The sequence below is a fragment of the Neoarius graeffei genome, chromosome 23 (genome assembly GCF_027579695.1).
Source record: "Neoarius graeffei isolate fNeoGra1 chromosome 23, fNeoGra1.pri, whole genome shotgun sequence".
NCBI lineage: Eukaryota > Metazoa > Chordata > Actinopteri > Siluriformes > Ariidae > Neoarius > Neoarius graeffei.
The window spans coordinates 26,856,476-26,981,789 of NC_083591.1; the positions used below are offsets into that span (position 1 = coordinate 26,856,476).

At 42.5% G+C, this 125,314-nt stretch overlaps 1 protein-coding gene and 1 long non-coding RNA gene across 2 annotated transcripts; both read left to right on the plus strand.

The window, feature by feature from the left end:
* Positions 1 to 38,932: 38,932 nt before the first annotated feature.
* pip4p1a (phosphatidylinositol-4,5-bisphosphate 4-phosphatase 1a) lies at positions 38,933 to 120,640 on the plus strand. The gene is made up of 7 exons (XM_060905996.1): positions 38,933 to 39,141; positions 89,352 to 89,545; positions 90,000 to 90,106; positions 90,833 to 90,938; positions 110,316 to 110,368; positions 116,372 to 116,462; positions 116,564 to 120,640. Exons 1-7 carry the CDS (start codon positions 39,024 to 39,026, stop codon positions 116,705 to 116,707), a joined length of 813 nt encoding a protein of 270 aa, XP_060761979.1. The 5' UTR covers positions 38,933 to 39,023; the 3' UTR covers positions 116,708 to 120,640.
* Positions 105,865 to 106,571, plus strand: LOC132871651 (uncharacterized). The gene is made up of 2 exons (XR_009651319.1): positions 105,865 to 106,085; positions 106,453 to 106,571. It is a non-coding gene; the product is annotated as an uncharacterized LOC132871651 (long non-coding RNA).
* Positions 120,641 to 125,314: the final 4,674 nt, after the last annotated feature.

Genomic DNA, 125,314 nt, shown 5'->3' on the forward strand with positions numbered 1-125,314 from the left:
ACTAGCTTGGAGGACTTTTAGCCCATTCCTCCATACAGAACAGCTTCAACTCTGGGATGTTGGTGGGTTTCCTCACATGAACTGCTCACTTCAGGTCCTTCCACAACATTTAGATTGGATTAAAGTCAGGACTTTGACTTGGCCATTCCAAAACATTAACTTTATTCTTCTTTAACCATTTTTTGGTAGAATGGCTTGTGTGCTTAGGGTCGTTGTCTTGCTGCATGACCCATCGTCTCTTGAGATTCAGTTCATGGACAGATGTTCTGACATTTTCCTTTAGAATTTGCTGGTATAATTCAGAATTCATTGTTCCATCAATGATGGCAAGCCGTCCTGGCCCAGATGCAGCAAAACAGGCCCAAACCATGATATTACCACCATCATGTTTCACAGATGGGATAAGGTTCTTATGCTGGAATGCAGTGTTTTCCTTTCTCCAAACATAACACTTCTCATTTCAACCAAAATGTTCTATTTTGGTCTCATCCGTCCACAAAACATTTTTCCAATAGCCTTCTAGCTTGTCCACGTGATCTTTAGCAAACTGCAGATGAGCAGCAATGTTCTTTTTGGAGAGCAGTGGCTTTCTCCATGCACCCCTGCCATGCACACCATTGTTGTTCAGTGTTCTCCTGATGGTGGACTCATGAACATGAACATTAGCCAATGTGAGAGAGGCCTTCAGTTGCTTAGAAGTTACCCTGGGGTCCTTTGTGACCTCACCGACTATTACACGCCTTGCTCTTGGAGTGATCTTTGTTGGTCGACCACTCCTGGGGAGGGTAACAATGGTCTTGAATTTCCTCCATTTGTACACAATCTGTCTGACTGTGGATTGGTGGAGTCCAAACTCTTTAGAGACGGTTTTGTAACCTTTTCCAGCCTGATGAGCACCAGCAATGCTTTTTCTGAGGTCCTCAGAAATCTCCTTTGTTCATGCCATGATACACTTCCACAAACATGTGTTGTGAAGATCAGACTTTGATAGATCCCTGTTCTTTAAATAAAACAGGGTGCCCACTCATACCTGATTGTCATCCCATTGATTGAAAACACCTGACTCTAATTTCAGCTTCAAATTAACTGCTAATCCTAGAGGTTCACATACTTTTGCCACTCACAGATATGTAATATTGGATCATTTTCCTCAATAAATAAATGACCAAGTATAATATTTTTGTCTCATTTGTTTAACTGGGTTCTCTTTATCTACTTTTAGGACTTGTGTGAAAATCTGATGATGTTTTAGGTCATATTTATGCAGAACTATAGAAAATTCTAAAGGGTTCACAAACTTTCAAGCACCACTGTATCTCAGATCATTATCTCATCTCATTCAAACTATGTCTGAGTAATAATATATGCACCTCACCACGCTACTGTATTAAACGTACTTTCACGTCAACTACTGCACAGAGCTTTATAAATGATCTCCCAGAGTTATCAACTTTGATTGGGTCACTGTCAGCCCCTGCAGAACTTGATCAGGCAACTGAATGCTTAGAGTCAATATTCCGCCATACCTTAGATAATGTAGCTCCTCTAAAAAAGAAAATGGTCAGAGACAAAAAAATTAGCACCCTGGTATAATGATGACACTCGCACATTAAAACAGACCACTCGAAAATTGGAACGTAAATGGTGTCAAACAAAATTGGTAGTGTTCAAATTAGCGTGGAAGGAGAGCTTCCTGAAGTATAGAAAAGCTCTTAGTGCTGCGAGATCAACATATTTCTCCTCCCTAATAGAAGATAACAAAAATAATCCTAGATTCCTATTTAATACTGTAGCAAAATTAACGAGGAATAAGTCCACTATAGACCACGGGCGATTGCTCTAAGACAACGAAGGGGGGCTCAGCCTCCTCTAAAAATGATGAACATTGTGTAGGATGAATTGCGCTAGGCTTATTTTATAGCCGACCTTATAACATTGCTATTTCAGATCCAGAATCATAGAAATATATGTGCTCAACCCAACTACAGTGCGAAATCATTCCGTTATAACTTTCCCCAGTTCGCCTAATGTGTGCGTGAGTTTTTCCCCCTCGACAGCGCGATGCAGCCCAGCCTCAGTGGACTTCAATGGCATTTGGGAGCTATGCGCTTTTCAATCTCAAAATGCAAGACGATTATTGGACAAATACTGCGAAAAAGCCCGCCCACGGAGTCTCACGGACTCCCAGCCTCAGTGGACTTCAGTGGCATTCGGGAGCTATGCGCTTTTCAATCTCAAAATGCAAGATGGTTATTGGACAAATACTGCGAAAATGCCCACCCACGGACTCTGAGCCTCACAGTGAGAGGGACATGACAGTTTCCGTGAGGAGACTGGTGATTGGTGAAAGCGGCCGGATATTTTCTTTGATTGACAGTTCGTTTCAAATATAGACAGGCAGCGGTGAATTTCAGTTCAGTCCCATGCGGATTCACTAGTTCTGTGGTGTATTGTAAGAGATCAGTTTACATTTCGATTTCATTCATTACATACGGTTTCTACCAGCTTTTTTAGTTTGTATATATTTTCATTGTAAATAAAGTGTAAATATAGTGTTGTTAAGTTTGCTATCTTAGTTCCAGAAATTTTGTTTATTTGAGTGACTGAACTTGAACTTGAGGGGGCTAGTCAGCGAGCAAGAAAGCTGCGCATGGATGCCAAGCATTGCTGATTTAATTTTGGCGAAGCCATTTGCCAGTCTTCCTTTCGAGGAAAAAATTAAAATTAAAGAGCAGGGTAGACCAACGCCTCAAATTGACTTGGTGAAAAAGGTAGGGAATAATACTCGTTTCTTTCAGCTCTCCTGGTACGAGAAAGTGAATTGGCTAACAGCAAGTGACCCACATCAACAACAGTAAATAGGCTACTTTAGTAATATGTCATGGATGGACCAAAAATATAGAATCTATTTTAAATGTTTATGCTGAGTATATTATCTCATCTCATTATCTCTAGCCGCTTTATCCTGTTCTACAGGGTCGCAGGCAAGCTGGAGCCTATCCCAGCTGACTACGGGCGAAAGGCGGGGTACACCCTGGACAAGTCGCCAGGTCATCACAGGGCTAACACATAGACACAGACAACCATTCACACTCACATTCACACCTACGGTCAATTTAGAGTCACCAGTTAACCTAATCTGCATGTCTTTGGACTGTGGGGGAAACCGGAGCACCTGGAGGAAACCCACGCGGACACGGGGAGAACATGCAAACTCCACACAGAAAGGCCCTCGCCGGCCACGGGGCTCGAACCCGGACCTTCTTGCTGTGAGGCAACAGCGCTAACCACTACACCACCGTGCCGCCCTGAGTATATTATATTGGAATATATATTTTTCTGGATATGAATTAAACACAGCTACAATTTGGAAAACATTTTTAAACAAAAACACAGCCGAGAACATTTCACACTACAGACCTGGATTAAAAGTGAAGGGTTATCAAAATTGTCAATAAAACATTTCTCAGTCAAAATAAGTAAAATATAGGGAAAGTGTGTTTGAATGAAATGTGTGGCACCCAGCTCTATGTTTGGCTCCCCAAGGTCAGTGCTTGCATGGGCGCAGATAGAGGGTGGGATGGGTGGGATTCGTCCCACCCAGATTTAAATTCACCTCGTTCAGTCCCCCCCACTTATAGGGAGGAAAAAACATCTATGCTGTCTTTCTTTGCATAAGGCAAACCTCATGGAAAATCAAAAGACTAATTACCATTCGGTTTATTGAGGTGCACAGCAGTAGTTGCAACAACTCACATAAAACAAAACAAAGACTGATATTTGGTTGGTTGAGCTGCGCAGACTGCACAGGTTGCGAGCTTGAGCTTGGTTGCTATGGTTACCCACAACAAGTTTGACAGGCATATCGGGGACAGCTCCTAGTTCAGGACCCCAACACGGCATGATGAAGGGTGCCAAACTGAAAAGGCAGAAAACGATTGCATCGTTTTTTCAAAAACCAACGACTGTAAGTAAACTGTGCCTTACTTTATCATATCACCTTGCAATTTTTTGATAGTCTGTTCAAAGTAATGTCGTAGTGAAAGTAAAATCGTACGGAGTAGAGATGCCTTTCTGGTAGCCTCCTTCTTTCGGTGGTAGCCTGTAGATACAGTGCTCAGAAGGCAGTTTTAATGTTTAATTTGGCGTTCCCTGCCATAATTTCAGTGAGCATATTGTTTCATAAGGAAACTTTGCGAAGAGTTGTTGACTGACTGCCGCTCACGTAACACACAGGCATAGTTAGAAAGTCAGGATGCACTGGTTTACACTTTACACACACACACGTAGCCCAGCCTCTCGCTATGTTTAACAGTTGGAACTTAGCGGTTTTAAAACTAGTTTTGCAGTTTTGCAATTTCTGTGCGTGATGATAATGTGTAAACTTTGGATTTCCATAGGCTATGTTAAAATGTTATCATTGTCCTGGCCAGCAGGTAGTTCCTGGTGATGGCAGTGAGGGAGGTGAAATAAGTGATCCACAGGAGGTAGTAGTAGTGCACTAGGCACTAGTATATTCCTCGCACAACACATGTTGGGGGTGGGGTTGGGGTTGGTTTGCTGGCAGCTTTGTCCCCCCCAGTTCAAAAAACGTATCTGCGCCCCTGAGTGCTTGTGCCTATTCCGTAACACTTTGCTGTTATTGCTGAGGTTCCTGACAAAGAGCTGCTTTCAATAATGATCAATTTTTAAACAACATGCCACAATTTTAAAATATAAATTATTAAAATATACACCCCCCCCAACACCACCATCATGTATATTGGACAGTAGGCTAATGGGCCAAAAGAACCTGTTATTTCACAGTTTGTGACCCTGCCAACAATCAGCCAGATCAGAGGCAAGAGTATGGGCAAAATTGATGTGTTTTTTCTTTTAAAATCTGGAAATATCATAACCGACCAGCCTCCCTTGTTTGAAAGACTACCAGCCGCCACTGCTATAGACACATGCACACCTGCAGTATGTAGTAGCAACGACTTCATGAATTTTTTTTAATGACAAAATTGAGAATATCCGACAAAAAATTCAAACTACTAATTTAAGGTCAGACAATGAAAGTGACCTTGTAGTTAACTATATAACTGTATCAGATCATCAGTTAGAATGTTTTACTCCCCTTAAAGAAACTGAATTACCTTCATTCATCTCTGCATCAAAAGCCTCAACTTGCGTACTAGATCCCTTACCTACACGTCTATTCAAACAGATAATACCTGAAGTAATTGAACCGCTTCTAAAAATAATAAATTCTTCTCTTACGATTGGCTATGTACCCAAATCCTTTAAACTAGCAGTTATCAAACCCCTGATTAAAAAACCTAACCTTGATCCCTGTCAGCTGCCCAATTATCGGCCAATATCAAACCTCCCCTTTATCTCCAAGATCCTTGAAAAAGCTGTGGCACAGCAGTTATGCTCATATTTACATAGGAATAACATCCATGAAATGTATCAGTCAGGATTTAGACCTCATCATAGTGCAGAGACAGCACTGGTTAAAGTAGTAAACGACCTACTGTTGGCGTCTGATCAGGGCTGTGTCTCACTACTTGTGTTGCTTGACCTTAGTGCAGCATTTGATACCACTGATCATTCCATTCTTCTGGATAGACTAGAAAATGTTGTGGGAGTTAAGGGAACGGCCCTCTCCTGGCTCAGGTCTTATCTAACTGATCGTTATCAGTATGTTGATATAAATGGTGATATTTCTAGACGTACTGAGGTAAAGTTTGGTGTTCCACAAGGTTCTGTCTTGGGTCCACTGCTTTTTTCTCTATATATGTTACCTCTGGGTGATATTATTCGTAAACATTGTATTAGTTTCCACTGTTATGCTGATGACACACAGTTGTATGTCTCTGCAAAACCTGATGAGAGACACCAGCTTAATAGAATTGAGGAATGTGTTAAGGACATTAGACACTGGATGCTTATTAATTTCCTTCTTCTTAACTCTGACAAGACTGAAGTACTTGTTCTTGGACCACATACAGCTAGAAGTAAGTTTTCTGATTACACAGTGACTCTGGATGGCCTTTCTGTTTCTTCACATGCAGCAGTAAAAGACCTCGGAGTGATTATTGACCCCAGTCTTTCATTCGAAACTCACATTGATAACATCACCCGGATAGCTTTCTTTCATCTCAGAAATATTGCAAAGATAAGAAATTTAATATCATTGCATGACACGGAAAAACTAGTCCATGCTTTCGTTACCTCCAGGTTGGATTACTGTAATGCCTTACTGTCTGGATATTCCAATAAGTGCATAAACAAGCTCCAGTTAGTTCAAAATGCAGCAGCAAGAGTCCTTACTAGAACTAGAAAATATGACCACATCACGCCTGTCTTATCCACACTGCATTGGCTCCCAATCAAATTTCGTATTGATTATAAAATACTACTATTGACCTTTAAAGCACTAAATGGTCTTGCACCACAGTACCTGAGTGAACTTCGGCTCCTCTATGACCCGCCATGCCTACTTAGATCAAAAGGTGCAGGCTATCTGCTGGTACCTCGTATAGTGAAGGCTACATCAGGGGGCAGAGCCTTTTCTTACAAAGCTCCACAGTTATGGAACAGCCTTCCAAGTAATGTTTGGGAATCAGACACAGTCTCAGCATTTAAGTCTAGGCTGAAAACATATCTGTTTAGTCAAGCCTTTTGTTAATGGTGTTTATGAGGTAAAGGTGTAGATCTAGAGCAGCGGTCCCCAACCTTTTTTGCGGCACGGACCGGTTTGATCTCAGACAATATTTTCACGGACCAGCCTTTAAAGTGTGGTGGATAAACTGTGGTATTTTCTAAATATAGTAATAAACGTGAATCCACTGTGTACTCGTATGCAACTTTATTAGCAGCATCCTCGTAACATCGCGTCAGCAACATAACATGAGTAATGTCCTCTCTCTAACATTCTTGGTCGCTGAGATAAGCGTCTTGACATGCGTCAAGAGCAGAGCATGTGAGCGGAGCGGACGAATTTTGAAAAGAGCGCGGAGCGGGATTTTTTTTTCAAGGATGGGAAGGATGGAGCGAGGCAATGGCCCGCTCCAGTTTCGCCCCGTTACCGCTCACATCACGAGTCTGAAGCATGCCCAACGTGGCTCAGAATGAACGACAGCGGTGTTTGTTTGCCACCTGCGCTCCGCCTGCTCATGATGCGTTTAGAGGCGGCTCGGAAAAACGCGTTTCCACGTGTTAAAAATTAATTAAGTGGTTGTAATGGCTGTAAAAAGCACGGGGGACAGAGGGCAGAGATACGGGAAGTGCTCCACGTCCGCTCCGCGCATGCGTGCACATATTTTTTGAGCGAGCGTGGAGTGGAGCGGGATGCAATCTTGGTGGAGCGCTAAGCGGTAACGGGCGAAGCGGCATGGTGCGACATTGAGCGGGGAGCGAGCGGAGCGACCACCTCCGTGAGCGAGGACCGAAATTCTCGCCGCTCCACTCCGCTCACATGCTCTGGTCAAGTGTGAGTTATAGACGGATGTAACGGAGAGAATCCGGTCATTTTTCAAAATCAAACATCGTTCAGACTCAGATAATGAATGAAACGGAAATAGTGCAGGTTATTTATTCTTTCTGTGTGGCCCGGTACCAAATGACCCACGGACCGGTACCGGTCCGCGGCCCGGGGGTTGGGGGCCGCTGATCTAGAGGGTCCTCAGACATAGTGTTTTGGTAAACTGGGATGTATGGATGCTGTCAGTCCCCACTCGCTTGCTCACTCGAGTTTGTTGACAGTGTAGTGGCTGGCTGCTTTATGTCCCGGGGCTCCCTCATGCCTGTGTTACCTTCTGGCTCTCCCCTTTTAGTTATGCTGTCATAGTTAGTTGCCGGAGTCCCTGCTTGTACTCAGTGCAATATGTATACTGTTCCTACTTATTCAGGTGACACTGGGCATACCTAACAACCTGCGTTTTCTCCCCCCCCCCAAATCTGTCCCTCTGAGTTACATGGAGTCAACAGTAAATCTTTTGGTGGAGAGGGTGGAGACCTCGACTGGCTATCGTAGCCTGCAGGGAATCAGCCGTCAGACATTCTGTCGCATGTCCCAGACCCGGTGAAATGTAACTCAATTGTCTTGGCCAGCCCTAAGGGTCCCATCTGCATCTCATCATTGCTGAGGAGTGTGCTCCCATCACCCAATCAAGCATCCAGCCAGAGCAGGTCATGATATTTTTTAACCATATTAACATGCCATTGTTGTGTGTTATGCCTGATGTCAAGAGACTCGTCTCTGCGAGCCTACCACACAGATTTAATACTTGTGTCATTTTTAGGGCATACCTAACAACCTGTGTTTTCTTTCTCTCTCTCTCTCTCTCTCTCTCTCTCCCCCCCCCCCCCATCTGTCCCTCTGAGTTACATGTTGGTCCTGGGATTGAGATGCTGGCCTCTTCTGCCCCTCGGACCTGCTTGACCCATCCTGGTGCCCTGTGTCTGGTCGGAGTTTTATCGCATCGCTCCTGTGGAGAACGGCCCCATGAGGACAGTTGAGGGTTATACCTGGAGGATGCTCTGGACTCTTACAGTAATGCTTTTATGGCTGAGGACTACAGTTGACTTGCTAACTTTAGGACTGCAGTTGTCATGAACAGTTTTGCACTCAAGTTTCCATCAATGAAGAGTTATAACCAACAAAACTGTCTTCATGTTAAAACTGTTAATGTTATAGTCATGCTGTCTGTTGTTGCCCAAATGAGGATGGGTTCCCTTTTGAGTCTGGTTCCTCTCGAGGTTTCTTCCTCATGTCGTCTGAGGGAGTTTTTCCTTGCCACCATCGCCACAGGCTTGCTCATTGGGGATAGATTAGAGACAAAATTAGCTCATGTTTTAAGTTGTTCTAATTCTGTAAAGCTGCTTTGCGACAATGTTTATTGTTAAAAGCGCTATACAAATAAACTTGACTTGACTTGACTTGATGTGCATCTTGAGATCTGTTGTCAGAGGAATCCTGACTTGGGTTCTATTGTTTAAGAATAAAGAAGTCTTAGAGGAAGTGCTGTCAGTGAAATAGTCAAACACAGAAACCAGTAGATTAGTAGTACAGTAGTAGTTATTCGTAGATTACTTACAGTAATCCCACCATCATCATGTGCGTCTTCTGAGCCATTATCAGAGCTGTGGTCAGAGGAATCCTGATCCAGGTTCTGTTGTGTAAGACTAGAGAGCAGTTTTAGACAAAGCATATGTATGGTATACATGGCTGATTACCGTATTTTCCGGGCGATAAGGCGCACCGGATTATATGGCGCACTGTGAATTAACGTGTCTATGCTCACACATAAGGCGCACCAGACTGTAAGGAGCATTAAGCAAAACAACACAGTCCGGTAAATCAAACTTTATTCCACTCAGTTGTAACAAATAATACCGGTACAGAAAAATACACTCACTTATTGATTCATTCCTCTTCCAACCCGCTTGAAACCCACTTCGTAAGCATGCCTCTTAACAGATGCCATTTTGGGGGTCCTTTTACATACACACAAATGTACTGTAATATAATGTTGAAGCACAGTACCTATTACGTATAAAAAGTGGCAGGGGTAAGCGTACTAAATACTGTTCTCTGATTGGTTTATTGTTGCTAGCGTGTACTCCGGGCCCGGGCTGCCTTACATGAATGCATTTCTAGTTTAGACATTACAGTCAGGCAGTCTTATAGACTGCTCAGGGGTCCTGTTATGAGGCCGATCAGGTAGTGACACAGCGTACCATAATGCCCCGCATATCCATTGAGCGGAGCGGCTTCGTTGCTTATCAAAGTTGTACTTACACATTTCGACAAATTTTTGAGCGCATTGTACCACATAAAATCGGTCAATAAGCACAACAAGTAATCATACATAAGGTGCGCTGGATTATAAGGCGCACTGTCAATTTTTGAGAAAATGTAAGGATTTTAAGCGCGCCTTATAGTCCCAAAAATACGGTATTTAGATTCTGTTGTTTTATGTTAGATATAAATTATAATTATTCAACACTATTTAGCAATAAAAGGGGCTCCAAGGGACTCCCTTACAAGAGGAGGAAGGGAAATGTTCATTGTCAAGTGTCTGCAAAGTGGATGGAACGGTTCAAGACAACGCTCCAGTCAACCAGTATATCTCTGTCAAAAGTAAATTATACTTACTGTAATGTCATCACCATCATGTGCATCTTCAGATCTGTTGTCAGAGGAATCCTGATCCAGGTTCTGTTGTGTAAGAATAAAGAAGTCTTAGAGGAAGTGCTTTCAGTGAAATAGTCAAACACAGAAACCAGTAGACTTTGGCTATAAACATTGGGGCTCATTCATGAACAAAACACACTTACATCAGAATACATAGAAGGTCTTCTGCCACCCTTTGCTGGTGGATTTTTACAAGGTAGTTTTATATAATTAACAGTACATTGTACTTACTGTAATCACACCACCATCATGTGCGTCTTCTGAGCCATTATCAGAGTCATGGTCAGGGGAATCCTGATCCAGGTTCTGTTGTGTAAGAATAGAGAGCAGTTTTAGACAAAGCATATGCATGGTGTGTGTATATATATATATATATATATATATATATATATATATATATATATATATATATATATATATATAGTAGACATGGCTACACACATACTGTGTGTGTGTGTAGCCATGTATACCCGCTGTTGTATGTTTGATATGCATTATAATTAGGCTGTACTTCATATATCAATATTTAATAAATCATAGAAAAATATATACTCCAAGGAACTCTCTTAAAAAAGGGAGGGTGAGAAGTGTCCAAAGTCGACCGCCTGCAAAGTGGATGGCAAAGATAAGATTTTTCAAACAAATGCCTCACATGGAGGGCCTTCCGATTATCCCACTCAACATTTGGTCTGGCCCAGGACTACTTATTTGCTCAACTTTCTTAACAGATACTAATCAAGAAGGATTACATTTCAATTAACTGGTTAAAATGTGGCCATTTAGTGCAGAGTACTGTCTAATGTCTACAAAATACATGTCATCTACAAAAGTCATGTTCATGACTCACCATTTCCTGGTTTGACTGATGCATGTTGATGGCCTCAATCAGTTTCCTGTGATAAGAATGAAAAAATGTCCTTATTTTAATGAATATCTATTGTCGGAGGCTGTCCTCATGTATGTCATGTATGTGACACTATAAGTCTATATAAACTTTATGAAGGAAATACAATTTATTTGAAAGCAGTGGTGTGTGGCCTGGGATCCACAGGGGAATATACACCCCCCCCGCACAACTTGACGTTGAAATGAGCGGTTATACTGATTATCGTCTCTCTTTTTTTTTTGTGCTGTGCACCCTTAAACAGATTGCCCCATCACTCATAGCAAAAACCGGCACTGCCTGTTGTTGAAAACAACCAATGCTTGCTTTATCTAACATTTCTAATACAGTAACTTGTTTAAATAGAAGTTTGCGAGTCAGTGTGCTACAGCATGCTAGCTATGTTTAGCTAAGCCGCAAGCTTGTAAAAACCCACACGAACCACAAAACTACAACAGTAAATACAGAACAACTGTTTAATAATGTAACTTAACTAGGCTAGGATGGAGTAAAACACAAACCTCCTTTTCCAGTATCTCTTTGTTCTTGATGGAATCTCATATCCTGAACCAGGGGCAGTGTATTTTCTTCTCCTTCCATCCATGCTTCTCTTCTTCTGGAGCGGAACCCTCGACTGCATTAAAAAAGAGCGCTACAGTGACAGCTCACTCGGTTGCCAGAAGTAAATATCCCGTCCCTTTTCTCAATAGACATTTCGTTTTAAAGTGAGCACGTTGTAAAACAATGATACAGAAGCAACAACGTTGTTTTAAATTAACCAACAGAACCTAAAAAAACAGATTTTATTCGCAACACTACTCAGAATCCTACGGTGTAAAAGCAACGTCTCTGATTGGTGGAGCTAGTTGTTACCATGGACACATTGAACTGCAATGGTTTATGGGACAGCAGAATAGGCGCGAACAAGAAGCCAATGCCACTCAGAGTCTACCCCTCAGCGGTGAGAGGAGAAAATAAAAAAAAAGAAGTTTGCACTTGTTAGCTGGTCAAAGGGGAAAGATGAAGATGCGTTGAGTATAGTCGCCGTACACTGGATTGGAGATTTCGATTCTGAAAACTCTTAAAAGGAGTATCTTGTTGAGTGCCGCAGCATGGGTGGCAAGAGGCCTACTAATAGGTGGTTGGTCGAACCAGCCCACATTGTGCAGTTGGCAGGCAAGTACAGTGCTTATTTTTTTTTTTACTTTGTTAGTCATGTAACATTAATCATGATAGCAATTATCCTGTTGAGGTTTTTGCATTATTGGCCAAGTTACGTTTGCTGTAGGCTATTAGCTCCGGGACAGTGACTAGCTAGCTAAAAATTCAAATTAAGCGTTAGCTAGCGACTGCTAACATTAGCTAGCTAACCATTAGTCACATGAATCCCGCTTAATTTGAATTTTTAATTAGCAGTGAAACACTAATTAAACACTTAATTAAAAAGTCGTAAATTGAAGAATGTCAGCTTAGATTTGGGTTAATAAGAATACTTTACTGTCACAGCCAACATTGTACAGTAAAAATCAGTTTAGCAGCTGTACATGGCAGCAAAATTTAACATGTTAAAATGAACAGACTAAACTTATTATAAAAAAGCAGGGGAAAAACAATACAAAAACTGTGTAAAAAGAGCACAAAAGTGGACAGTAAAATGCAGTATTTGACGTAAGCCACATAGTTTTGTTTCTAGGCATTAAATTCTGTCTTGCTACTATTTTTTACCAACAGAAAAGGAGTCTACACTTAAGACTGCTGAGCAGAAACTCTTGCAAGAGGACCTACCAAAAAGCAAGAAGAGAAAGAGGGTACCCAACAAACTTTTCCTTGACACACAGGAGGAAACTGTAGAACCAGTTGCAAAAAAGGTAATAGGGTTCTTTTCATGACAGCTATTTTGAGAATATATTTTTACATTTCTGTCAGTTTTGTAGTTGGGTTGTGAGCCAGACTAACACAAACAATGGAAAATAGAAAATATCTATTGTAGTTGTTTTGGGACTAGCAGCACGGTGGTGCAATGGTTAGCACTGTCGCCTCACAGAGGGTTCTAAGTTCGAACCTGCCGGCTGGCTAGGGCCTTTCTGTGTGGAGTTTGTCCGGGTACTCCAGCCTCCTCCCACAGGCCAAAGACATGCAGGTTAGGTTAATTGGTGACTCTAAATTGCCCATAGGTGTGAATGGTTGTCTATATGTTAGCCCTGCTGGGTTGTACAAGAAAGTTCCTGGCAACTTTAAAAAAAAAAATGGAACTATAGTACTACAGCTATTAATTTAAACAGATTCTAGCCATGAAACATATTAAACTTAATGATTAATTTTAATCAATTTTTGGTTTTATTTTCCTAACTCTTGTGTGTATTGTTTAATACATAATTGATTTGATCATTTTTACTCAACAGAAAAACTACAGACTCATAGCTGCAAGACAGTCTGAATTAGAGGTTCTTTCCCAAGAAGAACCTAACCTCAGCCCAGTGGAGACTGCTTCAGAGGCACTTGAGGAGGAGATCAGGGCCCTCAGGGAAGAGAATAAAAGACTGCGAGACCTGCAGAGTGTAGGATCTTCTGCAGCTAGTAAAGATCTTGAGACCCAAGTCAAGGCTTTACATAAGGAGAACACCAGGCTGCACAACATGGCAGTTAAAGGCAACTATCTCTTTTAGATTAAAATAGGGATTATTTTAGATTGAATAAATCACCGTCTCCTCATTTTTGGTGTAATTCTTAAAGATATAAGTGTGTCTACATTTTAGGGAAAATTACAGATGTAGTATAGGGTTTCCTGTAGGAAAAAAACTTTAGCCTAGGCCCTAGGGCTAAACACTGGAGCGGGGTTTGCCTCAGTGCCCCACTGAGACAAAATTGGTCTGGCAGATACCCTGTAATGCCTTCAGAACCCCTCACCAACACGTTTTGTTACACTTTGAGACACCAAAAAAATGAGCGGAGGTGTATTTTGCTTACACTGATATTTTCTTTTACATGTTATGTATTTACAACTTGTTTGGAGTCCTGTTGTGGTTAATTCAGTGAGCTTTATTTTCCAGAAATTCCATCACTCTTATGCCGCTTTTCCACTACCAATGCGGCTGAGTTGGGCTGAGCCGTGCCGTGCTGAGTCGGGCTGAGTCGAGCTGAGCGGGGCTGTTGGAGTTGCATTTCGACTACAACCGCGCTGAACCGTGCTGGCTGGAAGTGGGTGGACACATTGGGTGGAGTTAGCGAAAGTGGGTGGACTTCAGATGATGTCGTTAGGCGGCGCAAACAGTGACATCAGTGATCTTTTAAGCGGTAGTCTCACGACCCGGATAGTAAACAATAAACATGGAGGACATGGTGTCGTTAGTGTTGCTGGTCTTGGTGCTGTGGCTTGTTGTCACCGACAATGCCAACAGATACTGGCAAGAGCGTATAGATGAGGCAAGGCGCATAAGGCTTCATAATTCTCGTAATTCGTAATTCTCCTTCTTCCGGGTTTACGGTGTTTACAGATCCCAGCGTGCTCGCGGGGCGTGTGTGGGCATGTGAGGACACTCCTCCTCACCAATCAGTGCACAGGGGAGTGTCTGCTCACGCCCCTAGCCCCACTCAGCTCGGTTTGGCTCGCTTCAGCCCCACTCCAAAACCGTGCGAGTTTTGGGGGCTGAGCAGGGCTGAAGCGAGCTGAGTCGTGCTGTTCTTAGATAGTCGAAACGCGAGCCGTGTCGGGCTGAAGTGAGCTGAAGCGAGCTGAAGTGAGCTGAAAAAGGGTAGTGGAAAAGGGCCATTAGTGACTGAAGACCCTCATTTCGGATAAGGTCACAGAGAGCTCAAGCTATGAAGGTGAAAGCGAATATGAGGCCAGTGTTGCTCTACCATCACCTCAACCCACATCTCCCAAACCAACATCAGTAAGTAGTACATTTTTGTAATGATCAATTAAAAACATAAAACATTCTGTCACTGGTGATTTTCTTTGTTTTTATTCCTGTTTTTCTTTCCTTCTTACAATTAATTAGGTGCAACTAGGGAATGATGACTCCACCAGAGTGTCTGCCCATTGTTGGGAGACTGCAAAAGCACAACCCACAGTGAAAAAGATGGCCCGCACCCTCCTGCTGGGCCTGTTCAGCATTGATATCCTACTGAAGTCCAGCCTGACGAGGAGGGGTCAGTAAGGTCGATCCATCTGCAGAGAGACACCAGCCTCTGGACCCTGAGAAGCTTAAAGCTTTACTCAGTAAGACAGTAAGAATTTATTTTTAATGGATTAATATATTTTGCAAAGTTATTGTAAATGGTAAAGGGTAACAAACACTTGAGGACTGAAATGTACACAACTAATAACGAAACAAATGGACGAATAAAAAGCTTTAACAGCTTTGATATTCTTTTAGATATAAAGCGATTTCTCTCTCTAGTTAGAATACATCAAACATGGGGGCACCGTGGCTTAGTCGACTAAGGCGCCATACCATAAATCCGGGGACCCGGGTTCGATTCCGACCCGAGGTCATTTCCCTCCCTGTCTCTCTCTCCAGCTCATTTCCTGTCTCTACACTGTCCTATCCAATAAAAGGTGAAAAAAGCCCAAAACAAATCTTTAAAAAAGAATACATCAAACATTTTATCAGTGTTAAAATGGATCCCCTGTAGTAGCTTTAAAATCCCAGCACCAATTTTCCTCCCATAGGCAGACGCTTGGCTACGACAAGTACAGTTGCTCTCACTGACCAAAATACTTCCTGGAACACTTAAAGTAGATACAGCAGTGTAACCTCCTCGCTCTATAAGCCCCTTGGAGAGCCTTCCTAACTCCTTCCTTGGTTCCTTGAGAAGCCAATTCGGATTTCAGACTGAACTATTTACAGGTAACCCACTGAGGAGCGAGGACTACGCATGCAAGAAAAATATTACCAGTATTGGGATCCACCTCATCTTTCCTTTTGCAACAATCAGAGGCTAACATTGTGGATGTCTTTATTTTATCTTTTACAGATGCAGTTGTTCAGCAACACCCAGGGGCAAAGATTCCAGACATATGAATGGCCATAAACAAAAGGATCTGTGAGTTAAGACACCAGGAAAAGAAAAAGCCCAAGGACAACTGAAGGACTGGCCAAGGCTGGCCAATCAGAGCGGGTCTTGACAAGTTAGCATGTGCGATCCATACCACTGCACTAAAGGATTGTTGTCCTGTTTTTTCCAATGAGGGATTGTCTGTTTTTGTTGCACTGAAGACTGTTTTATTTCATTACAATGAAGGACAATTGTCCTATTGGAGATGTTTTATTTATTTTTTAAAGTATTTTTTTCATTTATAGTTGTGTTGCCATCTATTGGATTACATAAAAATATAATATGTTTTTAAAAAATGATTTTATAGCCTGGAACTAATTATTATATGGCACATCCCTACCAGCGAACAGTTTGCCATTTGCCGAACGCATTATGTACATTGTTATTATGATGATGATGATGATGATTATTATTATGATGCTCAGCTTCAGATGGAACCATGGTGACATGCCTTTCATTCTTTTTGTTCTCAGGTCACTATCCCTTCAGCTGCTGCTTTTGAAATAAACCTCATTCAGTTAGTGTAAACTATATTGATGTATTATTCAACATATTATTTAGCCTTTAAAATATATGACAGACATTGTACATTAGATTATTTCATATTTACCATGTATACAATATATATGATAATTATATATAATTAAATATATTATTTCATATAAATCAATATATTTTTAACATATTTAAGATCTTGTACATATATGTTCCCATATAAATCTGATTATAATATCTTGTACATTGAGGTATATTATCTCATATTTTACATATATATTTACAATGCCTCTTCCGATATATAATATCTTATATAATGTGGAACATTATTTCAATATATAATATATTATATAGTATATTTTCAAAACAATATGTATTTATTCAATATATGAAAATGGCAATAACTGCAGTATTTTCCCATATAATGCAATATATATTTTACATATATATATTATATAATATATATGATGTATTAATATTTAAATTTCACAATATATGAATACACATAAAATATACTGTCAGTTTATATATTAAGAAATATATTTTTGTTGCGTAAGGGGCCAGCACTGGCTCTCCACAAGGCTGTGTGCTGAGCCCACTCCTGTACGCCCTATATACCTACCACCCACCCCACTAATGCCATCATTAAGTTTGTAGGTGATATTACCATGGTGGGACTCATAACTGGAGGAGATGAGTTGCCCTACAGGGACGATGTGCAGCAGCTAGCAGAGTGGTGCGCCAGGAGCAACTTGGTGCTCAACATAAAAAAAAAAAACTCCAAAGGAATGGTTATTGACTTTAGGAGGCACAAAACTGAAACTGCCCCACTCTACATCAATGGGGACAGGGTGGAGATGGTCGCCTACTTCAAATTCCCAGGAACCTACATCTTGGAGGACCTCTCCTGGTCTGCCAACACGACAACGGTGGTAAAAAAAGCCCAGCAGCGACTCCACTCCTTGAGAGTGCTCAAAAGGAACAGACTGGAAGAGAGGCTGCTGGTGTCCTCCTACTGCTCCACCATCGAGCATGTGCTGGCATACTGCATCACTGTGTGGTATGTCAGTTGCTCAGCTGCAGACAGGAGAGCCTTGCAGAGGGTGGTTAAGACTGCTGAGAAGATCATCAGCTGCCCTTTGCCCTCTCTATAAGGCATCGCCAGCTCTTGCTGCCTCTCCAGAAACAGGAATATTGCAAGTGACCACTACCACCCTGGACACCACCTGATTAGCCTGCAGCCCTCTGGCAGGAGATACAGGTGCATCAAAAGCAGGACAAACAGACTATAAAACAGTTTTTTTTCCTGTGGGCCATCAGGACTCTGAACATCAATTAATCCAGTGCAATATACTTCTTGTGCAATACATATCCAGTGCAATATAATGATTGTGCAATATATACTTCCACAGACACTATAATTTGCTGCTATTTTTGGTGTTGTTGCTGCTATTTGAGTATTGGTTGTGCTTGATTGTTTTTAAATGTATGTCTTTTTTATTGGTGATTATCTTTTAAATGTGTTTTTGTATTTTATACAACCCCGATTCCAAAAAAGTTGGGACAAAGTACAAATTGTAAATAAAAATGGAATGCAATGATGTGGAAGTTTCAAAATTCCATATTTTATTCAGAATAGAACATTGATGACATATCAAATGTTTAAACTGAGAAAATTTATAATTTAAAGAGAAAAATTAGGTGATTTTACATTTCATGACAACAACACATCTCAAAAAAGTTGGGACAAGGCCATGTTTACCACTGTGAGACATCCCCTTTTCTCTTTACAACAGTTTGTAAACGTCTGGGGACTGAGGAGACAAGTTGCTCAAGTTTAGGGATAGGAATGTTAACCCGTTCGTGTCTAATGTAGGATTCTAGTTGCTCAACTGTCCTAGGTCTTTTTTGTCGTATCTTCCGTTTTATGATGCGCCAAATGTTTTCTATGGGTGAAAGATTTGGACTGCAGGCTGGCCAGTCCAGTACCCGGACCCTTCTTCTACGCAGCCATGATGCTGTAATTGATGCAGTATGTGGTTTGGCATTGTCATGTTGGAAAATGCAAGGTCTTCCCTGAAAGAGACGTCGTCTGGATGGGAGCATATGTTGCTCTAGAACCTGGATATACCTTTCAGCATTGATGGTGTCTTTCCAGATGTGTAAGCTGCCCATGCCACACGCACTAATGCAACCCCATACCATCAGAGATGCAGGTTTCTGAACTGAGCGCCGATAACAACTTGGGTCATCCTTCTCCTCTTTAGTCCGAATGACACGGCGTCCCTGATTTCCATAAAGAACTTCAAATTTTGATTCGTCTGACCACAGAACAGTTTTCCACTTTGCCACAGTCCATTTTAAATGAGCCTTGGCCCAGAGAAGACGTCTGTGCTTCTGGATCATGTTTAGATACAGCTTCTTCTTTGAACTATAGAGTTTTAGCTGGCAATGGCGGATGGCACGGTGAATTGTGTTCACAGGTAATGTTCTCTGGAAATATTCCTGAGCCCATTTTGTGATTTCCAATACAGAAGCACGCCTGTATGTGATGCAGTGCCGTCTAATGGCCCGAAGATCACGGGCACCCAGTATGGTTTTCCGGCCTTGACCCTTACGCACAGAGATTCTTCCAGATTCTCTGAATCTTTTGATGATATTATGCACTGTAGATGATGATATGTTCAAACTCTTTGCAATTTTACACTGTCAAACTCCTTTCTGATATTGCTCCACTATTTGTCGGCGCAGAATTAGGGGGATTGGTGATCCTCTTCCCATCTTTACTTCTGAGAGCCGCTGCCACTCCAAGATGCTCTTTTTATACCAAGTCATGTTAATGACCTATTGCCAATTGACCTAATGAGTTGCAATTTGGTCCTCCAGCTGTTCCTTTTTTGTACCTTTAACTTTTCCAGCCTCGTATTGCCCCTGTCCCAACTTTTTTGAGATGTGTTGCTGTCATGAAATTTCAAATGAGCCAATATTTGGCATGAAATTTCAAAATGTCTCACTTTTGACATTTGATATGTTGTCTGTGTTCTATTGTGAATACAATAGAACATAGACAACATATAAAATTTCTCAATAAAATTTCTCAGTTTCAACATTTGATATGTTGTCTTTGTACTATTTTCAATGAACTACAGGGCTTCCAAGATTTGCAAATCATCACATTCTGTTTTTACTTACAGTTTACACAGCGTCCCAACTTTTTTGGAATTGGGGTTGTCGGACACAGTTATAGAGGCAAGTTATTTATAATCATGCGATCTGTTATCACCCAAATGAGGATGGGTTCCCTTTTGAGTCTGGTTCCTCTCAAAGTTTCTTCCTCTTGTCATCTGAGGGAGTTTCTTTGCCACCGTCACCACAGGCTTGCTCATCAGGGATAAATTAGGGATAAAATTAGCTCATGTTTAAAGTAGTTTTCTGTAATGCTGCTTTGCGACAATGTCTGTTGTTAAAAGCGTGATACAAATAAACTTGACTCTTTGTCACACATTTTCATTTTTGCTGAGCATTATTTTGGTGTTAAGACAGCTATTTTCATTGATATAGTTGACAATGCAGTATACAAAATATTATATTTATGACATGAATCAGCTAACCAATATGGCGTCGAATTGTGCCAGAAGGAAACAGCTTGTGTCCTATCTCAGTATATTATGGGATATCTATGGTTTCTTACATTATACACATCTGCTGTGGTGGACTTTCATGGTCCAATGGTGTGTCTCAATTTGCATAGTTTTGTACTTACGTTTGATGTTTTGAGTGCATAAATGTATTCAGACAAGTATGGCAAAATGCAGTGCTGGCGATGGTGTATTCAAAACAGTCAAATGTTGAGTGTGCAATGCTGCACACTTCTTAGCCTCATTGGTCGCCATCTTTGCCTGGTGGTGGAAGGGGAGGGACCACAAAAGTATTTTCAGTCAGTTGGAGGAAGGCATAACTTCGCCGTTGGTGATATAATTTCCATGTCGCATGAAATATATATGCACATAAACGTGGAAAATTAAAAACACGGTCATTTTTAAGAGGTGAGAAAAAAAACCAAACAAATATTTTTGGTGGGTTCTGCAACAATCGCAGTCAAATGTTGCAATCATCATTTCTGATAAGTACCCAACTTGTGTTCAATTTGAGACAATAATTCCCTGCCGAAATTCATGCACTACACAAGTAAGTACTGTACATAGTGTGAACAGTATACTACATGGAAGTGTACTAAGGGAAGTACACAAATTGAGACAGCACAAGAGGCTTTTTTGTCAAGCACATTTAACTGGACTTGTGTGATAAATGTCACATCAATCTGACTTGCAGTGTGAGGGGCATGACCTTTCCAAAATTGCATTTTGGGGCCTTAACTGATGAATTGGGGTTATGTTTCTTGGGAAGCACTTGCACATCATTTCCAGTTTTTGGGCCAAGTTTCATGTTTCTAGCTTGTTTCAGCTCACAGCAATTTGAGTCATAGCAGCAGAAAACAAATATAATAATAAACTGGCACAGACACAATCCCCCTTCAGGAGTAGAACCCTACTTAGAGACCACAAAGTAAGAGTTTAATCAGCAGTCCTGATAAACGAAGACTAATGCATTCAAAACAAGTACAATAGACATGGAGAGGTTCACATATCCACATTGAGTACACTGATCTCTACGTAAAATATCTGGATAGTTCATCTGCCAATACCTGCTGTACAGACGAGTGAAGCTATCTGGCCGCCATATTACCATGCACATCGTGTGTATTTCGCTTATGTGTTAAACCATTGTATCCGAACAAATTTGCCCCAAGAAAAGTATTTCCTGACTTTTTTCCCTTTTATTACCTCCTCTTATTTTCTCACCTTTACCCACACTCCTTATTATCTTTATAGCTCTCCCCTTCATTATTATTGTTTTTTCCCTTTCCAGTTCAGTCTCTGATAATTTTTTTGAATGGCTCTTTTACGACTATAATTATTTTTACAAAGATTATTTCAGTTTTTCTCTTATACAGTGTATCTTTCTCTTTTGTACATTTCTTCCTTTCTATTTACAACAGTTGCTGAAACAGAATTATTTTCTCATGTCATTTGCCATTTTCACTTCATTCTCACAGTCATGTCTTAACAGTATTTATTGGTCACATAATTCACCTCAGGGCAGCACGGTGGTGTAGTGGTTAGTACTGTTGCCTCACAGCAAGAATGTTCCGGGTTTGAGCCCAGTGACCGATGGGGGCCTTTCTGTGTGGAGTTCTCCCCATGTCTGCGTGGGTTTCCTCCAGGTGCTCTGGTTTCCTCCACAGTCCAAACACATGCAGTTTAGGTTAAGTGGTGGCTCTAAATTGACTCTGGGTGTGAATGTGAGTGTGAATTGTTGTTTGTCTCTGTGTGTCAGCCCTGCGATGATTTGGCAACTTGTCCAGCATGTACCCCCCTCTCACCCATAGTCAGCTGGGATAGGCTCCAGCTATCTGTGCAGGGTCCAGCTGTGAGCCTGCACAGGATAAGCACTTACAGATGATGGATGGATGGATGATTCACATCACACATGAATCGATCCTGATAGAGTTCAATAACTTATAGAGTATTCCTCAGTGCTCACCTTGATATCTCACATCTCATTTTCTTTAATATACATTAGTTTTTTATACTATTAAATTGTTATATCAATCTTATTTTTGTTTGATAGTTATAAATAGACATTGCTTGATGTTATTTCAGTTTTCTTAAAACTTATGTCAAAATTTTTTTAATGTTTTGGAAATATTAATTTGTAAAGAAATATTTTCTAATAAATGGAGTATTAGAATAATTTATTGTTTTGTTATAATTATGCAGTAAATTTTTCATTAATTTAGGACTTGTTTAATTTTATTCTTATTATTATTCTTATTATTATTATATGATCGATTGATTGTACATAATTTGTAACTATAGCTACGGCTTGGTATCAGTCTATTTCTAAATAACTAATTTGTAATATCTACATGTAACTCTCTGTTCCATCCATTATTTGCATAATTGCATTGCATTATTTGTCTCATTTCATTTTTCATTCTGTGCAATAGAATGTATTTTTTTTTTTTAAATTGCTGATCTGGAATAGCATAGGAGGGTTCCAATGCCTCCAGGCAACAGGAAATGACTTCACATTTGTGGACCCTGACCCACATGCTGTCTCCATCTCTGTGGAAACCAGAATTGTTCTGTCATCTTGTAATGTACACTTTTTCTTCTCTGTTGTGCATGTATTGTCCATGTATTTTCTATTTGGTCAAATAATAATAATAATAATAATAATAACAACCTGGTGGTGTACACCTCTACGTGGTGGGCCTAGATAGGGAGGATTTGATCCCCTGAACTAAACGTACACCAGCCAGTTAGGGCTAACCCCCCCGAAGCTGGTTCTCCTACTGGGTTATGAGTAGCCAAGGAAAAATCACAATTCAAACTCCACAGCCCAGTCAGTCTCCCTGCGGTAATGAAACCTCCAATACTGGAGATGGGACTTGCCCCAGGGGGAGACGACAGCAAACCCATCCAAGAAGATCTTGGACGAAACACCTAAAATCCACACTACTTGAGTGTGTGAAGGCAACTGGCTGGCCTGAAAAGCCACGAATCAATGGAAAGGGTTTGAAGCAGCATTGGGATGCAGCAATGCCAATGCATGCTGACCTGATGGAGCAAAATCTTTGCAACCAGCTCCACTGGCTGAAAATTCTTATGCGGTGTGATGAGCTAAATGTTGGTCCACGTCAGGTCCCTTTGACTGAACCCAGTGTTCGAGAGGCAGCAGACCTGAAATTGCAGGCAGATGTCCGTGTTGTGATTACAACACTTTCAGATGGAATTCCCCATAATGGAGCCACTGGGTTAGATCAATTGATTCTTCTTTTGATTCAGTACATGATTTTTCTGATCTCACAAATGATTCTCTGTTTGTTAGGTTTAATGCAATGTTAAATTAAATTTCCAATTTGCTAATTGAAAAATATATCCCAATCAAACATTCCAATCAATCTTTCCCTCAGCACGAGATTAACAAATGAAATGAAATTATATCCCTTAAATTAGACACGGACAGCACCTTGCATGATATTAATTGCTGTGTGTATGCTGCTGCTCAAACACGTGAGGAGCTTCATACAGTTTCCAAACAAAAACAAAGTAAACAACAAAAACATCCAAAGAAAAATCAGTTTCAGCATAAAACTAATGATACCAGAAGATATATATATCCTGGATTGAGCTTTGCTTGAAATTAAGGACATCAGGGAGGAAAATGTCAAAATGCTAAAAGACTATTTGGAGCCATTTGAAAATGAAATATAAAACAACTAAAGAAACCATATTGGTCCAAGTCTTAGAATCTCTGAAGGCAAAGCTGAAGGTTTGGACAGAAAGGAAGAAAAAATGGGGAAAAAGAAATAAATTCATAAAACAAAACAACCTGTTCAAAACTAATGAGAAGAAATTCTACAGGCAACTCAATTCATCAGCTGATAATGATGACAACAGACCTCCCATGGATTCCAGTGAAAGGTTCTGGAAACAGTTGTGGTCTATACCCGGCAACTGCAACCTGGAGGAATCATGGATTAAAGAATATAGTATTGCTATGCAGCATGGCAAAATCTCTTCGCCATTGCTGAACTTTATCACGGCTGATTGCCTGCAGAAAGTTATAAAAAAGTCCAAACCTACTAACTCTGCACCAGGGGCTGATAGTATAAGAAACCGAGACTGGAAACTGTTCCCCTGCGTCCATCCCCATCTAATGAATTGTTTTAACGTGATTTTGGACACGGGAGGTTCCTCCTTGGTTATGCAAAGGTCACACAATACTCCTTCCCAAGAAGGGTGACTTGAATGACCCTAAGAATTTCCGCCCCATCACATGTCTAAAGAAAGAAAAAAAGAAAGAAAGCACAACTTTATTCATCACGCACTTATGAAATTTCCTCTCTGCATTTAACCCATCTGAAGCAGTGAACACACACGTGAGCAATGAGCACACATACATTCCCAGAGCAGTGGGCAGCCATGCTAACAGCGCCCAGGGAGCAGTTGGGAGTTAGTAGGTGCCTAGCTCAAGGGAACCTCAGCCCAAGGCCGTCCCATATTAACCTAACCTGCATGTCTTTTGGACTGTGGGGGAAACCAGAGCACCCAGAGGAAACCCACGCAGACACGGGGAGAACATGCAAACTCCACACAGAAAGGCCCTTGCCGGCCGCTGGGTTCGAACCCAGAACCTTCTTGCTGTGAGGAGACTGTGCTAACCACTACACCACCGTGCCGCCCAAGCTGAGTTGACCAGCTTAAATAAATACTATTTACAAACTGTTTACAGCGTGTCTGACAAACATAGTGTCATCTTACTGCACTGCAAATGGAATTATTCACAATGAGCAGAAAGGGGCAAGGAAGGGATGCAAGAATCAGTTGTTGGTCCAGAAAATGTTACTGGAAGAGGCAAAACTGTACCACTGGACCCTCTCTATGTACTGGATGGACTACAGGGAAGCTTACGATTCGGTCCCCCATGAATGGATTCTGAAGTCACTACAATGTATTGGCCTTCCCAAGGGATTACTTGTTTTACTCAAGTCTTTAATGAGTTGCTGGTCAACTCAGCTTGAGGTATTCTCACAGGGCAAGGTGATGACTTCTGAATCCATTCCAATACAGCAGGGCATTTTTCAAGGGGATTCATTTAATCCCCTGCTTTACTGCCTGTCTATTAATCACCTGAGTTTTCTCTTGAACAAAGGGGATGGGTACCATTCAGGACCCCCACAGCACAGATCCCCAACACCCCTTACTCATTTTCTTTATATGGATGATCTTGAAATCCTTGCCAGAGGAGAAAGCAACCTGAAAGATCAAATTCTCCTTATCGAATCCTTTTCAAATGATATTGGCATGTCTTTCGAACTAGACAAGTGCAACATATTACATATTAAATGTGGAAAGGTTGTAGATGATGGGTCAGTTGAGTTATCTGGGGGAGGAGTCATTGAACATCTCGTTGAAAGCCAGTCATACGCGCACCTGGGACTAGAAGTGAGAGATAAGCTCCAGAATGCCCATATTAAGGACAAACTAAGGACAGAGTACAAAGTTCACCTCAAGAAAATCTGGAGCTCTGAGCTAAATGCTCGCAACAAAGTCAAAGCCACAAACATTTATGCCATGCCAGTCCTTTCATATTCTTTTGCTATTGTTGACTGGACCCAGCAAGAAATTTGTGGCCTTGACACCCTCACCAGATGAATCATGTCAGATAATAGGGCTCACCACCCACATTCATCCCTAAATTGTTTATACATGCCAATCAATTCGGGAGGACGTGGTTTGATTAATGTGGAAGCCCTTCACAATAAATCATTAATATGCACATTAGCACATATTTATTTGTCTGATGATCCTCTGGGGCGGCACGGTGGTGTAGTGGTTAGCGCTGTTGCCTCACAGCAAGAAGGTCCTGGGTTCGAGCCCCGAGGCTGGCGAGGGCCTTTCTGTGTGGAGTTTGCATGTTCTCCCCGTGTCCGCGTGGGTCCCCTCCGGGTGCTCCGGTTTCCCCCACAGTCCAAAGACATGCAGGTTAGGTTAACTGGTGACTCTAAATTGACCGTGGGTGTGAATGTGAGTGTGAATGGTTGTCTGTGTCTATGTGTCAGCCCTGTGATGACCTGGCGACTTGTCCAGGGTGTACCCCGCCTTTCGCCCGTAGTCAGCTGGGATAGGCTCCAGCTTGCCTGCGACCCTGTAGAAGGATAAAGCGGCTAGAGATAATGAGATGAGATGAGATGAGATGAGATGATGATCCTCTGGTGATGCATGTCAAGACACATGACCAAAGCAGGGCATTCTATAGTTATTTTAAACATGCCAAGGTGGTTGGACAAGAACTCAATGTAAATGTTGATTTTGTTGATGGCAAGGTACTGCTGGATGGTACAGCAATAGGTGTCAACCAAATAAAGTCGCACATAAAATCTGCCCAAAGTCAACACTTTAAGGAGGTGTTTTTTGGGAAGCCACTGCATCGTGTTTATGTGCAGTGTGTTGAACAGACTAGTAATCCTTCTGACTCCTTTGCTTGGATGAAGTCGGCTGGCCTGAAAAGTGAAACTGAAGGTTTTCTTTTTGCTGCTCAGGACCAGTCACTTCTCACCTGAAATTGCCAAACTGTGATTTTAAAGGAAATTGTAAATAGTAAATGTAGATTGTGCAATGAATTTAGTGAGACTTTCTAGTATCTTGTCAGTGGATGTCCTGCTTTGGCTCAAACTTCCTACCTCAAGAGGCACAATGGCATGGCCCGTGTTTTCAGTTACCATCTTTGGCATGCCTGTGGCTTTGACTCTTGCCCCTTTTCCACCAAAGCAGTTCCAGGGCTGGTTCAGGGCCAGTGCTTAGTTTGGAACCGGGTTTTCTGTTTCCAATGACAAAGAACTGGCTCTGGGGCCAGAAAAACCGGTTCCAGGCTAGCACCAACTCTCTGCTGGGCCAGAGGAAAGAACCGCTTACGTCAGCGGGGAGGGGGGGGTGGAGTTGTTAAGACCAACAACAATAACAAGACTGCAAAAGATCACCATTTTTAAGTGACGAGAAGCAGCAGCTGTACAAACGGGAAGTCATCCATTATTATTATTATTGTTGTTGTTGTTGCTGCTGCTGCTTCTGTGTTGTTTTTGCTTCGATATTCGCGCCAAGGTTTATGCAAACGTAGCAACGTAACTGACGTATACAGCGACGTAACTGACGTTGTGGCAGTGGGGGCGTGGTCAAGCGCCGGTCTGTGACAGGAGGGCGGAGTCAGGGAAGGTAAGTGGCAGAATCACTACACCTGACTGCAATTAACCTGTTTGTGTGTGTCTTCCCAGTGACCACGCCCTATTTAGGGAGGGAGAGCAGAGGGCAGAGGAGCTCTTCCCGAACCAGACGTTGAGTGCGTGTGTGTCTGCAAAGTACATACCAAATTGTTATGCTGAAAAGTGTGGCAATAAAACGTTCTGTCAAACCTGATCTCTGTCCTGCCGTCCTCTGTGCTCCACCCACGAACACTGAACCATTACAGTGGTGCTGAAACCCGGGACTTGGAGCACAGCAGCCTAACAGCCCCATGGAGTCCTCCCCGTTCGCTGAACTGGTCCACGCCCTCGCCACGGCCCAGCAAAGCCAGCACCAGGCACTACTCACCCTCCGACAGGAGCAAAAACAGCGGTTAGAGGCCCTGGTGTTGGCCCAACAAGAAGATCGAGAGGCGTTCCGGCACCTCCTCGCGTCGGCGGGGTCCACCAGCGCTCCTACCGTGGGCCCGTCTCCCCTCACCGTCACCAAGATGGGCCCGCAGGACGACCCCGAGGCGTTCATCATGCTCTTCGAGCAAATCGCCGAAGCCTCGGGGTGGCCGATGGAGCAGCGCGCGGCGCGCCTCCTCCCCCTGCTAACGGGAGAGGCACAGCTGGCCACGCTACAGCTCCCCGCCAACCGCCGGCTGGCCTACGCGGACCTCCGCCGGGCCGTCCTCCAGCGCGTGGGGCGCACCCCAGAACAGCAGCGCCAGCGCTTCCGCGCATTGCGCTTGGAGGAAGTCGGCCGGCCGTTCGCGTTTGGCCAGCAGCTCTGGGACGCCTGCTGGCGGTGGCTGAGGGCCGACAACCGCGATGCCGAGGGAATCATCGACCAGGTGGTGCTGGAACAGTTCGTCGCTAGCTTGCCAGCAGGAACTGCGGAGTGGGCCCAGTGCCACCGCCCGGAGTCGCTGGATCAGGCAGTCGAGCTGGCGCAGGACCATTTGGCGGCTGTCCCAGCGGCAGGACAGCAGATGGCATCTTCTCTTCTCTCTCTCACTCCCTCCTCCTGTGTCCCGTCCTCGCCCCATTCCCCCACCGCAGAGGCGGGGGCCGGCACCACCCCAGCCGGCCCGCCGCACCCGCGGTGCCCTCCCGTTTCTCCCTTCTGTGTCTGTCTCTCCCCCCCCTCAGGTGAGTGAGCCCCAGATCACCGGTGCAGAGGGAAAGCCCGGGCCAGTTTGCTGGCGCTGCGGGGAGCCGGGCCACTGTCAACAACAGTGCACGGCGATGGAGGTGGGCACGGTGGTTCGGATCCCCGACGTGCCAGAAGCCGCCCTCGATCGGGTCGGAGCGTATCGCATACCGGTGAGTATCCAAGGGGATACATATCAGGCGTTGGTGGATTCTGGCTGTAATCAGACCTCAATTCACCAAAGCCTGGTGCAAAACGAGGCATTGGGGGGAGCACAGGGGGTGAAGGTGTTGTGTGTGCACGGGGATGTTCACAGCTACCCTTTGGTGTCAGTCCACATTTTCTTCCGAGGGGAAAAATTTATAGTGAAGGCGACGGTTAATCCTCGCCTTACCCACTCTTTGATTTTGGGGACTGATTGGCCGGGATTTCGGGGTTTGTTGACATGCTTAGTAGAGAGTGGGTCCTGCCATTTAGCAGGGGGAGGTCCCGGTGTCGCTTTGGCGGGAGCAGCTGTCACAGAGCCGTCTACGTCATCTCCGCGTCAGAGTGAGGAGCCCCAGGCTCCTCCTCTCTCTATTGGGGAATCCCTCGCGGATTTTCCATTAGAACAATCGCGAGACGAGACTCTGCGACATGCGTTTGACCAAGTGAGAGTAATCGATGGTCAAACGCTCCCGCCGAACGCCACCCTGTCCTTCCCCTATTTCTCTATTATGAGGGATAGATTACACCGAGTGACGCAGGACACTCAGACGAAAGAGCAAATCACGCAGCTTTTAATTCCAAAGAGCCGCCAGGAATTGGTATTCCAGGTGGCTCACTTTAATCCCATGGCTGGACACCTAGGGCAGGACAAGACACTAGCCCGAATAATGGCCCGATTCTACTGGCCGGGGATTCGCGGCGATGTTCGTAGGTGGTGTACGGCATGCCGCGAATGCCAGTTAGTAAATCCAGCGGCCATTCCAAAAGCGCCTTTGCGCCCTCTTCCATTGATCGAGACCCCGTTTGAGAGAATTGGGATGGATCTCGTCGGGCCATTAGATCGGTCAGCACGAGGGTACCGCTTTATATTAGTTCTGATGGACTATGCAACGCGATACCCGGAAGCAGTGCCTCTGCGCAATATCTCAGCACGCAGTATTGCAGAGGCACTCTTCCGCGTCATCTCCCGAGTCGGAATCCCGAAAGAGATTCTGACTGATCAAGGCACTACATTTATGTCACGGACACTGCGCGAACTCTATGGGTTATTGGGGATTAAGCCGATCCGCACCAGTGTGTATCACCCACAAACGGACGGTTTGGTGGAACGGTTCAATTGCACCCTCAAAAATATCATTAAAAAATTCGTAAGTGAGGACGCACGTAATTGGGATAAGTGGCTCGAGCCCTTGTTGTTCTCAGTCCGAGAGGTTCCCCAAGCCTCCACGGGGTTCTCCCCGTTCGAATTATTATATGGGCATAAGCCGCGCAGCATCCTAGACGTGCTGCGGGAAAATTGGGAGGAGGGACCTTCACAAAGCAAGAACAAAATTCAATACGTTATGGACCTGTGCACAAAACTCCACACGCTCACCCACCTAACCCAGGAGAATTTGCGGCAGGCCCAGGAACGGCAAGCCCGCCTGTACAACAAGGGTACGCGCCTTAGGGAGTTCACCCAGGGAGATAAAGTACTCGTACTGTTGCCCACTTCGAGCTCTAAATTGATCGCCAAGTGGCAAGGTCCCTTTGAGGTCACACGGCGAGTCGGGGACGTCGACTACGAGGTGAGGTGAACAGACAGGGGTGGGGTGCTACAAATTTACCAACTCAATCTCCTTAAACTCTGGAAGGAGGAGGTCCCCGTGGCGTTGGTGTCGATGGTTCCGGAGAAGGCGGAGCTGGGGCCGGAGGTTCAAAAAGGGGCATTGACATCACGTACCCCTCCGGTCCCCTGTGGAGACCACCTCTCCCCGACCCAGCTCACGGAGGTCGCCCAGTTGCAGACCGAGTTTTCGGATGTGTTCTCGCCCCTGCCTGGTCGCACTAACCTCATAGAGCACCACATAGAGACGCCCCCGGGGGTAGTAGTGCGTAGCCGCCCTTACAGACTACCCGAACACAAAAAAAAAAGGTGGTTCGGGAAGAACTAGAGACCATGCTCGAAATGGGCATCGTCGAGGAGTCCCACAGTGACTGGAGCAGCCCGGTGGTCTTGGTACCCAAGGCCGACGGGTCGGTCCGGTTCTGTGTGGACTACAGAAAAGTCAACGCGGTGTCTAAATTCGACGCATACCCAATGCCTCGTATTGATGAGTTGCTCGATCGACTCGGCACTGCTCGCTTTTATTCGACACTGGATTTGACGAAGGGATATTGGCAGATCCCCTTGACTCCACTATCCCGAGAAAAAAACGGCCTTTTCCACACCGTTTGGTTTACACCAATTCGTCACCCTTCCGTTTGGGCTGTTTGGGGCGCCCGCGACGTTTCAGTGGCTGATGGACAGAGTCCTCCGCCCTCACGCCACTTATGCGGCCGCTTATCTGGATGATATCATCATCTATAGTAATGACTGGCAGTGGCACCTCGAACATCTGAGGGCCGTCCTTAGGTCGCTAAGGCGAGCGGGGCTCACAGCCAACCCAAAGAAGTGTGCGATTGGGCGGGTGGAAGTACGGTATCTGGGCTTCCACTTGGGCAACAGGCAGGTGCGTCCCCAAATTAATAAAACGGCAGCAATTGCGGCCTGCCCGAGGCCCAAGACCAAAAAGGGGGTGAGACAGTTCCTGGGGCTGGCTGGCTATTACCGTAGGTTTATACCTAATTATTCGGACGTCACCAGCCCGCTGACTGATCTCACTAAAAAGGGGGCACCAGATCCGGTCCAGTGGATGGAGCAATGCCAGCGGGCTTTTTCGGAGGTAAAGGCTGCACTGTGTGGGGGGCCACTTTTACACTCCCCTGACTTTTCTCTCCCCTTTGTGTTGCAGACTGATGTGTCGGACAGAGGGCTGGGGGCGGTTTTATCCCAGGAGGTGGAGGGGGAGGACCGCCCCGTCCTGTACATCAGCAGGAAGCTGTCAGTGCGTGAGGGGTGCTACAGCACGATAGAGAGTGTCTGGCGATCAAGTGGGTGGTCCTCACCCTCCATTACTAACTGCTGGGGCGCCCTTTTACCCTCTGTTCGGACCACGCACCCCTCCAGTGGCTCCACCGCATGAAAGATGCCAACGCGCGGATCACCCATTGGTATCTGGCACGCCAACCCTTCAGTTTTAAGGTGGTCCACAGGCCGGGGGCGCAGATGGTCATGGCGGACTTCCTCTCCCGTCAAGGGGGGGGGAGTCGGCTGCAGGCCGGACGGCCGCCCGGCCTGAGTCGGGCAGTGGGGGTATGTGGCAGCGGGGGCGTGGTCAAGCGCCGGTCTGTGACAGGAGGGCGGAGTCAGGGAAGGTAAGTGGCAGAATCACTACACCTGACTGCAATTAACCTGTTTGTGTGTGTCTTCCCAGTGACCGTGCCCTATTTAGGGAGGGAGAGCAGAGGGCAGAGGAGCTCTTCCCGAACCAGACACTGAGTGCGTGTGTGTCTGCAAAGTGCATACCAAATTGTTATGCTGAAAAGTGTGGCAATAAAACCTTCTGTCAAACCTGATCTCTGTCCTGCCGTCCTCTGTGCTCCACCCACGAACACTGAACCGTTACAGACATATACAGCGACGTAATGATGTGTCTCCTCTTAGCACTGCGAGCTATGGAAAAGCAAACTGGTTCTCAGCTAGCTTGCAAGTTGAACGAGTTGTGAACCAGCACCAGTACTGGCCCCGAACCAGCCCTGGAACTGATTTGGTGGAAAAGGGGTAACTGAGGTCCATCCATGGTATTGAGGTATTTCACCTGACGTCACAGGGTCACGTGACGCCCCGGTGTCCGCCATTTTGGACGGCAAGCTAGCTAATGTCAACAACAGTAGCTGGTATGTTACTGTAGCAATGTTTACGTTCAGTCATTTGGATGACTGTTAAAACCTTTCAGTCTCAAGTTTTTCCTTTACTGGATTTACTAGTTTACTGAGCCAGCCAGCCCCAGAGCGCTAGCTAGCCAGCCAGCCAGCCAGCCCGCCCCGGAGCGCTAGCCAGCCAGCCAGCCAGCCCCGGAGCGCTAGCCAGCCAGCCCGCCCTGGAGCGCTAGCCAGCCAGCCAGCCAGCCCCGGAGCGCTAGCCAGCCAGCCAGCCAGCCCCGGAGTGCTAGCCAGCCAGCCAGCCCCGGAGCACTAGCCAGCCAGCCCCGGAGCGCTAGCCAGCCAGCCAGCCAGCCCCGGAGCGCTAGCCAGCCAGCCAGCCAGCCCCGGAGCGCTAGCCAGCCAGCCAGCCAGCCCCGGAGCGCTAGCCAGCCAGCCAGCCAGCCCCGGAGCGCTAGCCAGCCAGCCAGCCAGACCCGGAGCGCTAGCCAGCCAGCCAGCCAGCCCCGGAGTGCTAGCCAGCCAGCCAGCCAGCCCCGGAGCGCTAGCTAGCCAGCCAGCCAGCCCCGGAGCGCTAGCTAGCCAGCCAGCCAGACCCGGAGCGCTAGCTAGCCAGCCAGCCAGACCCGGAGCGCTAGCTAGCCAGCCAGCCAGACCCGGAGCGCTAGCTAGCCAGCCAGCCAGCCCCGGAGCGCGCTCAGTAAACTAGTAAATACAGTAAAGGAAAAACTTATAACGGGCCATGTCTCAACAGACTAAGAAGTTATTTCAATGACATTTAATAACATTTTGTTTATCCTGAGGACCAAAAGTAAATGAAAATGTGAACAAACCTTAGCTGTCAGTGAACAATCCTGGTGGAAGCAGGTAAATGTCGTTCTCCAAGCCTGCTAACCTCCACTTTTGCAAATACCTCTCCCTCTGCTCGCCCTGTAAATGCCCTACGTCGCTGGATAGTGAAGGTGTTTTCTGCATCTCGCTCCTTTTTCTTTTATGTTTTTCGTTTGTTGCCTTCCTCGCATTCAAACTGATTCGAGCCGTGCCGTCCAAAATGGCAGTGTCACATGACTTGGTCACGTGAGTGAAATACCTCAATAACCCGGAACATGTACAGGGTGTCATGGAAAATGAGTGCTTTAAACTATATTGGAATAGGCCCATATACAGCTTACAACATTTACAAGCCAACAAATCTGATCTTGTCTTATTTGACAAAACCAATGAAATTATTTTCATCATAGAATTCTCTGTCCCTTTTGACACCAATGTGATTGACAAGATTCAGGAGAAGCACTCAAAGTATGCGGACTTCGCATATGCAATGTCGCGCTTGTATCTCAGGTACAAAGTTGTCAGACTCCCTATTGTTCTCGGTGCCCAAGGTTTGGTACCTCCTGATCTCTTGATGCAGATTAGGAGTGTGCCTGGATTTTCCACTGGGAGCACAGCTCTTCTCACTCTGTGGACAATGCAGAAGGCTGCTGTGTTGGGGAGTCTCCATATCCTTAGGAAAGTTCTTGGTGGGTTTGACTAGGTAGTGCTTCCTGGGAGCTGGTCCCATTCGCTGTCTGGGCTGCGTGTAGAGGGGGCAAGGGTCCCTGAGCTCATGATGCACCTTACCAGCCTGATTTGCCAGGATCACCTGACCCCTCTCTGCTGCACTTTTTACTTTAATCTCATCTCATCTCATCTCATTATCTCTAGCCGCTTTATCCTTCTACAGGGTCGCAGGCAAGCTGGAGCCTATCCCAGCTGACTACGGGCGAAAGGCGGGGTACACCCTGGACAAGTCGCCAGGTCATCACAGGGCTGACACATAGACACAGACAACCATTCACACTCACATTCACACCTACGGTCAATTTAGAGTCACCAGTTAACCTAACCTGCATGTTTTTGGACTGTGGGGGAAACCGGAGCACCCGGAGGAAACCCACGCGGACACGGGGAGAACATGCAAACTCCACACAGAAAGGCCCTCGCCGGCCCCGGGGCTCGAACCCAGGACCTTCTTGCTGTGAGGCGACAGCGCTAACCACTACACCACCGTGCCGCCTTACTTTAATCTGTATAATAATAATAATAATAATAATAAATCTGCAGTAATCTTCCTGAATGTATTCATGATGATAAAATGTATTTAATAGATACTGTACATTACGATTAAAACACAAACACCCCCACAAAAATCAACCATTCACACACTGACACACATACGCACACACTCACACGCATGTATACATAACATGTCCAGTTTTCTCAACAATTAGATGAACATGTCGAGTTTTTTGTAACTTCCTCGGCAGAGCTATGACCGTACTGATCCGATGTGCGTGGTAATATGGCGGCCAAATGGCTTCACTCTGACGAGCCAATGAGCCATCCAGATATTTTACGTAGAGATCAGTGGTTTAGTATAAATACGGAGGTGATTATAAGAAACTCGGACTATTTCTCACTAATCACTTCAAGCGGCTCGGCAAAATGGCTGGCAATCGCTTTGTTGCCGTAAGTGAGGAAGAATTACAAATTATAAAAGAGAATACTGTTCCTGAACGCACTAAAGATGCTACGAAGTTTGGTCTAAAACTGTTCAAAGGTAAGGTGGACTTTTGATTTATTTTATGTTTCAAAACAAAGTATTTTATGAGTTGGTATAGATAAGTGACGACCCTGCATGTCTTTACATTTGCATGCTGGTTATGAAGTTTGAGAAATTTATTTTTTTAAATTGGATTTTTAAATTATTTAAATAAATCACCGGTGTATTTATACTAAAACAATTATCCGCGTCATGCTTAGTGACTTCGTCTTGATTATTAATCGCCAATATTCACTTCGTCTTTGGTGAATAAATATTAATTAAAAGCGAGTTTTTTTTTTCGAGGTCCGGGTTCCATCAAATGCTGCGCTCTGATTGGCTGGCGAGTGGGACCCCAGTTACGGACCTCTGGCGACTCGCCCGTTCACAACAACAAACATAGTAGCAATTTTTGTCAACATTTATTTCGCATTTCTCAGGAGAATAGCATTAATTTTACAGCATGGATAGCGATAATGAGTGTTCACAGCGAAAGCGAGTTTTACTACCCTGAGGAAAAAGGAATAAAATAAAACATTTCAGGAGAAAGCTAAAAACCTCTAACTTGCTAACGCCGAGCAAAAACATGGCTGAATCCTGAATGACTCAATTTTGTATAAATAGGGAACTACATAGGCGGCAAAATGTAGTCTTTTTTTCCTGCCATGGAAGTGCACTTGTATACCGAGGAGGAAGCAATTTGCATTACAGCCGTGAATGAGGATTCAAAATGGCGGCTCGGTTTTCCCTTTCGGGTGCTCTCGTTTTCTGTTAGAATTTGGTAAAGAAAAAATATTTACCAGCTTAAGGTTGGTCCGTATGGTGAAATAGCGTACAGACCGACCTTAAAGGAACAGTCCACTGTATTTCCATAATGAAATATGCTCTTATCTGAATTGAGACGAGCTGCTCCGTACCTATCCGAGCTTTGCGCGACCTCCCAGTCAGTCAGACGCAGTGTCACTCCTGTTAGCAATGTAGCTAGGCTCAGTATGGCCAACGGTATTTTTTGGGGCTGTAGTTAGATGCGACCAAACTCTTCCACGTTTTTCCTGTTTACATAGGTTTATATGACCAGTGATATGAAACAAGTTACACGAATTGAAACGTAGTGATTTTCTATGCTTTGGAAAGTCCGCACTATAATGACAGGCGTACTAACACCTTCTGCGCGCTTCGGCAGCGCATTGATATCTGAGCTCCGTATCAATGCGCTGCCGAAGCGCGCAGAAGGTGTTAGTACGCCTGTCATTATAGTGCGGACTTTCCATAGCATAGAAAATCGCTACGTTTCAATTTGTGTAACTGAACTTGTTTCATATCACTGGTCATATAAACCTATGTAAACAGGAAAAACGTGGAAGAGTTTGGTCGCATCTAACTACAGCCCCAAAAAATACCGTTGGCCATACTGAGCCTAGCTACATTGCTAACAGGAGTGACAGCGCGTCTGACTAACTGGGAGGTCGCGCAAAGCTCGGATAGGTACGGAGCAGCTCGTCTCAATTCAGATAAGAGCATATTTCATTATGCAAATACGGTGGACTGTTCCTTTAAGCTGGTAAGTAACGTGTATTTCCCATCTCGGGTACGTGGCTTCAGCCTTAGAATATTCCTGTTTAATTGCCGTTAATGTTAACTTGTGAAGAATTTGGTATCTAGAAGTGGGGTAAAGGGAACTGATAAGTTATATTTTAATAGAATGCTGTTATCACTGCACAAATGTACAACGAAATTTAGTTCATCAGAGGAGAGCAAAGCTGCTGCGTACATGCACTTCAATCCAAGGCCGTCCCATGTTAACCTAACTGTATGTTGTATACTGTATGTCTTTTGGAATGTGGGGGAAACTGAAGCACCCGGAGGAAACCCAGGGAGAACATGCAAACTCTACACAGAAAGACTCCCATCAGCCACTGGGCTCGAACCCAGAACCTTCTTGCTGTGAGGCAACAATGCTAACCACTTTCACCAACGTGCTAAAAACATATATATATTGATAAGTTTATTTCATTCAGTTCTACCCTGTGTCCGAAATCACTCAATACTCAGCCATTTTGTAGTGCTGTCCGAATGTACTAGTGCATCTCAAAAAATTAGAATATTGTGAAAGTTCAATATTTTCCATCAGTTATTTAAGAAAGTGAAAGTTGTATATTAGACTCATTACGCAAACTAAAATGTTTCAAGCATTTTTCTATTTTAATTTTAATCAGTATGGCATACAGTACAAAAACATAAACCCCATCTCAAAATATTAGAATATTTCATTTCGAGTTTGAGTAAAACAGCATGAACACAGTGTATCTCTCGGGCTAGTTCAGTACACACAACCACAATCATGGGGAAGACTGCTGACTTGACTGTTGTCCAGAAGATGATCACTAATGCCCTCCACAAGGAGGGTAAGCCACAAAAGGTCATTGCTGAAAAGGTGCACAAGCAACAGGGATGGCCGCAGTCTTGAGAGGATTGTCAAGAAAAGTTGATTCAAGAACTTGGGAGAGCTTCACAAGGAGTGGACTGAGGCTGGTGTCAGTGTATCAAGACTCATCACGAACAGACATCTCCAAGAAAGGGGATACAACTTTCGCATTCCTAATATCAAGCTACTCCTGAGCCAGAGACAATGTCAGAAGTGTCTTATCTGGGCTAAGGAGAGAAAGAAATGGACTGTTGCTCAGTGGTCCAAAGTCCTCTTTTCAGATGAAAGTACATTTTGCATTTAATTTGGAAATCATGGTTCTAGAGTCTGGAGGAAGAGTGGAGAGGCACAGAATCCAAGGTGTTTGAAGCCCAATATGAAGTTTCCACAGTCTGTGATGATTTGGGGTACCATGTCATCTGCTGGTGTTGGTCCACTGTATTTTATCAAGTCCAAAGTCAACACAGCCATCTACCAGGAGATTTTAGAGCACTTCATGCTTCCATCTGCTGACGAGCTTTTTGGAGATGCTGATTTCCTTTTCCAGCAGGACTTAGCACCTACCCACAGTGCCAAAACTACTACCAAATGGTTTGCTGACCATGATATTACTGTGTTTGATTGGCCAGCCAACTTGCCTGACCTGAACCCCATAGAGAATCTATGGGGTATTGTCAAGAGGAAGATGAGAAACACCCGACCCAAAAATACAGATGCGCTGAAGGCCACTATCAAAGCAACCTAGGCTTCAATAACACCTCAGCAGTGCCACAGACTGATCACCTTTTGCGCTGAAAGAAAGTGTTTTGGGGGGTGAACGGACGGAGAAAGAAACTCATTATAAACGGACATCCAAGTACAATAAAAAAAAAAGAGAATAGAAAATCTAAAATGGATAAACTACAAGAACAAGTTACAGTCCAGAGCGAGGAATTGATCAAAAGCCTCAAATTTGAGCTAATAAACGGCAGCGGCAAAGACGAAAGCATTCAGCCTTGATTTTAAAATAACTGAAAGACGCAGCAGACATCAAGTACTTTTGTGTTTACTCATGTGGGAAATACGCTCAGTATAATATATTGATCACATGCATGTATTTATTTTGAAAACCCACCAGCCGACTGATTTGGCACATTTTAAATTGTGCGACAGTAATGACGTAAATAACGGCGCGACGGAGTAGTGTCTGAAAGCGTTTTTTATTTTATCACTTAGCTCACTAGTCATCTGTTTTAATTCACTATATAGAGAGTAGTGAGTGATTTCGGACAGGGCACTAAAGATGTTCACATCCGGCGTTTCTGAGATTAACTCGCAGCGCGCATGCGCGTACGTTACCACGGTAGCCGGTCTGTAACCATGTGACGAAAGCGCGTCCTGCTGCGCTCCTCGGTGGCTTGGCAGTTCGCGCCCGGTTTCCGTGTCTCGCTGTCGCCATGGCGGACGGCGAGCGCTCACCATTACTCTCAGATCTCGGTGATGGAGCTGTCTGCAGTGGAGTCGGTGGCGTTTCTCCTGGACCGAGTCCATTTCCGCAACCGAACAAACCACAGAGTGAGTACTGATGGCCAACCCAGTGGTAGTCCCGCAAAGCCAATCCCTCTAGCGGTGTTGTCATAGATGGGCCTGGGCTAGGGGTTTGTGTAAAGGAGAGCAGACCTGTAGTCAGATTTTTCTTGTATATTTTATTGTTCGTTTCCGTGTTGTATGGAAGTAATTAGCGTTTGACAATATGAGCAGCTGCGGCGTTTTTTGCACCGCACAGCTGAAGGTGCGTTTGTGAACACACCGGTATTACCGTTCAAATGGCTTCCTTATGACCTGGCGACGATTGTTGATGGTGTGTGGGGTTTTTTTTAAGCTTGTTTGACCCATTCGCAGATTCGTCATTTCCTGTCATAACCCGGGGACGAAGTCAAAACTGCCTCGTATGTTCAAATGTGAAACTTGTCTTTGTAAACACAAATGATCGCATGACACATTAGCCCGGCTGCAGGGCCTGTGTTGTATGAAAACATCCTAGATATTATAAAGTGAGTGGGGACAAAAGTCCTCACGGGACTCCTATCAACCCCCCCCCAAAAAAACAAAACAAAAAACAAACTTGTACCACTGCGCCATCACTTTCGTTTAACGCCGAGGAAACGCAATTTTTTAAACCAAAGAAATGCCCATGGCGACTGGTTTCGGGGCACGCGTGATGGCCCAGTTTTTTTTTCCTCCCCTCTTCCACAAATTAACATCTATAGAGAACGCCTCACGGATTTCCAAGGCACCTGAACCCTAGGGGATATTCCTGCAACCCACAACGTTTCACTGTATGAACAGACATGCATTGTTGTAAGCTACACTGTTATTGCTTATTCTGAATAGTCACTGTGGTTTGCGCTGTGCCAGCTGTTAAGTCAGAGCTTTGCCAGTAAGGTCAAATTCTAGTGGTGTAAGTAGGTTTTCATTTAGCCCATGTTTAGTTGTGCCTCTCCATTACCCAGGCAAACTAGCTTGTTACATAGTTGGTCGGTCAACTTTTGGCATTTCTGAACATTGCTGTTCTGAAGACATCATGTTAAAAAAAAGAAAGCACAACTTTATTCATCACACACTTGTGAAATTTCCTTTCTGCATTTAACCCATCTGAAGCAGTGAACACACATCTGCGAGCAATGAGCACACCCATATCCAGAGCAGTGGGCAGCCATGCTAACAGCGCCCAGGGAGCAGTTGGGAGTTAGGTGCCTCGCTCAAGGGCACCTCAGCCCAACGCCGTTCCATATTTAACCTAACCTGCATGTCTTTGGATTGTGGGGAAACCCACACAGACACGGGGAGAACATGCAAACTCCACACAGAAAGGCCCTTGCCAGCTGCTGGGTTTGAACCCAGAACCTTCTTGCTGTGAGGCGACCGTGCTAACCACTGTGCCGCCCAATGCCGCTACATGGCATTTAGCAGATGCTCTTATCCTGAGTGATGTACAAGTGCAAAAGTCAGGTCCATGAAGTGTTGAACTTCTTGACAAGAAAGTTCTAGTGCCAACTGAACAAGTGACAGCTATACCCCATGTAAGATGCTGTTGAAATACCCATACTCAAACAGCCAAGGAAACAAACCAACCATATAAAGTATAACTAAATAGAGAACTCAAAATGGCTCACTCCAGGCTTGACCATACACAGCCTGGCTTGGTCAAGACTGAAATGCAGTTATAGTGGGCAGGGAAGAAGGGGAGAGGTGCAGCCTGAAGAGGTGAGTCTTGAGTCTGCACTTGAAGGTGGTCAGGGAGTTGCCAGTTCTGACCTCAATGAGGTGGTTATTCCACCAATGGGGAACCAGGACAGATGGCAGGCTGGGCAGGAGTGGAGAGGAGGGGCACAGATTGGAGTGGCATCATGAGGCTACTGGTTTTGTACGGCCACTCAAACAGCTAAACATAAAATATCGTTATGAACTACAACTCAAGACTGTGATTAAAACAGTAATTTGCGCTAGCTGATCTTTGTCAATTGAAGGTCAAGGTGGAGGTCATTTTGCTGAACAAAAAAAAAAAACACCTCATTTTAATGTTTCAGTTATGATTGGGGGGGGGAGCTTGTTTTTCATGGATCATTCCAGTTTGGTGATCCGGATCACCACCAAATGTCATAGCAACGTAATTCAGCCGAGAGGTCATGTGAAGTTTGGTCATGACTGACTGAAAACTGAGGGAGAAATGGCGTCCAAAAAAAACCCATTGAGGATAACGAGACCGTCCCTGACAGTGTAGCTCTCTCCGGCCCGGTCTCATCCAGAAGGAACCTTACGCAATAAATGTTGTAAGCTATATACACCCTAGGAATATCTACCTGTTTACCAGAAAGAATCCAAAACGGAGGAATTGACTGAAGAAGCAATTTTTGTTGAACTGCTCGTTAGGGCTTAATTACTTCTCTTAATTATTAATTGCAGTTATGCAGTTTTGGGTAGGTGCTATATGCACCCCAGGCAGACCTACCTTCCTGCCAAAAAGAATAAAAATTGGTGATTTGAGAGGGAGTGAAGCATTTTTTTTTTTTTTTTTGTGAGAGAAATGTGGCTGACGGATAACACATGATAGCATAAGCTCATTGTCTGTCAGCCGGTTGATGAGTAGAAAGTGAGTTACAGTTTGCGCCGGCACTCCTAGCACAAATTAACAGTGTAGCTTATAACAGTGCATGTCTGTTCATATCATGATGTGCGCTGCAGTGATATCAACATTGATGATGACGAAGTGCTGTAAATAAGGTGGGTGCATGTTTGGGGTTTGTTTTGCTCAGAGTTGCCGGTTCAAATGCCATGAGTGCTTGCAAGGTTTCTTGGTGTGCATGTGGGTTGTGCCCCCCCCCCCCCAAAAAAAAAAAAAAACTTTCCATACTTCAGGCTCTGTAGCTAGGCTAATCTGTTGTCATTTGTGCTTATGAAGACAAGTCTGACGTTTAGTCTATGCAGTTTTGTCTTCTTGGTTATATCAGAAAATAAGCTTAAACATCAGCAGTTGTTGCAAGTTAACATGGACTGGGCCACGTTGGGACTGGGCCACGTTGGGACTGGGCAGACCCCCCCCCCCCCCCCCCCCGAGGCCCCACCCCTGCCCGTTGTCAACTGCGCTCAGCAAATTCACTCCCTCAGGCATGCCTGTCTAACTAGACACAGAAACTTAAATAATGACAGTGGCACAATTAGAAATACTATTGAACAATAACTTTATATCCATCACCTATTTAATCGAGAAAAAGCAATGGCGAAATAGGCAATTGCATGGTGAAAAAATCCAGACATCATGGTTAACAAGTCTGGTTAACTAAAGTTTAGCCTCAAGAAGCCTTTGAATGAGTGAGTCAATGAACAACATGTCAAGAACATAACCTAGGCCTACAACAGTTTCTTTAGTATTCAGAACAAGAGCATTCATTTGGTATTTAACCGTTCGTTTTCATTTTGGAATCCAGGTGACTTAACTTTTGAAAACAAAGAGCGATAACAAAGAGAAAAATATCTTGCTTCTCAGAAATAAATCTCAAAATGCTAGGCTATGTGAAACATTTCATCCTTTCACACACGTAATGTCCCAAACAGCAGTGGCACACAGCTTTGTGCATTCAGTTTGACAGCCATGGGTCAACTTACAAGGGCACTTTCCTACTTTTCTGGAAAGCGAAGTCATTAATTAAATCATTGAACTCAAGCTGGCGTAGCGTGTGAAGACATGGTGGACAGTGATCATATTGACAATGACAGGTGATTTATACGATGGGACAAGGTGGGCTTCCTTACGGGTGGCGAAATGCATCAAAAATGTTATCAATATGATCAAAACTTCTGAAAATATCGTTTCATGTTTTCCGATCTCGCTACCTCCGAGGCCCCCTAGTGGCCGAGGCCCCGGGCAGCTGCCCATGAAGCCCATTAGAATAATGCGTCCTTGAACATGGAAGCCAATTGTGAACCATAACACTGGTTGTTTGGATGATTTTGGTTAATTGACTTTCAATGAGTGTTGGCTAGCATTTATTGAATTCAACAACTTGGTAAAAGTATGCTCATAATAGTAATCTGCTTGTTCCACAGTCATCAGTGTATTACACGGTACCAGCACTAGGTACTGAAAGAAAATCCTCAGCTGCCCAAGGGGTGTTTGGTTGTAAGATCTCACCTGTTTAGTAGTGATACAAGTCTGAGTCCCTGTAGTTAGATATGGTATTTACACTTATCGAGATTCCAGTAAATAGCATGTTTAAAGCAAATGGGACTCCCACCCCCAAATGGTAGGTGACTTTTACAAACAATAGGCCTCATTTAGTCTTTTAGTTGTGTACAAACATTTGTGAAGACCAAATTAAACTTTCTGCTGGATTTACAAAAGTTTCATACACTAATTTTCTTTTTGCTTACTCGCATACAGTTGGCCACATTTGAAATGGAAGGTTGCTGCCTTGTTACCTCGCTACTGTAATATACAGGTGTCTCATAAGGCAGGAATTTGACTGAAGGCAAGGACGTTCATTTTGAATCATCTTTTAGGATAGCATTTACGGTAATGTGATGTCAGCATGCCTTGTAATTTAAAAAAAAAGTTAGCTAGTTGGCTAACGTATGCTTCACACATCAAATAAATTTTTGGTTACACTTATAGGGCTATAAGAAGGTACAATATTTATTTCTCTGTTTCAAAACCTAAGCAAAAAAAAATCCCAAAAAACTTGTATACAAAATCACTGACGTTTGGTCTGCCAGTTTTTTTTTTTTTCTTCTGTTGCTTGAGGCAGCTGCTGCAAAGATTTATGGGTAATGGGCATCATTGAGGGTACATCAGTGTTGCTTATAACTGGAGCCATTTTGAAGGCGTCTTGGACAGAAAGTTTAGTCAGTTTCAAGCAGTCCTTGATGTCTCACTGTCTTGTTGGACATCCTCTTGAGACAGCATTTTCCCTGTTTCAAATACACTCTCAATTATACAACTGTTGGTTCTGGCCCAGTAATATAATTGGTTTCGCATAAGAGTACTGGGATGTCTTGCTGTATCACTTTACTCATCTGTGCATTTGAAAGTTTGTAGTATTAGCGACATCAGTAGGCATGACAAATGATACTTTTCAGGAATATAGCTTGACTTAAACTATGAAAGCTTGTCAGATGATCAAAGGAAACAAATTTTACTGGAAGCTCATATACCAGAAATGTACAAATTGGTGTAACTGTCCAGCTAGTGACTTCTTTGGGATCTATTTCCACTAGCGGAGCAAAAATAAACGGAACATTTGGCTGTATTATATGTCAAATGTCACCTACTTGATATTGGCTTCTTGTTTATAGCACTGTGGTATATCACACTCGTGGTCGTATTGTTGATCATCTGATCAACACTCCCTCTCATATAATATTGCTAAAATGATCACCCATGAATTGGCATGGCACAACTGATGTGCATTTGGTGATGCCTGCAATGTGGAAGTAATAGCATGTATTTCCTCTTTTTGTGAACCTTCTTGTTGTTTAAATGTTGTAAAGTAACAAAGTAGTTACTGCTGCCATTTCGTCAATTTGTCTGTTAAGGAGGTATACAGTATGTGGGAGAAGACATGACCAGCTAACTCTTATCTAGACATTCAGGTTTCCTTAAATTGTTCATTAACGGGGGCGTTGTGGATGGGGTGCTGTGCTGTGGGTCCGGGGACCCGGGTTCGGTTCCGGCCCGGGGTCGTTTCCCGATCCCTCCCCATCTCTCTCTCCCGCTTGTTTCCTGTCTCTGCACTGTCCTATCCAATAAAGGTGCAAAAAGCCCAAAAAAAAATCTTAAAAAAAAAATTAAAAAAAAAAAAAAATTGTTCATTAACTGCAATAACTTGCAGTACTTTAACTTTTGATACTAGAGTACTTTGACAAGTATTTTTGTACTTTAACTCAAGTAGATGTAAACAAATTGTGTTTTTGAACTATTAGTGTAGCTATGTGACTGCCAGCTACTGTTTTTATTTAAACAACTTCTGCTGAGATGCAGACATGCGTGATTTAAGCCTAGCAGCTACGGATTTGAAGCACAATTACGGTGCTACGCTTGGACCTGAAAATGTTTTTCAACCAGTGTTGCCCGTGTATCGATCAAATAAAGTTTCGTTGTTTGGACTGCTCTGCATGTCGTTTACACTGATTCGGATAATTCTGGGAATTTCCATATCTTTGTTAGCTGCGCTGTCATTGACTGAGAAGTGACCTGATTCATGCTCTCGGCCAGTCGCAGCACATGTTAAATGCAGTGCTCAGAAATGCGCAGTATTTTTTCCTGGAAGCAAATGGTCTTTCAGTTGTGTTCCAGAACTGAAACTTTCAACTTCTCTCTCAAACTAGTGTCAGGTTTGAAGTGAAGACAGGTCATGGCTTATGAATGATGGAGTCTCCACCTAAAAAGAGGCTCTGTGAAGAGAAATTTCAAGCTGAATACATGGCCGAGTGAGCAGCTGGGTGACATGCAACCAATTCGTGATGGCCAAGGGTTCACTGTGCCATGGCCAGTCATACAACAGAAGTATACTGGAGAAAGCAAAGTCGCTACATGGAACAAATTATCTAAGTAACTCGAGCATGCTTGGTTTAATTAAATGTATGGCTGGGCATCTTTCAGTATTGACCAAGTTAACAGTTCAGGAAGTAGAGAGTATTAATTGTGTTATTGAAAGACCTGTACATGAATCTTTTGTCTGTTACTATGGCTTTTGTTGTTGATCATGATGAAATCACTGAAACGCTGTATTACCATACAAGCTCAGTTATCTGAACATCTTGGTTAGCTAAACTTCTTCCCCCAGAGAGTTTGGATAATTGAGCTTGTATTGTACAGTAATCCCTGCATTTATTTTCTTCAAAATGGCCTAATTTTCATCTGAGCTTCACTGAAATTTGGTTTGACCCCTGGCCTAATAGGAAGCCTTGCTTCGCTCATCATCTCGCTGTGCTCATAAATGCTGCTCTCTCAAAGAATTCCTTCTTCGAGTTCTTTTCAATTCCTTTTGAAACTATAACATCTGTCTTAGAACTTTTTGACTTGCCCTTGTATATCTTACTTCGCCTCACATCCATGTTTGGCTCTGGTGCATGGTTTATGGTCAAAACACACTTGGTCTCTGGGTGGGATTAAATTTACACAGGGTCACTGGAGTAATTTTCCTATTTTACAGGTGCTCTTCTGTGACTTTGTTGGGATTGTTGAATTTTTTTTTTTTCCTCTTCAGTCTTCCTCTGAGAAAATTACAGGTAGATTTACTTTGTTTTTCCCCAAATCTGATAAATCATCCAGATGGGACTGAAATTTCCATGTAGAGGTTGCCTCAGATTTGGGGGAGGAAAGAGATTTGACTGCAGCTATGTCCTATTTAGATTTGTTGCACATGTGACCCTCCTGTAGATGATAAACACCTCCCTAGTTGCAAAATGAAACCGATGCTTCTTGTGTACTTTGACTTTTGTTTTATTGTATTATCAGGCTGTTGCTGGAACTTGGATTGATCTCAGTGAAATAAGAGCCAGAGTCTCTTTACTCCAGTGTGTCTCTGATCGCAGTGTGATGCCATGTTATGAATGGAATTTGATCATATGACCATGTGATATAAACACATGGAGCCATAGAAAAAAGCCTACTAGAAACTTGCTGCTCCTGTGGTCATTTTATTGCCATCTGGATGTGAGAGACTTATCATGGCGGTTAAAAAAAAAAAGACTATCTAAATTTTATTACTGCTGTTCTCCTGATAAGCCCTATTCAGATTGCATTTGTGCCAGTTATTATAATAACCCTTAACTGCAAACAGTACTATTTTGCCCCAAATCCATAACTATTAGCATTTACTATAGGACATTCAGTGACCATGTTGATGGATGCTTTGATAAATGTATGCTAGTCAGCTCAAATAACCAGAATTTGCTAACTGTGTCTGACATAAACCTTCAAACAGGGTCCTTCAGGATTCTGAAAATAAGGTGGATGAGAAGTGGAAGCTAATTTAAGCAATGTCTATGCCAAATATTCAAGTCAAATTGCAATCAGAAAAAGCTGGGACAGTGTGGAAAATGCAAATAAAAAAAGAAAGCAGTGATTTTCTAAATTTATTTCATTGCAGACCATATGAATCCAAGATGGTTCATGTTTTGTCTGGTCACCTTAATTGCATTTGTTAAAATGCATCTATTCCTGGGGGTTTCCAGGTAACTGCCTCATGAAGCTGTTTTAAAGGAGATATGTAGAACCATGGCCTCACTTTATACATGCCTTGAGACCTCAAGAATGGCATAGGAATAGTTTTAAGTATTAACAATAAATCTAATATAGTAATTTTTATGGTTAAAGTGATTCATACAAGTAACGGTCTGGGTGAATGACCTTGACATCTGTGACGTCATCGCAGGAAGGCTATCGGTCTCATCACCCTTTCCGCTATACTAAAACAGAGCTAACTGCAACTTCGCTCCTCCATTTTGAGCTAATTTATCACCATGCCACATAGATGTGTTGCTGGTGGGTGCAGTAACATGACAGAAGGTGGCTTTACGTTGCATTCATGGCCCAAGAATATTCAAACTGGACACGTTTTGCGGGAAGTTCATGGGCACATTGGGCAGCTACAAAGTGGTCTCTCCTCTGCTTTGTATATTTCACTGAAGACTTGTATGAGACCTCTGATCTGTTGAGCATTTGGCTATAAGCCTGTACTGAAAGAGGGTGTGGTACCAACAATTAAAGGGAAAAAAAAAACCAAGAAAAGGAAAATAAGTTCAGTTGCCCCAGTTCTCCAAGAATGTGAGCCAAGGGTTGTTGCTAAAACCTGGGATGGGCAGTGACCTCCCTGTGGTTGTTGCTAAAACTGGTGATGTCCTGGGTTTTAGTGATTGCCTGAGTCAAGGAGTAATGGAGTACTCCATATGGAGAATGAGTGGACTAGCTGTCTGATTTTCTCTACTGGAGATGCTTGCCTCAGCAGCAATATCTCGCCCTTGTGTGGAAGGAGCGCATGCACGGAGAACTGAACAAACAACTGAAAGATTTTCAAAGCAGTCGGCCTTCAAGAAGTGAGAACACAGACTGGTAAGCTGCGACACTCCTTTGGATACAAAACAGCAAAAACTTGTTTACCTGCATTTAGATTAATGCATGTCACTTGTGTTGTGTGTTTTAAGTTAACGTTTATAAGATTAATTTGCTTCAGAATGTGATTGTCTCGGTTCATCTGATTTATTTAATTAGCCTTTTACGTTTTATCAGTGAAAATGCATGTATGTTGCATAAGTTAACACCATCCGGTTTTAATAAGTCAAGTCACAATGAAGTCAAATCAGTCTTAGTTGAGCAAGTCGGTTACGGTATTTCTTACACCAATTAAAATTTTTTTTTTTAATTTATGACTTTGGTCTATAGCTGTCAAAGGCCTCGGCCTTAAAACTGGTTCCTGCTGTGACGTTGTGCTTAGCGGGGCAGCTCGAATGCCAACTTTGCAGTTGATTTTAACTCTCATTCTCATTTTAAAAAAAATTCCCATTTATGCAGCATACGAGAGTCAAGGATGGAGATGCTATCCACTCAAATGTATTTAAAAATAAAGGTTCTGCGTATCTCTAAGATAATGCCAGTAATGTACAAAGTGTCAAGGTAAATGGTGGCTACTTTTGAAGACTCTGTTTACCACAATTCCATATGTTCTGTTTCATAGTTTTGATGTCTTCAGTATTGTTCTACAATGTAGAAAATGGTCAAAATCCAGGGAAAAATTATGTAGTTGCAGATGTCAAATTTTGACTGGTACTGTAGCCAGGGCTTTGAACCGGTTCAAGGAACGAAAACGAAAACCGGGAACTTTTTCTATTTCACATGGAACAGAAACGAAACCAGAAACTTTATTATTTTTTATGTTCCGGACCAGAAACGCTTATTAAAAATAATGGTAACCGGTTAATACCGGTTTTTATTTCGTTCCTCAAAGTTTCCGTAGCCTACAAATAAAGTCATTCTTCTCCTGCGCAAGTTTCTATGACCCGCTGGGGTTCACTTCCTGTGTGACGTTCGCTGACTGAATGGAGAGAGCGGGAAGGTGGACTACTATCACGTCTCCATGTGATATGTGAATTACTGAGTGTCTGAGCAAAGAAGAGCCTGAACGTTGCAACCTCCCTATTGGCTGTTTGTAAAAATGTATCAATTGTTGCCCTTCCCACGGGAATCATCGGGGGCTCGAGAGACGAGACCTGATGAGTTAGTTCGTTGGTAGCAGAACAAAATGTCTGGACACAAATCAGGCTTTCAGAAAAGGAAAGAAAATAAACGGAGGGTCGAAAATACGAAAAAGGAGGCAGAAAATGCAAAATGAGTTTTAAGGTAGGACAAATGGTTACTTTTTAAGGCAGCCCGCCGTGGCTGCCTGCAGGCTTATTTATTATAGCCCATTTAGTTAAAATAGTTGATATAAAATGTTTATAGTTATGTGATGGTTGTCCTGATTTAGACTTTTTTTGGGGGGGGGGGGGGTTGCGCGATGTTGCACCTGGGTCCAGATTAGGGCAGAACCGGCCCTGGCTACATTTCAGGTGTAGTTTGTTTTATGTATGTATGTACTTGCATAGATGTGTACTTGGTCTTCCAATAAGGCGCCTAACAAAATCTCGCGGCGCGGTGACGTCATGCGGTAGCCCTCTATAGGGCCTGACTAGCCTTTGGTAACACACTAAACGAATTATCTTTCATTTTTGGCACTTTTTCTGTTTGTGTAGATGGGAAGACATACTGAGAATCCAAATCGCCAACATTTGAAATAATTGTTTTGAATTATTTCTTGTCTTATTTAATGAAGGTTGTAATAGAATTAGCCTACATTTGGCTTAAGCTGGATGAGACAGAGACATAATTTTATAGCCATTTATTAAACAGCTGACAGGGAGCGTAATTAACCGTTCCGGGAACGAAATTTTTTTGTTCTAACCGGTTCGGGAATGTCTATTTAATGGTGGAACCCCAAACCGGAAACGTTAAAATTCCGTTTCTGTTCAGAACGAGCCAATAGGAAAAAAATTCTGGTTCAAAGCCCTGACTGTAGCATATATGGATTATTTGCTTAAAATATATTGTTTTAAGACTTGGGCGATATACTACTCGGGTTTCAGAACATTCTTTTGACATGTAAACATGTTCCGAATATCTCAATTTGGGGTTTTATGGCAGTTTGCGAAACACAGCCTCTTGCCAGAAACACTTGCATGTTGTGTGGACCCTATTGATCCACATGTCCTATTAATTGGAACGTAGTCTTATGCTGGATGCCCTTCCTGCCACAACCCTTCCATTTCTGGCCTTGGGAAACAACAACCATTCACAATTTAGGCTACATCCACACGGCAACGAGATGTTATTTAAAAAAATATCGCGTCCAAATGGGCAACGATCAGTAAAATATCAGGTCCGTATGGCAACGCTTGCTGAAAACGATGCAATACACATGCCACACCTCTAGGGGTGCTGTAAGATGGTCCCTTCAGAGACACCAGAACAATAGAAGTAAGGACGCATGCGCGTAAACTATTATGCGCGAGACTTCATATTAGCCACAAAGTCAGGGAAATCTGTTTGTAAAATTACATTATAATGACAAATACAACGAAAAGTATTTTTCCAGTCTCGCCTGTGAAAGGTAATCCCATGTGATCTCGTTTGGACGGTAAACCTGTTGGTACAGTTAAACGCAGCACATGAATGAGGCATCTTTATTCTCTGCTTTGACCTATCCAATATGGCGGCAAGGATGATGTATGATTCTACGCGGAAGGTGGCGTCTTTAATGGTCCAGAATAAATTGAATGCTACACGTTGATGGATTAATTTGTTGTTCTACGCCCTTTTTGAGGAATGTATTGTAGGACTTAAACCAACATCTGAAGAGGTGAGATCGCTCCTTTTTTTTTTTTTTTCCCTATTTTTGCTGGCGGGATTGACTCTGCCTAAGGGCTATTCTTTCTCTCTCTCGCTCTCTCTCTCACTTTGCACCATTACACAATAAATATTCACAGTGAAAATATTTTGTAAGCGTGTTTCATGAACCAAGTTATAGGATTTGTTGACAACTCGCATCGGGTTTGTTACACTTCTACCCGGCGTGAAGCATATGTGGTTGTGACGTCATCGTAAACAAATCCGTTCTACTCATCCAGACGACTTCGCAGCGGCAACGTTGCCAGATCTTTCCACTCTGGAACCCGTTCTCAAAAGATTGCGTTTTGGGGCACCCAAAACGCCGGTGCCGTGTGGACGCCAGGCTGAAACGATAAACAATTGTATCGGATTCACCTGAATCCGTTGCCGTGTGGACAGGGCCTTAGAGTAGCCACTTAACCTAACTGCATGTCTTTGGACTGGGGGGGGGGGGACTGGGCCACCTGGCAGAGACATGGGGAGAACATGCAAGCTCTACACGGAAAGGCCCCCACCAGTCACTGGGCTCAAACCCAGAACCTTCTTGCTGTGAGGTGACGGTGCTAACCACGACACCACTATGCCACCCAACAGGAAACGGGTATAAATGTGTTAATGCTCGAATACGGAGTCTTATCATTGATCTTGAAAGGCTTGTACTGGGAGTCAAGTGGTGTAATCAGTTATACCATCTGACATCTCATCTCATTATCTCTAGCCGCTTTATCCTTCTACAGGGTCGCAGGCAAGCTGGAGCCTATCCCAGCTGACTACGGGCGAAAGGCGGGGTACACCCTGGACAAGTCGCCAGGTCATCACAGGGCTGACACATAGACACAGACAACCATTCACACTCTCATTCACACCTACGGTCAATTTAGAGTCACCAGTTAACCTAACCTGCATGTCTTTGGACTGTGGGGGAAAACCGGAGCACCCGGAGGAAACCCACGCGGACACAGGGAGAACATGCAAACTCCACACAGAAAGGCCCTTGCCGGCCCCGGGGCTCGAACCCAGGACCTTCTTGCTGTGAGGCGACAGCGCTAACCACTACACCACCATGCCGCCCACCATCTGACATGTCAATTTAAAATAAAATATGGTAGGCATTATGTACATCTATTGGAAGTATGTGACCCTGGTGTGAATATTTCAAATAGAATTTTAAAGGAAATACTTAATTTTACAATTATGATCAAGGTTTTCCTGGGGTCATACCATGTGACCTCCTAAACCTAAGCATACTATACCCTAAATGCATAAATTTCTCTTATTTGAATTACTGTTGAAGTGTGAATCCCAAAGTGGCCAAAAAATGCACTTGCATGAAAGTTACCTAAAAGCACTTGTATTGCACAAAGCAATACTAGCATTTAAGTGATTCTGGAAAGCGTTGGATTCTTTGACAAACACTGGTTTTAAACATTCTGTCCCAGTACAAGGTTCTTCCCCAGGACTGCCTTAAAACAGTGGTGGCTCCAATTAAAATCACTGTAAAAGGACGTTTCTTTGTTTGAACAGACTTGATTGACTGCCCCGTACAGGCTTCCCATTGGCTAAGGCACATACTAAGTTTGAAACAGAATGGGCCCATTCATAACTTTCCACCAAATGACACAAAGCTTTTAGCTACAAAATAGGAGTCAGTTTAGTGTTTTAAGTGCTTCCACAATGATATAGCTGTGGTTACATACAATTCTCTAAATATCTGAATACACACATTGGTCCTAGGTTCAACTAATGGTGCCTAGTAACAGACCCGCAAGTAGAATATCATAAATTCAGACTAAGTAATGCAACAAAATCTCAGTGGTTTTAGGAAAATTTTTGTGGGCTCCTGTACTCTTATGGATAACAAATGCATTCTACAGTTTGACCTGCTGACAGAGCCAAACTCTGACATAACCATGGCCACAGAAATCTAAATACATTTTGAAGCTTGGTGAACAAAAGTTATTTTGAGGTATAAAGTAATCTTTCAAACCAAACTTAACCAAAAAAAATAAATTCGGTATGGTGATCACTGCAAGTCCCCTGATGTGCCCCCAAAAGTTAAGTAAAAATAAAACTTGATTTTTGTTTTAAATTTGTGGTGTTAAAAATGGGCCAGATAGCTGCTTGTGCACTAGTACACTGTTTGCCTTAGTAACATGGAGCCATCCAATCATTCTGTAATTTTGCTCTGCAAACATGGAAAATGTGCCTGAACATGGTGATTCAGCTGTATGTTTGAACCACAGTGAGAACTAGGAGGAAGAAACAACTGGTGAAAGTGATTCTAGCAATACTGGGAGTGATGAAATGAAGCAATTTTGGTGCTTGCTCCTTCAAAATATCCTTTATAGGATTTGAGGATGGCCAAAACTAATTTCCCTTTGCAATGTTCAGGCTTATTTTTACATTCAAACACTTGATACTCAGGCACCTTCAGGGTTGTTTGCAACAATTCAGAAGTGATGGGTCCACTAGATCCAAGCCTAGGTAAATCATGTGGTGTGTAAGACATCAATTTCAGACTCTCACATAATTTGCACTTGGTGTGCGATATTTCTTCCTCTGAGAGAGGAAGATGGTAGTGCCCAGGGACATTTTAAAAGAAAATCTGTATCCAGGATAGAGGTATGAATTTGAACAAATTAGTACTCAAAGATGTCTTGTATGGATATTGTCTGTATACTTGTAAAGGAGTTTACTTTTTGGGTTTTGTTTGGCTTTCATTGGCATTTCCTTGCCATTCAGCAGGGGTCTTTCTCTGTGATAATTGCCTGTCACGTAGTTATCTTTTAACAATAACAAAATTGCTCCTTGAATGGTGGTTGGACTACCTTGACACTCCAGGAAGGTGACTTGAATGACGCACCCCCAAATTTATGATGTTTAGATCAATAGTATTCTATTACTTGTATTTGCTCCTAAATAGTTGTAATGTAAGATTATGCCAAGCTAGTTGATGGGGGGAATTTTAAGTTCCCCTTTTTTAAAAAAAAATTGTATTTGGTCCACAATTTTTACATTACACCACGTTGACTCTTTGCAGTCATCCCTCAAATATGCTCTCAAAACTGATTAAAACCAGAAATTGCCAACTAGGTCTTCAGGTCAAGAATGTATGCAAATGTAAGGTTTTCAATTTTTAACCCTTTTTTAAATTGCATCAAATCATATGGCCATGTCATTGACCCTCTTTCAAACTAGGGGGTACTATGTAGCTCATTGCGATTGCAAATCAAAAGTTGTCCTAACACACATGCATGTCTTTCATATATACATACATGTACAGTACTGTGCAAAAGCCTTAGGCACTTTTTTTTTGATAAACTTTGGAATAGACTTATGACTTCAACATTATGGAACCAGCACAAAAACACTAGATTTCCGAACATTGGTTTTCCAGTGCAAAATTAAAGGTCTTAGGCAACGGTTTTAATTTTATGCACATTTGAAACTTTTTTTTTTAAGATTTTTTTGGGCTTTTTCACCTTTATTGGATAGGACAGTGTAGAGACAGGAAATGAGTGGGAGAGAGAGATGGGGAGGGATCGGGAAATGACTTTGGGTTGGAATCGAACCTGGGTCCCCAGATTTATGGTATGGCGCCTTATCCACCTGAGCCATGACGCCCCCCACATTTGAAACTTAAAAAAAAAAAAAACCCTATAACTTTCTTCTGGTCCCAAGAAGTATTGAGTAATAAAATAATCGTGGCGAATTTCTGTTCTGCTATCTTCGTGACCACTCGGTGCTTGACGTCATTTAAGACAAACCGCTTGAGTTGAGTCCACTTCCGTGTATCTTCATTGCCATTTGGCTTGATTGCAGACATGCGTTCAGGAATTTCCCCCCCAAAAAAAACCCATGCCTTATTGTTGTGCAGTGAACTGTAACAACGGGACCAGTTCAGGAAGACGTTTTTACATTTTTCCGAGAGAGGAGAAGAGGCAGAGTGTGGATTGGCTTTTTCCGGAAGAGAAGAGGCGGAGCGAGAGGGTTGGCTTTTTCTGAAAAAGGAGACAAGGTGGAGAGAGTGGATTGTGTGCGTGAAGTCGGAGGTTTTTTTTTTTTTCTGGAAGAGGAGACGAGGCGGAGAGAGTGGATTGTGCGTGTGAAACAAAATCAAGCAGTCAAACGGACCAGCAACGCTCAAGCAAAAAGGAGAAGATTGGAAGTAAACATTTTTACTTTTGCTTGCAGTTGACGACAAGTCAAGAATCCTGAGGGATCCTGTACAATCATTGTGGAAATGAGACAAAGGGATATTTCCTCGCTTAGAGTAGGCTATAAATAGTATAATGCTGCAGATGGCAGGCTAATGTGGCCTACCGGCGCACTGTCCAGTAATCGTTACCTATATCCACTAGGGAGGGCGGTTTAATTATTCTTCAAAAGGGCTTTTATTTAGTATTACGACAAAAGTAGGAATTTATCATAGCTACCAGGATAAATCGTTTGGGCGCGAGTCTTGTTGAGGTCTGGGGTCACAGTGATCAGAGTCAGCCGAGTCGCTGTCCGATTCCGAGGCTGCACGGTCAAACCAGTGAGCCACATTCACAGATTGCTTCGCAACGGCCATAGATTCATACATGCTGTATATGGTTTCACTTCTCGATATTCAATTTGGAGAGTTCCTACTTCAAAATCACTATCACTTTCAGACATTTTACACAACCTCTCACGACCAATATCTGTACACGTGTGCTCAGTTCGCAAGTAAACACAGAACTGCTCCCAGTATGTTTGGCTTAAATGATGTCACGATGACTGTCCCCTGGCGGTGAAAGTGTGCATAAGTGAGATATAAACAAACCTTTGGAAATTGGGCAAAACGGTATATTAAGTTTTATTCAATTTTAGGGTGCAAATTAGACACTAGGAAGATTGAATTTGCTTTTTGGGTCGTTCTTCTCGACAAAGTTGATATTCTATGTTTCACCTCCGACCGTTGCCTATGATCTTTAAATGTTTGTATGCCAGTAAAGAAAGCAACATGTTACATAATGGTGCACTTTTCAAAAATATAATAAAGGCTGCTGGGTTTTGCTGCAAAAATGAGAAGGAAGTGTGACAAGTGCTTGTAGGCACATCATTTAACTCTTGAATATTTTCTATTGTGAATAATCATTTAAAAAGCTTGTTTCTGCTTTCCAAAGAAATGTATCCAAGATCTGTTCAGTACTTTGGGAGTAACGGCAGGTTGAAGTTGGTACGAGAGTACGCTCTCTACCCACAAGGGCCTTTCTATGTGGAGTTTGCATGTTCTCCCTGTGTCTGTGTGGGTTTCCTCCGGGTGCTCTGGTTTCCCCCACAATCCAAAGACATGCAGGTTAGGTTAACATGGGATGGCCTTGGGCTGAGGTGCCCTTGAGTGAGGCACCTAACTCCGAGCTGCTCCCCGGGTGCTTTAGCATGGCTGCCTGTGTGTGCACGTGCTCATTGCTTGTGTGTGCTCACTGCTTCAGATGGGTTATATGCAGAGAGGAAACTTCACAAGTGTGAGATGAATAAAAGTTGTGCTTTCTTTTCTTTGATGTCCGAAAACTGCTGGTGCTTTTTGAGTTACAAGAAAGCGGTCAGGCTGTCTTCTGATCAGTTTCTGATTGGGTTACTCGTGAATATCAACAGAACTTTTTATGGGGATGTAGAAATAGTTGGGGTGGGTGGAGCACAGAAGCACGGCAGGCCAGAACTGAGTTTGCAAAAATCCTTTTTATTTTAGCTTTTAATTATTCTCTCTCTCACTCACTCACACACACACACACACACACACACACACACACACACAGGTGTTCTCGTTCGTGGAGAGCCCCCTTCCTCTCCTCTTATAGGGCGTGGTCACTGGGGAAGACACACAAACAGGTTAATTCCTGTCAGGTGCAGTGATTCTGCCACTTACCTGACTCCGCCCTCCATTCACAGACCGCTGCTTGGCCACGCCCCCGCTGCCATAGGGGATTTTCTTATGGTTTCTGATTAAGTATTCAGCAAATTTGACAGTTTTGATACGATTCACAGGAAACCTTGAAGTGAGTTTTCATAGCTTTACTTGCTTTTTAAATTAAACAGATTTTCATGTAAACTTTTAGACTGTAACTAGTTTTGATGAATATTGAGATCTTGGTGGTCAGAATGATGTTTAAAAAAAAGTCAAACACGAGTGTCAAATTCAATCAATTGGAATTGTTTATTGGATGTGGATCATACCTTTTTTTTTTTTTTTTCCAAAGTTAACCTTGTGAAAGCTGTGAATCATTAAAGAATATAAACACCAGTAGGCCCTACTTTTGAGAAATACCAAGGCCTACAGAGTACAAAGAGGGTATTAGAAATAATCTTACTTTGAGTGTACTGATTTAACACTTTTATCCAATTAATATTAACTTTTTTTTTAATTTTCAAACTTTGTATTCAGTATACGACCATCTATGTGCCTTCTAATGTCCATGTAAATACCTTGGAAAAATGGAAGTTCAGAAAAACATTTGCGCTTGTGTTAATTGGGCCGATTTTGGACCATGTTATCCTAATGCATATTATGTCAGTTTTCTAAAAAATGAACCATTTTCAGTCTTTGATTAGTAATATCTCAATGGATGAACACTTTTTAATTGTCAAAAGTATGTTCTGCATTCAGTTCTGATCTAGGAGAGCAGTTTCAAGCAATTTGGATTGAATTTGAATTTTCACCTGATGCCTACTGTAAGATGCAGTTTTATCAGGAACTGAGCATGAACTGTACCGGAGATTGCGCTTTTAAAAAAAAAAAAATACTTTTTTTTAAGCAAAGGGTTGTCGCAAACATGGACTTCATGTATTTGTTTACTGATGTTTTTTTTTTTTTTTTAGAGCACTTTAATTTCATTATTTTTGAAGGCATCTTTGCTCTACAGCATTTTATTGCATGTGCAGAAGACTTTTGCATAATACCATGTATGTAATATATCAACTTTTTATTATATTTTGTTCTCCTTGCACTGATGTCATAGCAGCCGTTATGGCCCTTGTTTGGGGGGAGGCGCATGAAATTTGTTTACGTACTGTTCAGACTGTAGACAAGTGAAGACGTTCTGCATCTGTTGTCCAAAGAAAACTACAGCTACACCCCTCTGAAGGATCCTGACATAGAACAGTTAAACTACAAGAGCAAGAAAACCACCTTTGTGGAAAAATTTTCCCAACCTCAGCTTTTGGGAACAGAATGTTGCTAAAGCCAGAGCATTTATTCTCCAAGGACTACAACCTGAATTGCTGGCTGGATGGTATTCCCACCCCTCCATGTCTCAATAACCCCAAGGACCTCTAGTTAGATGGCTATTTGCCCTCCATTTATACATTGATGATACTTATTATTAAAACAATAAGTGAAGTGTTACTTGTAAAATAAAACCTCTTGCTTGAAACTTTCAATTACTATTGTCCGATTTAAAGCAAGACAGACTTCTGATTTCATAAAATTGGTGAAATTTAGTTCCCTCTGAAATTTGGTCATTGTGATTTTGTTTTTGAAATATTAAAAAAAAAAAAAGCTATTCTGTGGCTGGAAAGTGATATATTTTGAGGGGACTCCCTAGCAAATAGTGGTGTTTGAAAGTTTGTGAACCCTTTAGAATTTTCTATATTTCTGCATAAATATGACCTAAAACATCAGATTTTCACACAGTCCTAAAAGTAGACGGAGAATCCAGTTAAATGAGACAAATTATACTTGGTCATTTATTGAGGAAAATGAACCAATATTACATATCTGAGAGTGACAAAGGTATGTGAACCTTTGCTTTCAGTATCTGGTGTGACCCCCTTGTGCAACAATAACTGCAACTAAATGTTTCTGGTCATTGATCAGTCCTGCACACCAGCTTGGAGGAATTTTAGCCCATTCCTCCTTACAGAACAGCTTCAACTCTGGGATGTTGGTGGGTTTCCTCACATGAACTGCTTGCTTCAGGTCCTTCCACAACATTTTGATTGGATTAAGTGTGTATCTCTTCCCATGGCTGAAATCACGCTGGTGCAGTGGCACATGGTTTATTTTGAAACTGCTGAAAAGTGTGTTGTGTCCATTTAAAAAATAAAAACAGAAGTGACCTTGATCTCGCCTGCTTGTTTCAGTGTCCACTATATCAAGGAAGCCGTTACGTTCATCTTTTTGATTTGTTTGCTTATGTTTTTGCCAAATGTAGTGATCAGAAGTAAGTTTGTGGAATACAAACACTCCACTATCTTTAATTCCACCAATAGACTTTCCTAAACTCGACTTTAGTATCGCCTCATGAATTTCTTGTATAACCCACCCATTTCAGACATGAGCCTGAGGAAAGAGGAAAAAAATCTCAAGTTTGATTGAAGGAGTGATTGTGTGTGAGATGTTTCTCATCTTTAGCCGCTTTATCTTGTTCTACAGGGTCGCAGGCAAGCTGGAGCCTATCCCAGCTGACTATGGGCGAAAGGCGGGGTACACCCTGGACAAGTCGCCAGGTCATCACAGGGCTGACACAGACAACCATTCACGCCTACGGTCAATCTAGAGTCACCAGTTAACTTAACCTGCATGTCTTTGGACTGTGGGGGAAACCGGAGCACCTGGAGGAAACCCACGTGGACACGGGGAGAACATGCAAACTCCGCACAGAAAGGCCCTCGCCAGCCACGGGGCTCGAACCCGGACCTTCTTGCTGTGAGGCGACAGCGCTACCCACTACACCGTGCCGCCTGAGTTGTTTATTATAAATATTTATCTCGCTCCGATTGCCAATATTTGTTTGGTCCTGTTTCCTTTCCTTTGCAATACAGGGTCTTCTCACTTTCCGTTACTGTAGTCGATCTTCCGTGTTTCATGCACACACGTGCTCCATTGTTCTGTCAGGCTGCAAATTTGTATCCCACAGTGTGTTGCCCACCATGTCATGCATGACGTAATATCTTGGTTTAGGTCACGGCGAGGCAAGAAAAAAATGCCAGCGAATTTAGGGCCACGGGGTTCTAAATTCATTTTTTTTTTGGGGGGGGGGAAGTTATAAAACTTGAAGTCTGATTTCAAATTCAGGAGCTTTTGGTCCATAATAAAAATAAGAAGCATTTTGTCATATGCTCACCTTCAAGCACAGTGACATCCTCTGCAAGTGGGCAGCCACACCAGAGCGCCCAGGGAGCAGTCGGGGGTCAGGTACCTTGCTCAAGGGCCCCTCAGCCCAAGGCTGCCCCACGTCAACCTAAATGCATGTCTTTGGATTGTGGTGTAAACCAGAGTACCTAGAGGAAACCCACACAGACATGGGGAGAACATGCAAACTCCACACAAAAAGGCCCTCACCGGCCGCTGGGTTCGAACCCGGAACCTTCTTGCTGTGAGACGACCATGCTAACCACTACACCACCGTGCCGTATTATAACTTGAAGGAAAACTCCGGAGTGAAATGCTTTTTAGGTCTATTTTCGCATTATTGGGAGTGCATACGTTGGGTTGCTATCACAATCGCATCAATCGGATGTGTTTTGAGAATTATTTTTTTGTGATTTCAACCGGAAAGCGCTAACACGGCAGTGGCTGGGGCATGTCTTTTTGCTGATACAAAATGCTAGTTTTAAAACCATTGCAAAGCTCAAAACAAGACAGTTATGTTGAAGTGAGTTTAGGGTTCCTACAAGCAAAACGAATTGTCCCTGGCTCTGCATATGCACAGATGGTGTGTTAGAGTAAATAAAAATCCAGCGACCTTACCTGAAGTCGGTCTTCCTCAGATGCCATCTTGAGTGGACAGTCCGTAAAAGTCGAGTGCTGAGTGCAGAGCCCATGGTGCATTTCCAGCGGGATGGGCTCTGCACTCGGCACTTGATTTTTACGGACTGTCCACTCAAGATGGCATCTGAGGAAGACCGATTTCAGGTAAGGTCGCTGGATTTTTATTTACTCTTCTAACACATTCCATCTGTGCACATGCAGAGCCAGGGACAACTTGTTTTGCTTGTAGGAACCCTAAACTCACTTCCACAGAACTGTCATGTTTTGAGCTTTGCAATGGTTTTAAAACTAGTGTTTTGTTTCGGCAAAAAGACATGCCCCAGCCACTGCCGTGTTAGCGCTTTCCGGTTGAAATCACAAAAAACTAATTTTCTCAAAACACATCCGATTGATGTGATTGTGATAGCAACCCAACGTATGCACTTCCAATAATGCAAAAATAGACCTAAAAAGCATTTCACGCCGGAGTTTTCCTTTAATAATAATTAGGTCTCAGGGAACATTCTTTTTATGGCCCAAATATTAAAAAAAAAAAATCTGAAAGGCAGTCTAGTTTTAATTTTGCCCGATAGTGGATGGTTCAATAACTGCAAAGGCTAGCAGAACCAGCACATTCCAATTTCACTCTCAGTCCCAGTGTTTTTCTGCTGACTTGATGCGTGTTATAAAAATGAACCAGTTAAATTTTATGTATAGAATATCAAGAACGTTACATGATGGCATGAGGATATGAAGTTTATCATCTCGTGTTGACAGACCTTTACCACTTGAAGATAAACATCTTTGTGCAACTGTGTAATAGCCTCTCATAACTTGTATTTTGCATACACAGAGCTCTGGGAAAAAGAGTCCACTGACATTCAGTTTCTCCAGTTTTACCATTTATAGGTATATTTGAGGAACATGAACACTGTTTTATTCCATAAACTACTGACATTTCCCCCAAATTCCACAAAAATAGTCACGGTGCATTTAATTGCAGAAAATGACAACTAGTCAAAACAAAGATGAAGGGTTTTCAGACCTTGAATAATGCATACAAAATAAGCTCATTCAATTTTAAATACAGTACTGATGTTTGAACTTGAGTTTAGAAATCAATATTTGGTGGAATAACCGACACTTAAACAGAGCTTTTCTGCGTCTTGGCATGCTCTCAACCAGTCTTTCATGTTGCTCTTTGGTGACCTGAGTTTTGTGCCAGCAGTGACAGTCAGCTCAGCTTTGTTTGGCTTGTGACCATCCTGATTGCACTCCAGATGTTTTCAATGGGACTCAGGTCTGGAGATTGGGCTGGCCATGATAGGGTCTTGATCTTATGGTCCTCCATCCACACCTTAATTGACCTGGTTGTGTGGCATGGAGCATTGTCCTGCTGGAAAACCCAATCCTCAGAGTTGGGGAACATTGTCAGAGCAAAAGGAAGCAAGTGTTCTTCCAGGATAACCTTCTACATGGCTTGACTGTGTCCTTCAGACAAATCTGCCCTATTCCAGCCTTGCTGAAGCACCCTCAGATCACCAGTTCTCAACCAATGAATGTGAGGCACTGTGGCTTGTAGGCCTTTCCCAGGTTTCTGTCTGACCATTTAGATGACCCAGGTGATGGGGCGGGGCCTGAAAGCAACTTTATCACATGTACACTTGAACACCATGAGATTCCTCTCTGCATTTTAACCCATCTGAAGCAGTGAACACACATGCATGCCCATGTGAGCAATGAGTACACACACCCACATCAGAGCAGTGGGCAGCTATGCTACAACACCTGGGGTGCAGTTGGGGTTGGGTGTCTTGCTCATGTTAACCTAACCACGTCTTTAAACTGTGGTGGGGGGGACCAGAGCACCCAGAGGAAACCCATGCAAACTCTACACACAAAGGTCCCAGTCAGCCACTGGGCTTGAATCCAGAACCACCTTGCTGTGAGGTGACTCTGCTAACCACTACACCATCGTGTCGCTCCAAAAAAATTGGACTCCTCAGAGATGATGATCTTACTCCAGTCCTCTACAGTCCAATCCTTCTGGTCTTTAGCAAACTTTAGCCTGGCTGTTCTTTGCTTCTCATTCAGTGTGGTGGGTTCCCCCCCCCCCCCCCCCCCCCCACACACACACACACACACACACTTTGCATGACCTCAACCCCCACCTAGAGGAGCCAGTTTTGAATTGTCCTTGCCATGACCTTTATTAATTTTAAGGTCTCTTGATGTCATCCTGCAGTTGAGTGACATTCAAAGGAGTTGACGGTCATCCCATACAGTAGAGTTGTTTTTCATCCTCTACCAGTCTGTACCTTTTGTTACTGATGTCTGTTGCTTGACCTTATTCTTATGAATTGCCATCTTTGAAATTGAGAATGGAAGCAACCTGATGCTCCCTGTATCCCTCTGCTAGTCAAGCCAGAATTGAACCCTTTTTCCTCACTCAGAACTCATTTTAACTCCATTTAGCATGATGAATATTTTTGTATTCCAATTAAACTTGATCAGCAACTAGCATTGTATTTGCCTTCCATACTGGTCCTATTTCAAGAGGATGGTGATAATGGTGGCTTTTTATACTTGTTAAAATTTGGTTCAAGTGATCACCTAATCAGCACTTCACTAACTAAATGCAGACGCTGGAATGCAATGGCTGATATAAAAAAAAAAATGCTGATTAAAGGTACTGACTGCCAAGTCATCTGAAATTTTTTAATTATTGCGCATGGCATTTTCCTTTCTCCCACAAGAACAAGATCATATGGATGAGATTTGATCATTTTTATGTGCGGAGGGTTACTTTCCTCTGTTTTGGGACCGAATATCCTGCCTCTTGAGAAACAGTATGGCCCCCTGGAAATGGCTGAATGCGAGGAGCTTGACCTAATTAACATAATTATGGAACTGGGTCACACCAAGATGGCGACGCACAGAGAACATGACTGCAATTCAAAACCGAGGTTGATGCAGGTATGCAATTTGTGGTTGACATCCATGAAACAAAAGACAAATATAGCTCTTCTGTTACTGCTTGTTTTCTTTCTCTAAGATTCAAATGTGTAACTCCACATTCGCTACTGTGGGGTTGAACCCATGCATTCTAAGGCTAATTACTAGCTAGAATGTTTTGGTTATGGGCAATTCCATGTAAATGTCAACCTCACCATGCAAAAATAAAGCAACATACATCAAAACCACTCCCAGAGATCACCTACGGTAGGCCTGTATTTTACAGATGTGAATAAGTTGAATCAATTTGTCACGAGAATTGTTCCCTTCGCCTTTACTACTTTAGCTAATGACAATCAAGAATTTGGTGATTTTCAATGCACAATTGAGTGAGTACTTTTTTTCAACAACCAAAATATGATGCATATATTTGCCCACAACAATGTTCAGCATCCTTTCAGGACGCAATGGGGTTATTGAAGCAAACTGTAAATGAGGTATATGATTTCGCATTTCATTGTCGCCGTGGAGCCGTGTTGATGCGACACCGATTTACAGGACAGGTGCTGTCACGTCTAACATTTTTTTGAAAGTTCTTCTTATACATCCGTATGAAATGCAACACAGAACACACTTTGCGCAGAACTAATTCATTTTGAGTTGATATATTTTCTGATTTTCTAAACATATGCTATGTCTATTTCGGATGCGTCACATCCATAACGGAATTTCGTCACATCCATAACGCTGACTTTTCCTTCCAAAACTCTACATGAAATACAAAATATTTTAAACAAAGATTTTTTAATATTCACCTTGGACCCCTCTATCAAATGGATATCTCCATTTCGACATTAGGTTTACAATTTCAGTTTGATAAAAATGTACAGTCATCCAAGAAAAGTGATACTTTTTCTGTCACATCCATAACGCATCTTTTATTGGCATTTTCTGGCATGCCCTAGATGTACTATGGGAATTGTTCTTGTTCTATCACTTCTCCAGTATGGTACAGCCTTAAAATATGCAACACCTGTTTAAATATTGGGAGACAATAAAACATGCACTGGGTCATTTGTTGCCATTTTGAGTTTGTCACGTCCATAACGCTGGAATTGCTCTTATCTGTCTAGAAAGTTATAGCTAACTGTGCTCCATCTTGCAGTTACTCAGGAGGCAAGCTTTCCTTTTCTCTTCTCCTGGCTTTTAGCTGGCAGGAGAGTGGAGTTTGCCATATTTGCCCATGCCAACTTTTGGTTAAAAGTAGGTCAAACACACCCCATAGTGGTCACATGATCTTGTTGCCCACTTGCTTCGGCAAGCTCTGGAATTGTAAAATGCAGGATGCAGTATATTTTGCAGAGATGGTGTGTGCAGCAGCACAACTGATCAATTTACATGTGAAACATCTTGAAACTCCAACAGCAATAGAAAGGCAACATTTTTGCCCAGAATTCAAATTTGCTTTCAGAACTGTTAAGGACAAAATTTAAGTAAATTTTTTTTTTTTTTTCCAGAACACAAATGATTTATCTAAAAATAAAACGTGCTAGTATGCCTGATTTTTGGAGGTGCTATAACTGACATAAATGGTGTAATCAGAACTGAGCCATTTGTCACCTTACATAATTTATAACTTGAGGTTGGTCAAACCAAGTTATGTCTGCTTCTGGTTTTGGTGTGGCATCTCCCTGAGATCAATTTCCCTCCATTTGTACCATCCACTTCACAACTTCTCTCACGTTAATTTTATACCAGCCAAATTTCAAGGGAATCCCATGAAATCTGTAGGAGTCTGAAAGATTTTGTAAATATTTAGAAACTTGAAACTGGCTTTGTGGCAGCAAGTGTGGTTGACTTGTTGGCTGTGAACAGTGAGGTTGGGTTGAATTAGCAGGTAACCTTGAGTTATACCACTGTCTAATCACTGGCTGTCTAATGTGTCTTTCAGATGGCCAGTTACCAGAGGGAGAGCTTCAGTGCTTTTTCAGTGTTGTAGTTGAGCTAGTCCAGTCTCAAGTCCCCAGTGTTCAAGTCCAAGTCATAAAAGAGAATTTCAAGTTGAGTCCAAGAACAAGACTCCAGCGGCAACATTTGACTATGGCTGTTGCTGTCTTTGTGAAACTGTCTGCTACTGGGATGGACTAACATTACTGCTTAACTGCCCCTTTTTAGTTAATAGACCTACAGATAAGCTTGTTCATTGCTCAGCAAGCCCCACTATCAACAAGGCAAATAACATCTCATCTCATTATCTCTAGACGCTTTAGCCTTCTACAGGGTCGCAGGCAAGCTGGAGCCTATCCCAGCTGACTACGGGCGAAAGGCGGGGTACACCCTGAACAAGTCGGGCAAATAACATGAGGGTGGTTAACACTAGCTAGTTCATTGGTCAGCAAGCTACTACTCTCAGAGCATGTCACTTCTCTGAATGTTGTCTCTTCCGTAGTTCTTCATATGGCACACATTGTAGTGAATTTAACCCCCCTGCCCCAACTGCACAAAGTTTGTATAAGCAAAGCAGGCAATTCTAGGGGTATTCTCTCCAGGCATTTTAGTGCCATTTAAAGTTAATTTGTGCCTGAAGATGACATTTGAACAAGTGAATATGCATTCTCTTGTACAAAATTAGTATAAATTTAATGTAGAGATATTTTTGCCAAATTATGGCATGTTGAAAAAAGTCCTTAATTTCCGATTTGAGTCCAAATGCAGTTAAAGCCAAAGTCGGAGTCATCAGTACTCAAGTCAATTCACAAGTCCTTAAAATTGGGGCACAAGTCTGACTCAAGTCAGAGTCCTGGAGTTGAGTATTACAAGCCTGCTTTGTATGAGTGTGTGCCTGAGGTGGCAGTCCCTGAAAAGTGATGTTTAAAAATTTAAAATGCACCTGTTCTTGAAACCTGCTTCCTCATTGTCCCAACAGTTATTACATTGGTACCGAAACCCAGGAGTGAGGAACAAATGCCGTCATGGAGTCCAAACCGGTTCAAGAGACACTTGTTGGCAACCTCCAAAGCCAGCATCGAGACCCAGTTATGCTGTTCATGGATTAGTGCTTCCAAGCTCGGCTCAAGACCCAGGCACAGGTGATCAGGATCCTGGTCCAGTCAGGGAGTACTTTGGTTGTTCCTGTGGCCAGCTTCCCTGTTCTGCTCAAGATGGGGCCACAGGATGACTCGGAAGCAATCAAGTTATTTTGTGCATGTCAGAGGCATGCTCTTGGCCAACCTCAGTGGGTAGCCTGCCTATTGCTGCTCCTGTCAGGGGAAGCTTGGTAACTCCCTGTCATCAGCATGTTGGATTAGACATGGAGCAGGCTATACTACAGTGGGTTGGCTGCACACTTAAACATTTTCCAGCGTTTACGTGCATTGACTGCACAAAACCAGCCACCTATTTGCCTTTGCCTAGCATCTCGGATGGTTGCTGACGGTGGCTGCTGACTGAGTGGGATGCTGAGGACATCGTGGATCAAGTGGTACTGGAGCAGTTCCTGTCACAACTGCGGAGTGACACTGCAGCATGGGTCCAGTGTTGTGTACCGTCCCTTTGAGGAGGCGGTCTGGCTGGCAGAGGTTCACACCTGATGTGGTTTTTTTTTTTTTTTTTAAATGTAAGAGCAAGTGCTCCTGCAGTGCCCCCTCTCTCCTCCAACATGGAAACGGGGCCAATTGCCCCAAAAACCAATCCCCAAACTTGTCTTCCCTTGTCTTCTCACCCCATTTTTTCCTTCCATGCCTGTGGCTGCTGCAAACTTCCTCTCCCCAGGTGGACCTATCCATGCTCAACAAATTGGGAGCAAGTCCAGGTAGGTTTGTCAGCACAGCAGGAAGGCTAGGTTTTCCCACCATCTCCACCTCCTTTGTGGAAGTGCTGATTCTTGATGTGACATGGGCTTCCCCCAATCAAGCAGGAACATGGTGTCTGAATATTCGAGGGGGTACACATCAGGCTTGGGTTGTTTTTGGTTATAATCAGATCTCCATCAAAACCTGATTCAATGCAGGATACTAGAAAATGCATGATTGGTGAAGGTGGGGTGTGTGGATGCACTCAAATCTGCTAATGCCCTTCACCATTTCCAGGGTGAAAAACTGAAGGTGGTGGTTAGCTTGAGCCTCACCCATCCTCTTATCTTGGGAATAGATTAGCCAGAGTTTAAAATGCATTAATAAACACTTGGTGGCGATGTCCTGCAATAGCACTTCATGGGGGAATCCGATGACATTGGGTGGGGAGGTGGTCCTCAGTATCGCTGCCAACATGACATGGAGTCAATCCTCTTTCTGGGGAATCTGATGGATTTCCCATGAGAGCAGACATGAGACAAGGCTCTGAAACACCTATGACAGTAATTGGTTGGTCAAAACCTCTGGTCAAATGTTGCACTTTCCTACCTGTATTTAAGTCGGGGCAAAACAGTAAATCATCTTGTAGCCCACTTCTATTGGCCTGGGATTCACAGTGATGTCCACAGGTGGTGTGTTGCTTGTCGTGAATGCCAACTGGTAAATCCTGCAGCTACCTCAAAAGCACCATTGTGCCCATTACCATTTAATCAAGCTTGTCTTCAAAAGAATTGACATGGGTGTCGTGCCATTAGATTGAGCTGCATGTGGATATCGCCTTTGTGTTCATTGTGGATTATGCAACGTTACTCGGAATCAGTGCCCCTCTGTATGTAATGTTGCAGAGGCATCTCATGTTTGTCTTCTCCTGTCTGCAGTTTGCGTACCGGGCAGGTGTTGGTGTGGAAGACACCATCCTCTACCTGCTACACTGAGCCCACTTGCATCTGGATAAGGGAAATGGCACAGTGAGGATCCTCTTCTTGGACTTCTCAAGTGCCTTCAACACCATCCAGCCCCTATTGCTTCAGGACAAACTGAACAGGATGCGAGTGGACCCTTGCCTGGTCACCTGAATCTCCAGCTACCTCACTGACGGGCCACAGTACATCAGGCTGAAGGACATCACGTCTGACACTGTGATTAGCAGCACCGGAGCACCCCATGACATGGTGCTGGCCCCTCTTCTCTTCACCCTGTACACCGCAGACTTCTGCTACAACTCGGAGCTGTGTCACATTCAGAAGTTTGCCGATGACGCAGCCATCGTTGGGTGTATCAGTGACTATAGAGAGGAGGAGTATAGGAGCCTGGTGAGAGACTTTGCTGTGTGGTGCAACAGGAACCATCTGCAGCTCAACACCTCGAAGACCAAGGAGCTGGTCATTGACTTTGGGAGGTCCAGACAAAGGTCACGACCAGTTCTGATCGAGGGAGTCGAGGTGGAGGCTGTAGATTCCTACAGGTACCTTGGGCTGTGGCTGGACAGCAAGCTGGACTGGACTTGCAACACCAAATACAGGAAGGGACAGAGCAGGCTATACTTCCTTAGGAGGCTGCGGTCCTTAACATCTGCAAGAAACTCCTGTGGATGTTCTATCAGTCTGTGGTCGCCAGTGTCCTGTTTTACACTGGTGTGCTTGGGGGGCAGCACATTCAAGGAGGACACATCCAGGCTGGACAAACTGATCAGGCGGGCCGGCTCTGTGGTCAGCATGAAGCTGGACTCTGACGGTGGCAGAGAAGAGGTCTATGGATTAGAGCTGTAACGATACGCCTCTTACGATACGTATCGTACTTTCTCAACACGATACAATTAATGATACGATATTATGCAAAGTGACATGGCACAAAAAGTTGAATGTAAACTTAAATATTTTTATTTAAAACAAGTCTTAATGGTTAACAATAAAAACATCTCAAATTTCTACCTGAAGTATAATACTGCTTATGCTTAACCATAAAACAATCAATCCTACAATTACTGACTAGACAATGTGAGACATAAATGAGTTTCTGTTCTAACAGCTGCATTTACTGACATTCTGAGATAAACCTAACACACCAATATGGTATCTGCTCAATAAAACTTAAATGGTGCAAAAAAATAACATTTATAACTGATATCTCAGTGGTGAAACGAACGAAACAAATATATTTTTTGTGAAAACAGAACACATTTAAATTAAACAACCCTTAAACAACAAAACTGTTGTAGCCAGTGTTGGGCACGTTACTTTCAAAAAGTAATTATAGTTACTACTCATTTTTCCCAAAAAGTTACTGAGCTAGTAATGGAGTTACTTTGTCATAAAAGTAACTAATTACCAGGGAAAGTAATTATTCCGTTACATTGTTACACCCCCCCAAAAAAAAAAAATCAATTAGTGTAATCATAAAAGTGAATGTTAAGTGTGTTTAATGACTGAAATGGACACTTAACAGAACCAATTAGTAACATTATCTACACTATATTAATATTTTTGTGGGACAATGTGAGAAGACATCAAATTTAATATATTTTTGTACTTATTAAAATTGTTACTAATTACTGGCCACTGACGAGGACAAACGCTTTGTTCCTCGACATAATGCGCATTGCACGTAGACATTTTTGGCTTTTATTTCAAGTAATGAAAAGTAATGGCTGTATTTCCAATGTGAAAACGCAGTCTTGGGCTGACTGCTTGCCATTGCTGCGTCTTCTGATTGAAAGTGTGTGCAGTAGGCATAGCCTACCTACGTATGTTGTCCAAATCTACTCTGATTGGCTTACTGTGCCGTTATCTCGCATCTCCCCGCCCCACACTAAAGCAGAGTAAAGAAAGGCTGAACGAGCAGCATGCCAGATGAAAACAGCTTTAATAAAGTAACGCATAGCATTTTATTGTAAGTAACGGGAACGGCGTTATAACGATGTAAAAAGTAATTAGATTACTCGTTACTAAAAAAAAGTAACGCCGTTATTCCCATCACTGGTTATAGCTAACAGCTGAGTGACAGTTTGCAAATCGTTTGCTGTTTGGTGCCTGCATCTTCTTGAAAGCCAAAATACTTCCAAACTTGCGATCTGAATTTTGCTGGGGCCTCTTTAATCTGTATCGCTGACTCAAATTCGTTACTATCAGGAGTATCAGCCATTTTGTAAAAAGCGCCGACTGATTTTCTGTAACAGTCAATCTGATTTGGATTACGGTAAACGATTTAGCCAATAAAAAGAGAGGATGGTAAACTGGTGGGAATATGTCTAAACTTCGAACCGAGCCGAAAAATGTCACTGTCGTATTGTGCTCCGAACTGCAGGTTTAAACCGTGGAGTACCGTTACAGCTCTACTATGGACAAACTATTGAACATCATGAATGATGCCAGTCACCCTCTGCACACCGTCATCAGCAACCAGAGGAGCCTGTTCAGTGACGGAATGCTCCTTCCCAAGTGCAGGACGAACAGACTCAAACTCCTTTGTCCCTCACACTATCAGACTGTACAACTCCTCTTTGGGGGGGGGTAATAGGAGGACAGAGGACGGGAAGGAGCAGTAGCCTAGCCTAACAATAAGCAATACCGGAGAATGTGCAATATAAAGTGCAATATCTTTATTGCCCATATCTTCTTTTGTATATGTAAATATGTAATTTATTTTAATTTATCTAGAAGTTTTCCTCTATTTCTTTTCTGTTTATCTGTAATGATGCTGCTGGAATCTTAATTTCCCTGAGGGAACCCTCCCAAAGGGATCAGTAAAGTTTTATCTTATCTTCCAAGTCAGGGTTCTGAAAGAAATCCTCAATGATCAAGGCACTACTTTCAGGTCTCACTGTGCGAACTGTACAAGTTATTGGGATTAAATTGATTTGTACTAGTGTTTACCATCTGCAAATGGACAAGCTGGTCAAACAATTGATTTGGTGACGTCACATCTGCCTCATTTAGTTATTTAAAAACTTTAGCTGGTGGCCTATCAAAGCTCAGTTAACAAAACATTTGTACGGAGAAGGTGCATTGCTCCCATGAAAAATGCCTTACACTTGCATGGTTTTAGGTGGTTCGAATCGATCAAACTGTGAAACTGAAGTTTCTTCAGGGTTCCCCATGAGCTAAAAGGGTGACTGAAGAGGATTTCACAAATGTCAAGAAAGGTGGCTTTTGAACCCCTCACTGAAATCAAAGGTTGCAGAGTCAAAGCATGCTTGAGTTTGCAGTGATCACTTTTACCCTTTTTCCACCAAATCAGTTCCAGGGCTGGTTCGGGGCCAGGGCTGGTGCTGGTTCACAACTCGTTCAACTTGCGAGCCAGCTGAGAACCAGTTTGCTTTTCCATAGCTTGCGGTGCTAAGGGAAGCCATGTCATTACGTCGCTGTATATGTCAGTTATGTCGCTACGTTTGCATAAACCTTGGCGCGAATATCGAAGCAAAAACAACGCGGAAGAAGCAGCAACAACAATAATGGATGACTTCGCGTTTGTACAGCTGCTGCTTCTCGTCACTTAAAAATGGCGATCTTTCGCGGTCTTATTGTTGTTGGTCTTAACAACTCCGCCCCCCCGCTGACGTAAGCGGTTCTTTCCTCTGGCCCAGCAGAGAGTTGGTGCTAGCCTGGAACTGGTTTTTCTGGCCCCAGAGCCAGTTCTTTGTCAGTGGAAACAGAAAACCCGCTTCCAAACTAAGCACTGGCCCCGAACCAGCCCTGGAACTGATTTGGTGGAAAAGGGGCATTTGTGAAAGGTCTGTATACATCTCTCAGCTATGGTCCTTGGCGTTTTCCAAGTGTGGAGTGTTTTTGTATTTTGGTCATGAAGCCCTAAAGTCCCCAGCTGTTTCCTTGTTTACTCAGTCTATATGCATGAAGGTTGCAACAAAATTCTTACCCAGCCATACAGTTACAATGTGCTGTGATCTCATGTCAATTTTGTTTAACTAGGATTCGGGTCTTTTTTTTAAAGGGGTTTCTTTTCTTTGTGAATGACTTACTTGAGAGGTAAGAGGGAACACAAGTGAGAAACTCTTTGCTTGATTGCACTTCAACTTGCAGCACTTTGTTATAAAGATGCAAAAAAAAAACCATACTTGCATGGGCAAAAACAATACAGGATTCATTCGACAGCGACTTGATACTGAAGTCGTTTTAGCCACATACTACAAAAGTTGTAAGCCTCCATGCTTTCATTTGTTGCAGTGTAGAAGGATGTCTGCAACACCAGATTTTTTATTTATTTATTTATTTATTTATTTATTTATTTTTTTTTTGGGGGGGGGGGTCTCTATTGAAGGGTAGTTTAAGATTGTATGACAAATCCTTCTTTCCCAGACTGTAGGGGTCTATTCCATTGCACGTGGCAATCTCCTGAATAGATCTAAAGTGAGCAGTGGCTTTTAGATTATGGGCATACTCTACTGTTATCGCTAGTTGTTTGCACTAGGCAGCTGTTTAGACCACCAGCTATTTCACTTCTGGTACAACCACTAAGAAGTCGCATGATTGAAACCCAGCAATTAATAGAATGTTGAAAAACATTGTAAGTTCATTCACAGGGATTCTAGAAACTGGGATAAGTGGCTAGATCCTCCTGTTTCTTGTACAAGAGGTCCCTAAAAGCCTCCCCTGGGTTTTCCCCATTTGAACTGCTGTATGGGCGCAAGCCCTGTGGTGTCTTGGACATCATTTGAGAAGTGGGAGGAGGGGCCATCTCAAAGCAGAAATCAAATTCAGTATGTTCTTGACCTGAGGGCAAAACTCCACACACTAAGCCACAGAACCCAGGAGAAGTTGCTGCAGGTCCAAGAACATCAAGCCCACCTGTACAACAGAGGGACACTGAAAAGGGAATTTGCACTGGGTGGGAGATGCTCATTTTACTGATTTACATAGAGCTCAGAATTACTCACCAAGTGGCAAGGGCCCTTTGAGGTCATGTAGTGAATTGAAGTCAATGATGAGGTTTGGTGTATATACAGTTGTGCTCATAAGTTTACATACCCTGGCAGACTCTGATTCTTTGACCATTTTTCAGAGAATATGAATAACACAAACATCTTTTCCACTCATGCTTGGTGGTTGGGTGAAACCATTTGTCAAATGACTGCGTTTTCTCTTTTTAAATCATAATGACAACAAAAACTACCCAAATGGCCCTGATCAAAAGTTCACATACCCTGGTGATTTTGGCCTGATAACATGCACAGAAGTTGACACAAATGGGTTTGAATGGCTACTAAAGGTAACATCCTCACCTGTGATCTGTTTGCTTGTAATCAGTGTGTGTGCATAAAAGCTGAGTGAGTTTCTGGGATCCAGACAGACTCTTGCAACTTTCATCCAGCCACTGACGTTTCTGGATTCTGAGTCATGGGGAAAGCAAAAGAATTGTCAACAGATCTACGGGAAAAGGTAGTTGAACTGTATAAAACAGGAAAGGGATACAAAAAGATATCCACGGAATTGATGATGCCAGTCAGAAGTGTTCAAACTGTGATTAACAAATGGAAAATCAGGGGCTCTGTTAAAACCAAACCATGGTCAGGTAGACCAACAAAAATTTGCACCAAACAGCACAGAGACGAGCCTCAAAACTTCTGGAACAAGGTAATTTAGAGTGATGAGACCAAAATTGAACTTTTTGGCCACAACCATAAACGTTACATTTTAGAGAGGTGTCAACAAGGCCTATGATGAAAGGAACACCATTCCTACTGTAAAGCACGGAGGTGGATCGCTGATGTTTTGGGGATGTGAGCTACAAAAGCACAGGAAACTTGGTCAAAGTTGAAGGAAAGATGAATGCAGCACATTATCAGCAAATACTGGAGGCAAATTTGCACTCATCAGCCTGGAAGCTGTGCATGGGACGTACTTGGACGTTCCAACATGACAACGATCCAAAACACAAGGCCAAGTCGACCTGTCATTGGCTACAGCAGAACAAAGTGAAGGTTCTGGAGTGGCCATCTCAGTCTCCTGACCTCAATATCATTGAGCCACTCTGGGGAGATCTCAAGCGCGCAGTTCATGCAAGACAGCCCAGGAATTTACAGGAACTGGAGGCTTTTTGCCAAGAAGAATGGGCAGCTTTTACCATCTGAGAAAATAAAGGGCCTCATCCACAACTACTACAAAAGACTTCAAGCTGTCATTGATGTTAGAGGGGGCAATACACAGTAAGAACTGGGGTATGTAAACTTTTTGATCAGGGTCATTTGGATGTTTTTTGTTGTCATTATGATTTAAAAATAGAAAACACAGTTGTTTATCAATAAATGGCTTCACCCAAACACTAACCATGAGTGGGGGGGAGTGTTATATTCTCTGAAAAAAGACCAAGAAAGCAAAAATTCTGCAAGGGTATGTAAACTTATGAGCACAACTGTAGATGGGGGCAATGCACTTCAAATTTACCACCTCAGTCTCCTGAAACCATGGCAAGAGGAGGTTCCTGTGGCTCTGGCAATGGCAGTTCCCAAGAGGGCAGAGCTGGGACCAGAGGAAAGTCCAAAAGGTGCAGCCCAGTTTACCCTGTACACCCCTTGTGGAGACTGCTTCTTACCATCAGGGAGCACAGGTTGCAGGACTGATTGTACAATGTTCTCTCCTCCCTGGTCACATCAAATGGAGACTTCCTCTGGGTGGTGGTGTGCAGCAGCCCACATCTGCTTCCCAAACACATGTGGTTCAGGATGAACTTGAGGCATTGCTCAACATGGGAGTAATTGAGTCACACAGTGACTGGAGTATCCCAGTGGTCTTGGTTCCCAAGACCAATGGGACTGCTTGTGTAGACTATAGAAGTCAAAGGGAAGGGAAAAAAACCCTGCCTTTTCCACTCGTTTGGCTTATGCCAGTTTGCCAATTCCTTTTGGGTTGTGTGGGACCCCTGTGATGTGATGTTTCAGCATCTTATGGATGATCCTCAGTCCCCACAGTGCATAGGTCACTACCTATTTAGATAATGCCAGTCATGACTAGAAGTAGTTTTTACAACACCTAAGGGCTGTCCTGAGGTGTGGGACTTGAGGCAGACCTAAAAATGTACAGTTGGGTGGGTGGAAGTATGGTATTTCGGCTTCCACTTGGGTCATGAGCAGGTGTCCCCAAATTAAGACTGCAGCAATTTGTGGCCTGCCTAAGACCAAAAAGGGGGTGAGGCAGTTTCTGGGACTGGCTGGCTATTATAGGTGGGTTGTGCCTAATTTTTCAGAGGTCACCAACCCACTTGATTGACCTCACGAAAAAGGGGGGCACCAGATCACAGGGTGGGGCCATGTGAATGGGCTTTTGCGCAGGTTCAGGTGGTTGTGTGGGAGACTTGTGTTCTCCTGATAGGGGTATTATAAAAGTTTAAGAAGTGTGGTTGGGGTTGGTGGTGTGTGGGTTTTTTTTTTATTATTAAATGTAAGTGAATAAAAAAAATTCCCCTGCTCTTTCCCTTTTTTATGGACGGAGTGCTGGGGGCAGTTTTATCCTAGGTGGTGGAGGGGGAGGAATGCCTGCTGCTGTAAGTCAGACACAAGCTCTCAATGCAAGTGTTTGAAGTACAGCGCCATCAAGTTGGTGGGCCTCACTCTCTAGTACTACTTGCAAGGATTCCCTTTCAGTCTGTTCTGACCATGCTCTGCTCCAGTAGTTCCACTGCATGAAGGATACCAATGCGCTGATCACTTGTTGGGATCTAGTTCTTCAGCCCTTTTAAATTTGAGGTGGCCCACAGATGGTGGCAGGATTACCTCTCCCATACAAAATTTCTTCAAGCCTCTTTGCTGTAAATGCCATGGAGATCCCCCCCCCCCCAAAAAAAAAAAAGAGCTTTGCAACATTTATCCTGTATATTGTTGCAAAGTATGATGGCAGGCTTGTAGTACTTGAGTCTGATTCTTGCCCTAATTTTAAGGACTTGTGACTCAACTTAGATTTGAGCACTGACCCAAACTTGTACATTAACTGCATTAGGACTCATAAATTGGGGGACAAGGACTGGTTTTTGTAATACTGGCATAAGATGCATGTTAACTTTATGCGAGTGTCACACCTGTGCACCTTGGCTTGTGCGTCAGACTCTTGGGCGTGCTCCGGACAATGTGCGTACCAAGCAGGGATTTGTGTGCATGTGCCGTAAATGACTCTGTTGGACTCTGCTTAATAGTGGACTCAATTTCTCTTTTGGACTTGAGTCGGACTTGAGTCAGACTTGAACACTGGGGACTTGAGACTGGACTCGGGCTTGAGGTTTAGTTACTTGACTACAACACTGATTTAGAAATGCGAGCTGAAGCCATTAGTCAAAGTGAACTTGATTTACCGTACAACCCCAATTCCAAAAAAGTTGGGATGCTGTGTAAAGCATGAATAAAAACAATGAGAGAATCTACAAATCATAGAAACTCTTTTTCTTTGAAAATGGTACAAAGACAACATATCAAATGTTGAAACAGATTTTTTGTTTTTTGAAAAAAAAATGCTCATTTTGAATTTGATATCGGCAACAAGTTTCAAAAAACGTTAGGATGGGGCAACAAAAGACTGAAAAAGTTACATAATGGTAAAAATAATTTGGTTAATTGGCAACAGGTCAGCAAGATGATTGGGTATAAAAAGAGCATCCCAGAGAGGCGGAGTCTCTCAGAAGTAAAGATGGGGCGGGGTTCACCGCTCTGTGAAAGACTGCGTGGACAAACGGCGCAACAATTTAAGAATAACGTTCCTCAATGTAAAACCACAAAGAATTTGTGGATCACATCATCTATGGTCCATAATATCATTAAGATTCAAAGAATCTGGAGAAATCTCTGTATGCAAGAGACAAGGCTGAAAACTGACACTGGAGCCTGTGATCTTCAGGCCCTCAGGAGACACTACATTAAAAGCAGACACGTGTCTGAAGTGGAAATCACTGTATGGGCCCAGGAACACTTCAGAAAACAATCATCTGTGAAAACACTTCATTACTGCATCCACAAATGCAAGTTAAAACCAGATATAAACAATATCCAGAAACACCGCCCCTTTCTCTGGGCCCGAGCTCTCTTTTGATGGACTGAGGCGAAGTGGAAAACTGTCCTGAGGTCTGACGAATCAAAAGTAGAAATTCTTTTTAAAAATCATGGACACCACGTCCTCCAGGCTAAAGAGGAGAGGGACCATCCAGCTGATCAGTGTACAGTTCAAAAGCAGCATCTGTGATGGTATTAGGGGCATTAGTGCACATGACATGGGTAGCTTGTATATCTGGGAAGGCATCATTAATGCTGAATGATGTATACATGTTTCAGAGCAATATGTTGCCATCCAGAGTAAATCTTTTTTTCAGGGAAGGCCTTCCTTCTTTCAGCAAGATAACGACAAACCGCTTTCTGCACATATTACAACTGCATGGCTCCGTAGTAAGAGTCCGGGTGCTAAACTGGCCTGCTGCAGTCCAGACCTGTCTCCCAGTTAAATTTGATGCATTATGAAGTGCAAAATACAACAAAGGAGACCCCAAACTGTTGAGCAGCTGAAATTGTACATCAGAAAAGAACGGGACATTTCTCTTTCAGATCTACAGCAATTGGTCTCCTCAGTTCCTAAACGTTTAGTGTTAAAAGTAGAGGTGATGCAACACAGAAGTAAACATGCCCCTGTCCCAACTTTTCTGAAATGTGTTGCTGACATTAAATTCAAAGTGAGTGCATATTTTTCAAAAAACAATAAAATTTCAGTTTCAACACTTGATATGTTGTCTTTGTACTATTTTCCATGAACTATAGGGTTTTCATGATTTGCAAACTATCGCATTGTTTTTACAGTTTACACAGCTTCCCAACATTTTTGGAATTGGGGTTGTATAAAGCTCCCAAGTGGCCCCAATAAAGCTGCATTCTGTGGTAAAGATTTGCCTTTTGAATTGTCAGACTTGATAAGTCAAGTCTTTCTGAGAAGACCAATGCTCTGAGCTTGTGTTAAAGCCATGAAAAGTCTTTTACCACCCTTACTTGTACATACCAAGCATGGAATACAGAATATTTGATACCAGGAATGAAGCTCTTGTTGTTCAGAAGAGGTGTTTTAAACATGAGGGAGCCCCTTCCTGTGTATAAATTAATATCTTGCCAAATTTTTAGAGTTGTGGAGGATGAGGTTATCCTTCACCTTGGCAAACAATTTTTGCCTGTGAATTCTCCTAATGGTCCCTAGGGGATGCATCCTCATGATTCCAGCAGGTCCTTTCTTCCCCCCCAAATAACAGAGGACCTATTTGTGAAATGAGTCTCTTCCAGGACAGGCCCAGTTATGTCTGGAAAATGCTAGGTCTCCCTTTCATAATAAAATTATTACATTTATATAGCACCTTTCTCAATACCCATGGTTGCTTTACAGTTATAAGGAAAGGCAGGAGGGGGAGTCCACCAAATAAAGGTCAGGAGGCTGTGGGTGGTAAGAGAGCAACTGGACTTGCTTGAAGATTCTTGAAGATGTTTCACCTCTCATCCGAAAGGCTTCTTCAGTTCTGTCTGACTAATGGGGAGTATCAGGTATTTATCCTCTTATGGATGAAAAGCAATTCTAAGGTGTCGTTGAGTCATCCTGTTGGTGTGGGTCACTGGGGGCTGGGTGTGAATGGCCTAGAGTCGTTGGGATGGTAGGGCTCGACATTAGCACTTGCCCGATGGCCCGGCGGTGTTTTTTTACGTCGTTCGGGCCACTAAATTTGGCCAAACAGTGGCCTGGGCGGGCCAGTACATTTTCGATACAAATTAACAAATTTAGAATTGTGAAGAAATTGTTTGTAAAATGCACCTTTTCGATACAAGGTCAGTCCTCTTTGTTTTTGTCACGCTCCGCTCCGCAGCAGGAGTGTCATCTTCGTGCATCGTCGGAGATGTTCGGCGCTGTTCGGAAGCATCATTTTGGTCGAGCGCCAGATCGAGGAGAGAAGGGCTGAGTTTACCAAAGTCTCAGATGACCATCGGGACACACTTAGTGATACCATGGCAGCAGGATGTGCACGCATTCAGGGCTCGACATTAATGCTTGTCGGGGATAAGTGATACTTAATGTCGGACAAGTTCATCGTCTCCGTTACTTGTCCGATCGGACAAGTGCCAAAATATGCCGATATTCAGGTTACATATCAAATTTATCAGTTTATTCACATGATTTCTGAAGCATCTCACTCGACATAGTTTTGATGAATCGCCGGATGTTTCTGTTTGGGAAGAGCGATGTGCGCATGCGCAATATTCCACTTGCGAAACCGGCCAATACTGCTTCATATATTTGAGCTGAAAAGTAAACAGTCGTTTATGATTGGTTTTAGTCGTGTCATGCATGTGAATTTGTTGACATTTCTGTTGGCAGGATCATTATTCAACTGTATGTTGAGTGTGTGGTAATTTCCAAATCTTTGAATTGTTGTTGGTGTTCATTATATAGCCGAGCGTGTGCTGGCGGGGAATGTGCGCCTGCATGCGTGTGGATTGACAGGGAGTGAGGTAGGAGTGGGGAAAATTTATCTATGAAATACCAAGCTGTCAAATGGCTGCTAATTAGGTTACCGGCTGTATTAATTAACTCGGGGCTTTTCAAAATGTGGGGCGCGCCTCTCCTAGGGGGCGCCAGAGTTCTTCAGGGGGGGCACAACGTCAGGAAAAATAAACCAGAATAAGTTACTATTGCGGACATTTAGTGAACTTCAGCTAGCCTTTGCCAGAGACGAAATGGATCGATTTTTTTGTTTGTTTGTTTGTTTTTAGTACGTAAAGCTACAGTGACTGAGGAGACAGAGTCTGGGCCAAGCAAAAAAAAGAAGGAAGTATGACCACAATGATTTAAAGTTTGGAATTTCATGGACTGGATCTGAAAATGCTCCACTGCCAGTGTGTGTTGTCTGCCAAGAGGTGCTAGCTAACGATGCTATGAGATGTTTAAAATGTGTAAAACAAGATGTTAAAAAAAAAGCACATGTTTAAAATGTGTTAAAAGTTTTAAAAAAGCAGATGTTTAAAATGTATAAAAGAGGTTTTAAAAAGCACAGATGTTTAAAATGTGTAAAAAAGGTTTTAAAAAAGCACGTTTAAAATGTGTAAAGAGGTTTTAAAAAGCACAGATGTTTAAAATGTGTAAAAAGGTTTTAAAGCTTGTTTTAAGTGTAAAAAAGATTTTTCAAAAAGCAGAGATGTTTAAAATGTGTAAAAGAAAAATGTGTACCTTTTTTTTTTTTTTTATAAATTTAAAATATGAATGGAACATTAAGTATAGCAACAACAAAAATTATAAGGGGGGGGGGTGCTGTTTATTTGCTCTCTGAGGGGGGGCTGACTCTCCCACACTTTGAAAACCCCTGAATTAACTAATTAGTAATGGGAGTTTAGGAATTTGAAACAGGGCTCTATAATTTAGGTATAAATTATGGATTATTTGAAATTTTTTTGACCATTAAATGCCATACAGGAGCCACACCGAATAATTAAACAATCAGTGGAGGATATATATTCAAAATTAATAATTTAAAAATGAAAGTGTATATGTATGTATATATGTGTAATATATAATTTTAATTTTCTGGTTTTCAATTTCTCAAAATAAATTAATGATTGATGGAGCAGAACTCAAGGGTTGATAGATGAAGATGAATAGAAACTTTATATCCATTCAACATCTGAGTCAAGAGGTGTGGAGGTTTTCATAAGATATATTATCTTGTCATTTGATAACTAGATTTCAGTGTATAATAGTCATTTACAGTATTAATCAGTCAATTTTATCAGTTGTCTTTATTTGTAGCATTATGTTTCTCTTGTCCAAACTAGTGATATCTCAAGTCATAAATTTTGATAATGTTACTTTTTGTGATATTTGTTACTGAACTGCAGAGTATTGATCTGTGTGTATATATAATGGTTAGTGTTTCTGGATCTCATAGTATAGTTTTGTTAATTTTATGTTCATAATTTCTATTCTATTGGGATATATTGCTTCTGAACTTCAGCATAATTGGTGAATTATGGTATCAGTCTGTTTTACTACATTTTTGAACTTTTGCCTCAGTATATCAAGTATTGATTACTTTTGATTCATAGATATTATGCATATGTTGTGAATTCGGAAACAAATGCCATAAAGATTGGGTTACAAATAGTTGTGTTTTTTTTTTTTTTTTTTTTTTTTTCCCCTCCTTCTCAAATATTTCTTCGGACAAGTCAACTTCACATTCGGACAAGTAAATTTCCTTTCAATTTGCCTGACAGGACAAGCGGTTTCAAAAGTTAATGTACCGTAGAGCCCTGGCATTTTAGATGAGTGTGTGGAAGAGGAAAGCTATTGCACTAAACTATAAACCTTAAATTGACTTTATTGCTATTTCAGTGCAGTGCACATTTTCAGAAGCAAAAACATTTTATATATTTATTTCAATTTGATCTGACGGTTTGAGTCCATTGCTGGTAATTTGGACTGAGTTACTGTCTCTTGTCAGTATTGTTTTCAGGTACAAAATCAAAATGCAAGTTGTGATAATCTTGAGAAGGCTCTTTTTTTTATTTTAGGGGGCGGTCATTATTTATGGGGGAGGGGGGCTATGAATTTATGGGGGGGGGGTCATGAAAAAGTGACACTACTTGATGGGGTGGGCCATGAAAATGTGACCCTACTTTGTATGGAGATGAGATTATTGCCTCCTACAATGATGTGGCTTGGGGATATTCTGCAAAAATTTTCAGCCTCGCTGCACTCGGCAACATGTACCCCTAAAATCTACTTTTCTAGCCAAAAATCAATGATCATAGTGTATTATGAACTGTATGAAATGTGGTGGCCTGAATGCGGGTACCGCGCGCATTCGGGCCACCACGTTTTCCATTTGGGCCAGTAACTTTTCAATTCCACTGGCCCAATGGGCCACCAGTGGTAAATGCTTAATGTCTAGGCCTGGATGATCAATGGATTGTTGGTTCGTTCTGTCCTCCTGTGAGTCACTGACTACGTTTACATGCACATCCAAATCGAGCTGCTGTTGGTAATCGAGCTGAAGGTCCCAGCAGGGTGCCAGAGAAATCCAATCGTACATGCACACAACTGAAATCGGGCTATTGTGTGAGGTGCATTGTGCACCCGAGCCACAGGTGGCGCAACACGCCCCATCGTGTTGGTACACTTCCGGTTGTCGTCATGAAGAGCTATTCAAGAGTGTAAACAAAGTTATCAGTTCCGTGTTCTCCATTGCGCGTTTTTCTCCCGTCCATGAATTTTAATATATTCAACTCCTTAAGCTGAATGAGCATGAACTCTTTCTCCTCATTGCTCCAGAAGTGCACGTTTCTGCTTGCCTGTAGCAGTGGGGGCGTGGTCAAGCGCCGGTCTGTGACAGGAGGGCGGAGCCAGGGAAGGTGAGTGGCAGAATAACTACACCTGACAGTAATTAACCTGTTTGTGTGTCTTCCCAGTAACCGCGCCCTATTTAAGGAGGTAGAGGGGAGAGCTCATCCCGGGACTAGAACACAGCGCGTGCGTGTGTATGTTTTTCTCTCAAGAATAAAAGTAGGCTGTTAAACTGAAAAGTCTGACAATAAAAAGCCTATTAGTACCAGAAGCTTTGTCCTGCCGTCCTCTGTGCTCCACCCACACTTCAGAGAGCTCTACATTGCCATTTTCTCTTCTTCGTTTGTTCCTCCTGACCTCTTCTGTTGCTCGCTACTACTGTTGTCATGCCGACCGAGGCTGTTGTGTTTCCCGCTTGTGGTCTCGTCACTCGTCACTTCCGGAAGTAGCTCGACAACTAGCTCGATAGGGTATACATGCACAAAGTAGCTCGGCAGAAATCGCATAAACTAGGTCGTGTAGCTCGATTCCGAGAAATCAAGTTCGGTTCAATTTCAGCCGAATTAAGGTGTATACATGGCATTTTGAACTTCGATTTCAGTCGAGCAACGGCAGAAATTCGATTCTCTCTATGTGCATGTAAACGTAGTGACTGAAAACAGCTGGGTTTTGGTGTGCATTCAGTTGTCTGGGAAGTGTGCCAAGGACTGCATTGTAGGTGGCTGATAAATGATGTCTTGGACCACCACCTCTCTTCAGTGATGGCCGTTCCAGGTTGACAAAAATGGCTTCTTTAACTCCTCGCTCATACCAACGATCCTCTCTGGCTAAAATGCGTACGTTGCAATCCTGAAATGAGTGTCCTTTGTTAAGATGAAGATAGACAGCAGAGTACTGGCCTGAGGAACTGGCTCTCCTGTGTTGAGCCATGCGTCTGTGAAGTGGTTGTTTTTGTTTCCCCAAGATATGAGGCTGTGCATTCCTCACTGCACTGAATTGCATACACTACGTTGTCCTGTTTGTCTGGTTATTCTGTCCTTAGGGTGGACCAGTTTCTGATTCAGGGTGTTTCTGGGTCTGGAATGTGTTTGTAGATGATCCTCCTGAGTTTCTCTGGTCTGCCTATCAACACAGGAGAGCCAGTTCCTCAGGCCAGGACTCTGCTGTCTATCTTCATCTTAACAACAAAGGACACTCATTTCAGGATTGCAACGCATGCATTAGGGTTGTGCCGATGGACGATATCATCGTCCATCGTCATTTATGACCCACCATCGTGATGTCACGCCCCTTTTTTTGTCAGAAACATGCACTGACCACCTTTAGGCCTGTTGACCTAAAAATTTAGCAGGATTGCACGGTAAATGATCAAATCACGAATATAACTAATATGCATTAGAGTTTAAGTAGTCAGACATGACAATTAAAATACTGTGTGGCTACAAATAGGACTAATTAGCCTATTATATTATTCTATTATTAATAGGCTATTATTTATATCTAGGCTATAGCTTGCCTTCGTTTTTTTTCTACATGTCTGTATTAATGTTAAATATTTGAGCAAATAGAATAAGCCTGGTTGTAGTGCGTTGGGAAACATGCTCATTGTCAACTGTATGACGTTCAACTTCAGCGAAAGCATGAACTTTGCAGTGCAAAGGCTATAAAATGAATAGGCACGAAGGTGTTTCTGTAAACACGTTTATTAAAAGTTGAACAAATCAAGGTCAAGATAACGGAAGGTATACTGCACGAAATGCTGCCACAACGACAGAACTTTTAAATGGCTATGCCATTTTTACTGCAAAAGCTTTAAAAGAAATCGTCATGCAGTTCACTATATCACAGCAGAACAATAAAGAACCAGAGAACATGGGTATAAGAGCAAGCAAAATAATAAAACAGAAAACATGGCTTCCCGAAACGCGCAAAACATGTAATAACTTAAAAGGTTAAGATGGCCGTGTATTCCAACATGCTTAAATTTCAATGTTTCTGGCCAAAAAAACTAACATGTTAACCTTCTCTGGCTTTAATAAGCTGCGGATTGGGGTGACTACACTACCCGCGGTGCTGAAAACTCTTTCTGATGGCGTGCTGGTAGCGCATATGCACAGATTTTCTTGAGATGTTTGCCCTGCACTGATTATTTTTCCACCATATCAGTGGATCCACTTTCCTGCAGGTAGATGGCCATTTCTGCTTCAGCTCTTTGCTCGTCAGTGAGCGTGGATTCTCTGGCTCCCCTCTTCCCTAAAAGGCTCTCCAAAGACGCCGCCTTTTTTTTGGGCACTGCCGCGGCGCTTTCTCCCGTTTCCTCTTCTCCACCTTGTGCCGGGCCGGGTGTTGCACTTGAATGAATTTCTGCCACGACCTCTTCAATCAGCTCACATTTTGTACAGCGAAGTGCTTGGGGGCTCATGTGGTTGCCTCTGTACCTGGGGTCAAGCAGTGTGGCTTTACGCAGCATCCTCTGAATGGTGTCATCATATCTGCATTCCATCTGCTCCAGGACAACACGCTTCAGGTCAGCTGTCAATTCGGAATCATCATCACATTTCTCCAGCACACTTTCTAAATGGCCCAGCATGGGTACCAGGGAGGACACCGTTACGTAGTTTTCCCCAGAAAGAATATCTTTGAAATCCGCCACTGGCTTCAGCGCCTTGTTCACCGATTCTAGAACACTCATGTCCTGCCATGTCAGCTGGGGCAGTGGGCGGTGGCTTTTGTCTTCAGCAAGCACACGTTTGATGGCTTGTGCTTGCTCCAGTATTCTTTCCACCATTTGCTGTTTTGAGCCCCATCGCGTGGCACAATCCTGTCAGTAAAGACACAGGCCTAGTTATCCACTTTAAGTTAGCCTAATGTCAATAAGCTGCACATTAAATGATAAAATAATCTAGCCTATATTTGGCCCTGAATATGCTAATTATTTTAAGCTATATAATAATTTAAATACTATTTAGTTGTTAGAACTGTTTAAAATATTACCGTGATCAATGAATGCTCAGGGAGGTTCATTTCCACCTGCGCTTTCCGAAGCTCATTTTGCCGTAGCCAGCTGTGGGAAAAGGCAGCGTTGACAGCTCGGCAAACTCCAAAAGCGCGGTCTGTGCTCGCCTTCTGTTGCGCCAGGGAGTTGTTAATGGCCAGGTTCAGGTTGTGGCCAAAGCAACTCAGCCATTGCCATTTCAACTGCCGGATGGCAGTGACGATATGGTTATGCAGGTGATCCTTTTCTCCTGTATGTTCCACTCCATGATCGTGCTGCGCAGAGCATCCTCCAAATTGTCTGCCGAATGCGTCTCTGGCATGAAGCTGGTCTGTAGACATTTGGACTGCATTCTCCACTCTTGGTTGACATAATGTGCGGTCACTGACATGTATGGCATCATGTTGCAGCTGGACCACATGTCAGTTGTCAAGGCCAAATATTCCACCTGACCCAGCTCGGTTGCAATGCCACTTATCTCATTGAAAAGATTGGGTACAGCCGTATTGGAAAAATATTTGCAACCTGGCAACTCGTACTGCCTGTCAAACGTGTGTAGCATGGCCTTGAAAGTGGGCTTCTCCACCGTGTTGAACGATACCATTTCTTTGGCCAGGTAGCGAGTCACAACACCTGTCAGCTCCCTCCACCTGTCACTGTCAGTTTTATATTTAGTGCTTTTCGCAAACATCCCAGATATGGTCGGTTGCGGTTTTTTGCAAGGCCCTGTACGCACAGACACGTTGAGGGTTGCATATTGTTCAGGATGGTGAACACACAGGTGATTGCACAAATTTGTTGTCTGTCCATCTTTGACACAGACCACAGATGCGCAAATCTTGCAGACACATTTGTTTATGTCCTTTGGTTGCCCACGCTCATCTGGTTCAAAACCAAAGAAATTCCAAATGGGCGAAGTCGTGCCGCCCTTTGCAACCAACTCCTGTGTCATAGTAGGCTGCCAGCTGTTCAAATGAAATGAAATGAGCCTTTCTAATGAAATTGGAAGCTTTTAATCGTTAACATTAAAATTTCAAACGGAATGGAACGACAGCTTTTTATCACGCGCAGCGCGCCAAAGCCCAGGAAGAGTATGGATTAGTAAAATAAAATATATAGTTTTTAAAATGTATTACCATTAAATTATCGTTATTAGATTATTTTTATGTAGGCCTAATTATTTATTTAGTGTTACAATTAAGTAAATAAATATATAGTATGGGATAGTGACATTCTCAGCGCACGGGCCATTCAAATGCAATGGAAGGTTTTTTGTTTTTTTTTCCTTACACGTTAAAGCCCGGGAAGTCCGTAGTATCAATACCAAGTAGCTTGCAGTATATACTACTGTTTTTATAATTATTGTTTTTATATAGTATTAAATTTGGTCATGAATTCCGCAAATCACTCAACCCCATCCTCTGACGATATCATCCATCGCATCGTTTCACTGTAAACATAGTCATCTGCGAATTAAGGAGACATCGCCCAACCCTAGTATGCATTTTAGCCAGAGAGGATCGTTGGTATGAGCGAGGAGTTAAAGAAGCCATTTCTTCACAAACAACTGAATGCACGCCAAAACCCAGCTGTTTTCAGTGACGCACAGGAGGATGGAGAGAACCAACAATCTATTGATCATCCCAACAAGACTAGGCCGTTCACACCCAGCCCCCAGTGACTCACACCAACAGGATGACTCAACGACACCTTAAGATTGCTTTTCATCCATGAGAGGATAAATACCTGATACTCCCTATTAGGCCCTGTCCACACGGCAACGGATTCAGGTGAATCTGATAAAATTGTTTATCGTTTCGTCCGGGCGTCCACATGGCACCGGCGTTTTGGGTGCCCCAAAACGAAATTTTTTGAGAACGGCTTCCAGAGTGAAAAAATGTGGCAATGGCGCTGTTGCGAAGTCATCTGGATGAGTAGAACGGATTTGTTCACAATGACGTCACAACCACATGACTGTCAGTGCTTCACACCGGGTAGAAGTGTAACGAACTCGATGCGAGTAGTCAACAAATCCTATAACTTGGTTCATGAAACGCGCTTACAAAATATTTTCACTGTGGATATTTGTGTAATGGTGCAAAGTGAGAGAGAGGGAGAATAGCCCTTAGGGCAGAGTCTTTAGACCAAACACTGCGGAAGTACTGAGTATAACCAAACCGCGCACCGCCCGTGCGCTTTCCAAAAACACAAACAATCCCGCCAGCAAAACAATAGGAAAAAAAAAAGGAGCGATCTCACCTCTTCAGATGTTGGTTTAAGTCCAACAATACATTCCTCAAAAAGGGCGTAGAAGAACAAAGTAATCCATCAACGTGTAGCATTCAATTTATTCCGGACCATTAAAGAATTCTGGAGGATCTCAGTGTTGGCGTACCAGCTTCCATCTACCCCCATTCATTCCTCTTTCCGCGTCTTTTGTTTTACGCTACTGAACCAGTTTGCTTTTCCATAGCTCGCGGTGCTAAGGGAAGACGCGTCAGTTACATCGCTGTATGCGTCAGTTACGTCGCTACGTTTGCATAAACCTTGGCGTGAATATCGAAGCAAAAACAACACGGAAGAAGCAGTAGCAGCAATAATAATAATGGATGACTTCGCATTTGTACAGCTGCTGCTTCTCGTCGCTTAAAAATGGCTATCTTTTGCGGTCTTATTGTTGTTGGTCTTAACAACTCCGCCCCCCCCGCTGACGTAAGCGGTTCTTTCCTCTGGCCCAGCAGAGAGTTGGTGCTAGCCTGGAACCGGTTTTTCTGGCCCCAGAGCCAGTTCCTTGTCAGTGGAAACAGAAAACCCGGTTCCAAACTAAGCACTGGCCCCGAACCAGCCTTGGAACTGCTTTTGGTGGAAAAGGGGCAAATGAGTGCGTGCATGTGCTTGTATCTGTGCGCATTTGCAGAGCTTCGTATTTGTCTGGTTCTACTGAGTGACACAGAAGGGTGATGTTGGGCATGTTTGTGCTTGGGACCAGTGTCTTTTACACATGTTTGGGGGGGATTCAAGCCACCACTCACTGGCCATGCCATCAGCATTGTAATTCAACACCGCATAAAGATTTGTGAAATTGTCGTAGTGCTTTTTGTTAAACTAAAATGGTCTGCTTAGAAGCATCAAAACAAAAAAAACTTGTACATGCTCACTTGTCCAGGGTGTACCCCGCCTTTCGCCCGTAGTCAGCTGGGATAGGCTCCAGCTTGCCTGCGACCCTGTAGGAGGATAAAGCGGCTAGAGATAATGAGATGAGAGATGAGATGCTCACTTTTTTTGCAATAAAGAGGAAGCTACTTTTTCAAAGCAAGTATGGACTTATTTTGATTTAACTTTTTTCATTTAAGGAATTTACAAATTGACAAAGGTATCACATTATAGCTAAGATGTTTACTCTTTTTCTACTGTGGTTAACATCTTCTGTAACAAATTTTGCTCATGTTTCAAGTCTTTATATCAAAGAGACCAAAACAGTCAAATATCTGTTCCTCAGGTTTCCCACCTTTTCCAAGCCCATCTCAGCCTTCTGTGCTTTTGGGTGAAGATCCTCCACCCTACTCCCCCCTGACATCGCCTGAGAGTGGCAGTGCCCCTGTGATCAGCTGCCGTGTGTGTCAGTCTCTTATCAGTGTTGAGGGCAAGATCCACCAGCACGTTGTCAAGTGTGGCGTGTGTAATGAGGCAACAGTAAGTAAAGGAAAGCATATAAAAACTCGTACCAATGCAGTACCAAAGGTCCCAGTTGTATGATCTCTAGGGGACCTGCTGAAGATTAGCTCCTATTGGGACTGATGTCTGGTTAGGCTAACAGAGAATTTTTAAAAAAATATTTTTTTAATTCCCGATGGTTTACTCCCATCACATCAGTATGCAATATTATATGCGTACATGCTTGCGCACACACTGGGGGGGATATGTAATTTTAAAATAAGTCTGGTTCATTGGTGCGGTTTGTACTATCCGAAGCATCAGTGTGTTTACGTTCTATTCCATGAAGCACAATTGGGGTGAAACAAGTAACAGTAGATCCTCAAAAATGAAGCCCCCCCCCCCCCCCCCCCCCCCATGGTCTATCCCATACTTCATGACTTTTTTTTTTCTCTTTTTCTTCTTTGTGCCTCTCTTTCTGCCTCTTTCTCAGCCCATAAAGAATGCTCCAGCTGGGAAGAAGTATGTGCGCTGTCCCTGTAACTGTCTGCTCATCTGCAAGGTCACATCTCAGCGCATCGCCTGTCCGCGTCCTTACTGGTGAGATAGGGACAAAATAACCTTTCATGCAAGTTGCAGTATTCCTAAGAATGTTAAGATATCTTCCTTTCATTCTTTGTCTAACCAATCATGTAATTGTTCTGCATTTACTTCTTTTTATAAGCAGTGTGTGGTTTAAGAAAATGGGGATGGATATTTTAATTTCTACATCAGAATTTTAATAACCCTGCTATTCATATTGAACATAGCCTACAGTTCTTAAACTGTAGGCTACAACTACAAAATTTTTACATGTTCTTTAAGTGCTCTGAGCTCATGGATGGTATGCCCCCCCCCAAAAAAAAAAAAAAGTTTTCAAGAAGAACTTGGAAGTGTGCATGATGGGGAAAATTTTTAGTTGCATCAGAGATTGTGTGAAAATCCGAGGAGATCAGCACTTTCTGAAACACTCATTCAAGCCAGCCCACTGTGCCAACAACCATGTCATGGTCAAGTTACTGATCCCTACTTTCTCCATTCTGATATTTGATGTGAACCTTAAATGAAGCTCTCGACCGGTTTGTGCGTGCATAGTTGAATGCATTTGTGCTGCTGTTATCTGATTGGACGGTCACATGAAGGAGCAGAAGTATAGATGTTATCAATAAAATGGATAGTGACCGAATATGAGAATTATTTAATGTGAAACAAATCCCCCCCCCCCCCCCCCCCCCCCCCCCCCCCGGCCAATGTTTAATACATATTTCCTCTGTCTTTGTGTTGCAGTAAGAGGATCATTAATTTGGGGCCAGTACACCCTGGGCCAGCAAGTCCAGACCCTCAGCCTACTGGGGCCCGAGTGTCCTGTGGCCACTGTAGCAACACCTTTTTGGTACCATCCTCATTAACAACCTCACTTGTTTCACATAACTGTGGCAGCACCATTAGGCCACACCAATTTAATTAGTTGGTTCTCTGATTTTTTTTTCAGGAAAAATATGAAGCGAGCGGGCGAAATAAAAAAATGTTCTGATAAAATTAGCGGTGGAAATGGACCAAACAATACAGGCAAACCAGTAAACAGAGGCTAAATAAACGATTGAATTAGTCAATTGAACATCTACAATGCACAAAGAGATTTGACCAGGAGTAGGCTACTTTACAAGTCTTTAACGAAAGTGAAAGGGGCGATTTGATTGGTTTTCGATGTCATGTGATCTCATGTCACGTGACCTTTTCTGTTGGCGGGAGTTTGATTTCGATTTTTTTTTTTGCATTTTCTTCAATTGGCGATTCCGAGAACCAACTAATCGAATTGGTGTGGCCTTATATCAACCACTATAATCAGGAACAGTAGGTTATCTATTGTAGCAACATTCATTCTTCAGTAAGTTTTTGATCAAGGTCCTGGTGGATCCTGGTGCAAATGCACACTATATGGAATGAAAGTCCTTAATTTTTTTTTATTATATATAAAAATATTTTTAAAAAATCAGGGCTTCCCCAAAAGCATCAGCGCGTAGTGGCCCTGCCTATGCTTAGTTTGACACATGCTTAGTGACGTGCCACTACCCATTAAACTGCAGCCATGACACTTTGCAATTTAGGCCCAGGGATTAATGCAGAAATCATACATTTTTATGCACAAAAATGTACGTTTGGAATTTTAATGTGTCCTGGGACACGGGGCTCCTACTTGAATTTTTCCCGATTGCCTTGGCAAAGCCTTTAGATTAACAACCAAAGTGAACAGAACAAAAAGGTCAGAGCATCATGGTTGCTTTTACGTGACCTCACAACTGCAGGTATCTGGACGTGATATTTTGTTAGACCTAATGCTTGGTGAGGCTAGCAGCATGTTTGTTCTGATAATGTAGACGAGGCTAAGCGCCATAAAATATGCTCGATCTAGTATCTGGCTTGTTTACTGTTCTGGTCTGTTTATTACTATTAGGTCCACATGTGAGCTTACCTTTTGTCCTAAAATATTTTTCTTTTGTTGGGAATTTCTCCTAACATTCCGGCACAAAACCTGCCTCGAAATATTGTTTGGCATCTGTACTTTTTGTCTGCCTTTAGCATCTCCGGTGTATTTGGAAGTCCATCCGTTATCTGTAACTGCTTATCCTGTGCAGGGTCGTGGGCAAGCTGGAGCCTATCCTAGCTGACTATGGGCAAGAGGAAGGGTACACCCTGGACAAGTCGCCAGGTCATTGCAGGGCTGACACGTGGAGAGACACAACCATTCACACCTACGGTCAACTTGGTCACCAATTAGCCTAACCTGCATGTCTTTGGGCTGTGTGGGGGGGGAACTAGAGCACCTGGTAGTATGGTGGTGTAGTAGTTAGCACTGTTTCCTCATAGCAAGAAGGTTCTGGGTTCGTGGCTGGTGGGGGCCTTTCTGTGTGGAGTTTGCATGTTCTCCCAGTCTCTGGGTGCTCTGGTTTTCCCCCACAGTTCAAAGACGTGCATTTAGGTTAACATGTGGCGGCCTTGGACTGAAGTGCCCTTGAGCAAGGTACCCAACCCCTGACTGCTCCCTGAGCGCTGTAGTGTGGCTGCTCACTGCTGTGTGTTCACTGCTTCAGATGGGTTAAATGCAGAGGATGAATCTCACTGTGCTTGAAGTGTGCATGTGACAAAGGCGGCTTCTTTCTTTATTAAGGAGAATAGGGTTGGGCGGTATTACGGTAAGAAGGTATCCCGAGGTATCCAAAAGTACCAACGGTATCGGTCTCATTACCGTCATTTTAAAAAAATATATAATATCTAAATAAATATGGAGTACATGAGGTCATAATATAAAATAATAAATTGAAGATCATCCCGAATAACTGTGTGATCGTATTTTCACTAATTCTATCAATTTCCTAAAGAAGTTTTCATCGCGTGCAGGGTTGTTTGTCGTTACCATGGCAACCCTGCGTGACATTTTGGAGTCTGACAGAAAGCTTCGCAAGAGCCTGAGACCGGGGGTGTCATGGCTCAGATGGCTAAGGCACCGTACCATAAATCCGGGGACCCGGGTTCGATTCCGACCCGAGGTTATTTCCCGATCCCGTCTCTCTCTCCCCCGCTCATTTCCTGTCTCTCTATAGTGTCCTATCTAAAAAAAAAAAAAAAAAAAGACTGAGACCGCGGTTGAAAGATGGCAAGTCAAGATAACGAGTTAGTGGCAAAAAAAAAATACAACATCGGCAGTGTGGCAGCATTTTGGTTTCAAACCAAACGAAAAGGAAGAGCCAGCAATAATGTAAATGACCGCGCAAAATCGAAAAAAATCTAATATGTCCCCTAAGGCACACCATAGCCTGGGGTACTCCACTTCCACGAGATCTCTCCAATGAGTTGTGTTTTGAGTAGGTTACATGAGTAACAACAAGGTAAAATATGACATTTGGGATGTGGGTAATAAACGTTTGAAATGTCCTCTACTGAAGAAGCGGAAGAAAACATCGTAGCGTAAACCGTTAGGTTTCTGGTGGGAATTAGCAATGCGCTTGCTATCTTTGTTGGGTGTGTTAAACCGTATGGATTTAAGTGGAATAATTGTAAGGAGTTATGTGATCAAGACAACGTTTTAAGCAAGGTAAGGCCATTTGATTATTAATTTCCCCGCCATGGCATGACATGGGCCCATATGATTTTGCCTTGTGCAGCTATCACGCATTTGAATTAGGTTCGCCTCATTTACGCTGAAGAATATGGTTTATCGCGCAGTCTAAACGGACTTGGGTATTGGTTGATTTTTTTTCTTTTTTTTATTTCCCATGCTTGAAAGGGTATGATCCTGCTCATCGTGTACTTTTTTTTGATGGAGCAGGTGAAATAGTGCTGCAAATGGCGTTTCAACGCAGACGTGTAAACGACAGTTGAATGCTATTTTCAAGATGAAGGAAGAGTTGCGTGATGCTTTGAAATATCTCTTAATCCATTCATCAATGCACAAAATTCACTTTGCTGCTTAATCCATACCACAATGCACACAATTCGCTATGCTGCTTTTAAATAGTACATTTGAGGCATAGGCGCACGTTACACAGTAGGCCGAAACAAAATATTTTTTTCTCGGTAATACCGTATACCCCGGGAAAACACAGAGACGGTTTAAAGGTATCAAAATTTGGATACCGCCCAACCCTAAAGGAGAAAATGCAAACTCTGCACAAATGCCCCCGTCGGCCGCTGGGCTCAAACCCAGAACCTTCTTGCTGTGAGGCGACAGTGCCTAACCACTACACCACCTGTATTTAGAAGTCCCAAATACTAAATGGTTCAGGATGTCATTGTATCCCAAATCTGGTAGGTGGCTTGCTGAACACTTCCAGTGGAATAAATACTGTACATTTGTTGGCAAATTTAAGAACAAGCCTTTATCTTATTTAGTTTTAATTTTTGTTGAATGCAAACTCAAGCACAGCAAAATTCCTCCTCTGCATTGAACCCATCTGAAGTAGTGAAAGTGCATGTGTACACAGAGAAAGGGTGCAGTGTGCAGAATAAATGTGTTTGTAGGTAAATTATATGGCTCTGTGATGCCTGCATGTTTCAGCTTTTAAGTGTAACGTGATCATCTGGTATAAAATTAATTTTTAATCATTGCAGTCAGGACAATTTCTCTGCAGTCATCTCAAGTTTCATGAACTGTTGTGGCTGTTTTTGTTTGCCTGACAGTATGGCAGATGCTGCATGAAAAATAAAAATCTGTGATGTTCATGAAAGACCTTTCTGTTCTATTCCAGGTTAACCACTCACAAAGGATGATTTAAAAAAAAAAAAAACTCAGTGGATTTCTCTCTCATATTCATACATGTCAGTCCACCAGATTTTCATACTGGATGCTAAGATTATGGATTGAGATACCTGCTGCATAACACTACAAAGCCTCCATATGCAGGACATACAAACCAAAGTGAAATTGGACCAAGGGAAGTTACTGTAAATCTGACATGAAATAATGTGTGTGCAATCCAAAATGTTCCATTTTCCAGGTAGAAAGTCTCCAAAATGTCTCAAGACTGTCACACAGAGACTCGTGCATAGACTTGAGCACACAGTGAAATTCCTCCTCTGCATTTAACCCATCTGAAGCAGTGAACACATTGTGTTCACACAAGTAAGCAATGAGTGCATACACACCCAGAGCAGTGGGTGGCTATGCTACAGTGCCCGGGGTAGCAGTTGGCGGTTGGGTGCCTTGCTCAAGGGCACGTCAGGCCATGGCTGCCCCATGTTAACCTAACTGCATGTCTTTTGAACTGTGGGGGAAACTGGAGCATCCGGAGGAAACTCATGCAGACACAGGGAGAACATGCAAACTTCACACACAAAGGCCTCCATTGGCCACTGGGCTCAAACCCAGAACCTTATTGCTATGAGGCAACAGTGCTAACCACTACACCACTGGTCTAACATGCATTTTTGGACCAGAATTACACTACTCTGGATTTGCAAAACAGCTATAAATAACTTAATCTGATGCCTCATTGATTGAATTTGGCATGGTGCCAACCATGTTTGGTACTGTGCCAATTATGTCAGTCAGAGATACTGTTTCAAACATGTGATCAACTTGAACCTGTACAAAATGTTGCCAACAAAGCTACAACTGTTGATGCAAGATAGTCATAATGTATTTATTCTTTCAAACCTCTGAACATGCAGTGTTGAAAACATGGCGATCAGGAAGTACGCATACAACAAATAGACGCTGTCAAGTGTTTACTCATTTCCGGTTCAGGACGGTAACTACATGGTAGTCATTTAAAACTAGTCCCTGTCCCAAGTCCTCTAGAACCAGCCTTAATCCAACACAGTCGTGGATGATAAGTGGCAAAATGTATCCTATAGGGGTGCTGTTGAGGTGATTATTCATTGATGGTTCCTGGATCAGTGAGCAAAAACTGAAATATTATGCTGTTCAATGCGGTTTCTACATATTCTGTAAATGGAGCATCTGGTACAAAAATCCTATGGTGCAACTGTGGGGCACTTTTTTTTTCTTTTTTGTGGATAATATAAATATGTACGCGTGTGTAAAATATACACGTGCATACGTGGTTTTATATAATGTGTACAATATACGTGTACAGTACATGCATGTATATGCATACTCACTATATACATATTTTGTGTGTGTAATCTACACCTGTGATGTAGGCTAAGCAGAGGGGCCTAGTTTATACTTGGCACATGACTTTGCGTGCATGTATAAGAAGCAGTGGCAATGCGAGCATTGTTTGCATACTCGTGTACCTCTCTATTTTGTTCTTCTGGAGGATTATATGTGACAGTCAGTTGATGGCAGATCCAAAATATCCCTGTCTGCCAGGTTTCCGTGTGGAACTGTACAACGTTTAGAGATTTAATGCACAGCTATGTTCAACTCCCTAATGAACTTGGTTGTGCCCTCCTGTAGCAACAGCAGTGGTAAACAACTCCCTAGCCTTGGTACCTGGAACAGGCATATTTAATGTTGGATATTTATTCATAGTTGTTCAGCATGCAAGGATGTTTAACAAAAATTCTCCTTTATTGACTTTCACAAATGAAACCTTTTCCTTTGGGTTGTAAGGGCTTTGAGCTTGATGTGCTTCATGACTTTGTCGGCAGGTTAATGTGTGTGCCTGGCTGATCGAATCCGAAACATGGCAAGGATTGGTGGTTGCGTCTGGAATTCATTACCATCTCCACAGTTTTTTGGGTGTTCAGCAGCAGGTGATTGTGGCTGCACTAGGATCAGTTTCTTAACTTCCTCCCTGTAGGCAGACTAATCACCATTTATGAGTAGGGCCTAACCAATATATCAAGAGGCGGTTGAGCTCAGCCGATAATGGTGCTTAATGTCCTTATTGGTATCGGCCAAAGTTAAGCAGATTAAGAGCAGATAAAACTCCTTTTATCGTTACCTTACACATTGTGATGAACAGTTTTGGTCACTTGACCTGATGGGGTTCAGAGTTGGCAGTGGGAGGGGTATTCACTTTGCTCAGTCTTTTCAGTCTTAGGAACGTATCAACTACAAAAACTTAAACCTGCTCCATTAATTTGGACAATTAACTGGCCATCAGAAAAGTCCTGTTTTGGGATAAAGAGCTGGTAGTGGGAGAGGTATTCAATGAGGAGTAAAAAAAATTCCACTCCATTCATGAACAGGGTGAATACCCCTCCCACTGCCAACTCTTCATCCCATCAGGTCAAGTGATCAAAATGGTTCGTCACAATGGGTAAGGTAATTTTTTTTTTTTGTGTGTTTGTCTGGTAATTAATTTTTTTAAAGTCGTGATATACATACTACATGGATATTATTGTAGCTGAACTTATGCTGAATACAAAAGTCGTATGACTGAAAATGGTGCTTCAATTTGTTGAAATTGACGACAAAATGGGAGCATGCCAAAATCATTAGTGTGCCAGAAAAGGAAGGGCAAACAAGTGCCGGTGCACATTTGTGTTCCTCAAGAAGCATGCAAAGATTACACAGGAAATTTGAGTAAAATTTGCTCAAATTGAAACTTTTACTCTATACCAGGTAACACTTGGTCCCTCTCTAAAAAGAGCAAAAGTTACTCTTTTGATAAACATTTTTCCAGAGTCAGTTCAGTGTTTTACTCTTTGTAATGGTATTTGACTGTTCAGTGTGTCTTGAAATTAACTCTTGTACTATTTTACTTAGTTTAGAGCCCCAACCAACTCTGTTACTTTTCCACAATTACTCTAATTTTGCTCCAACTCCAAATTTTACTCTCCACTCAAAATGGAGCAAAATTAACTATTTTTGAAAGATCTCTTAACGCTGGAAAAATTGCTCGGTCCCCCCATGTATGCACTACAGTCCATATGTCAACCAGTATGATCATAAGAAATAAAAATATTTACACTTGTTCATCTTCAGCTGGTGGATTTGAAGTTTAAAAAAAAAAAAGGGCACCGCTCATCAGTGTTGTGGTTCTCAAGATTGAGTTGAATCGCTGTCCTGAATCATCCCAAGCACTTCCTGAGCATAAAATTGCTGTTCCATATCTCAGCAAGTTTCACCTCCAAACAAGGAGCCTCACCTATGGCTGAATATTTTATTTATTTATTTTTTTAATCCTTTTTATGGTGGGCGTTCCCACTGTGAAGGAGAAACCAATTGAAACCAAGAGTGAAAGTGATTTCACATGGTAACGGCATGATCATCTTGTGTTTAAGTCAGCACCCAGTGTGCCAACTTGGGTGTGACCCTGAGTAAGGTGATGAGTTTTGTTTCATTTAATTTAGGTAATTTTTTGGCAGTGGGATGCATTGGAAAGTATAAAGTTTTTAACTTGCTTGTATGATTAAAAACTCAAGATATTTATCTAAATGCATGACCTACTTGTTCTAAACCTGCCAAGCTTTGCCAGCGAAGCACTCAACCCCAGGAGGTTAAATATTCCAGGTCTGGAGAGCAGTGGGAGTTGGCAGTCTTGGTGTTTGTGCACCAGTTTGTGTAAACACGGTCCTCCTCCTGCTCTTTCTGGAGACTAGCACCCTATTGGCTTGGTGTGTAATGTGGCCTGCTAGCTTGATGGCCTCCTGGAATCTTTGGCTTCCACCATGTCTCTGTAATGGTCGTAATACAGCAGTTCATGTTTTTCTGTGTGGACATGGAGCGCTCCAGTTCCTTGATTTTGTTGGGAAGTGATCTTGTGTTCGAGACAGACTTGACAGCAAGGATTTGTGCAGTGCTCTCACAGACATAGCACGCATGCTGGCTCACCAGCCTCATTTCCATTTCCTTCATGCCCTCTCAACCTACTAATATTTAATTCTGCATCATATAATTGTCTTGGGAGAGAACACAGCAGGTCATAACTGAAACATTGGCCAATAATGTGCTGAATTAATTTCAAAAGCTCAGTGTGCTACATGGTCATGAGCTGATGTATTTGTATCTTTGCATCACAATGCAGGGAAAGGAATCATGTGTAAGCAGGGTTGTGGCAGTGGGGGAATGCCCCCGCATCAGCTGTGAGTGAGTCGTGTGAAAATTGGAGATAAAAATAAAGCACACCTTGTTGTCAAGCCTATCTCCCAGTTCCTCGTTCTCGGAGCTGCACGAATGCTACACTGTTGCTAAAACCCAGAATTGAGGAGAAAGTGGTGCCTTAGAGTCCACATCAGTCACTGATAATCCTCCAGACCCTTGTCAGCCTCCACCAAGTGCCACAACAGGCCCTTGTTGCACTATGCCCAGAGCAGGAGCAGCACTTCTTGGCTCTGCTCCAAGCCCAGGCAGAGGACCAGCAGGTGATCCAGAGCCTGGTTCAGCTAGCCTGTATTCCAGCAGTTGCTTCTGTGGATGCTGCAGCCACATCACCTGTAAAACTGCTTAAGATGGATTCGCAAGACAATGCTGAGGCTTTTGTGGAGCGGTTTCAGCATGTCGCTGAAGCATGCGCATGGCCAACCTCAATGTGCAATCTGCCTATTGCTGCTCCTGTCAGGGAAGCCCAGCTCAAAAGCTCCCAGTCGCCAACTTGCTGGAGTATCCAGACCTGAAGTGGGCTATTCTGCAGCAGGTCAGCTGCACCCCAGAACGACACTACCAGAGTGCTTCTGTGCACTGGCATGTAATAAGATCGACTGTACACTAACTTTGCTCAGCAGCTTTGAGATGCCTGCCGACAGTGGCTGTTGAGCTACCAGCAGTGGAGCTGTTGAGTGTGCAACTTGAGAGCATAATTGACTGACTGTGGTACTGGAGCAGTTTGTCATTTGACTAACGGGGGCAATGTCAGCCTGGGTTCAGGGCCACCACATGACTGTGGAGGAGGCGGTCCAGCTGGCAGAGGACCATGTGGCAATGCTTGCTTCCAGAAGCTCGCTCTCTCCTGTGTCTGTTTGGCTATCCCTGTCCTGCAGAAACTGGGGCCAGTCCCTCCCTGTTTTCCCTCCCCTGTGCCAGTGCTGCCACTAACTCACTCCATCTCTCCACAGGTGGAACAATCTGTGCTCACAAAGCCTGGGAAGGTCTGCAGATGAGGTGGGAAAGCAGGGCATTTCCAGGATTAGTGTTCCTCCCTTCCTGATATGACTCAGGCTTCCCCACAGTTGAGCAGGAGCATACCAAGGGGGTACGCATCAGGCCTTGGTGGACTCGGGCTGTAATCAAACCACAGTTAATCAAAACCTGATTCAGTGCAGGGCACTAGGGAATGCACATTTGGTGTATACATGGATGTTTGTAAGTATCTGCTGGTGCTCGTCACTATCCAATTTGGGGGCAGAAAGTGCTGTGGTGGTTAGTTCTAGCCTCACCCATGTATTGATTTTGGGAACCAATTGGCCAAGGATTCAAGATTGAGGAAAGCACTTATTTGTGGATGGGTATTGCTATTGCAAAACTTTGAGGGGAGGATTCTATTGCAGTGTTATCTGGGGAGACTGTCCCAGGGCTGTCTGTGTCAGCTCCATGTCAGGGAGACGCAAAGGGTGGGGAGGGTGCCACTCCTTTACTCTGCAGGGATTTCCCTCCAGGATTTCCCATGGGGAGCAGTCATGAGGTGAAACTCGGGCATGGTTTTTTTCCAAAGTGAGAGTAATCAATAATTAAAACTTCCATCCTAACATTGCACGCTTCTACCAATATTTATTACTAAAGATAGGTTATATTGAGTGATGCAGGATATTCACACTGAAAAGGAAATAACCCAGTTGCTGTTCCCTAGGAGTTGTCGAACTCTTTATTCCATACAACTTATCTCATGGTGGGGCATTTTGGTCAGGATAGCACTAAACCGTCTCATGGCCTGCTTGTATTGGCCAAGCATTTTCAGCAATGTTTGTAGTTGGTGTCTGGCATGTCATGAGTATCAGCTTGTGAATTTAACAGCCACCCCAAAAGCATCATTTTGCTCTTTACTGTTGCTCAAGAGCCCCTTTAATAAAATTATGGATCTCATCGGGCCATTAGATTGATGTGCACGAGGGTATTGCTTTTGTATTAGGCTTGGTGGATAATGCAACACGTTATCTGAAAGCATTGCCTAGATGCAGCATTTCTGAATGCAGTGTTGCAGAAGCACTCTTCAGCATTATTGCCGGAGTCAGGATTCCAAAAGACATCCTGACTATGGTACAATGTTTACTTTGCAAACTGTACAAATTACTGGGGGATTAAGTTGATTTTGTGCCAGTGTTTACCATCTGCAAACATAGGCTTGTTGAATGATTTTTAATCAAAGGCTGAAATCCATGATCAGTAAGTTTGCTCATGGGGATGCTAGAAATTGGGACAAATGGCTTGAGCCCTTTTTATTTCTAGTGCATGAGGTCCCACAAGCCTCCAGTGTTGTCCCTCTTCAAATTGTGTGGTCAGTTTGTGGTATCCTGGATATCCTTGGGGAAAATTGCAAGGATGGACCTAATGGTAAAAATGAATTCATTACATTCTTGACCTGAGAGCAGAATTCCACACATTGAGTCTCCTAACCCAGGAGAGTCTGCTCCAGGCATAAGACTGTCAATCCCAGTTGTATAACTGGGTGCACGCCCATGAGAACTCACTGGGAGATGGTGCTTTTGTTCCCCATACTAAGCTCTAAATGACATGGTGAGTTGAAGTCAGTCGAACAGATAAATGCAGTGCACTTCAGGTTTACCAACTTGGTCTCCTGAAACTGGAGAGATGAGGTTCCTGTGGCTTTGGTGGTTCCCAAGATGGAGGAGCTGGGACTGGAGGCAAGTCTAAAAAGTGCAGCCCAATTCACCCCTATGGAGACCATCTCTTGCTGTCCCAGAGCACAGGTTGGAGGGATCATTGTTTTTTTGCCTCTACTTGGTCACGCTAATCTCACCGAGCACCATATTGAGACTCCAGAGGTGTGGGTACACAGCCACTGGTGTTGGCTCCCTGAACACACAAAATGTGGTTGAGGATGAAACCAAGGCTATGCTTGACACATGATGCATTGGAGCACAGTGATTTGGAGCAACCTGGTGGTTTTTGATTGACAACCAGCAGGTCAGTCTGGTTTGGTGTCGTAGACTTTAGAAGTCAATGCAGTGTCTAAATTTGATGCCTATCCGATGCCTTGCATTGATTTAATTGCTTGATTGCTTAGTCACGGCTTACTTTTATTCAGCACTGGACTTAAAGAAGGGGAAATTGGCAAATATCCAGTCTCCAAGACTGCTTTCCCTGCATGGGTAAGACCTTAGAAAATGTGGGTTAACCACCTGCTTCTTCTGCATGGACAGGTCACCATGTCTGTAATGTTCATCCCTCTGTGGCCAAAAATTCCAAAAAAGAATGGTGTTGGTAGTGAAGGAACTGAAGTGGTACAATGTGGACATTGTCGCTCTGAGTGAAATGTGCCTCCTTGCAGGAGGACAATGCATTGAATCTGGAGTAGGGCACACATTTTGGAAAGGAAACCCTTCAAAAGGAATTCTATCTATGGTGTTGGGTTTGCAATTGGGTCTGTTCTAGTCTCAAATATGAACCTCATTCCAACTGGAATGACAAGTGCCTGATGACACTTTGCATACCAATGCAGGGTTGAAACCATGCCATTTAGAGCTTAGTATGGGTAGCAAAACAAGCACCATCTCCCAGTGCCAATGTACCAAAGTCAAGGGCATCTTGTACAGAACCTTTTGCCAAACCTTCCCCCCCCCAATCCCCAAGGATGAGCAGGTCTTTTCTCTTTGGGGATTTCAATGTTTGAGTGGGGCAGGACCATTTTATATGGAAGTGGGTCATTGGGGAAAAACTGGGTAGGCAACATGAATTCCTTGGGACTCCTGGGCCTGTGTACTGACATGAACCTTGTCATCAACACACTTCAGGATGAAAACCAAATCCGACATCCTGGATGCATCCCTGTTCTTGGTACTGGCACTTGTTGAATTACGTCATCATGAAGCAACAGGCTATTGCAGACGTACACATCATAAAAGCCATGTGTGGAGCCAACATCTACTGGACAGGGCACAGGCTTGTACTGTCCAGTAAATCTTTGCTTGACACCTCAGCCCTGACTGTCACAGAAGAACACTCTGGAAATGCTTCAACATGGACAATCTTAAGATCCTGCCCACTTTCAAGATTTTGTAGCTGCTCTGAGGAAGGAATTGTCTAGCACTTCAGTTCTACCCTGCTACTGCCACTATTGAGCACTGGTGATCTTTCAGAGACCCAGTTGTGAAAGTAGCCACAGAAGTGCTTGTATTCACATTGAGGAAGAACCAGGACTGGTTTGACAACATTCCTGAGATTTCAAGGATGATTTGAAAAGCGGCAAGCAAAAGTTATGGTGGAAAGCGAGCCTTCCTCAATCTTCAAAGCTTCAGTGCAAAAGATCCAGCAGATCAAGAATGAATGGTGGATTGTCTCAACAGCTGAAAGCCAAGCCTTCTTAGACAGATGCAACATTCACAACTTTTACGCAGAAGTGAAAACAGCCTATTGACCCCAAAGAAACTTGGCTACAACAGGTCATGCAGATGACAGATGTGCTCTTGAAGGACGATCAAGCTGTCCTTACCAGGTGGGCAGAACACTGAGACTCTGCTCAAGTGCCCATCCACTGTGGGTCCCCACATCCTCAATAGTATACCTCGGCAGCACACGCGCCTTGAGCTAGACCTGCTGCTGACTGTTCTGGAAGTCTCCGCAGCCATTGAAAGCTTGAACTGCAAAGCAGCAGGTCCAAATGGCCTTTCAGTGGAGATCAAGGTTAATGAACACCTTACCCCTCACTGCCACATGCTTCTCCAGGTTTGGGAGAAAATTGACGTTCCTTTTGGACTTCAGAAACACGCTTGTTACCAATTTCAAGAAGGGGGGCAAGCATGCATGCAGCAATGATGGGCATCTCCTTGTGCTGTGTTGCAACACAAATCCTATCTAGGATCCTCTTAAACTAGCTCTCTTCAGTTGCTGAACTGCTTCCAGAATCAGTCTGGCATGTGTCCCAACCAAGGAACAATTGGTGTGTGGTTTTTGTTTTGTTTTGGGTTTTTTTTGGTGCCACATCAACTCCAAGAAAAGACTCATGAGCAATGGGTTCCCATTTTGTATTTTGGACTTGGAAAGTGTTTCTCCATCTGCAGGGAAACTATGGAAGATCCTTGCAAAGTACAGCATTTCCTTCAGATTCATTGCCATAATCTGCATGCTTTGTGACAACACCTCAAAAGTCCTTTTTGGAGGTACAAGATCTCCCCTGTTTCTGATCAAGACCAGCATGAAGCAAGGTAATATGTTGGTGCCATCTACCTTGCAGCACTGAGCAATGACCCTGAGGACATGAGCCTGAAAGTCTTTCTACTAGGTTGGACAGCAACATGTTCAATCTTGCCAGATTGAGGGCCTAGACAGACTTTCCAGATTGGGCTTGGCATTTTGGTATGCAGATGATGCTACAATGAACCTCCACAACGACCTTCAACAAAGCCCTGGTAGGTGGTCCTCTGCATACCATCTTTTTGGACTAGGTGTTAATGTATCAAAAACAAAGAGCCTCAATCAGTATGTCCCAGGTGAACCTCCCATACTTGGGAGCATCCTTTCTTTTTCTGGTACTCTAGATGACCAGATCAACAGAATTCTACTCGTGTTGCATTTGGGGAAATTCCTCTGAAAAATCAAGAACTGTGATCTCTCTAAGGGAATGATCAAGGTGTACAGGGCTGTGATCACTCTCCTGTACATATGGGAGACTTGGGTCATTTACTGCTGCCACATCAAGACCTTGGAACAGTTTCATCAGTACTGTCTGCAGTATGTTTTGGGGCTCTCCTGGGAGGAAAAGATGAACATGGTGGTCTTGGAGATGGCTAATATGTACTCCATCAAGACCCTCATGTACCAGCGACTTGGATGGACTGGACATCTGGTCTGAATGGGTGGTGAGGGCCTGCCAAAGATTCTCTCCTATGGTGAACTTCCCATTGGATTGTGGATTACCTTTTGAAACTGTACAAATATCTGATTAGTAGCAACATGTCAGTGGCAGGAATTCACCCTCAGCACCTGGGATCCCTGGCCAGAGATTGACAGTAGTGGAGATAGATCTCAACTGGAGTGGCGAGGACATTTGAGGCCTCAATACAGAAGTATGCAGAGAAGACTACAACAAAAGTTAGCCTCTGCCCAGGAAGAACAATCCATCCCATGCTCATGCTGTACAAGACTCTTGTTCTAGACTGGGTTTTCAGTCATGTTCAAGCTCCTCAAGGACGAGCTTATCGAGCTCAACAAGGAAGGAGAGGACTCCCTGCTCAAGTGGACCAATGACTGATTGGCAGAGACTCTTGACTCCCGTTATCCCACGAAAAAACTACCTTTTTGACTTTTAGGTTATACCAATTATCACCTTTCCATTTGGGTTATTTGGAACCCCAGCTACATTTCAGTGACTCATGAACAGCATCCTCTGCCCATGCAGTGTATATGCTGTTACCTATTTAGAGGACCTTTACAATAACGATTAGCAGCAGCATTTGCAACATCTGAAGACTGTCCTGAGATCCTTGAGGTGCCATGGGACTTGCATAAAACCCAAGAAAGTGTGCAATTGGGCAGGTGGAAGTGCAGTATCTGGTCTTCCACTTGGGTCATGGGCAGGTGTGTCCCCAAATTGATGAGACTGCAGTGATTTGCAGCCTACCTGAGACCAAAAAGGGGGATGCGGTAGTTCTTGAGGCTGGCTGAATATCACTGAAGGTTTGTACCTTTTTTTTTTTTTTTTTTTTTTTAATTTAAAAAAAAAAATTACCAGCCCCCCCCCCCCCCCCCAAAAAAAGTCCCCAACCTACTGATTGACTTTACTAAAAAGGGGGTGTCGGATCCGGTCCAGTGGATTGGAGCCATGCAAACGGGCTTTTGCCCAAGTTAAAGCAGCTTCATGTCAGGACCTGCTTTTCCATTTACCTGATTTTGCTCTCCCTTTTGTCTTGCAGACTGTCAGCTAGAGGGCTGGGGGCTATTTTGTCCCAGGTAGTGGAGGGGGAGGAGTTCCCTGTACACTGCTGTACATCAGCTGCAAGCTATTGGTGCAGGAGAGTAAGTACAGCATGATCGAAGGAGCATCTCCAAATGAGTAGTCCTCACTCTAATGCTACCTGCTGCAATGCCCCTTCACTCCATTTCAACCATGCCCTGCTCCAGTGGCTCTAGTACATGAAAGATGCCAACTCATGAATCACTCGTTGGTATCTGGCTCTTCAGCCTGTTAAGTTTGAAATGGTCTACAGGCCCGGTGCAGAGATGTTGGATTATGTCTAGTCAGCTGCAGGCCAGATGGCTCCCCAGCCTGAGTTGGGCAGTGGGGATGTGAGTGGCAAGAAGTCCGTTAGAACTGGCCGTTAATGCGACGAGTTGTACCTGTTTGATTACTGGCAATTTACTTGTTTGTCTTGTGTTCTTTCAGAGAGAAGCCAGAAATCAGAGAGAAAGCTGAGCTACCCAGCAGGGGGTTGAGAAAATTGGAGAGAAAAATAAAGTTGCTGAAATGTGATCTCTAAAATAAAGTGCACTTTGAGTTGTCAAGACTGTCTCCCAGTTCCTCATTCCCTTAGCTGAAAGAATGCTACAGTGGTATGCAGAGATGTGCTAATCCTCCCATGAGCTAACTACATGTTGTGCATACCTGCCAGTGCTGTGTGTTTACTCAGCACTGGTTGGTGGAGAGGTGTGTCTGGTTGCATATGCAGAAACAATTTCAGAAGTTCTGGAATTTCTTTCATAGGTTTAATCAAATTCAGATTAATATTGTGTAATTCAGTGTAATACTGTTTAAAACACTGGAAATGTAAAAACAAATTACAAAGCAATAAAATTTTCCCTTCTTGCATCCAGTACTTTGTCTGTAGAGATGCTTCTGCTCTTGCATTGCTTTCTAAAACAGTCTGTTTAAAAACCCCCTAAAGCTGCTCATGGCAGAAACTGATGAGAAATGCTTTGTAAAAATCCCTTTTATTAATGCTGGTAGTTTTTCGGACTGGTTTCTTTTAATAAAAATCTCTTATGAAGGCTCTTGCACTAGAGTATGAACAAGCAGGTGTTGTCACCCCCTGCAGTTCATATTTGCTTCACACATGGCAATATAATTGCATTGTACAATGGATTAATTTATGGTAAACTACAATCATAATATAAAGTACTATGCAAAGGTATTAGGCCTCTTTTTTTAAAATTTTGAGTATAAACTTTTTTAACATGTAGATTTTTATTGGGTTCTACATTTGAGTCAGTACCAAAGCATGTTAAATTTACAAGCATTAGTTCTATAGCGCAAAATTAAATGTTAGAGGAAAATCTTTGTATACCAGGTAAAGGACCACTTTTCAGCCATAAAACATAATGAAGGCTGCTGGGTTTGCATGCAAAAAATAAGCAAGTGCATCAATGTCTCCAGAAGATCTGTGGCCTGTTTTGCTAGGTGTTGAGTAAAACTTGCCAGCTAATTTCTTAATAAAAGTGCACAAATTTTATCCTAGACTGCTTGGCTTTTAAAGGGACTATTTGACTTCAAGATTTCAAGAAGCTTATTGTGATATGCATGGTAAAAAAAAGTAAAAATTAGGGTTTTTTTTGTTTTTTAAATGTAGAAAATACTTTTGCACAGTACTTTTATATAAAATGTGAGGCTTTAAACAGCTGTAGTTCATTTATAATGGCCAGTTTTATTCTGCAGGATTACACACAGGGCCCTATCTTGTACTTTGAGCAAAGTGGCCCTCAGTGCAATGCAAGTGTCTTCTAGTTTGAGACTGATGCAATTTGTCATTTTCCTGTCCCATGCCCATATTGAAATAGCAAATGCACTTGAGCCTATCTGAGTGCCCATGGGTGTGTTTGTTTTAAAATTGGGTGTAGTCATGTGCATTGTTGGGGCATTGCTATCTTAACCCATTGACGCCGGATGCTGCGTCACGCAACATTGCCCCTAGCGCCGGTTGTTGCATAACGCAACATTGCCCCAAGTGCCGGTTGCTGCATAACGCAGCATTGTTGATTTGTCATTATTTTCAAGACTCATCTATGTGTTAACAAATGTGTTAGTGTTAATGCTGAATGAGCATGATCCAGTAAAAGCAGAGAATTTTATCTTTTAAATGCAACTTATTTCATGTCTTTATGTGCTTCAGAGGCTGAGATATTGAATTTTTCATAGGCGTTTTCAATTAATTATTTTTATTTCAGAAAACCCTCAGGCAGATGGGGACCTTTTCTAAAAACTGGCTTAGGCATTTGCAGACGTTTTTTTGCAGGCGTTTCAGGCGTCAATGGGTTAAGCCAGTGGAAAGCAATTACACAATTGAACAAAACCTGGTCTTGGGTCAACGGTGCAGTATTTCACTTATTTTAAGGGCACATCAAACTACATTGGAACCCTGCAGTAATGAATTCCTTGGGGGATGTCCAAATAGTTCATTATACAGAAAAAGTTGTATACAGTTGTCACACCATTCACTTGCTCTTGTGTAAAACAAGACCAACGGTGTTTAATTTATATTTATGCTTAATTCACTTACACTTTAACAAAGTAAGGGAAATTGGTCACTTTTCTATGCATCATGTAAAGAAGGCTGATGTACAGATGTAATTGCAGAAAGGGTTTATTTACAAACAGGCAGGTAAACTGATCCAAAACCTAATGCGAAAGCAGTGAGGAAACTGGGAAGGGTCATGCAAGGCACAAACAAAAGTCAAGGCAAGAGCGAAAAGCAGAGTCCAAATAGACAAAATGGTGAAAACCAGGAGGACAGAGATACAAGGTACAGGGTTGTATACTTGGCAAAGTCTGTGTTTTTGGAGTCCTTATAAGTGTGCTCTGCGATTGTGCTGTGATCAGCTTCAGGTGCACATCACGAGGACTAATTGAGCTTGAGTGCGGCATGCATGCAAGTAGCAGTTTGAGACCAACTGCCACGTACGCACATGACAATGTCATGCGAATATTATAAACTTTCAGTTAGTAAAATTTGTGATGTCCTATCAGTTTTATTGCCGAAGAAATTTGTAATCCTGGACTGCTTTAATTTTTAGCATTCCTTATCATGAATTTCTCCTTCCCAGTCACCATCACAGTTCATTGAGTTAAAGGATCATGAACAATGGTGATTCTTTATTGAAATGATAGAGGTTACCAGTGTATCTTTGTCAATGTCCACCCACTGACTCAATGTTTTTACTAAATCTTTGCCGTTCAGTTAATTTTGATGTATGTCAGGAGTCATTTAGTCCTTTTATCGATCCTTTGATCAATGTTCTCGATAATTGTTAGTGATTGACAAGTAAACGAGGCTAGGTAAGCCTTTGTTTTATGGCATTAACGCGTTAACTTGATTGCTTAGTTTGTCTCTGGGGGCAAGAGGAGTTTGTTATAGCGGGGTCGCAGTGTAGTAATATGTGCTTGTATAGGCAAGTACACAATACATGTACATGCTGCTTGTTACACACAGGACGTACACAAACGCATACAAAAGATTAAAAATGAAAATATTACCCTGTGAATATATTTTGTACATCAGTATATTTTAAGTCAATCATAATGGTTAGTCATAATACTCGTGCTAAAATAGCACCCACTGTGTTTCTTCTAAAGGATTCCCAATAAACACACAGTAGTTGATGTAAACAGCAATTCCTTTAAACCAAAAATTAGGGCTCCCAATTGGTGCAACAGAAAAGCATTTGCCAGGAGATTGCTAGCTTGAATCCCAGTGATGACAGACATTTGTGTCCAGGACCCCAAGAGAGCTCTCAGGGAGGGAGGGATGGTATATTCTTTCTCCCCTGTCGATTATGGTCATGCTAGCTAAATCATGGGCATCTGTGAACTCGTGCAAGTGGGCAGATATCACTTTCCTCTGTGTGTGTTCCATCACCCTGCATATTGTATAAGCAGTGGTTTGAAAAGATGTGGTCAGCTGGCATTATGTCTCTTGGAGGAAGCATGTGATGACCTTTGCCCCCCCGGTTGGTAGCTGTTGTGTGATAGGGGAAGATCTGTGGGTGGGAATTGGCTAGAAAAGTGGGGGGAAATTTAAAATAAAAATTAAAGCTCGTTTTATTTAAAACGGGTATTTTTTGCTGTGTAATTCGGTAAATTATGGTGTGGTTCATGTGCTCTTAATCATGAGCAACAGTGATGGATTCATCATCAAATGTTAACATCGCGGTCATTCCCTTTTAATTTTTATTAAATTTTTTTTTGTATTGTACTACAGCTGTATATTCCTTTCCTATCATTCTGTTTATTAAGTCATTGTTGTCTTAACTTTGCAGTGGACAGAGTTTACTGACAGGACACTGGCCCGCTGTCCCCACTGCAGAAAAGTGTGAGTGTCCAGTTATTCAATTCAGATTTTATTTATATAGTGCTTCTAACAGTGAATATTGCTACAGAGCAGCTTTACAGATATCCAGATGTAGATTTAAATTGCTCCAAAATGAGCAAACCAAAGGTGGTGCTGGCAAGGGAAAAACTGAGATGACATGAAGGAACCTTGAGAGGAACTAGACTTGAAAGGGAACCCAGCCTCTTCTGAGTGACACTGGATAGTGAGAATATAAATTGTTACTCTTCTACAACTGCATACTATAGATTCAAGTAGTGCTAAATGTATTGAAAGGATTTTCCAGATGAGTATCATACCAATTTTATTTCATTGGCATTTTAGCTTTATAGTATCCAAGTGAAGTTATCCACTGTATAATGTTTAAGACTTCAGCGTAGACTGTTTTTAGGAAGTTCAGTCATTAGACTATCCAATGAAACCATCCATAACCATCTTTAGGGTATCCAGGTGGTACTAACATCCATAGCATAGTTTAAACTATCCATGTGGGGCCATCCTCAGCAGCAGTGAGTGTTTTTCGGGTGAAGGAGGCTCTAAGCAGAAGTGGAGCATCAGGATGAGCCAAGCAGGTCCAGAGACGAGGTATTTTATCATGCAGGAGGAGTAAAATGTGGTTCATGTGATGTCACCGAAGGTCTCACAACTGACTGTATCAGATTTGCTTAATACAACCCCGATTCCAAAAAAGTTGGGACAAAGTACAAATTGTAAATAAAAACGGAATGCAATAATTTACAAATCTCAAAAACTGATATTGTATTCACAATAGAACATAGACAACATATCAAATGTCAAAAGTGAGATTTTGAAATTTCACGCCAAATAGTGGCTCATTTGAAATTTCATGACAGCAACACATCTCAAAGTTGGGACAGAGGCAGTAAGAGGCTGGAAAAGTTAAAGATACGAAAAAGGAACAGCTTGAGGACCAAATTGCAACTCATTAGGTCAATTGGCAATAGGTCATTAACATGACTGGGTATAAAAAGAGCATCTTGGAGTGGCAGCGGCTCTCAGAAGTAAAGATGGGAAGAGGATCACCAATCCCCCTAATTCTGCGCCGACAAATAGTGGAGCAATATCAGAAAGGAGTTCGACAGTGTAAAATTGCAAAGAGTTTGAACATATCATCTACAGTGCATAATATCATCAAAAGATTCAGAGAATCTGGAAGAATCTCTGTGCGTAAGGCCAGAAAACCATACTGGGTGCCCGTGATCTTCGGGCCCTTAGACGGCACTGCATCACATACAGGCATGCTTCTGTATTGGAAATCACAAAATGGGCTCAGGAATATTTCCCGAGAACATTATCTGTGAACACAATTCACCATGCCATCCGCCGTTGCCAGCTAAAACTCTATAGTTCAAAGAAGCTGTATCTAAACATGATCCAGAAGCGCAGACGTCTTCTCTGGGCCAAGGCTCATTTAAAATGGACTGTGGCAAAGTGGAAAACTGTTCTGTGGTCAGACGAATCAAAATTTGAAGTTCTTTATGGAAATCAGGGACGCTGTGTCATTCGGACTAAAGAGGAGAAGGATGACCCGAGTTATCAGCGCTCAGTTCAGAAGCCTGCATCTCTGATGGTATGGGGTTGCATTAGTGCGTGTGGCATGGGCAGCTTACACATCTGGAAAGACACCATCAATGCTGAAAGGTATATCCAGGTTCTAGAGCAACATATGCTCCCATCCAGACGACGTCTCTTTCAGGGAAGACCTTGCATTTTCCAACATGACAATGCCAAACCACATACTGCATCAATTACAGCATCATGGCTGCGTAGAAGGAGGGTCCGGGTACTGAACTGGCCAGCCTGCAGTCCAGATCTTTCACCCATCGAAAACATTTGGCGCATCATAAAACGGAAGATACGACAAAGACCTAAGACAGTTGAGCAACTAGAATCCGACATTAGACAAGAATGGGTTAACGTTCCTATCCCTAAACTTGAGCAACTTGTCTCCTCAGTCCCCAGATGTTTACAGACTGTTGTAAAGAGAAAAGGGGATGTCTCACAGTGGTAAACATGGCCTTGTCCCAACTTTTTTGAGATGTGGTGTCATGAAATTTAAAATCACCTAATTTTTCTCTTTAAATGATACATTTTCTCAGTTTAAACATTTGATATGTCATCTAGGTTCTATTCTGAATAAAATATGGAATTTTGAAACTTCCACATCGTTGCATTCCGTTTTTATTTACAATTTGTACTTTGTCCCAACTTTTTTGGAATCGGGGTTGTACTTCTGAAGATTAATATTGTTGATCCCAACAAACTGCAAAATTTCAGCCTTACGTCTTTGTTAGTTTTTGAGATATAGGGGCATGAATAAGGGGGTGTGGCTTGAATTTTACCATAAAAGTGAGTGCTATAGAAAAAAACTCAAGTTCCATTAGCCCTAATTTTTGAACTATTTAAGCTAGATGCATGAAACTTTCAGGAATTGTTCTTGGGTACAAGATATCTTTTTAAATACTGAAGATCTAAATACTTTTTTTTTTAAATGCTAAATATTTAAATACTGAAAATCCACAATTGCATATTTACCACTATGTATTTAGTCATGACAGTGTTCTGGATTTTCCCGGAATTCCGGATTTTTAGATTTTCATGAAAATTCCTCCGGATTTTTTCTGCTAATGACGAAATGCCCGGAAATCCGGATATTTGACAAAACTCTTAAATCTCTGGTTTTCCGAATGGAGAAATTAATTTTTCGCGTTCCTAGATGCGGCATAATACTTTGCATCATCCTTGCACGGGCGCAGTCCTTAAATAGCCCAAACATAGTTCATTGATTAAAGACAGGTGTTCTTTGTTAACGGCGCGCGTGCCGGAGCTCGTTAGGCGCACGCGCCCAAGGCGTGCCTTCAGGTGCACATGCTAAGGCGTGCAGGACTGACACCGTTCTGCGCAAGCACAACACAATCGCACTAGAAAGCACGTTCAAGCTGCCAGTGTAGCTGCAGTCTTTTTAGTTGCGAATTACGAGTATTTTCTCGTGTTGTTAATTCACCATGTCAAAAGCAAAACTTTCCTCCTCCTTTCGACATGAAGAGAGGTAAGCAATTTATTATATATATTTTTTTCCCATCAAAGTTGCATTTTGTGGTTTCAAAGCTAAGTTTTAGTGCCGTTTCTGGAACACATCAAGAAAACATGGAAGAAACGGCAATAATGGAAGAGACGGTTTCTAAGCTGCCTAAAACTAGCAATGGTAATTATTTTTTGTTACATAATGCACTCAGGCTGCCAGTCAGTCTGAGACACACACACACACACACCCTACACCCCTGATTTATATGAGAAATTTGGTATTCATTGTGTGTTTAAATTTACAGACAATACGAACTAATGTAAACAATTGGCTTCAACTCGCATAAATATGAATTGGAAATTTTTAGTTCACTTTAGCTTATGCAAACGCACAACTCTACTAAAAGATTGATAAACGAGGCTCAATGTCCCCAACATTGAAACCTGAAAGCTTTAGAAACTCTAACAGACCTTTACTTTTTAACAGTACTGTTTTGGGATTTTGCTGAGTTTACTTTCAACTGTCTAATTTTTTCAAAGTAATTAACTGTGTAGCCAGGAAAATCACCGCGTTTTCTAAATGCACTCCTGAAAATTACTCATTAACTAGGGGAATTAAATTTGACATTTTTGACATGTGTAGACAAATGGAGGAAATTCAAAACCATTGTTGCCCTCCCTAGGAGTGGTTGACCAACAAGGATCACTCCAAGAGCAAGGCGTGTAATAGTTGGCGAGGTCACAAAGGACCTCAGGGTAACTTCTAAGCAACTGAAGGCCTCTCTCACATTGGCTAATGTTCATGAGTCCACAGTCAGAACACTGAACAATGGTGTGCATGGTAGGGTGGCAAGGAGAAAGTCACTGCTCTTCAAAAAGAACATTGCTGCTTGTCTGCTAAAGCTCATGTGGACAAGCCAGAAGGCTATTGGAAAAATGTTTTGTGGACAGATGAGACCAAAATAGAACTTTTTGGTTTAAATGAGAAGCGTTATGTTTGGAGAAAGGAAAACGCTATATTCCAGCATAAGAACCTTATCATATCTGTGAAACTTGGTAGTGATGGTATCATGGTTTGGGCCTGTTTTGCTGCATCTGGGCCAGGACGGCTTGCCATCGTTGATGGAACAATGAATTCTGAAGTATACCAGCGAATTCAAGGAAAATGTCAGGACATCTGTCCATGAACTGCATCTCAAGAGAAGGTGGGTCATGCAGCAAGACAACAACCCTAAGCACACAAGTCATTCTACCAAAGAATGGTTAAAGAAGAATAATGTTTTGGAATGGCCAAGTCAAAGTCCTGACCTTTTATCCAATCGAAATGTTGTGGAAGGACCTGAAGCTAGCAGTTCATGTGAGGAAACCCACCAACATCCCAGAGTTGAAGCTGTTCTGTACGGAGGAATGGGCTAAAATTCCTCCAAGCTGGTGTGCAGGACTGATCAACAGTTTATCAAATGTTTAGTTGCAGTTATTGCTGCACAAGGGGGTCACACCAGATACTGAAAGTAAAGGTTCACATACTTTTGCCACTCAGATATGTAATATTGGATCATTTTCCTCAATAAATAAATGACCAAGTATAATATTTTTGTCTCGTTTGTTTAACTGGGTTCTCTTTATCTACTTTTAAGACTTGTGTGAAAATCTGATGTTGTTTTAGGTCATATTTATGCAGAAATATAGAAAATTCTAAAGGGTTCACAAACTTTCAAGCACCACTGTATCTTGTATATATGATCAATTCCTAACAATTTCATGCATCTAGCTTGAATAGATCAAAAGTTAGTTTATGGAATGTCAGTTTTTTTCTATAGCACTTGTTTTTACAGTAAAATTCGAGCCACACCCCCTTATTCATGCCTCTATATTTCAAAATCAAAGATGTAAGGCTGAAATTGTGCACACTGTCATTAGTTCCAATAAACAATCTTTGAAAGTATGAAGCAAATCTGGAATGGTCAGTCAGGAATATTTTCTGAAATCTGGAGATTTGAGGTGGATTTACCCGTGTACATGAGAACACTGGGAAACAAAGTCAGTGACTTGACTGTCAAAAAGGAGGGGGCTACTGGAGAACTCTGTGCCCATGAACCCTCCAGATCTGTACACGTTTACCTAAAAGAGAAGCTATGAGCAAAATGCATGACCAAACAAATGGGTTTTCAGCCTAGGATTTCCGTTGAGACTGAGTTCCGAACACTAAACATGCTGTTCTAGCAGTGCTAAGAGCCTTTATGTAGCTAAGAATGCAATTTGGAATGCTGCCAGTTTAGCGTGATGCCATTTACTTTCAAACTGTCAAGTTTTTTGTTTTTAAATATAAGAGGTGTCTCTTCTTTATACCAGGGCGTTTTTTTTTTTTCCTCCTCCTCCCCTTGTATTTTTACTATTTTCCTTTTAAGTGGGGCACTTTTATCTAGAGTGTAGTAAAACATTGATACGAAGCCTTCAGTCTTGATCAAGTTCTGTGGGGTTCAACAGTGAACCAATCAAGGTTGACAATTCGGTTTTTAAAAATCAAACGATGTACAGCAGTTGACGTGATTATATGCTTGATTTGGTAGCATTAAGTGCATATATTATGACTAAAACATTTTAAATGAGAAGGGGTACTGATCTTGGCTTCAGACTGGGGAAGTCTGGCTGTATTTTCTATATTTAATCCAAATATCAGTAATAGTCAGTATGATACACTAAGGCATATCATTAGAAATAACTACAATGTCTCCTCCTCTGTCAGTTTGATGAGGGCAATGTATATAGCCGTATCAAGAGGGGCAATTTTCATGTAATAAAGGGTATAGGTTTTGTTAAAGATTTCGGTTTTGTTAAAGCTTTGGCTTTTAAAGGTTTTGTCGTCTCACCTACTAAATGTCTTGCTGGAAATTGCCACCAACATTTATTGCTTTAATACCAGAATCTCTCCTGCCGTAGTTCTTCAATTGGCCAGACATACCCGAGGAGGCGGAGTCTATGGTGTTTCCTTCTCTGCTTGATGTTCAGCATCTCTGCTGCTGGACTAATCGTGAGTGTAAACAGACTTTCTCCTCTCAAGATTTTCTCTAGCCTTCTCTTTGCTTATCCTCTTCCCTGATGTGTCTTCTTTATAACTTGCTCTCTGTGCAGGCAGGGACATGGTCCAAAGCGCAAGTGTATGGAGGGATCTATGCTGCTTGGGTGGCCATGCTGCTACTGGTCATGGTGACTCTGGCCAGAGCACTCTACTGGATCTGCCTACGGGTCAGCCAACCACTGCAGAACTTCACATAGAGAAAGACCGTGGGGGGAAGAATGGTAGCAGGGGACAGTGTCTGACTGGTGGTAAATAGTGTGGGGAAAACTGCTGATTTAAATATAGTAAGGGATGAAAAATGCATTAAGCCATGTAAAAGAATGATTAATGAAAAAGATAATATAATTATGTGCTGAGAAGGATGGATGTTTGGATTGAAGGATTGGACTGAAAATAATTTTGTTTTAAGTAAATATTTATTGCGCTGAACATTGGATCCAGTGGTTTTACCAATGACTGACTGTGCACAAACCTAAATACATCAAATTCCAGTGGCCCTGAATATTTTAATCTTGCCTAACATGTACTCGTATCAGACTGATACTGTGCCATCAGTGGTGATGGGAGTCTAGCAGATTGTTTGGTACAGTTGAGACACTGATGGCCACGTGCCCTCACACAACTAGAATCCATAGACTGTGACTGCATAACAGGAAATTTACCTCAAAACGAGAATACCAGAGGTTGTCAAGTAGAGTTTTTAGTCTTGACTGATTAGTTGTGTTTTGTTGTACAGTCATAAATGTTAGAATAAGTGCATTTGTGAATACTATTGATGCATCTGCAGTCCAAAGCATCAAGAGGCCTGAGAGCGAGAGAGACTGCTGTCTGTTCTCCACAGTGAGGCTCTGCTTCAGGACACCTCCATTCTCAGTCCATATGACCTTATAAATGCACACTCTTAATCTGTAATAATACAATGCCCTCCACAATTTTTGGCGCCCCTTTGTAAAGATTAAGATGTTTGGAAAAAATCTGCGTTTTGGTGAAGTAGCTTCATCTCACACTGAAAAACTGAGAAATCCAACCTTTAATTGAAATCAGTTTCCTCAGAGAAAAACAAATCCCTCATCAAGAAAAAAAATTAACAAAAACGTGCCATTATTATTGGCACTCCTGGAAATTATAGTGAATACAATGTAACTGAAGCATGTTTCCCATTTAAATCGTATATTTTTAAGTTGATTGGAGTGTGTAGGAGCTTTCAATCTGTTATCCATGACTTCCTGATTAACTACGGTACAAATATGCGATGACAGAGACCAAATTCCCTTAGTCATCCATTAAGATGGGAAAGATCAAGAGAAGACAAACTAAATGAGGGAGCAGTGTGTTGAATTTCATAAGTCAGGGAATGGTTATTAAAAATAGCTTTCACCTGAAAATGCCCATTTCTACTGTTGGGGCAATTTAAAAAAAAAATTTAAAAAAAGAGCAAAAGTGGACACCAACTGGAACTGTTACAAACTTGCATGGAAGAGGACCCAAGTTTATTTTGCCCCCACATACAATGAGGAGGATGGTAAGAGAGGCAAAAAAAAAAATCCCCAAGGATCACTGTTGGTGAATTGCAAGAAGTAAAATCTTGGTGGTTTCAAGTCTCCCAAAGCACCATCAATTGCCATCTACATTCCAACAGGTTATTTGGAAGGTATGCTGGGGGGAGCCTTTTTTTTTGTCCGTTAACAAACGAGCCTGGAGTTTGCAAATAAAATACTGCAACTTTGACTGGAACCATGCTTGATAGTCTGATGAAACAAAAATGGAGTTTTTTAGCAATGAACACTCGAGGTGGGTTTTGGTGTAAAAAGGATGGTTATACTGAAAGGAACCTTATCCCAGCTGTAAAATATGGTGGCAGTTCTATGATGTTTTGGGGCAGTGTTTCCTCCAAAGGCCCTGGAAACCTTGTTAGGGTACATGGCATCATGGATTCTTTGAAATACCAGGAAATTTTAAGTCAAAATCTGGCTGCCTCTGCCAGGAAACTAAAACTGGTTTGTTCCTGTAGTTTCCAGCAGGAACAAACCAGTGGTCCTCAGTATGTGCCCAAATCAACACAGTGGTTAGCTGACCATAGAATCAAGCTTCTGCCATGGTCCTCTCACTCCCCTGACCTGAACCCCATGGAAAACCTGTGAGCTGAGTGGAAGAGGTGAGTGCGCAAGAGAGACCAAGGACCCTGGATGATCTGGAGAGATACAAAGTATTAAATGAAGGGGTGTCAATACTTGTGGCACAGATGTTTTTGTTAAATTATTTTTTGATGAGGGACTTGATTTTTCTCTGAATAAATTTATTTCAATTAAGGTTTGGATTTCTCATTTCATCAGTATGAGATGAAGCGATTTCACGGAAAGGTGGATTCCCCCCAAACCTTTTTTAATAATCTTTACAAAGGGTGCCAGTAATTGTGGAGGGCACTGTACATAGGCATAACTATCTTGCTATATTAAATTAGTTAGCATTAATACAAAAATTGCCATATATTATGACGTTTTGAGACCTAATAAATGCCGTAAATCAGTATTTGATAATTCAGAGCAAAAGTCCCACGTTGGTTTTTAATTTGTATTCTGTGCCAGACATGGTACAAAACTTTAGTCACCAATTTAATTTTAATGCACCTTCACTTTAGGACAATTATTAACTGCATCATAGGCAATGTCATTTTGTCATTACTGCTAATAAATTTCATATAAGAATTGCACATACAGGATCAACAGGCTAAATTCCATAAGGGGGTGCTGTTTGCACACCATTTTATTTTTCTGCTTTCACATTGTGTAAAACTTCCACATGCTTAAAGAAATTTGATTCTGACATATCTAAATATCTGGATGAAAAGTCTCTACCATTTTTTTTTTTCTGTAGACAACAGTAATTGGACCCCCACTGCATTATTTTTTAAACTGTTAATGACTTAGCCATTGCACTAAGATCAACAATTCCTTGGAAACACTACAGCATTTTTAAAATTAGTGTTCATGTAATAACCATGTGAAAAAAATTGTGTATACATCCACTCTGATGGGGACTACAGCGCTGAAAGGTCTGTGTTAGGACTTCTCTATTTATGATCTGAAGGATGATGTTGAAGTCACTATTACATGACATTTGTAATGTCATGATTTGGAATGTTACAGCTGTGGTCATATGAAATGTGCTAATCACTTGTATGTTTTTTGTATTTAATTACTGTGTGTTAAAGCTCAGTTTGGGACTTTTGGCACCTCTTAATTTTTTTTTTTAAATATAAATTAATAACCCTTGCAGAAGGTTTTGCTGTTCCTTAATATCTCCTTGGCTTATGCACTATAAGTGCCAAAATATGGCTCATTTAAAAGTACTTTGTGTCGGTAGGCCACTTCCTGCGCCCCCACTCCTCAATGTTTTTCATTCTCGGGTCTATCAGGTTTGCAGGATCTCTAGTAAAAGGACAGTTGTGATTTGCTGGTCTTGATCAACAGTTTTGTGAGGAAAAATGTATGGTTTCTGTGCTGTTATTAGCAATATCTCTGTTCTGACACACCTGCTCCATAGAATCGGTAATTATTAAACCCTTTGTTGTCTGATGCAAGATAGTGCAGGACTGGGGGGGGGGGGTTAAAAAGTGAAAACTACTGGTCTAATTGAAGAGATGTCCTGTAAAATTATGGTGAATAAAGTTAGTAAAAAAATCACTGAGAATTGATTGGGTTTAAGGCTTATTGAAGGTCTTGTAAAAGTATGTGGTGTCACTGAAAGAGGAAGTGCTGTAAGACTGGGTTTTGGGTTTATGCTGCTGAAATGCATATTACTTTGTGAATGGTTTACGGTGACGAAAAACGCCAAGATATTAATTGTCTTGTCTTAGTATAAATGTCACTAAAAATGTATGAATTTTTCATTCTGCTTCACACCAAATCCAAAATGAGAGAGCTGATGAAATGGGTTTCTCCCTCCTCCTACCGAATCCAGGCACAGAGGTGCCTAATGTCCTAAACTGTATGCTTTGAGTACTGATACTAATTTTATTTATGCCAAGAGCAATGAGACCAGAATGAGGCTTTTCTCAGAGTTTGTTTGCAAATAAGTTTGTTCAAGGCATGAAGGCTATTAATGAAGACAATATAAAAATAAGAAAAGTCTCTTTAGTCACTGTGGTTTCTTTATTCACACCCACTTCACTAATTTTGTGGCAGCATGGTGGTGTAGTGGTTAGTACTGTTGCTTCACAGCAATAAGGTTCTGGGTTCTAACTCCATGGCTCATGGGGGACCTTTCTGGGTGGAGTTTGCATGTTCTCCCCGTGTGTGTGGGTTTCCTCCAGGTGCCCCGGTTTCCCCCACAGTTCAGACAAGCAGATTAGGTAAAATACCTGGCCACTGGGGTTGTACAAGACTGTGCAGACTTGGGGTGGGTCCCAAGCCCTGATAGATTGGGAAGGGTTGTGTTAGGAAGGGCAGCCGATGTAAAACTTATGCCAAATCAAATATGTGGAACAGATCTGTTCCTAACGGGAACAGCCGAAAGACGATTATTATTTACTAATTTACTTTGACATTTAGCTGTCAGGTTTTCAGACTACACACACACACACACACACGTGTCTCTTGTTTCATGCAGATGGTTTTTGTCCTCAGACAGAGAATAAGAGAGGAGGGGAAATACAAAGCTTTCAGAAACCACAAATCCCTTAGCCCAGGAGATAACGGAGGAAGAAGTAGGAGGGGGTAAAACAGAAAAGTCAGCATTAATGGAAGAAATGGAACAGATAGACAAAAAGTAACTTTCAGATGTTGAGAGAGAAGGGAGATAAGTGTGGGTGTTTTTCCCCTATACAGTAGCTCGAATTGGATTTGCTTAACATTCCCACACATACACCACACACGCAGTGAGATCAGTATGACATGCATGTATATCCTACTGAAACATGCATAAATGCTCATAAGCCTTCTGTAAGCATTATAGGAGGCAAGATCTCTCTCTACAGGATATCTACAGAAGCATATTGCTGCCAGGCCAGAAAAATGGAACAATCACGTTATGTGAAAAGCTTTTTATTATAAGGGTTTTTTTGTTTTTTGTTTTTTTTCCCCCACGTTTTAATAAGATACTGCCTGGTCAAGAAAAAGTCATACACTTAATATTTTTGTTGTATCGCCTTTGGCTTTAAGTCGCACATTCGCCATGCCATTTCTTCAACAACCTTAATGTTACATCATTTACAGCCCCTATCCCAAAAAAGTTGAGACACCGGTGTCAAACGTAAGTAAAAACAATGTGATTTGCAAATCATGGAACCCTATATTTCATTGAAAATTGTACAAACAACATATCAAATGTTGAATCTGAAGTCTTTTTTTTTTTTTTTTTGCTCATTTTGACTTTAGGGGTGGGAACATATTTAAAAAAAGTTGGGACAGGGGCAACAAAAGACTGTAAAAGTTGTGTAATGTTTGGGTATAAAAAGAACAGCCCAGAGAGGCTGAATGTCTCAGACCACTTTTAGACCAACAGGGAATGGGTTCCAGTCTGACTCACGCACCAAATTTTGAACTATTTAGGGCATTTTGACCAAAAATAAATTGATTTAGAACCGGGGCATTTCAAACTACAGAAAAGACCAGGGGATAAGTTAGGTTTTCCTGGAGCTTTTTTTTTTAAGGGAATTTGGCATTGATCGGTTGGGGAGATTGCATCTAACTTTACAAGAAATATCACCCATACACATTCAAAGATTGTCATGTTTATTCCTGATTTTTTTCCCAGCTAGTCATTGGATAAATGTGAAAGTTGACTTGTTTAGGCCCTGTGTCTAATGACCCCAAGTCATCTGCCTCAAATACAGTTTTTGTCCTCTTGTGACCTTTCTGACTAATCTGCAATGTAAAAATTAAGGTAGGACTTTCAACATTTATGTAGTAGTATTTGAGGCACTTAAGTTATTACCACCCATGATGTCTCAGGAAACTGAGGCATGTGCCTATTAAATATTACTAGAAAAATGTATCAGTTTAATAAAATATCATTTCTCACTCGCATATCTCTCCTTTAGAACCACAGAGAGACAAATTGTAAGCTACATTAGAATATTACAACATTCAAAATCCCAGATGACATCCCATCTCAAGACTATGATCATGCATGTCTTCCAAGTTTCTCTTGCACATGCACGCGCACACATACCATTTTCTCCAATGCATCCAGACTTGGTTGACTGCAGCAGCTCATTTGTGGTATCTGGCCAACATTCATGTTGATGTTAATATTGTGTTGCAAAACAAAAAACTCTCCCCTAAATGTGACCAATATACCAGAGGCTGGCTATGGTATGGTAGGCTGTCTGGTTCTACGTAGTCTACATGTAGCATTAAAACATTGGATTAAATTGTGTCAAGGCAATTATTGGTGTCGACATGAACACACGTTGTTGACCTGTTAAATAAATTTAGTCGGGGGAAATGGAACACCACTGTAGATTTTGATTAAACCACTCGAACATTTGAGCTAGCCTGGCACACAAATCATACAGACCCTATGCTATAAATTAAAGATAACCAAGCTACACACAGCAGTTTTTGTGCTTCACCAAAATTTGATAGGTTACATTGTTGATTACATTCTATATATACACACCCATGGTGGATGACTTACCATCTGTTTTCATCTTAAAAATCCAACAATAGTAGATTTTTTTTTTTTTGGAAGTTATCTTCTGACCAGTTCTGAATGATGTTCTATTGGCGGGGACCAAAATTTTGAATATGTGCAGTGCAGCACTCTGTCCACCCCCCACCCCCCCGTCTTTGGATGCTGCAAGTCAAGTTCCAGTCGGTTTCAGTCAGTTATTTTCTATTAACCTCTTTTTTTTTTTTTTTTTGAGGGTGAAAATACCTAGGGCTCTCGCCCTGAGTGATGGGGCCTAACGACGCCACTGGTTTGGATCAATTGAGCAGTTGGTTCCCAGCTGGAACCAAAATATAGCTGGTTTTTCCAATGCAAACTGTGATGACATCAGTGGGCATCATACGTCTGGAGAGGATGCAGACCACAGCAATGGACAACGCAACAGAAAAGGATGCATTTTCAGGAAAAAAAATTGACAAAACCTCGTACTGCAAATAGCAGGGGGTCAAGCCATTTGTCCCAATTTCTGGAATCCCCATGAATGAACTTTAAATTGTGTTTGAGCATTTGATTAAATCATTTGATGAGCCTGTCTGTTTGTGGATGATAAACATTGGTATGAATCAATTTAATTCCTGATCTGTTGAAGTAAAAGAAGCCAGCTTTGTCAACCTGGAACGACCATCACAAAACAGAGGAGGTGGTCTGTGAGACCACTTATCAGCCACCTACAATGCAGTCCTTGGCACACTTCCCAGAACATTGAATACACATCCACACCAAGACTCGGCTGACTTCAATGATTCACATGATGGCAGAGAGAGCCAACGACCCACAGATCACCATGACTCTCGAGGCTGCTAACACTGTTCACGTCCGGTCCCCAGTGACCTACACCTACAGGATAACTCAATGACCCATGTGACCTCAATGACTCTCCTTAGGGCTGCTTTTGGTCCACGAGAGGATAAATACCTGGAACTCCCCACGAGTCAGACAGAACTGAAGAAGCCTTCGGATGAGAGGTAAAACGTCTTCAAGAATCTCAAGCAGGTCCAGTTGTCTCCTTTACTACGTACGATTTCTATTTTATGACTTCTGCATTATTGATTCAGTACAAAAACATTCATCTCACATTTAATTTTGTGCGATAAAATTAATGTTATATGCAAAAAATCCTTGTATCTGAGCAGCATATTACAAGAAACCATTCTCAAATTAAAAAATAATGAAGGTTACTGGGTTTTGCTGCAAACTTAAGAAGCAAGTGTGTGTCAAAGTCTCAAGAAGAACTGTGGCTGGTTCTGCAAGATGCTCAGTAAAACGTACAGCTCAGTTCTTTATAAAACGCCACTAATTGTACCAGAGACGGCTTTTTTTATTATTGTTATCAAGCAAAGGGTCTTCTTACACTAAACATCTACTTTGTTTCCTTTATTATGGCTTACTACTGTTTCTAGTATATATTTTGTTTTATTTTTTAAACATTGAGACTTTTTTTAAGCCATTTTTGGTCTACAGCATTTCTTTACATGTGCCTATGACTTTTGCTGTGTGTGTGTATGTATGTATATCTCCTCTCATTATCTCTAGCCGCTTTATCCTGTTCTACAGGGTCGCAGGCAAGCTGGAGCCTATCCCAGCTGACTACGGGCGAAAGGCGGGGTACACCCTGGACAAGTCACCAGGTCATCACAGGGCTGACACATAGACACAGACAACCATTCACACTCACATTCACACCTACGGAATAGAGTAACCAGTTAACCTAATCTGCACGTCTTTGGACTGTGAGGGAAACCGGAGCACCCGGAGGAAACCCACGGGGAGAACATGCAAACTCTACACAGAAGGGCCCTCACCAGCCACGGGGCTCGAACCCGGACCTTGCTGTGAGGCGACAGCGCTAACCACTACACCTCCGTGCTGCCCCCCCCATATATATATATGTATATATATATATATATATATATATATATATATATATATATATATACACACACACACACAGTAGGGCAAAAAAGTATTTAGTCAGCCACCAATTGTGCATGTTCTCCCACTTAAAAAGATGAGAGAGGCCTGTAATTTTCATCATAGGTACACTTCAACTATGAGAGACAGAATGGAGGAAAGAATCCAGGAAATCACATTGTAGGATTTTTAATGAATTAATTGGTAAATTCCTCGGTAAA

Bases quoted from the DNA above. Each gene is read 5' to 3' on its own strand.
- pip4p1a (XM_060905996.1), top strand. From the start codon at position 39,024: ATGGCGGACGGCGAGCGCTCACCATTACTCTCAGATCTCGGTGATGGA. The intron at 89,546-89,999 runs GTAAGTAAAGGA...CCTCTTTCTCAG, and splicing joins GCGTGTGTAATGAGGCAACA to CCCATAAAGAATGCTCCAGC. The intron at 116,463-116,563 runs GTGAGTGTAAAC...CTCTCTGTGCAG, and splicing joins TCTCTGCTGCTGGACTAATC to GCAGGGACATGGTCCAAAGC.